This window comes from Delphinus delphis, chromosome 13 (assembly GCF_949987515.2).
Source record: "Delphinus delphis chromosome 13, mDelDel1.2, whole genome shotgun sequence".
Lineage (NCBI taxonomy): Eukaryota > Metazoa > Chordata > Mammalia > Artiodactyla > Delphinidae > Delphinus > Delphinus delphis.
In genome coordinates, this window is record NC_082695.1 from 9,954,386 (window position 1) to 10,098,564 (window position 144,179).

Here is a 144,179-nt window from a genome sequence, read left to right on the forward strand (position 1 = left end):
TCAAACAGTAGTAGAATATCTCCTCCTTTTGTTATTCCTAATGTGATGACTACTTTTAAGTTTAACTTGTATTACTATTTTTTTCTAGCTTTATTGAGATATTGTTGACATGCCATGTTGTATCAGCTTAAGGTATACAATGTGATGGCTTGATATACATATATGTTGAGAAACGATTACCACGATAAGGCTTTCACACAGCCTTCAGCTCACTGGCAATTATCAATATACTCTCTATTTCTATGAGTTTGGCTTTTTGAGATCCCACATGTAAGTGAGATCACACAGTATTTGTCTTGCTCATTTCACATAAATATAATGCCCTCAAGCTTCATTCATGTCATCCAAAACTTCAAATGGCAGGATTGCCTTCTTTTTTATGGCTGAATAATATTCATATATACATAGACACACATACATATCTATATGCATGTGTGTGTGTACACACACACACACACACACAACGTGCAGTCAAAAATCTGCAGACGGTTTCACAGTGGGCTTCCATATCTGCAGCTCTGCGTCTGCAGAGTCAACCAACAGCAGACTGTGTAGTACTGCAGTATGTATGCACTGAAAAATGGACCCACATTTCTGTCTATAAATGGACCCACACGGTTGAAACCCATGTTGTTCAAGGGTCAACTGTATAGATATAATCATTTGTAAAGCCTTGGGGAGTGTTCACATTCCCATATGACAGTATTTTAAGTCTATCTTTTTATACCTCACAAATAAAGTATTACTATTATGTTCACTTTTTTTTTACACAATATTTTATATTTACCTATTTACCAATGTATTTGGTATTGTTCCTTCTTAAATTTCATATTTTCTTTATGGGCTTACTTTTCTTCTCTTTGAAATATATCTTTTAGAAATTATATTAGTGGGATCTCTTGGTAATAAACTATTCCACTTCTTGAGTTTCGGACAATGTCTGCATGTAGCCCACATTCTTGGAAGATGGCTTTGCTTGAGTGCACAAACTAGTCTGACAGTTATTTCTGCTTTGTATTCACTCACAGCTGGCTTTCCATGTTACTGATAAGATGTGTGCTGTCGACTTGTTTCCTTTACAAATGACCTTCTTTTCGTTCTGGCTGCGTTTAAGATCTTTGTGTTGCTATTTGTAATTGTACCATGATGCGTAAGTAAGAGCTTTATCTACTCTGGTTGGGATTTGCTGGGCTGATCCAGATCCCTATCTCCAGATTCATATCTTTTACTAATTTCTAAAAAACCACAACCATCATACCTTCAAATATTATGTTTTCCATTCTCTCTATTGTTTACATAAACTTTGATTAGATATTTGTTAGGCCCTCTTATCTTCTATGTCACTTAATATTTATTTCATATATTTTATCTCTATGTCTCCATGTGGCTTTCTGGGTAATCTATTTAGAATTTTTTAGTTCATCAATTTTCTATTTAGCTAGGTTTAAATTGCCTGTTAGTCCCTCCTCTGGGTTTTAAATTACCAGATTAAAATAAAAAACTTCTAGTAGTTCCATTACCTTACTTTTCAAAATTTCCTGATTATCTAAGCAGGTTATTATTTCTCGTCCACTCTTTTTTTCCCCCCTTACATTTTGTTGATATATTATAAATTTTATTTTTTAATTAATGCACAGAAAATCTGGCTTTTGGGACTGTTCAGTTCTAGGAATTTAAACACATGTATAGATCTGTGAAATCACCACCACCACAAGTTTTCATCGCTCTGAAAAAAATCCCTTCGAGTCACAGTCTTCCCCACTGTTCCCACCCAATCCCACACTCCCTGAAGTGTGAGGTGAGCCTGAGAGGATTTTAAACTAGTCCCCACTTAGTGTCCAATTCAGAGAGAAACTTACACTGATGAACAGCAAATCCATCTTGCAAAAGTTGTGTGCTCATCTTTCCCACAACATGGGGACAGGGCTGAGATGGAGACAGATTCCTGATGGTATCATTTGAACACCTGGATCCTGCTATATCTGAAGCATCTACCTTTGGATTTTTTGGTCACGTGAGCCAATAAAATTTTCTTTTGGCTTAATTAGGCTTGCATTGGATTCTGTTCCACATAGCTGACAGTCTCCCCAGCAGCGATCTTCATTTATTCAAGAAGTTGGTTATTTTTAAAACTCACTTTTAAAAACTGTGGTAAAATACATATAACATAAAATTTACCATCTTAACCATTTTTTACGTGTACAGTTCAGTAATGTTAAGTGTACTGACATTGTCAGCCCTGGCAACATTCATCCTATTTTCTGCTTGTATGAGTCTGACTACTCTAGCTACTTTATGTAAGTGGAATCATACAATATTTGTCTCTTTGTGATTGACTTACTTCACTTAAACATAAAGTCTTCAAGGTTCATCCATGCTGCGGCGTGTGTCAGGATTTCCTTCCTTTTGAAGGCTGAATATTCCATCGTATGTTACACCACATTTTGCTTACCTAGTCGTCCATCGATGGATGCTTGGGTTGCTTCTACCTTTGGCTGTTGTGAATAGTGCTGCTACGAACATGAGTGTAAAACGATCCCTTTAAGATTCTGCTTTCAATTCTTTTGGATATATACCCAGAAGTGGAATTGCCAGGTCAAATGGTAGTTCTATTTCTAACTTTCTGAGGAACTGCCACAGTTTTCCATAGCAGCTGCACCATTTTACCATCAACCATGTACTTTTTTTTTTTTTTGCGGTACGCGGGCCTCTCACTGTTGTGGCCTCTCCCGCTGTGGAGGCTCCAGATGCGCAGGCTCAGCGGCCATGGCTCACGGGCCCAGCCGCTCCGTGACATGTGGGATCTTCCCAGACCGGGGCACGAACCCGCGTCCCCTGTATCGGCAGGCGGACTCTCAACCACTGCGCCACCAGGGAAGCCCTGCTGTTTCTTTTGACAGGAGCCATCCTAATGGCTGTGAGGCGGTGTCTCATTGTGGTCAGTAAGTTTTTACTATGTGCCTGGCACTTTGCTAGTACAGCACAGCACACAGGCTTGGGGCTTGCGTGTATAACATACATACAAGTGACTAATTACAGTTCTGCAAATTGCTCTAAAGAAGTTACAGGGCCAGGGTGGAGTGGCTGACTAATTCCTGGAGGAGGGGCACCTCTTAAAGAGACGGTAGCTCACTCCCATGCATCCTCTTTGGAAGTGGAACTTTTCATGCTGCTCCCTTCATAGGCTTCTGAGGAGGTAGCCTTTTGGCTGCTCAGTTTTCAGAGGCCCACAGATTTTTTTTCTCAGCACACGTCAGCTTTTGGGACTGGGCTTTGCCAAACATCTTCAAAGGTCCCCAAAGAGCTCTTAACCTGGCAAACAGTTTTCCATCAATAAACAGGGCAGTGTTTCCTGCCCAGATGCCTGTTAAATCTGTCTCTCCCCCCGCCCCAGAGAGAGTCACTCTTAGCTGAATGTTCCCTTGTTGGGCAAGATGCTCTGTTGACCCAAAGCCACCCGGTTTTCTGTGATCCCATTTGCCAATTTGTGACCAGAAGCTGAATGGTCACTGAGGATGGGGAAAGGCAGCGGTAAATGGGGCCAGGAGATGTGGCAGGACGGCTGCTGTGTTTGGGTGCCCTTTCTGTAACTCCCTCTAAGACTCGGATGTTCTTTAATAAAGTGGCAGGATTGGACTTGATGATCCCTTCTTGCTTGGCATTTGGTGACTTTGAGAGATGGCTAGGTCAGCTATTTCAACGCTTTATTTAAAAAGAGATAATCAAAACTACAATGAGGTATCACCTCACACTGGTCAGAATGGCCATCAGCAAAAAATCTACAAACAATAAATGCTGGAGAGGGTGCGGAGAAAAGCAAACCCTCTTGCACTGTTAGTGGGAATGTAAACTGATACAGCCACTACGGAGAACAGTATGGAAGTTCCTTAAAAAACTAAAAATAGAACTACCATATGACCCAGCAATCCCACTACTGGGCATATACCCTGAGAAAACCATAATTCAAAAAGACACATGTAGCCCAATGTTCATTGCAGAACTGTTTATAATAGCCAGGACATGGAAACAACCTAAATGTCCAATGACAGATGAATGGATAAAGAAGATGCAGTGTATATATATATATATATATATATATATATATATATATATATATATATATATATATATATATAATGGAATATTACTCAGCCATAAAACCAAATGAAATTGGATCATTTGTAGAGATATGGATGGACCTAGAGTCTGTCATACAGAGTGAAGTCAGAAAGAGAAAAACAAATATCGTATATTAACACATATATGTGGAATCTAGAAAAATGGTACAGATGAACATATTTGCAGGGCAGGAATAGAAACACAGAGGCAGAGAACAGACGTGTGGACATGGCGGGGAAGGGGAGGGTGGGATGAATTGGGAGATTAGGTTTGACATAAATACACTACCATGTGTAAAATAGGTAGCTAGTGGGAACCTGCTGTATAGCACAGGAAGCTCAGCCCGGTGCTCTGTGATGACCTAGATGGGTGGGATGGGGTGGGGAGGGAGGTCCAAGAGGGAGGGGATATGGGGATATATGTATACATATAGCTGATTCACTTTACTGTACAGCAGAAACTAACACAACACTGTAAAGCAATTATACTCCAATAAAAAAAAGTAAAAAAAAAAAAGAGACATATAGTGGCTGATGTTCATAGAGTGACATCACCCACAGCTATGCTCAATACTTGGAAAAGTAGCTGCACTGTCACTCTCTCCTTTCCCACTCAAGAAAGTCCACTGGAAAGCCAAATTGTAAGTGTAATATTATTATAGTGAAACATACTTAACATAGCACCTGACACTTAGCAAATTCTCAAAACCACAGGCTTTTAAAAATTATTCTTATTTATATTTAAGGTTAACTGACAACCTGAGATAGCCAAACTACACCCCAGGAGCCAAATCCAGCCTGCCACCTGTTTTTGGATAACCTGTGAGTTAAGAATAATTTCTGAATTTTTAAGTAGTTGAAAAAAAACAACATTCTGTGACATGTGAAAACTGTATGAAATTCAAATTTTGGTGTCCATAAATAAAACTTTATTGGGATACAACAATGCCTGTTTTGTTACTCATTGTCTGTGACTGCTTTCACACTACAGTGGCAGAGTGGAGTAGTTGTGACAGATACCATATGACCCTAAACCTAAAATGTGCATTATCTGGTCATTGATAGAAGAAGTTTGCTGACACTTTCACAGACTGTAGTCTCTATTGGAATCAACCTCATATTTGTACATAGTTGTTGTATCTGTGAGGTTCAAGACCATGTCTATCTTGTTCACCATGGTCTTTCTAGTTCTGGATACAGAATTGATAGTCAATACTGTTGAGTTCATTGTATCCCAGATGTCCTGGGATTCTCCAACTTCCATTCATAATTGCATCACAATTGTTTGAGCTCTTCTCCTAGTTGATCCACTGCAGTTGCAGTCTTGTACCAAGCTGCCCTTCCCAGGTACTTCTGGGGGTTCCTGCAGAATGCTTCCCTGCTCTCCCTATCTGTCCTAAGGGCCTTCCTCTGGGCTCCCACTCCTAAGTTCTCTGTTGGGCATCTCTCATCACCTTAGCCCTACTTCATTTACTAGATGCGTGGAGGTGAGAGCAGGAAACTGTACCATAGAAAGGGTGACCTAGACCTTGAATCCTGGCCTTGAAATGTCCCAACTGGCCCCTCTTCTCCTGCCTCAGTGGGGTCAGCCTGTTTCCCAGAGTTGCCAGTGCTTTGGATCACCTCTCCCCCAAATCAGGGTTGAAGCTGCCAACTCCCACTTTGTTCCAGAGGAAGGAGAGTCTCTCCTTTCCTGCTGACACAGAAATCTCTTTAGAGAGACATCTCTGCCCTTAATGAAGACCTTTTTAGAAGAGGCTTTTGTTTCTCCTTTGCTTAATTCAAAGGCCTCTAAACAAAATAGAAGTCTTGTCTTCTTCCTATGATGAACTCAACCTCTATCTCAGGAGCAACTGAAAAAATACTATGGCTTTAAAATAGGTGTGTCTTCCACTTTAAGACGAGAGGTGGTACAAAATATCATGTGAAAATGTCCAGTTTCACAGCACAAATGAATAAATGAATGAGTGTACTTTCTATATACACACATATATGTACATGGTAAACTATAATAATCTATATACTTTTATATATCATATATATTGTGTAGTGTATAGTACTGTATAAATACATGTACTTTTCTCTATACAGCACATCATGTAGTAAAATATATTTACTACATATAATAAACTACATACTAAGTTACTATAAATATTATTTTAAAACTTGGTACTATATGTTAGTGACCCATGACTATAACCATGACTATGCATAACTCGCTTCATAGGAATTCTATCCCAGGGGTGTTTAGCCTCTGGTTCAGAACTCTGGGACCTGCGTGTAGGTATTAATACCCAAAGTTGTAAGATGAATCTGAGTGTTTCACCGGCAAAGCCCATGAACAATTCCCGGGAAATAAAAATAGAACGTGGGTGATAAAATCTAACTGTTTTCCCCTTTGTGCTTAGTGGAGTTTCACTTGCTCACAGGGTACCATGTGCAGAGGCCTTGCACCCAGCACTTCAGACCAGAGTCCCTAGAGCGAAAAGGCTGTGCCCAACACCTGGCGTACCGTGTGCAGAAGTGCACATACGTGGCCCATAGAGAACAGTACCCGCCCCATCCGGAGGCCTTGCTGGGCATCGCCCCTGTCATACAGGGCCTAACTGACCAGGGCCTTATTAGACCAGGCCAATAAGCCTGTAACAACTGCATTCTCCCTGGAAAGAAACTCAGGGGGGAATACTGGACGGTATAGGACCTCAGGGAAATCAGTGAAGCCACCGAGAATATGCATCTAGTGGTCCCTGATCCCTACACCCTGCTGACCACTCTGCCGTCCACCAGGACCTGGTATTTTGTATTAAATTTAAAAGATGCCTTCTTCTGTATTCCATTAGCTCCAGAGTCACAGAATTTTTTGCTTTTGAGCAGCAGGACCCAAACTCACAATAAAAAGCAATACTGCTAGACAGTCCTGCCCCAAGAGTTCAAAAATTCACTCACCATCTTTGGGGAAATCTTAGCTAAAGACCTAAAAGATCTACATCCTGGATGTAGACATTCTGATAGCCAGCCCTACTGAGGAAGCCTCTGAGCTGCTCCGAACCGCTTAGCCAATAAAGGATATAAAGTGTCCAAGAAAAAGGCTCAAATATCACAAACTAGGGTGAGTTACCCAGGCTTCCTTCTCACAGAAAGTCAGAGAGGCCTATACCAGGAAAGGAAAGAATACACGTGCAGCCTCGTCCCTGCCAGAACTGGAAGACAGCTTAGGGGTTTCCTGGTGATGGCTGGGTTTTGCTGCACCTGGGTCCCTAACTATGATCTAATAGCTAGACCTCTGTATGAAAGGTTGCAAGGAAAGGATGATGATCCTTTTGAATGGGATTCAGAACGTGAAGGGGCCTGTCAAAAGTTGAGAAAGCAATTAGTTCAGCCCCCTGCCCTGGCCCTCCCACATTTAGCTAACCCTCTTAACCTTCATATTCACGAGAGAAGAGGAATTGTCATTGGGGTATTCACTCAAAACCTAGGACCCCTTTCTCAGGTGGTTGCTTATTTCTCTAAACAATTAGATCAAACTGCTAAGGGGTGGCCTCCTTGCCCACGGGCAGGGACAGCTGCTACCACTCTGCTACAGGAAGCTGAAAAGTTAATGTCTGGTCAACCTGGACTTCACATCAGGTTCAGGCTTTGGCTAAGTTCTAAGGGAACAGAATGTGTATCCTCCGGAAGGTTGATCCAAGCTCAGCCTATGCTTTTAGACAAGCCAGCAGTTACCATAAAAACCTGTCCCATGCAAAATCCTGCCACCCCGCTACCCACAGAAATGGGACCGCTTGGAACACGATTATATAGACACCATAGACATGATCTACTCCTGTCACTGTGACCTAGGAAGTGAGCCTGTACTAAACACCAAAGACGACTGGTTCATAGACAGGAGTCATTTTATGAGAGAAGGAAAAAGCCTGGTGGGATACACGGTGACCTCCCAGACCCAAGTCATGGAGGCACAAAGCCTTCTGCCCTAAAAAGCCAAGCCGATAGCCCTCACCCAAGCCTTAGAGCTCGGGACAGGGAAGAACTTCAATGTTTACACAGACTCCCAGTACGCATATGCCATCCTATATGCACACGGGGCTATCTGGAAGGAAAGAGCTATGCTTACTGCAGAGAATAAACAGGTGACGCATGGCTTAAGCATACTGAAGCTCTTAGAAGCAGGACAGATGCCAAGAAAGGCGGCAGTGATTCACTGTGGGGGTCACCAAAAGTGGGTGCAGAGGTAATAAAGGGAAACAACAAGGCGGATTCAACTGCCAAAAGGGCAGCCTTAGAACCAGTAACTTGGCAACTACCCCTCATACCTCGAAGGCCAGATCCATCCAATTATTCTCCACACCACACAAAGGAAGAATTAGACAAAGCCCGAAAATGGGGCTTCAATAGAGATGGGGGTGGCTAGTTAATGAACATGAACAATACTTCTGTCCCCCAAGCCGCAGCTTGTCAAGCCATCATGAAGGTTCACCAAGTAACCCATTATGGGAGGGAAGCCCTTTATAACTGGTTAGTTGAGGTCATGGTAACTCCTGGCATGAAAGGTATAATCGGCCTGAGAGTTGAGACCTGCCCCATCTGCACAATGAAAAACCCAACACCAGACCCCCCAGAGGCCTCCAGATAAGAGCCATTCAGGCCAGAGGAACATATCCTGGGGAAGATTGGCAGATTTTGATTTCACTGTCATGCCCAGAGTACCTGGTAATTTCAGGTACCTCTTGGTGCTGACAGACACATTATCTGGGTGGATAGAAGCACTCCCCGCTAGACCTGAAATGGCAGCTGAAACAGCTAAGGCATTACTAAAAGAAATAATCCCTAGGTCTGGGGTCCCAGGATCCCTACAAAGTGATAATGGTCCGGCATTTGTGTCTCAAGTGACGAAGCGAATAACGAGTGCCCTGGGCATAAAATGGACTCTGCACTCTGCCTGGAGACCCCAGCCATCCGAGAAAGTAGCGAGATCCAATCAGACCTGAAAACGAACCTCAGCTGAGCTATGCCAGAAGACTCAAGAAAATTAGATTCAGTTGCTTCCAATTGCCCGGCTGGCACGCAGTTAGCCCCAAGGATAAGGTAAATCTAGTGCGTTAGAACTCACGAATGGTAGACCCATTCCCCATGCCTGAGAGAAGAGACACCTGAGCCCCCTTGAAATGGACCAACTCAAGTGGGCCCTCCGGGGGGAGAAAACGTGAAAGCCCTCATTGAATATGGTGCCCAGGTGCTGCCCGCACCCACCCACCTACGTGGCCCTGCACCCCCTCCGGCCAGGAGTCTGGGTGCACCTAAAACCCTGGAAAAGCGGCGGCCTCCAAGTCCAGCTCACCCCCAAGTGGACGGACCCCACTTGTGACCCCAATCACCCGTCTGCCCTTAAGTCGCAGGGGTCACTCCGGGGGGGCATCACGCTGGAGGGAACCTCCAGAGACAACCTGGGGCAACGGCCCCCCTTGACTACTCGTGCTAACCTCTCTCTGACCTGAAGCCTCTCCTCCGAAAAACAACCAAAGTGTGACCAGGGAGAGTCCGCCCCGACAGAGCCTCCACATCAGCCACAGTGGCCAGCAAGCTGAAGACCAAGAGCTTCATGTTTAGGAAAAATCTGACATGTGACCATTACGCTCTTGCTAACGTCTGGGCCACGCACCCTCAATTGCCTGGCGTCCTTTGTCTCCAAGAGGTTGGACAAATGGGGGTCGCTCAGGGGCAAACAGTCAGGGCCGAGGCCTGCTGACCATCAAACACATCTACAGGCGGCTGGGGGAGCTCTGCTCCTTCACCCAGGCCACGAAGACGCCCAGCCTCAGCTGGAGGCCGTTACAGAAGACGCCCAGCGCCGGAAGAAAGGCAGACGAGGGAGCTGCCGCTCGAAAAGCGCAGGCACAGTTCCCAGGAAATGATAATAAAGTCTAACCTTTTTTTCCTTTTGTGCTTAGTCCGGCTTCCCTTCCTCCTAGGTGGCTGCGTGCGGAGTCCTTGCTCCCGGGCCGCGTGCAGGACTGCTGCCGCCCGGCTCTGAGATCTGGAGCCTTGAGCAGCGCATGCGCCCGACTTGCGAGAACCCCGCCCCCTCCGCTGCCCAGGACCCTATAAAGCAGCCCCGCCCACGGCCTGGCGGGCTGCCGGGAGAGCTTGTCGAGGTGGCACCTCTCCATTCTTTGATCAAAGAATAAAGCTTTCCTTTGTTTCTGAACTGAATTCAGTCTGCTTCTATTGGCCCGAACAACACTGGGGAGGAGGACCCTTGTTGGGGCCCAACTCCGAAGGGTCAGAACAAGCGGTCTACCTGCCTCCATTCTTACTTTTCCGTGCCCACAGCCTGAGTTCCTTCTCCAACCTTAGCCAGCTCTGGTGTTTCATAATGATCTTCAAAGTCCTCAGGACCGGGGGCAAAGGAGGTGAGGGGGTGAGGATAGGACGAGCGTGGGTACAGATTTGTCACCTCCTCTTCCTAGAAACATTCTTCTGAGTGTATGCCCTACCGGTGGCAGGTTATTCTGGGCTCCTGAGTCTATGCGGGTGTGATGGCGTTAATAACATCCCCTGTACCGAGTGGGCACAGATGGACAAAGTGGGCACCCAGGAAGCTGGAGAAAGGCGAGAGACGCACTGGGTGGGTTCACAGGCTGAGCAAAGCACTTTGATGTTGTGCTAGTGGTGTCTGGCGTTAGCCTCTGACTGCGAGGTCCTTCTGGGGACCACGGCCATGATCAAGGAACCAGTGGCGTTGGTGGCGGTGGTGGCGATAGTATGGCCAGTGGTGAGAATGACACCTTTTAATGTCTTGCTTCTTTGCTATTTCTTCTTATGAATTCATTGTATACATTTTTTAAAATAGGTAAGAAAAAAAAGTGGAATCTCATCACTGAGCAACTTCACTGGTATCTATAGAGCTTTTCCTATGGCTTGATTCTAGGTTCTGGGAATAGAGGAAGAATGAAGGACTCCCTCCCTCCTGGAATTTATAAACAGATGAACAAATGGATCAGACATTTTCAGAAAGCGTTAAGGGCAACGAAGAAAATAAAATAGAGCATGGAAAGTAACTTCTTGGAAGTTTAGCTTAGAAGAGATGGTCATTATTCGCATCTTTACGTGTGTGCTTTTTCAAGGTCTTTTTTCCCTCAGTATCTGCCCTCCTGATCTAACTATGTATCATCCACCTGAAAATGGGATCATGATGTACATTCTGTATTGTAACCTTTTTTTTTCACTTAATATACTGTGAACATCTTTTGGTTTCATTACTTATCCATCTGCATCTTTATTTTTATGGATGTAGAGCAATTATTCAGACAGGCTGTACCATACTTACATGACCCTTATGACTGCACACAGGTTGCTTCCAGTGTGTTGAAGGCATGATGCCTCTGGAATCTGTCCTTTTCCTTCCGTCATCACTGTCACCTCCCTGGCTCAAGCTTGCGCTGACCCCGGTGGACACTTGACCCAAGCTGGGTCAATTAGAGCTTTTCCCTGGAATTTGAAAAACCAGAACAGAGGAGAACAGCCTTGGGAAGGCCAGAAACCATACCGCCATCTGCGTTAAGAGGATGGCATGCTGCAGGATAGCTTATGGCTGATACACAGACAGAAGTAAAGGGGAGGCACAGGAAGGGCCCCTGGTACCAGATGCATCAAAAGATCCAGAGGCATCTTTGTCCATACCAGAGCTTGCTGTTTCAATCCTTCACTGTATTCCTTGAGGCAACAAATTTCTCTCTAGTCCAAGTGAGTCTGAGTTCTGTCGCTTGCAACCAACGCGCTGCAATTCTCGGAGCCTCAGCTTTCTCATTGAAAGTGATGACGATAACGCTTTCTTCATAGAATTGTTATATTTTAAAAAGATATTGCGGGCTTCCCTGGTGGCGCAGTGGTTTAGAGTCTGCCTGCCAATGCAGGGGACATGGGTTCGTGCCCCGGTCCGGGAAGATCCCACATGCCACGGAGCGGCTGGGCTCGTGAGCCATGGCCGCTGAGCCTGCGCGTCCGGAGCCTGTGCTCCACAATGGGAGGGGCCACAACAGTGAGAGGCCCGCGTACCGCAAAAAAAAAAAAAAAAAAAAAAAAAGATATTGCATACAAAGTGTTTAAGAGAGCACCTGGCATGTAAGTGCCCAATAATTGTTAACAACGATTATTATTTAAATCAGCACCCATGGGGCCTAGAGGCATTGCGGGTGCTCACTATAAGTCTGTTGAATAAGAAGAGAGTTTGGACTCTTCTTTCCGCTCTGCCCAAGACAGAAGGCTCATTCTTCATGACTTTAGTACCTCTCTGTCTTCTGTCCTTATTCGTCTCAGCCACGCCTCCTTCTCTGATGACAACCTGAGTTCTGAAGGTCCCTCACCATTTTCAGCCAGTTCTCACTGAAGCATCTCCCACCGTGGGGGCCTGAGACAGACGACTTTATTCCATGCTCCAAACACAGCCTCACCTCACTCCATTTCCATTTGGCTCCGGCTGGTAGACACCCAGTGCACAGCTCCAAGGCTTAATTGCATTCTGCTTGTATGTTGCCAAACACTAAAACCTTGTTGCTGGAGTTAAGTGTTTTGGGAAACGGGCTGCACTATTTCCCCAACCGAGGCTTTGAAAAGTTGGACCTGCTGAATGAGCCGCCAGATCCCGCCTTGGTCTGATTGGCGCACCTGTACTTGCCAGGGAGGACGTATCAAAACACTCACTGTGAGCTCTGTGAATGGACTTGGAAGATGCCCTGCTCCTGCAACGACATGACCGGCACATAGTAGGCTCTCGATTGTTACCATAATATAAACACATTATGAATTATTCAAGACGCTAAAATATAATAGCAGCAAACACTTAAATCAGGGTCACACTGTGCCGCTGTTTTAAGCTGTGTATACTAACTCAATGGTTCGCAAACTCTGCTGCATGTTAGAATCACCTGGGTAATTTTTAAAAGCCCTGATGCTCAGGCCATACCTTGCATCAGTGAAATCAGAATCTCTGGGCAGCAAGAGTTTTAAAAACTCTCCAGGTAATTCAAATGTGCAGTCAAGGGTGAGAATCAGTGAACGAACTCATTAAATCCTCACAGCAAGTTTATGAAGCGAGTACTGCTACTACCCACACTGTCTTATTGAGGACACTGAAGCACAACAGACAGGGTAAGTGACTTGCCCGAGGTCACACAGCTGACAAGTGTCAGAGAAAGGTTTGGAACCAGGCTATCTGGTCCCAGAGTCCATACTTTTAATCCTACAACAATACAACTACAACACTACACGATATCCTACAGCAGAAGCCTGAGTTTCTCCCCCTTATTCTCTGTCCCCATCCCACTGCCTGGGGATGTCTCATCCTCTCCTGATTTCTCCTGGGTGTTTCCAAAGGCTCCTCCTTGGTCTTCTCACCTTCAGTCTCAAGCCCTCTACTCCAATAGGATCATAATGCCTGCCACATGTGTAATTCTGAGTTTCCTATGGGTTACATTAAAAAAGTAAAACAAAAAATGGATAAACAACGTCCTACAGTATAGCACAGGGAACTATATCAAATCTCCTGAGATAAACCATAATGGAAAAGAATATTTAAAAAAAGATTGTAGGACTTCCCTGGTGGTCCAGTGGGTAAGACTCCGCGCTCCCAATGCAGGGGACCCAGGTTCGATTCCTGGTCAGAGAACTAGATCCCAAATGCATGCCGCAACTAAGAGTTTGCATGCCGCAACTAAAGATCTCACATGCAGCAATTAAAAAGATCCTGCATGCCGCAACGAAGATCTTGTGTGTTGCAACTAAGACTGGCGCAGCCTAAATAAATAAATATATTTTTTAAATGTATTCAATATATATAACTGAGTCACGTTGCTGTACGGCAGAGACTGGCACATTGTAAATCAACTTTACTTCAATAAAAAAAGAAAAAGTAAAATGAAAGATGAAGTTAATCTTAATACAATATTTTATTTAACCTAATATATCCCAGATATTATCCTTCTGACGGGTAATCAACATTAAAAAATATTAATGAGATATTCTACATTTCTTTTTTCATACTAAATGTTCGAAGTCCTGAGTATATTTTCAGTTACAGCACAGCTCAATTTGCACCAGCCTCATATCATGTGCTCAGTACCCACAAGCAAGTAATGGCTACCATATTGGACAAGGTAGCTAAGGGCATAGAGCTTAAAAGTGCCCATCACAAGAAAAAGATAAAAGTAACTGTGTGAGGTGATGATGGGTGACATCTAGACTTACTGTGGTATATCAAATCATTACGTTGTATACCTAAAACTAATACAATGTTATATGTCAACTGTATCTCAAAAGACAATTAAAAATAGAAAAAAGAAGCGGTATTGTAGTTTACTGGAAGACTGAGGATGAGAAGACGATGATGCCTTGATGAACCCTTTCATACTGTGGAACTCTCCTCTCCTCTTGGGTTTCCCGGCTTGACTGATACCAGACCCGTAGAGCCATTCTCAGTACAGACTGAGTGAAGGTTCCAGGGTCAAGCCACATCTAAATTACTAGTAGTGCTTAAAATAGACTTTAGTTAAGATAACTCTAAGTTCCGATATTTTCTTCTCCCTAATGGATCATCTAGTGAACGGCCACCCCTTCCAGCCCCTCACCCCACACTTTGGAGACCACGGAGCTGGGGACTTCACTTATCCAGCATCTCCTGTCACATACGGGAGGGTTGGCTCTGATCACAACCCCTACCTTACGTGTATTTATGCTCTTTTAAAGCTAAATTGGCACTTTCACACCTGCTGCAAAGCTGAGTGATAAAACATCTGTGTTCCTAGTCCGTCCTTTGTGTCTTGATTGGTGCCGTGGGGTTTAACTCAGGATTTTCTCTTAGCTTTACCTGCATGACGTATCTGATGTTAGTCTCTCCCACTACTGTCCCACCAGCCCTGTGAAAGGAAGAGCCCTTCTTCAGGGCTGTCTAGAATTTGGTCACACTCATACACGGATCCCTTTTCTCCTTTTAATTAGGAATCCTTTTGTTGCCAGTGAAGGAGACCAAGCTCAATCTGGCGGAAGCAGGCTTTATCCCCATGACTCAAAAGTTCAAAGGTCTGGCTAGATCCAGGTGCTCCCATGGTGTGACCAAGATTTGGTATCTCTCTCACTGCATTCCTCAGCTGTGTTCTCCTCTCTTTATTGGCAGTGTCCGTGTGGTGGCTTCCACAAGCTGTAGGCTTATTTTGTCCTTATTGTCAATAATGCCAGCAGAAAGCCCCTTTTTCTCGCCAGTTCCAACACAAGTTCAGGGGGTGACTTTTATTGGATTACTTTACATGTCCATCCCTCTGTTCCACTCCGGCCCATGGTCCAAATCTGTCCTGTAGTCTACTTTAGTGTGACCTCCAACCTCAGAAGGTTTTTACATTTTTAAAGGGCCACGTACATAAGAAGAACATGCAACAGATATGTACTATCTGCTCCTTTACAGGAAAAGCTTCTTCAGGGTGCATGGGGTTTAAAAAACTCTCATGATAACCACTCAGGCGGCTCAGTCAGGGCAGTGGAACAGAGGACCACCTGGCACGGGCTTGGCATATAGTAGGTGCTCAATTATGATTCTGATGAAAAGGCTCACAGCAAAATATTTCTCCCTGAGAAATATTTTTTGAGCTTGGGAGCTGGGAGGTGATGTATTGCCTCCTTCTGGTCCCTAATCTATTTTAGTAGTAAAAGAGCTTCCTTTGTTTGGATAAATACTCCTTGCCTAAGCTGTTAATGCTTGCTTTCTTCCTTTTTGGCAGGTTTTATTTTGCTGGAGAGCATGATGGAAGCATAATACTAATATATACCACTAGATGGCGCTACAGCTCTTGAGCAATAGGCTTTCCCAGAAAGCGGCAAGCAGGAGGGTGGAGTAAGTCTTGTAATTCCAGCATCTCCCCTGCCCAAGACAGACACGTTCTCCACTTGGCTCTGCCACTTGCTGCCCATGTGACTGTTGGCAAATGACTGTAAGTGTTGGCATCCTTACTTGTAAAATGGGGATTGTAACAATGCCCACAACAGAGGGATGCTGTGATCATCAAGTAAGATGCAAACCGTAGAATGCAGAGTAAATGTAAGTTAATGAGACGCCAGGAGGCCCCATCATTAGAGCTATTCCTGGGACATGATTCCAAAAGCCAGATAACTTTCATGACGTTCTTGTCTCATACAGTCAGGGCTGGGGCGTTAGAGGGCAGCAGCAGAAGGGAGGGAATTCAGAGTCAGCTGGACGTGAGTACAGAACACCTTTTGGAAGCTCCATTTCATCATCGGTAAAGCAGGTGAGCCCTGCCTTGCAAGGTCACGAAGATGAAATAACACATGGCAAGCATTCTGCACAGTGTCTGGAGCGAAGCAGTCCCTCAGTCAATGCTAGGCTGGGAGTGGGCTGCTCGAAGCTTTTTGTGACCCTCAAGGGTCTTCAAGACCCTCCCTCTCCTCTCCTCTTCTAGCCTCTCCTCCCACTTCCTGCTTTAACAATCATGGCCCATAGGATGTTGGTGTCATGTTTCTATCCCTAGTGCTACCCTGTCTCCTGAGTTTTAAGTCCCCCGACTCGACTGTCCCACAAGCATCTCCCACTCAATATGCTCAAAACAGAACTCCTTACCTTCTTGTTCTGAACCTTCTTTTCTTCCTCTCCTCCTGGTACATTAAAGGCATCATCCTCCACCCCGTGCTCTGAGCTGAAAAACCGGACATGATTCCTGACATTCCTGTCTTCTGTCCACTTGTACCACGCCACACCAACTTCTGCTGATTCCACCGTTTAAATACCCTTCTAATACCTCCCCCCAACCACTGCCACCCACGGTCGCTGCCGTAGCCTTATCTCAGTGCCCTTCTCCCTGCCTCGTCCTCACACAGGCGTCTTTTTTTTCCTGAATGCAAATCTGATTATTCCCCTGCTGAAAATCCTTCCATGGTGCCCCATAGCCTAGAAGGCATCTAAAAATCTGGCTTCCACCTCCCTCCCCAGACTCCCTCTCTTCCCAACCCCTGCTCTGCGCTACCAACCTGATCTTACAGTCCCACCAGACGCGTGTTATTCTGGCTCCTCAGATGACATTAAGCTTCTTTTTGCCTCTAGGCCTTTGCCCTCCTCCTTTCTTCTCTGCTCCCCCTCACCCCAATTCTTACTGAATACAGAGAAGTTTAGGATCTCTTAACTTTGCAGACTCCTGACAGACTGCATCTCACCTCTGTACCCTAATGGCTGTCCCAGAGTCACACTAAACAAAGGGTATCAGTGTGGGTGTCATGCAGTCCCTCTGCCCTCCCCATCAGCCTTTGCTGACTCCATGTAAACTGTCTCCATGTAAACGCTCGAGATCAGGAGCTTGTCTGCTTTGGTCACTGCTCTACCCTCAGAACCCAGAACCTGGCTGATGCATGTTGAGCTCTTGATAAATATTCATTGAATGAGTGAGTAAATAACTGAATAGGTGAACGGATGAGTGAGATGTTTCTTAGACAGAAGAATGGTTCCAGTTCAACTCTCTTCCTTTCCACCCCTTCTGGATCATGGAGAGATGCTGGGCTCCAGCCTTTATGAGTGTTCCGATAATCGGGGCATAACCGCAAATCAAGTCCAGTTGTTTCATTGTTAATTCAGCTTGGCCATCAGTAACAGAGTTAAAATGACTACAGGTCCTATAGCTTAGTGAGGTTGTAGGGAAGCAGAAGATCAAGATGAGAAAAGAGGTTAAATGGCAATGAGCCCACACACATTTGGAGACGACAGGAAGTTAAGCTCCTTGTACAACCCAAACCAGCACAAGATATTACAAGGACTCTTAAGAACGAGATTTTCTGGCACACTATTTGCCTTGTTGGGAAATGCCCCATCCATCCACCCATCCACCCATCCACCCATCCACCCATCCACCCATCCACCCATCCACCCACCCACCTCTATCCAGGACAGTATATGCAAAGCTGAGAAATACACTCTAGCTCCAGTGGTGTGAAACGGGGATAACATCAGTACCTACTTAACCAAGTAATTGTGAGATTTAAATGATATTATTAGGCAATAATACCACCCAGCGCTGGGCCTGTTGTATAACAAAAACTCCATAAATGATAACTGTATGTTATTATCAGGATCTGAACACCACGCCCAAATTCCACAGCTCCAACTTTTTCCCAGCTGAACATCAAACATTCGACTCAATTTTATTATCTAGCATTTGAGGAGGAGAAATAGAGCGAAGGATTCTGGAGAGGGAGCAGGTAGAGTCAGTCTAGACCAGTGAGGAACGGAGGCTGGGAGACTGAGGCTGGCGTGCGAGGCAGGAGGGAGCTCCCACCTGGGAGGAGCTCCCTCTAGAACGCTGGCAGGGTCATCTGGTCTCCAGATGCCCCTACTAGGTCATAACGAGTATCCATGAGAGTAGGTAGGAAACAGGAACACAGTGCAGACAGCCCTCCTCCACGGGGATCGCTGGTCAACCCAGGCCCACTACGTCTGGGCACTGTGGGGCCGGATGGGGACGTTGACTCGGTCCTGCAGCCAGCTGATATACTCCTCGTGAGGCATGTGGATGACGTGTTCTCGCACAAACTGAGGGGCAGACACAGTGACAGCCTCAGATCTGGTCTGAAAGCTAGACTCCATGCCCCCGCCCTCCCCAACAAGATCCTGGGAGGTCTGTGATTGAGGCTGTGGCCCCAGGATCCTTCCAACCCTTCAGGCATTCAGAATGCTTGGGGCATCACGCTGGGGATGGTCCTCTCAAGAAAAGGGTCTCTTTCCAGCTTCCCGGTTCAGCAGGCTAATGTTAAGTCCCTCATTGTCACCACTGGCCCCAAGAAATTTGGAGAGAGCAGGAAAACCCAGTTGTCTGCATCTTTCTTTCCTTTCTATTCCTGAATATCTTTTAAAAAAGTCATTTGATCCTAAACTTTTTTGGGTTCATAGGCCCCCTTCGAGAATTGAGGACAACTATGGACTTGCTTCCAGGAAAGGGTTAAGACACAAAACATAGAGCTTCATGTAGATTCCAGGTTGAGAGACTCCCACACCCAGGTTAACAGAAGTTCTGTGATGTTCTCACGGGGAGTAGAGCATGCTAACCTTTATTAGCTAGGGCCACGAACTCAGCTCAGCGCAAGGGGAGCATCCGGGCCCCCTCCCCTCTTACCCACTCAGCGACTGCCTTTTCCACGGCCTCCACAATTGGCAGGGGGAATGCAGACCCCGTAACTGGACAGATGCCCTAGACTTAGTTTTGGAGTAGCCTGCCAGAGCCTCTCCCGAAAGAGCTTCCCAGGATGTGGGAAGTAGAGTCTGGGCGGATGAACTTGCCCACAGGGTCATCCTCCCTCCCCCACTCCTGACCTTGTACCCATATACACAACCCAGGTCAGCCTGTGGAAGGGCCAACCTCTCATGAAAACAGCGAGAGGACTGAGAATGCTACCCCTTGAGTCACTTCTTCACCTTGAGGCACTGAAAGCCCTATTAAAATGGACATGTGCCATCAGATATAGCTAAGGAGGTGACTCCACTGACACCTGTTAATACCTTAGTGTGGGCCGTCCCCGTCCCCATCTGCTGGCCCCTTTTGATGCCCTAAGGGAACTAGGAACTTCTAGGGTAGGTAGGGAAGGTAAGCCACTACTGCCAAGCCTTCAGTGGTTCCTCAGCACCCTCCAGATAAGACCTAAACCCTTAACCTGACCATCAGAGATCTGCACAGACTCCTCTTCAGTCCCCTTGGAACTGTGCATCTTCCTGTTCTCTTCCTCCCAAACCCACTGACTGCCGCTGAACAGGTCAAGCTTTGTCCTGCTTTGGGGCCTTTGCACCAGCTGTTCCCTCTTCCTGGCCTGCTCCTCCCCTTCTCTTCACGGCGCTGCCTTTACGTTGTTCAGATCTCAGCTTTAAAGTCATCTTCCCCAGTGGCTCTAGTTACGATGAGCCTCCTCTACGTTTACCTTAAGTCAGGGCTCCTCAGACTTTATTGTCCATACAAGTCACCCGGCATCTCATTTAAATGTAGATCCTGAGCTGATGGGATACGCTTTGGAGCCTGAGATTCTGCATTCCTAATGAGTACCCACGTGAGGTCCATGGGCCACAATTTTAAGCTGCCAGAGTTAGAGTGCCCCTTTTTATGATCGCCAGTTATTGTATTCACATGTCCATTTATTTATGTCTCTCCAAAACCTCCAAGTTTCCAGGGGGCACCGTTTACACAGAATATAACGTCCCCTGGAGTTGAACAACCAAGGTCACGTGACAAGAGCTCTCCTATTAGATGATGAGTTCCATGAAGGCCTTTATGTCTTTTTAAAACTTTAAAAACTTAAACAGTGCCTGGATGTTGAGAGAGGAATGAATGAGTGTGCCGGAGGCACTGTGAGGGGGAAGGAGGGGGTCAGTACCTCGACAGCCACCGCGATGTCCGGAGAGCACAGCTCCCAGACCCTCATGTCCTGCAGCACCTTCAAGAGAACATGCGGCCGGATCCTCAGGTCCAGATTTTCCCCAAACTTCTGCAGTTTCGCCAGGATCTTTTTGGCAGGGCGGAAATTCTTCAGATCCTCAGGGAGTTTGGACAGCAGGTCAAAGTACCTTCAGTTCCAAGAGGAGAGGGTCAGTTAGGAAACTGCTGGGAGATGGGTCTGGGCACCACAGGGACCCCATCTCCACTATCTCTATCACTCATGTGGCGTCTCCAAGGCAGCGTCGGTCTTTATCTGAGGGACTTTCCTCCCCCCTCACTGTAAAGTGCCCACAGGTCAGGCAAGTCTTTACTTTTATGGATAGTAAAAGCTGGAGCACGATTTGCATCGCATTAAAAAAATTAAGGGCATGCTTTAAAGTGATGCGTTTATGATTTTTCTACCAAGCAGACAACGTGAAAAGTTACAAGAAAGGAAGAACGCTGGTATTCTGAAGCTTCTCTTTTTTTTTTGAAGGTTTTTTAATTTATTTTTTTAACATCTTTATTGGAGTATAATTGCTTTACAATGGTGTGTTAGTTTCTGCTTTATAACAAAGTGAATCAGTTATACATATACATATGTCCCCATATCTCTTCCCTCTTGCGTCTCCCTCCCACCCTCCCTATCCCACCCCTCTAGATGGTCACAAAGCACCGAGCTGATCTCCCTGTGCTATGCGGCTGTGAAGCTTCTCTTTTGAGAGTTAATCAAGCCAGGGAGGACACAGACACATCTGCGGGATACCTTCTAGGATGCAAGAGGCTCTCACATACAAGGTGCTGCTGCTGCGGGTGTGTGTGTGTGTGTGTGTGTGTGTGTGTGTGTATTTTCCGTGTCCCTGATAACGAGTAAGCAGGAGTCACAGCTTTGTGTATTTCAAGAATCTCTATTAATATGATGACAGCGTGTGAAGGTAGTCTGGGAATCCATCCTTGAGATGGTGGGAACGAGGTAGGTTCTAACCTGGGGGTTCAGGTGTGGGTGATGGCAGCAGTGGTACCTCATGAAAAAAAGGTTTTTTTCCCTGATTGCAGAAAAAGTTGAAGAACTTGATCCTCCATCATACATTGCGGCTGCCCATACTGCTTTCTATCTGTGATCTACGTTTAGATATTTATTCCTGTCTCTTTGTAAGCCCCCGCTCTGCATTATTAGCATTTTTGGAGGGATTCTGGGTGCGTTCTCAGGCTTCCCCATCTTACTCGTAGATCCTGATTTACTCATCCTGACAGGACGGAGCTTTGGGAAATCAGACTCCACTTTTTTATTGCTGCTAAGCATAGAGACAGGTCAGACAGAGGTTTAAAGCCTAACATCTCCTCGTTTGTAAAGCGGGGGGTTAATATGTACCCTTCGGGATTTTTGTGGGGAATAAAATAGATAATTTAGGAGAGTGTCTGCCATCCAGTAATCACTCGATTCCCACTGCTTTTTGTTGTACTTATTATCCCCCCTGTGCTGGCGCACAGGGGTCCTGGGATATGCCTGTCTGGCTTTGTATCTTTAAGAGTTAAATTATTTGGAGAAATATAGTTCTCCCCCCATAGACCTCAGAATCTGTAGAAGTTTCAGATTGGTTTGCCTCTTCTGCCTCTCTTATAGGAGATAGCTTGGATAGGATTTGCAAGCTGGATCAGACAAGGTAAATAGGAGAACACAGCTGGGTAGATTATGTGCCATTCGGGGACTGAGGGGTTCTTGCCTGGTTGTACTCTGGATATAGCCTGGTTTGGGGGTGGGGGTGGTACTGGTGGCCAAGGACAGTTCTGGAGTGATGCCTCTCTGTGTCTTGAAGGATAATGGGATCAAAGGTCATTTTGTCACACCACTGCCCCCTTCACCCACTTCAGGGACTGTCTTATCTGGCTCTCAGGATCTTTACCAGTGCTGTGCAATTTCTTCTGCATCTCCTTTTGCCATGGAGATGTGGTGTCTCATTTTTGCTACATCCTTTTGGAAATTTGAGACAAGGTCAAAAGAACGGAACTTCTGGAGACCTCTTTCTTCTTGGCGCCTGCATCACAGGTTGCATGAGAAAGAGGAAGAAGAATCAGATACTCTTCTCCTTTAACCATCCTAGCTGCCCTTCGAGATCTGAGTTAAACACCTCTTCCTTCTTGCCGTCCTTCTTAACCCTCTCAGCCACTCTAATATACAAGCTGGCTTTGCGCACAAGGGCATACAGCTCTCTCCGAGGTCCTGAAATGCTCAAGTCTCGCTAAATCCAGTCACTTTCTAATCAGCCCTCGTTCTCTCCCTACTTTTGATTGTATTTACACGGCTCTCTCGTCTGTAAAATGAAGGATAATAACGATTCCTAGATCCCAGTGGTGAGGAGGAAATGACAATGTGGGTACAGTGCTGCGCTTGGTGCCAGACACGCAGTAGGTGTTTAACTCACGTTGGTTCCTCTCTTCCCCATTCCCTTTATCACTTGGTGTATATGTCCTATCTCTCCACAGAGACTGTATTACAAATATAACCATGTCCTCATCTATATATTATGAATTTCAATGGCTTTCCATTGACTCAGAGTAAAGTCCTCTGAGTGACTTGCCCTCCAAGGCGCTGGATTGTTCAGCCCCTACGACATCCTCCAGCTTTATCTCTATCCTTTCCATCCCTTTCCTCCCAGCATTTTACGGTTTGGCTCGTGAACAAAGACTCTGAGATAAAGTTCAGCCTCCACAGCTGGGTTAGGAAGGCCTTTTATGATCTGGCCTCTGTCTGTCTCTCCGCTTACCTTGTAAACAACCTAAGCCCCAGCACACCCGACTACTGGCAGTTTATGGCCCACTGTGCCCCTTCTTGCCTCTGGGACTTCGCTGTTGCTTCTCCCTGGAACTCTCTTCCCTCCTACTGTTCCTGTGTGATGGTTTAGGTTTGAATTCCACCTTTACTATTAATACTTAACCACTGTGTGGCCGTCGACAAGAGACATCTTTGAGCCCACTTTTCTCTTCTGTAAAATGGGTCTAGTAATAGCACCTACCCCACAGGACCGTTGAGGCCCAAGTAATAAAAACGAAGCTCTTACACCCATGTCTGGTACATAGTAAGTGCCCTGGAAATATCACCTATTTTTATTAAGCTGAAAATATTGTTTCCTCCAGGAAGACCTTTCTGATTTCCCTTGGACCTTTCTGTGTTCCCTTAGCCCCCTCCTTATGCCCATGCTGGCCCTCATCACCCTGTGTGGTAATCGCCTCTTTATTTGTCTGTCTCTCTCACTAGACTGGGAGCTCCCAGAAGGTAGGGGCAAGTCAACTTTGGACCTGTGGCCCAGAGCAGCTGGTCCCTCCACGCTGAGAGGGTGAGAGGGCAAAGGGTCATCATGAAACCTTCGCTGAATGGATGAGTTCAGTGGGGTGAAAATAGTCACTGTAGTCAAGGGGTCAGGTGGGAAGGGAGGCAGTGACCGGCTTGTTAGAATAGAAAAGAAAAGCTTCTAATTGTCTCCTGCTGCTTGGAAAGTCAAGTTCCAAGTCTCAGTCATGACATTTATGGCTGTGCACGATGCCTACTACTTCTCCCTCCTCTTCAAATGTTCTATGTCCCTTCCCACCTCGGGAGTTTGTCTGTACTTTTCCTGCTGCCTGGAATGTCTTTCCACCTTCTCACCATACCACCAGCTCCTCGCCACGTGTCAGGGCTCAGCCTTAACACCATCTCCTTAGAGAGGTCTTCCTGGATTACCCAACCTGCATTAGGAGGACCCCATGGTTTCTCTCTCTCTCCGAGAACCCTGTTCTCTTACAGTATAGCATGATCATAATTTGTACCTATAAATTTATCAATTCAGTTATTTTGTCTCCGCCCATATTTTCCAGGAGACTACAAGCTCCCTGAGGGCAGGGAACAGGTCCTTCTTGTTCCCTGTTATAACCCCAACTCCTAGCATCTGGTGGGTACAGAGTAAGTGTCAGATGAATGTCCTTTGAGTGAACGGATATATGTGTGCCCTTACTTCATGAGGATTTCCATCTTGTCCTGTAGACAGAGGCCAGCCTCCTGGGCCACATTGTTAAACTTGGCCCTCAGGGCGTTACACACCCCGCTCTTGCAGTGGATGATGTCACGGTTGCTGCGGCTGTGGACACAGATGAGAAGGGCTTGGGGGATAGAGCCCAAGGGACAGGCCCACGAGGCTGGCCTCCCCGGGCCCCAAGGTGCTCTGCAATAACACCCACCCAGGTTCTCCACCCTCACTGGAGCCTCCTTCAGCACTCCCCTGGAGGTAGGAAAGATAGATCTTCCCAAAAACATCAGGCTGGTGGGTCAAGCCTTATTAAACGAGCCCACAGAGAGCCATCTGGTCTCTTCAGCCCAGCAGGTGTTAAGGATGGTGTGATGGAACTGAGAGTACCACCACTTCTTAGCCGTGTGGCCTCTGGCGAGACATTTCACCTGGCCGGGTTTCAATCTGTTCCTCTGCGGAATGGGACACCAGCCCTGGCTCATAGGATTGGTTTTGAAGAATAAGCAAGATAATGAATACAGAATGCTTTGCCCAGCGCCAAGCATGAAGGAAGAACTTGCTGCCGTTGTCGGTCTGGTTGCTCAGCATCTTGGCCGTGAGCCCCTTGCCCTGGGAGTCCTTTGTCCTTCAGGTGTGTCTATGGCTTCAGGGAGTCTGGTGTGCACCGGGTTATTTCTACATCCCTGGGAAGATGGAGAGTTGCCACAGTCCCTCTTACCTGGCATCCTCCGCTGCCCAGCTGGCCTACCTTTTAGACTTCTTCTGGGGCACCTGGGAGTGGCTGTCTCCACTTGTACTGCTGGATCTGTCACTGAAACACAAAGGTTGGTTTCAAGTTGCCTGGAGCCTTATATTTCCAGAAAGGGTGACTTTAGGGCCCCCATGACACCTGCTGGCCACCAGGATTCAGGTGAGGGCGGTGGTTCTAATCGAGGCATCAGAAATAGAACACGATGTGCATTTCCCCCGCGTCTTGGCCTTTACTCCTACCGGATGCACTGCCTGGACAGTCCTCGTTTCTTCTCTACCTGCTCAGATCCCGCCCTGTCTCATGGCCTAGAGCAAGCTCTGCCTGCTCTGACTCTCCAAGTCCAGCTGTGGCCTCTTGCCTCTGCATATTGTTGGGAGGACACATTGTCTGGATCCCAGCTTCATCTGGATGAGATCGGTCTCTCCATCTGGAGGACAGGCTCATTTCGGACCCTCCCACCATCCTCCTCTCTGCACTTGTCAGCACTTACCCTGGGGCTGAGTGCAGACCTGCTGGGGCGGGGGGGTCGAATCCTCCTGGGCACATTGTCTGTGGTGTTCCCGGCCCCAGGCCGCCTCCTCATTCAAGGCTGCTCTTCTCTAAGCTGGACCCTGGCGCTGAGCACCCACCCACTGCACTCAACTCTGGAGGCAGGCAGAGCTGGGTTCAGAGCCCAGCCCTGGCGCTGCCTTCTCCCAGGCTGTGGATAAGCACCTCTGCTCTGGGTCGTCAGTTTCCTCATCTGTCATCAGTCAACTCCTCGTGTCATTTGACCCTTTCTAGGTGGGGGTGGGGGTGGGGGTGAATTCCTTAAGCAGCTGCTCCCTCCTGTGACTCTGCCTGGCTAGGGTTCCTAGATGGGGGTGAAGGTCTTTGCCCGCGCCCATCCCCCCATACATTCTTCCAGGTCCTCCTTCAGTGACCTGGGCCTGCAGCATCTTCTCTCACACGCTGCCTCCCTTTGTTTCTCTAAACATTTGAGAAACTGACTTGACTGCTTTATCTGTGTGACTCTAGAGGGTAAGACTGTTTTTCTTATCCCTATGATGTGTGGCTAACCCTTCCCTTCCAGCCCTGTGGCAGGCGGGGCTTCTTCAGGCCATTTCCCAGACCACTCCCCATAGGAAAGGGCCCGGCCTTTGCTGCTTTTCCCAGAGGCTCACTGGACTAGACCTAGAGACCTTAGGTCTGGCAGGTGATGGAGCAAGCCCTATCCCACCTTGCTGGGAAGCAGAGCCCTAGTGATAATACCCAGAAGGCCATGTGTTTGGATTCCACCCAGCTGCCCCAACCTCTGCTGCTGAACTCTCTGGGGGAGCAGGCTGGCTTTGACCTTCCTCCTGTAGACGGCTCTCTTCTAGGGCTGATAGTGTGACTTGGCGGGGAGGCAGGAGAGGAAGGAAGCAGTGTTATTAGCTGTGATAAACAAACCAGCAAACAACAACAAAAGACCCTTCTGCCTGTCTCAGTCTCCCCTCTCCTTGGCCCTCCTTGAGTTTCAGCCATACTGGTCTTTGCTCAGTGCCTCTAAGCTTCCTCCTGCCTCAGACCCTTTGCACATGCTATTCCCTCTGCTCAGAACACTATTCCTACTATTCCTTCTAGAGCAGGGACTGTAGGCTCTACAGGGGGAAGGGCATAGGAATCACCTGGAGAGATTGCTCAGAATGAGAATGCAGATCCCAGATCCCAGACACAGGCTAGCTAATTCTTCTTTCTTCCTTCAGGTCTCAGCTTAAATGTCAAACTCAGCCTTGGTTAGAACCCTGATGCTCAACATTCACCAAATCCTCCATAATCCTCCTTCAGAATGCTTTCCACAGTCACGATTATACAGCTGCCTCTGTGGTGTTATTTGATAAACGCATGACTCTCCCATTAGAACAGCAGTTCTCAACCATGGGCAGGATGCAAGGGGTCCATGAACGCAGATGGAAAAAACCAGCTTTTACCTCTTCACCCAGCCTTTCACAGAAATGGAAATCACCACTTCTCCACATCACGTTAAAATTGTGGGAGAGATTTTGAAAAATCATTTACACTTGACACTAAAATTACAGTAGTTATTAGACCTGCTGCTAAGTCTTATTGTATAAGGTATTGCTAAAGAAGCTCACAGACGACTATATATCTCACGTTTGGTTGTAATATTGTAATCGATATTACTATAGATTTCTTTGTAAACCTTTGTCATTTATAGTCTGCATTTGAAAGCATTTTTTCTGAAAGGAGTCTGTAAGCTTCCTCGGATGGTCAAAGAATCTATGTCACAAAAGGAGTTATGACCCCAGACCAGACAGTGGGATCCACCCACGTGGTCAGACTGCTCCTGTCTTGTTTGCTGCTGAATCTCTGAAGAGCTGAGCACAGTTCCTGGCATACAGCGGGGACTGAGGAATATTCTATAGATGAATAAATGAATTGAGGGCAGACCTTTACCTCCCCCGTTACAAGTCACCCAAGTAAAAAGGGAAGAGGTAGTTCTGTAACATACCCTCCCCACTTCATCCCTCCACTACCAGAAGATTGTAACTTCATGGTATACGATTATTGGGAAGAAATGGCTGAATACTCACCCCCAAGACCTGGGAGTTAAGGAACTTATTTCCAGGGAATAAGGAAGAAGATCCCCCTCCCTGCCCCACTTTCCACAGTCTGGTGAGGGGCATCTCTGCAACGCCACCCATGACTGTGCGGTGCCTCCTGACCCACCTGCTAGGGCCCCAGGCCTTCCTACCTTGATTTGCGGGTGGTCTGCATGTCTTTATAGGCAGAATCACTCTTGTTTTGTCTGAGCGTTGAGAAGATACTGCAAAGCAAGATGAGTCACTTAATAAGGCGCTGAACAAATGATGCTCCCCAAGGCACTAAACATCTGTGGGAGAGTTCTCCTTCTAGGGCAGGGACCCTAGGCTCTACAGGAGGGCATGAATCACCCGGAAAAATTGCTCAGAATGAGAATGCAGATTCCTGAGCCACACTCCCAGAGATCTGGATACATCAGGCCTGGAGTGGGACCCCAGAAGCTGCATTTAAAACCACACACACAGACTTCCGATGCAGGTGTGCAGGGAGCATACTTTGCAAACCTTAGCATTTCCTGGCATACCATGAAATGATGCCTGCTTGAAGTGCCTGTTAAAAAATGCGGTCTCCTCTAAGGATTCTGATCCAGCGGGTCTGGGATGAAGACCAGAAATTTGTAGTTTTCACAAGCGTCCCAGCTGATTCTGACCTTCAGGGACATTTGTAAAATACTGCTAGAGGATTTTAAGAAAAGGTCATCTTCCTAGTGATGTTATGGTCTGAATGTTTATGGCCCCCCAGATTCATCCCAAGAGGATGCTGTTAGGAGGTGGTGGCCTGTAGGAGGTGATTAGATCATGAGGGTGGAACCCTGAGGACTGGAATTGAAGCCCTTATAAAACAGACCCTTGAGAGCTAGCTTGTTCTTTCTACACGTGAGGACACAGTGAGAAGGCAGCCGTCTATGAGGAACAGGGTCCCTGCCGGACGCTGATCTGCTGACACCTCGATCTCGGACTTTCTATCCTCCAGAAACTGTGCGAAATAAATGTCTCTTGTTTACAAGCTACTCAGTTATGGGATTTTTATTACACCAGCCCAAATGCCCTAAGACAGGTGACCAGAGCGCGGTCTGGCCCTTGAGGCTGAGGGCTGGGAGAGAAGGCTTTCAGGGGTTCCTAAAATCCCCAGAATTCTACGTCAGTCTTGATGGGAGCAGACCTGCTGTCTAAAGTGAAATAGGAATCTACATTTTTAAAGTGCGGAGGGCAAAAGCAAACCTTCAGCTTCCCCTAACTGTCTCTGGGCAGCTCCACAGAGAAGCCTTCAATATCTGCTGCCTTAGCAAGGGATTAGGGAGATTCTTCTCCCAGAGGAATTGAAGAGGATGGGAAATTTCAACAGGTTCTTGCACTGTAACCATGGTTATTTTATCATTAAAGTGAATGCAGAGGCCACGTGATGAGTTCTGTGAGAACCAGGTTCTTGTGTGGTTTTGTCTTTGAGGACCTGAAGCAGGTCACTCCCAGCCATCCTTCTCCATCTATGAGATGGGACCATGGTACTGGGTACTGGTTAATCAACCTGTCTCAGCGAGTGGCTGCAGAGGTTCCACAGGACACTGTATGTGAAACAAAAGTAACAACCACCACCACCACTGTCACCAATTTTTGCTTGCTTACAGTATGCCAGGCACATGCTAATATGTTAAATGCATTATCTCATTAAATGCTTCAAATGACTCAGTGACGTAGACATTATTTCCACAACAATAAAAACACTTTACTAGGAAATTATCATCTAATTCTCATTACAACCCTTTGGGATAGGTTGTTAACGAGCCTCATTTTACAGAATTGGAATCAGGTTCAGAGAGGTGAAGCAACTTGCTCAACAGCACACAGCAATTAAATCACGGAAATGGAGATTGACCCTAGTCTACTTGGTACCACCGCCAGTGCTTTGATGAAACACAATCTCATTTTACAGATAAGAAAGCTGAGGTTTAGAGAAAGGCTGAGGGACTTGTTCAAAGGCACTAGGTCTTGAACCTACGTCGGTCTGACTCCAAAGCCAGTATTTCATGGCGTGAGTTCTTGCAAAGGAAGGAGCCTCTTGGAGCTGATGCTTCATCACTGTCATCTGTCTTTAACACTGATAAATCAGGCGCAGCGACCGGGGCCTTAAGGGCCAACACTGTCTCTGAGAGCCTTCAACGCCACCCTCCAGAGCCCCGATGTGAGTTGAGGCAGCAGCAGCCAATTCATCATTAACAAGCAGAGGCGGGTGTGATGCATATGAACGTGCTTGGTGAACCGTACTTATGCTAATAACAATAACCGATAAGTCATAGCCGGCATCCCAGGAGGCTGAAGGTGACGATGAACCTCTCCAGTGCCTCATTTATTCTCAGGAAGTCCTCTGCTTACTCTTGGAAAGGGAACTTCAGCTCTAGCCTGCGTGCTCTCTGAGGCTTTTAGAGGCCAGAGGTCCAGGGGACAGGGCTTTCCGCCGGAAGGAGGACACCTCAGGTTCAAGTCTGACTCTCTGAGCCAATTACACTGGTTGCCGGCTTGAAACTTCAAAGGGTTCTTTTTGTTCCTAGGATAGAAATCAGAATCCTAGAGGTGGCTTCCAAGGTCCCCAGACAGACTTATATCTCTGCCCATCCCATCTGGGAAGCATTTCAGTTCCTTGAAGGTGCTACGCTCCCTTTGGACCATGTTTGCACATGTGCTGTCTGCAGTATTCACTCCCCGGGCTGGCTCTCCCGGCGACCCCCCAGCGACTCTGGCTGGTGAGCTCCTTCTCATGCTTCATCCAAAATCTCAGCTTAAAGTTTCTTCTTTGGAGGGAACTTCTCTCATCCCATCCCGGACTAGATCAGATGCCCCTATTATGTCCTCTCACAGGTCTGAGCTTTTCTTTCATAACACTTCCTGCAATAATTAGTACGGTCCATCCATATTCATAAATACTCACTAAAAGGATGAATGAATAAACCTCTGGGTTCCTGGGAAGCAGGGCAGCGGAGTGGATAAGAGAACAGTTTTTGGAATACGAAAGATTTGGATTCGAGATGCGGCCTTACCATTCGTTAGCCTCTCTGAACCTCATTTCCTTACTTGTAAAATGAAGACAACAGTACCTACCTTGTAGGGTTATTGGAAGAACTCAGGGAGGTGATACGCATGAGCAAAGTACACGGCTCAGCGCTTGTCACAGAGGAAATGCTCAGCCGTTGGGAACTGCTGTCCTTTCTGTTATCACTATGATGCTGACTGACATCCTTTATTTGCCCAGGTGTCAAAAGAACATACCTGGCCGCTTGTTTTTGCATCCCATCTGCCATTGTGACTGTTCTCTGAGCATCTTCCCGAACCATCTCCAGGAGCTTCTGCAGATCTGATGGGAACACAAGAGGTCACTGTCCGCAGGGTGCTCGTGAGACAGGACTGCGCAGGTCACGGCCCAGCCCCCAGGCCGATATCGCCTCTGCTCTGGCGTACTGGGGAGACGGAGAAGGATGTGACCGGGGTCTAGAAGTCTGCAGGTTGTAAACGTGACTCGTCTGCTTCCAACCAGTGACTGGCCATCTCCTCTGGGACGACAGCTAAATTCCTCCCCGTGGCCTGTGAGGCCTTGAGGGTCTTGGCTTCTTTCTATTTCCTGTTTCATCTCATTCCTCCTGGCCGCAGCCCCCCTCCACCCTGCCCTTAAACACTCTTCTGTAGCCTGAGATAACTGTTTCCAATTCCAAGAAGAGATCAACTTGCCCGGGAAAACCCTCTCTGATCCCAAAGACCTGAAGCTCCAAACTGGCGATTCGCAGGCCGACTCTAGCTCGTAAATGTGTTTGATTTGATTTGATGTAGACGCTCAAACTTTTCGTAACTGGAAGTTTTCACATTACAAATCCGGGCCTCCAGTTTCCCTGGAAAAGACTCTGAGGTGGGGCTCATCCCGTGCTGATGGGGCCCTTTAGAACTTCCAGTGCATTCTCCAGCTCCCCGTGCCCCCCCACTCCTCACTGCATTAGTTGATTTGCATATTCATACTTCACATTGTTGCTTTTTACACGATGTAGAGATATTTCTTTGTGCCTGACTATTATGGGTTGACTTGCGTCCTCCCGAAAAATAATGTTCAAGCCCTAATCCTCAGTACCTCAGAATGTGAATTATTCATATTCTTATTTAGAAATAGGGTGGCTGCAGGCGCAACTAAGATGAGGTCATACTGGAGTAGGATGGGCCCTCAATCCAATACGACTGGTGTCCTTGCAATAAGGCGGGAGAGACACAAAGGGAGAAGATGGCCATGTGATGACAGAGGCAGAGACTGGACTGCTGATGTGTCTACAAGCCAAAGTGCCAAGGCTTACCAACAACTACCACAAGCTAGAAGAGGCAGGGAAGGGTTCTCCCATACAGATTTCAGAAGAAGCATAGCCCTGCTGACACCTTCATCTGGAGTCTAACCTCCAGCACTGTGAGACAATAAATTCCTATTGCTTTAAGCCAGGAAATGTACTTTGTTAAGGCAGCCCTGGGAATCTAATACATGGACACTCTTAAAAGTTGGAAAATAATATATATTTGGAGTAAGCTAGGTGCTTCAAGAAAAGTGGGAGAGTGGAAGCCCTAAGTGTTTTGTACAAATACAGATGGGCAAGCAGTTGGCACCCTGCTTGTCATACAGGCATCTCTGTCGATATTTGCTAAATAAATAAGCAAACGATTAAGGAGGGAAAAAAAGTAGGAGGGGGTTTGGGAGACTATGAGCTAGATTTGGAATATCAATGAAGGAAGACAGGGCCAACATGGACACCTTTCACTCTTTAGTAGGTGCCTGTAGTCGGCTCAAGGTCAAGTCCCAAAAGCCGTACCTGCAAGGGTGAAGGCAGTGCTTCCCAGCGCCATTTGTGTCCAACCTTGTTTGTGAATGCAAGTCACTGGGTGCTAGGGAAAGGGTGCTCCCGTCAGTGACCTGGGAGCCATCTAGGCTGTGACAAACGTCAGCATTTAGCCACTTTCCACTCCCCCTTCCTCATTCTCAAGTACTGATAGTTTATCTTCCCAGTAACTGGTGGGCATGATTCCATCTGACCTGGATCTGATCTTCACTTTTGTCTTGTCACGCCCACCTTCCCTACTGCCACGCATCCCAGAATCCTTGGGGTGTGTCCAGAAGCCTACTGATGAGGGAGCCCTGGATGCTTCCTCCACTTTCTTCCCTTCTCTTGGGGACCCAGCAGCACCATCTGACCACTCCCCCACTCCTGCCCCTACCTGGAAGCAAACCAGTCTAGTGGGTGGATACCAGCAAATGAGCCCAGAGACCTGGCACACTGGGCAGCTCTCCTAGAGGGTCCCCTATAAGGCTCCATGTGCCGTTTAATGCACCAAAGGTTTCTTTCTGCCAGTAATGCCTCTGGGCAGGAACGGTGCCCACCGACATCAAGCTCCACCCGTCACGTAGCTGAGGTTGGATATGTATGAACTAGAACAAAGCCTTGGGACTGTGAGGCCCATAGCTACCCGCCAAGGCCCATGTCTACCCACCAAGGCCCATGTCTACCCACCAAGGCCCATGTCTACGCTCCAAGGAAGGAGAGATTTCTTTGGAAAAGGTGCAGGTGCCACAGAATAGAGTCTCCCTGAGGAAGACAGTCTTGTGATGGATGTCCACACTCAGAGGAACCTGCTTAGTTCTCAGTCCCCAGGGCTATGGGGATGCCATTGCCCAGTGCTCAGAGATAACAGCATCCCCTGTTTCAGCGCCGAATCACACCCCTAAAGGAAAAATTCTAACTCCCTTCCTCCATTGCCCATCCCCGGCCTGTCTAAGAATCCCCCTCGAGAGCAACTATACCCATTTCTTCCTCTCTGTTGGGGGAAAAGAGAGGAAGTCCTTTTGTTGTATGGGGTTGTTTCGGTGGCGGAGTGGGGGGAACAGTAGAAGGCACAGGACCCCTCTTTTTGAGTTACTATTTAAGTGAGTTTCTCCTCTAACAGTTCCAAGACTGGAAGATTCAAGACTGGCAGAAGGAATGGTCTGGGCTTTGGTTCCTCCGGAATCCCCTGGCCATTGATTTGGGAAGGGACCATTCCACAGAGAGGCCATGGCCTGCTGTCCCCAGCGATCTGTGTCCACAAAGACTTCATTATGCAGCCAGCCCTGGAAATTAAACCTTGGTCAGATGGCATGTCTCTTAGAATAGGATTCATGAATTCAGAATCAGTTGGAGGAGGTTTTAGAAGGCAATGGAAGTCTGGGAAATTAATCTACTTTTGTGAAGGCTCTGACAAATGCAATGGAGGTTAAGGTATAAATAGAGAAAAAGGGTGAAGAGGCTGAGGGAGAAGGACTTTCTCTCCTGGGTGTTGGTCTCTGGTGGGAATGCATCTCCCAGCCATTGCTGTGCACCTGCCGTGTGCCAGGAAGAAGGTGAGTAAGACGCTGTTCCACGCCTGAAGGGAGCTCACACTCCTTTGTCCTTTCTTTAGTAACAGAAATATATGTATGCATATGTACTTTTGTGTGTGTGTGTGTGTGTGTGTGTGTATACTTTTGTGTCTGTGTGTGTGAGGGAAGCATTTATTAGCCCAATTTCCCAACATGCTTTGTAGCTAGGTGTGCCCCTGTGACTAAATTCTGGGCCATGAGATTTTAGGAGAAATACTGTATGAAGCTGCTGAGAAGACTGCTTAAAACTCAGCTGGAAGTGAGCACTTCTCTACTTCACCTACTTCCTTCTGCTTCCCTCGTAGGATGTGACTCTGATGACTGGCATTCCAGCAGCCATTTTGGACCATGAAGTGATCCGTGGTGGAGAAGAAAGACAGAAGGAAGTAGGATCCCTGATGATCTTCTGGAACCACCCTATCTCTAATCTGTAAGAAAAATTAGTTTTTATCTTTTTTAAGCTACTCTTTTTCAGGTCTCTGTACCTAGCCAAAAGAAGTTCCTACCTGATACAGTGAGGTGTAGTTGTAAATTAAAATTAAGTACTTAATACAAGCAAATACAAAATACTAAGAGAATTGAGAGAATGAGAGTCAGGGAAAACTTTACAGGGGAGGGAATATTTGAGCTGGGTCTTAAAGGTTGAATAGGAGTCCATTCGACTGAAGGAGGGCATGAAAGAAGATGCATTGTTTAGGAGGAGAGAGTATTTTTAGTGAGGCTGGAGCACCTGGTATAAGGTGTGACATGGCAAGAGCGGAGCCCATTATAGGCAGCCTGGGACAAGATCAGATGCAGTGTCTTAGAGGCAATGGGGGGGGGGTCTCTGAAAGATATTAAGCTGGGAAGCACTACGTTAAGTTTTTAATTTAGAAAGTTCCTTCTGGTTCAACACGGACAAGAATCTGCAGGCAAGGGAGGGTAAGACAAGAAGCAGAGGTTAATTACGAGGCTACTACTGTCATCTAGATGAGAGATGATGAAAACTGGACCAGGGCTCCCCAGCCTAGGTGCCTACAGGGAGCAGATACCACAGGTGAGTGACAAAAGCTAGTGTGAGAAAAATCAGGCTGCTCTCTTGGTCCTTCATTTCCCACTTTTTCTAGAGACTTGGGTAAAGCATAGAAATTAAGTGTGACATGAGGGCCAGACTGCCTGGTTTCAAACTCTGGCTTCATCACTTATCGGATGTGTGCCTTTCGGCACATAACTTAACCTCTCTGTGCCCCAATTTCCTCATCTGCAAAATAGGCAAAAAAAGTTGTTGTGAGGATTAAATGAGTATGTATATCTGTGTATATTCACATACACACACGCACACACACACACTCACATATACAGTGCCTGACACATAAAAGTCCTCTTAGGGTTAGTTATTGTATCATCATCATTATCATTCTAAGACAAACAAGAGGGCAAAGGAGATGATAAAGGGGCAAGCACTTGGCCAGCTGGGAGCAATGTAATGACTGGGAGTAACAGGGAGTGGTGGGGACTGTGGGAAACTAGAGAGCACATGCCCCACCTAAGAAGGGCAGCTCCAGTTGACTGCTGTCATGTAGGGTTGCAGGCCCACTGTTGCCACAAAGAATAACTTTTTTAAAATCAGAATTTTGATGTCCAATCTCTCTTAAAAAGTCACTCCTACTTTTTTTTTTTTAAACAAAGCCTTGTGTGGTAAACAAAACACAGTCTGCAGGAACCAGCCCATGTGCCCCAATTTTCTATCTCTAAACTAAGACAAAAGCAATAGGAATGAAGAGGGTAGGGTTCAAAAGAGCTTTGGGAGATGGCACTGGTTGCGGCAGGCAACTGGTTAGACTGAGAGTAGGAGTAGGGTGGCCGTTAGGGAAGGGTCTGTGGTGTCTCAGGTGCCTGGAGAGAGGGCACTATTCTCCCCTCCCCTCACTGCCAAGTCTCTTCTCCCTCTGGTCCCTCCTCCCTTCAGCTCTCAGGTTGCCACTGGGAGAAGCACACGTGAACTCTGGTCCCTCCTTCCTTCAGCTCTCAGGTTGCCACTGGGAGAACCATACGTGAACTCTGGGACTGAGACACTTCTTGAAGCTGGGGACTCTTCTCTGCTTGTCTTACTTGAGAGCAAGGTTTTCAGAGTTAAGAGACACAGCGCGGACACAACATTAATAACCACACACAGACCTTTGAAAAGAAAACCAGGTCTTGTTACCCCTACACTTGCAACCTTCCAGAGCCTTCCTCTTGCACTTGGAATAATTCTGAAGTCCTTACCTTGCTCTACAAAGGCCACGCATGCTCTCACCCCTGCATCCCCCCCCAGCTTCGTGTCTTCAGAAACTCAAATGTCAGGGCTGAGAGAGGCTTCCCTTGCCCACCCTGTCTAACCTAGCTCCATTCCCACCAATAGTCTCTCTCTAGCCTGAATCTTGTTTTATTATCTTCCAATCATGTATTATCTGCAATTGGCTTGCTATTTATGGCTTTCTTGTTTATGTCTGCTTTTTCCTTGTAAAATATAAGCTTGGGGAGGGTAGGTACTGTCATCCTCGGTTCCACAGTAGCTGCTCAATAAATACATTTTGAATGAAAGAAGGTTCAAGAAATCCAGAAGAGTCATACATCTGATGACGGTTTATCTCGGTTCCTCTCCATCTGCGATAATACTTCTGTTCAGCAAACAGCTTTTCAGGGCTTAGAACTTTTCTTGGTCTCCTGTTAGCAAGGGGGATGGTGGAAAATTTTCTCATTGGCCATCATTACTATGAGTCCTGACCACTTACTGAACTTTTGCACTTTTGCCCATTTCTGGCTTTGATAATCGGGACCCTAATCAGGCTTTCTGGTTTACCTTGACCTTTTTTTTCAACCTCCTTGTATCTGTACTAAACCTGGTCCAGCTTTGGTTGCTATGGGCATTCTAGATTGTGTGAAAGAACACTGATTGAGCAGGCAGGCCTCAGCTTAGGTGGCACTGAGGGGACAAAGCATGTGGGGATATGGCAGAGAAGGTGTTTCATGCACCAGAGTCAGTAGTTCTGCAGTGAGCCTTCCTCTTTCATGCCCCTTTCTCTTTCTTCCTTCTGCCTTCTCCATCTTTCTGCATAAATCCTTTCTTTTCCTGTCTCCTTTTACTATAGAAGCTCAAGCCAGAAAGTCCTGAAAATGAACTTTTTAACACGACTTATGGAACCCAGTCACAATTCTACCTGGTGGAGGTCCACAGGGTCCCCCTAAAAGAGTGTGCAAAAACATGTATGTGTGTGTGCTTGAATTTTTTTCCTAAAGAGAGGCCCATAGTTTCCAACAGATTTTCTAAAGAACCTGTGTCCCCCAAACAGTGAACCACTGAAAAGGCTTGTTTCAGAGTGGGGGGGGGTCACAGAGTGATACAACTTCCCTATATAAAATGTCCAGAAAAGTCAAACTTCCAGAGACAGAAAGTAGACTTGTGGTGGGAAAGGGGAGGGACTGCCAGTGGACGTGAGGTTTTCTTTGGGGTTGATTGAAATGTTCTAAAATTAGATGGTGCTGTTGGTTATACAACTCTATAAATTTACAAAAAACCGTTGACGCGTACACTTAAAACAAGTGAATTTTATGGTATGCAAATTATACCTCAATAAAGCTGCTGGCACCGAATTTCAAAAACATAGTATGAAAAAATGTAAAATATCTTATCAATACTTTTTTATATGATCACATGTCGAATGACAATATCTTATAAATTGGGCTAAGTAAAATATACTATTAAAATTTTTTAAAAGAGCAGTTGATGACCATGGGCTGTCTCCCAAGGAGAAATGGTTCGGAGTAACCCAAGTTAGAGTATATTTCTGATCTCCACTGAGGGAAAGCAAAGGGGTCCATGGAGCCTGAACAGGGCTAGGGGACCTGTGTGTCTCCTTTACCTGAGTGGGGCGAAGGTGGAGCACATGGGGCTCTTGATATCTGGCTTCAGGGCAGAGTCAGGGCAGACTCGTCAGATCTAAGGAAGGACTTACTGACATGGAGAGGTTCTTCTTCAGGCTTGGCCGAAGACGATTCACTGTCCTCAACGTCCTTGCTGCCTGTCGCCTGGGTGATCACACTCTGGGGCTCATCTGAGCCCGGGTTCACGGAGACCATGCTGCTCTGGGGGGATGACCCTCCACTTGTCCGAGACAGACTGAGGGTGGAGCCTCGCCGGCTTGGTTTGTAGCTGGTGATGCGTGCTACAGGCACCTTGAATCTCTTGGTCTGAAGGAAAGAGAAAATAAAGAGGGATTTTAGAAAGGAAGGAAGGAAGGGAAGAACGGAGGAAAAGAGGAAGGGAGGGAGGAAAGTAGGAAAGAAAAAAAGCGAAAACCTGGCTCTGAATGTGAATTCCTTTTGGCTCTTTCCAAACACCATGAGACATATCCTGGGTCTGGAAAGACCTTCTGTCACAAATCAAGATAATTTATACACACGTGTTTATTGGAAGCGAGTTTGATGGGACTTATTCTACTCAGTGAGTGCAATGGTTGCCCAGGTAGTCACCACAGGAAGCCAAACATGTATTCCAATGATGTTGCCTTGGACGACAACGGTTTTTTACTTTTCTTTTGTAATAATCATCAGAGTTGATTTTTAAACTGGGGGAGGATGGGTCTAATTTCTTTAGCTGCATCTTGGTTTCGACCCCCAATTCTATGTATCAACCTTTTGTTCACCAAATGACACCTGGGGCTCAAAGAATAAAGATTTATGTTCACTGGGGTTTTCTGAAGAATACAAGATGGAGAAAACTCTAGGCTTGACTCTCAGGAGGTGCAGGTGAGGGATGCAGATTTGTCTGATGAGGGGGCACTCTTGGGTGGAGGGGGGAGGAGCCATGATGGAGGTGGGTGGGAAGACCTAGATGACAAGTCCTAGGAGGTGAAAGGGGGCAGGTAGGGAGAGTCCTGCGAGAAGAATGGGGATTTTTGGAAGGAGTCAGAGTGGACAGGTTACAGGAATGTGTGCGTGTCTGTGTGTGCGTGCGTGCGTGCACACACACCGTCTTGCATGACTGGTGTCACTTCAGAATGTACTGTGTGGGCTTATGTCTTCATTTAATTCATGCTTCATGTCTAACTTGCCCTAAGTTGCTCAGCTGCTCCAGGATAAGAGCTCAGTGAGGGTCTGGGCTACAGTTTACACTCCATTAAAAGAGAAACAATTTCATTTGAGAACATTTGAAATGAAAGCCCTTGGAGGGCAGTCCAAGGTCTTCTTTGGATGAAACTCATAGTGTGTGATACCCTAGGGAAGAAGATAAGGAGAAGAGGCAGCACTGAAGACCACACAACATTTAATAAATATCTAACAGGGTGGAGAGAATTGTTTTCAGCAGGACTCACTGAGAGTCCACTGTGTGTGATCAGAAGTAATGTTTTGATTGGCCACCTCATGGGGCCCTGAGTGTAGGTGGAACCTCCCTGCTCCGGAAGAGCGGAGGGATTTCTTGCTTGCACAGGGCAAGGGGAGGGTGGGGGAAGAGAGACGGAAGAAGGTTGTGGGGCTTAAGATGTGATATCTTCCTGGGAAGGCCACCTCCCCCAATGTATTCAGTGAAATTCTACACAAGTGACGGAACGCTTCAGAATGTGATAGCCTGGGGAACTGGAGTTCAAACTGGGTTTAACCGGATCTCCAAGGGAGCATGGGAGTTACAAAATGACTGTGATAAAGAAAAAGCAAATGCCGAAAGTTGGCATGTTCTTCCCTTTGATAAATTAGGGGCTTGATGCAATGGTCCCTTTGTCCTGGCATCGCAACTGGACAAGAGCTTGCCAGACTGACAGCCCCTCTGCTCTCCGCCCCCAGAGGGAGAGAGAATGTCAGCGCTCAGGGATAATACCTGTAGAAGGCAACTCTTCCTGTCTCACCTGGCACGACATGAATTCTTGACTCTGGAAACCACACTCTTTACATCAATGTCATTTTTGAAGGCTGGACAGATTGTGTCACCAGGGCAGCCTGGAGTCTTGCAATGAGCACCAGACTCAGAGCCAGGGGACCTCAAGGGGGCCCTGAACAGGTCACTCTCCCCTGCTTCCGTCCCCTCGTCTATACAACAGAGAGGACGGGCTGGGATGATCTCAGAAGAGCTTTCCATACCCAGAGTTCTGTGTGCCTCTTCCCTGCATTAGGATTTCATCCTGTGCTCCTGAAGTTGCCATTAATTAAAATTCAATTAAAAGCCACAGACAGTAAACCCAGAGTGAAGGGCTGACACTTCTCATTAATTGAGAGTGGCAGAAAAATAAAATGTGGGGGGAAGATGTGACAGGCAGTTTCAGCATCCTGCTTGCCCTTTACTGAACTGACTCTCCCTGAATTGACTGAAATCCCCAAATGTTTCTTCTCTCTGTTTTGTATTTCACTCAGGAGTGGTATTAACTGGCTGCCGTGTTGCACGTCAGGAGGGACGGCTTTTTGGCAACAAAGGAAAAGATTTCCCTGAATGATTCCTTGTACTTTCTTAGAAGGAGGGATTTCAAACTGGTGGCCCATGGGGAGACATGTTCAGCTGCCCAGAATTCTACAGATTGGGGACATCTTTATATAAGAACTGAGGTTACTGGTCTCTCTTGAAAATGATAAGCCCTGGGTCCCATCTTCACATGAGTAGAACTAAGCAGAGGTTCTTCCCTTTAGCTGTGCAGAATTCCTGTTTGCCACAGACCTCACCACTCCCTACTGTGTTACCCAGCCTGATTTTTTTCATTTATGCCATTTGTCCAGCTCTTAATGATCACTGCCTTGGCACTGACAAGCTCCACACATACAGAAGACTATCAGTTGCTGTGGAAGTTGACTGGAGCCTCTCTTTCAAAGTCCTTAATTTACAGGTGAAGAAACTGAGTTCAGGAGAGAGGAAAGGACTTCTCCAATGCCATGCAGTGAACAGAGTCACAGTGGCTAAACTAGGTCTCCTGATCCCTAATTCAGTGCTCCCTCATCCTCAGAATGGACCACACTGCAGCCCAGAGTTTGATCTACAAACTCGCCCAGGGGGGATTTCAATTCAGTGAGAGTTCAAGTGCAGTGACTCACTCGTCCTTCCTCCAACTGTAGTTGTGACTATTCCTGAAGGACATTTTTTTAAAGGTTTGTGGCTCCTGCTTTTTCTGTGCATCTCTGGAGACAGATACACACGATATCTCCATAGCAACTTTCTGTGATAAAAACAAAGGCTCTCCTTCTCAGGGCACTTAGAAGTGCCCTGATGAAACAGCAAGAAAACGGTGAAACTTCATGAGGGGCAATGATAATCCTACCAGAGAGAACATGCTTTTGAAGAGCTCAGTGTTTTAATAAACAGGGTTTAGTAAACAGACCCAGGATTAACTCTGGGCTCTGCCACTGCCCAGCTGTGCGGCCTCATGCAAATCACTTAACCTCTTCAAGCCCTAACTTTCTGCTCTCCTACCTGGAAATAAGAATACTGCCCCCATGGGGTTGGTTATTAGGAGGACAGGACTGGCTAATACACCTAAAGAGCTTCCTTAGCACAGAACCTGGCCCACTGTAATTCTGTTCAAGATTGGCTTCTAAAAATTACATAACCACAATAATGCTCAGCATTTTCACATTTTCAAAGTGAGATTGCATACTGTTACCTGGGGTTCTTTACTAATGTAAAAGAGATAGCTAGTGGGAAGCAGCCTCATAGCACGAGGAGATCAGCTTGGTGGTTTATGACCACCTAGAGGGGTGGGATAGGGAGGGTGGGAGGGAGGGAGATGCAAGAGGGAAGAGATATGGGAACATATGTATAACTGATTCACTTTGTTATAAAGCAGAAACTAACAACAACCAAAAAAAGAAGTGAGCAGAAACCAGCATTATATCCATTTTGTGGTTGGAGCACAGGTTCAGCAAAAGTCTCATCGTGTGTTCTCTCAACTGCCTTTAGCTCTCTACTCTTGCCATTATTATTACTATGGTGCTTGTTTGTTAAGTGGATGAGTTTGGGGGTTTGGGGGGTTAGGAATGGTTTTGAGTGAAAAGAATAGACCTCTTGATTTTCTCTTAATAATAAACACACGTTCTAGTTTGTAGAAAACCCTGTCTGTTCAATCACTCACTTATTTTCTGACTGAGTTTGAAAGAAAAGGGAGAGCGAGAGAGAAAGAGAAGTGACTGTTACTGATTAAACGTAGACAGTGAGTGAATCCATTTCCTTCCAGTGACATCTTATGGGGCGGCTGCTCGGCCACCCCTTCCCTGCTGCGTGAGGTGGTGTCCAGCCAAACGACATTTCTTCTAAAATCCCCAGATAAGCATTTTAATTAAAATTTATAAAAACCATCCAACAGCACGAGGTTCTGACTTCCCTTCACTCAGAGAACCAAGTAGAAAAAAAAAAATCCCATCAGAGAGAAGACTGGCGAAAATGCCTCCCACCCAAGTTGGGGCTGGTAGCCAGGCGGCAGAGTCACGTGCTGACAGTTACCTTTGGGGCTGTGATGAAGCGCTCCCACCTCTGTCCCATGGACTTGTCCTTATTGATTTTTTTTATTGTGCTCTTGCTTCCACCTGGGTCCCTGAGTGAGAAACAGCTTAATGAGTTTTCCGTTTCTAGAGCCTCAGTTTTACTACAAGTACTTTTAAGAAATGCAATAAAGAGATGATGGATGGTGGCTGTTCTCTGCTCTGATTTTTTCCCCCTCCTATACTCGGGAAGCAGTGGAAGGGACAGTTCTTCACAGCCGGGTCTCGCGAGTGGGAATCGAGGTTAGGAGAGACCACCGCTTACTGGGTAGGGACTGAGGGAGGTGGAGTGTATTTGTACACATTCCGCATCTGTTTGCGTTTTGGACTTGGGTCCTCTCATAGACTCCAGGGCAGGTCTGCGGTTCCTCTTGGGGGTGGATTAAAAAGCATGTTCATTTCCAAATCTCTGCCTGCTCTGGTGCCTAAGGGTCCCACCATCAGGGTCACTTCTGAGTAAACGCACAGCGAGAATTACTAACTTTGCTTGGGCGGGGGGAGCTTACAGGGTGCGTTGCACAATGAAAATCACTGGTTTGGAGTTTATTGAGTGAAAATTCTACACAATTCTACATGCAAGACGCTTCTGTGCATTCTCGCTGAATCATCTCAACAAAACCTTGTGATGCAGTCATTTATCATCCCATTTTACAGATGAGAAAACAAACTCAGGGTCTTAAGTCACTCATCCAGGTGCATATTCACAATGAATCTAATGACCCTCACTTGCATGGGTCCCGCCAGGGCCCTGTACCTAATTTTGTATTTTAACTTTGTATCCTTTTTCTTAAAGCGCCCCTCTCCCCAATTAAATAAACTGCAGGTTGTGTGAAACCTGGATCCTCCCTCATGGGTTGGAACTTTCTGGGTATGAGACTGAAGCCCCAGCAAGTTTGGATGGTGACATACCTATAACCCTTGATCAGAAACCCGTGGGACCGGATGTGTTGCCAAATTCAGAATCTTGGCATTTTGGAATGGAAATATGCTGCACGTAGACCATATGTTAACATAATCCTTCCAGTGGGGTCTCGGCAGCATCTTATAATCAAACACATTAGTATTTCTGCAGTGATATATATGAATATTTACACTAGGTGGGATAAAGACCATAAATAGCTTCAAGTCAAGTTCTGCCACCAAATCAGTTTGGTTCGTGTCAGATTTTGCTGTCAGATTGAGTTACGGCAAAACTGAGTTTTCAGAGCCTTTTGGATTTTGGACCTGTGGCTATGGGGTGGCGGATCCCTGTGGATAAGCAAGCTCTCTCAGCGACCTCTACCTATCTATGTATTGACTGACTGATCTGTTGATCTCTCCATCCATCCACCCATCCATCCATCCCTTTCTTTCTTTATCTCCTTTTTCTCTGCAGAAAGGGTTTTAGATGGCTGGGAGCCTTTAGATCATTTGGCTGGCTGTCATCCAGCATAGAGGAGGGACCTGAGGGAATGAGATGGCCAGACCAGTTTGATGTGGGGAGGCACCAACCGGAGTCTAGACTTAGCAGGGGCTGCCAAGTGCTGGTGGTGGGGGGAGATGCTCAGACAGGAGGCAAAGGTGATCAAGATAAATAAAGCTCGATTCTTATGGCATGGGGGTCTGAGCCGCAGAATCAAAGGTTTCTACCAGCCCAGACGGGGAGGGGGATGTGTGCGCTCTTTACTGGCAGAGCCCTTGCTGGGCACCTACCAGCTCACAGCCACAAACTGAGAAATGCACACAGACGACAAGGTGAAAGTCAGGCTGGGGAGGGTGGGGTGAGAATGCGCCTCCAAGCTTTTTGTAAGACTTTATGTTTGATTACACAATAAAAAGCCCTCTGAATAATTAACAGTGAAGCTCATGTAACGTTGGTTCTGCCTGCCTCTCCCCAGAGTAATCAAATTAGGGAATATTTAAAATCCAGCTGGAGGAAGGAGCAGCAATACTTCAGTCCTATAAACAATATTTAAACTAGCGGCACTTTTGAAGTCTAATTTAAGGCTCACCAACTGGAAGCTTTAGTGTTTCCGCTTTGGAGCGTTTCTTTCAAGACCACAGGGCTTTTCTCGCTTTTCCCCTTTGCTAACGCAGCTCCTGCTGTGCCTCCAGCCTTCTTCTTGATGTTCAAAAGCAAACCCTCTTCTCCTTTTAAAATTAAATCTGGTACGGCCAAGCTTTCAAAATCTTAAATATTCAGACCCGATCGGGAAGATGGAGGTTTCTCGTTCACACAGACTTCCAAGACGACCCAAAATCTATTGTGACTTCAGGCAACAGGTTAAATGAGCTAAAAATGCAGCAAGGTCCCAGGGATCTTAAAAAGCCCTGAGCATCGTTCTTGCAAAGCCACTGATAAAGAAAGGGCCTGGTTGGACAGAATCCATCTCTCTGAGGTTTCACTTTCAGTAGCAAATAAACCAAAAAGGAGGATCGATAGGGGGAGAAAAGGCAATAACCCAAGCGTCGTCATCCACAGTGCGCTGACTGCACACTACTACACAGGCAAGCTGAAGTTCCTGCCCACGGCCTGGAGGGACAGTCAGGGCCCTTCACCCACCAGAGTCCCAGGTCTTCTCGGCTTCTTAAAGTTGGGGGTCGCTCCGTGACTTGCTTTGTTCAAAAATACTTGAGCGAAAGTGACACGTGGCCTGTAGGGCGATGCTTTAAGGGCCAGTGCTCAGGTCAGATTCCCTTTCCTGCTGGGTCCTTGGGCCACTATGGTGAGCAGAGTCCCGTGCGGTGGACACGTAAAGGGTGAGCGAGAAATGAACTTGCGCTGCGCTAAGCTGCTGAGATTTGGGGGTTGCTCATCACGGCAGCTTAATTGACCTTACCTAATTGATGCCTCTGATTTACTGTCTGTGTGACCTCAGGCCAGTCTCTCTTGAGCATCAGAACCAGGAAAAGGGGTGTACCTGGGTGGTTAACAATGGGTTTAAGAATCGGGTGGACCAGCTGTTTGAGTCCTCCGCCTGCCCTGCTGCTTCCTAGATGTGAGATTTTGTGTAATATTTACCCTCTCTGAGCCTCAGTGTCCTCATCTGTCAAATGGGGGAATATCAACTAAGTCAGAGGATGATTAGAGTGAAGATGCAATGAAATGGGGCTCGTTAGGAGCTTTCCAGGGTGCCTTGTATACACAACTGAATACAGCTGAACTATGAACAACACATGCTTTTTTCAATAGAAACCTTAATGTGGCTTGGAGGAGGGGCTGATGGTGGGCAAGGAGGCACTAGGGCACATCCGTGGGGGAGAAGTGGCTGTGATTTTGAGACCACATTTTCTCTCTGCTGAAGCTTTCTGGGGGATCCTATCTGCCAGAAATCAAGGGAAGAAGTCGTTGAGCACCGCTGCATCTCTTTTAACTGTACCGCCAAGCACATTTTGTTCCTAGCAGCCACTTGAAGACATCTATCCACAGCGGCAATCAGAGTAATTTTCTCAAATACTTCACTCTTTCTGAATCCGCATTCGCTCCTCAGGGTGGAAAGTCTGCTGGCTGGTTTAGGATGTGTTCACGTGTCCACAACAAGATGAGAGAACGGACGTAACTGCTGATTTTGCAGCAGGGAGGGAACAGAGTTCAAAGCTCCCAGGATCTCCCAGGCCAGGGTGCCCATCCCAACTCCTGAGTGATAGGTGCTCTGATGATCCTGCCACGTTTTCCCACTCCTGTAGAGATGTCCACTTGAGAACAGGCATGGAGGAATAATGCAATTAGGTCAGTGCAGGTAAAATCAGAGACTTCACTCAAACGTCACCTTCTCTGTGAGGCTTTCCCTGACGATCCAACTTAAAAGTCACCCCCCCCCACCCTGTCACTATCACATCACCCTGTCAATTTCTTCATGACGCTTAATGCTATCTCAAGGAATCTTGATTATTACATGTTTATTATCTGTTGCTCACCTCCACATCCCTTGGAATAGAAGCTCCAGAGAGCAGGAATGTTGTTTTGTTTTCATGGGTGAATCCCCAGTAGTGCCTGAAAAAAGTGGGTTGAAGGAAAACGAGACTTTCTGGGGTCGGGGTGGGGGGAAGCATTGCTGCTAATGTGTTGTTCAGAATGATGCCGCCTTTTTTTCACAAGAGTGACAATCTGGCAAACACTTAAAAGATTTGGGGGGAATTGGTTAAGTATGTTGATAAACTCCACAGTCATTAAAAGAGGTTTTGACATGGAGAGATGTTTAACTTATTTATTAAATAACAAAAATTTAGTTGCAAAACAATAAATATAGAACAGCCTTTTTTTAAAGGAAATTATATATTTAGATATCATATGATCTTGGTAAGTTGGGGTCCCTTTTGTATCCTGGCAAATAAATGAGTTATTCTTTTTTTTTTTTCTTGACACCAGAGTGTTCCCTAAATTAATTGAAGATTTGGGGGCCTTGGCTAGAAACAGGGGAAACAATCATTTAGTGGTTAAGTGCACATGCTTTGCATCTGGGCTACCTGGGTTCAAGTCCTGACTTCTACTAGCTGCATAACTTGGAGCAAGTTACTTAAATTCTCTTTGACTCAGTTTCCTCATTTGTAAGTCAGAATGAGGCTCAATTAATGTCATATATCCAGAGCAGTGCTTGACAAAGAAAGCACTCAAATGCCAGCTATTTTCCTTATAACACAGTAGCTGCATTTAGGTGACTGTGTCATATTTGAAAGGCTTTATATATAGAAAGGCATCTACATTTTTCTAAAGCAGGTGTGGGTTCTTTGTGCCTGAGAAGCCCAGCCTTTGAGCGTATGGACTCTCTTAATGAAAATCGGGATTTTCCACTTGGACTCTCCACTTAAGAGTGGGTCCAGGAGTTCCCTGGTGGCCTAGTGGTCACTGCCGTAGCCCAGGTTCAATCCCTGGTCGGGGAACTGAGATCCTGCAAGCCAAAAAAAAAAAAAAAGAGTGGGTCCAATGGTGTCTCTCTGGGACAGCCCGAGGCAGTAAGACATACCTGACTGCCCCAGCGGAGAGCACATGATTACCTGCCTATGGAGGCTCAAGGCTGCCTGGAAGGTACATCAGTAACTCTTCACTTCCCTCTTAGGCCTGGGGTCTGTCCTGTCCTGCCCCATTGGGTGGGGGTGAGTGGCACTGGGAAGAGGTGGCACTAAGGCTTGAAGTGCTTGCTTACACCGGGTCTTGTCTGTTTCTCTGTAAAGATCCATTCGTTTCTAGTCAGTCCTTGGAAAGTGAGTCTCTAATAAGAATAAAACCAGTAGAAGTTCACAACCCCTGAACCAACTCCAAAATCCAAAGGGTCTTGACAACCAAAAAACAAAATTAATAACCTATTTGGCAGCAAAACATGACCTGAACTGATGGGAGGCTATTGATGACCTTTATTTACCTTTGAGTATCCACTTAGTATAAATATTCATTCAGTTTTTTTCCTGCAGAAATATGTTTGATGATAGGGTGCTGCCCCAGTTCCCTCTGGGAGTAAGATATTCTGTACGGTATATGTCCCATATTTCTTTTCTAAAATGTCGAAAAAGAAAAAAATCATCAGAATTCTGAAACCCAGCTGGTCCCAAAGGTTTGAATAAAAATCTGTGGGCCCTGATATATGAAACAAGTCTTACTTTGCCTAAACAGAAGCCTACATCTCTCAGAGAAGGGTAATTAGTACATTCATTATTGAAGGCTCAGTTTCTGCTCTGCGTGGACCTGATCATCTTGTCAATTGAAATAAACTCTCCTGCTAGGAGCAGAATTAATGAGGATGCTGGGAAATGATAATGTGTTTCAATTGCCACATGATGAAATTGGGAAGGCCTTTTTTCCTTTTATTTTTTTTCTAAATAAAGCAGAGACTCCGGTGCAACTAAGAATGCAATGCTAAAGTCTCTCATCTGTCCATTTACCAAACCATTCGCCAATCCATCCAAATATGGGATCTTCCTGCAGTGAACAAAGATCATCTGTTTGTAGCACGCTACATGCCAGTTAGTAAAGTTTTGCTGCCTGTAGAAAGCCCACTTTGAGGTGTTGAACCACCCCACTTTCTTACTATAAAATCCATAAGGGGGCAGGATTGGACCTACAGCCATCATAATGTCTGACAGAAACGAAACCTCTGGGATCTACAGGTCCTGGAGAATGGATGTTTCCTTCTGGAAAATGCATGGTGGGTATCAGGACTCAAGGTTTATGTTTCGAGCACTTTAATAACAGAAGATGCTTGCTTGACGGTGGAAACTCTGAGAAACACAGTCAGGGGAACTGAAGATGTGGTATTTTCCTCTTGGGGTCATTCCCTGGATTGCCCATCTTTGCAACCAGATTTTGGTTGAACTCACGTAGCCTTCCCCCCGCCCGCCCCCATCTCGTTGTATCTGTCCATTCGCTCAGTGAACATGGATCTCAGCTGTTGGTAAAATTCTGCTCAGAGGTTTATTTCTTCCCTAGCCCTAAGTCTCAATGGTATTGACAGTCATAGCCCTAACTGCTCTTTAAAATCGGGATTTTGATCTTGAATAGCTATCGTCTTCTCAGACATCAGGCTAAATGTTCTATGTGCTCTGTCTTGCTTAATCCTTACAAGAACTCTTCTGAAACAGGAACACATTTGACACAGGAAGAAACCAAGACCCAGAGATATTAAGTGACTTTGCCCAAGGTTACACAGCCATTAAGTGGCAGGGCCTGGACTCATCCATGTCCTTCTGAGGTCAAAGTCCTTGACCTTAATCACTCTACTCCCTCTGGACCTTAAAAAATGTGTTTGAAGATTTGGGGAAATTCACATTATGGCATAAGTGTGAAACATCATAAATAGGGATTAAGCATTAAAGAGAAGACACCCTTTTCTTACTAACTAAAAAAGAAAAAAATCTTTCTGGCACTTGCTAGGGAACATAACACTCGCCCTGCCCCCATCATTCCTAATTTTTTTTTTTTTTTTTTGCGGTACGCAGGCCTCTCATTGTTGTGGCCTCTCCCGTTGCGGAGCACAGGCTCCAGACGCGCAGGCTCAGCGGCCATGGCTCATGGGCCCAGCCGCTCCGCGGCATGTGGGATCTTCCCAGACCGGGGCACGAACCCGTGTCCCCTGCATCGGCAGGCGTACTCTCAACCACTGCACCACCAGGGAAGCCCTAATTTTTTTTTTAAATCAATCCCAAACAATGGTATGCTAGAGTCAGCTCATACTGCATCACAAGAACTACATTTGTGCATCTCTTCCCAACTCCAAGTTAGTAACATCATGGTGGTAAGCTTGAAATCAACCAGGGTGGGAGTATTTATACCATGGAAATCGGCATGGCTGCAAATCATGGGTTTTCCCTCTCTGGAGAACTGGTGATTAAACACTGACCAGCATACCACTGACCCCCAAGTGAAATCACCATCAGGAGCAAAGGGTTCACTGAAAAAAACAACCCCCAACAAATACTCTGACTTCCTGGGGGAATCATTCCTGGGCTGCATTTTTCCGTCAGGTCTGGCTGAGGTTCTGGTTGGTTGAGGTTCTGCTCTTACAGAGCTGGACATCCTCGGTTCTCTGATAGGATACTGTCCTGACGAGTCACAGGAAAACCTCCACTTGACTCAATGTAACCACTGTCTTTTTTCTTTTTTTGGATAACAATTTTGGGTCCCCTTATGGGCATATTTCTAAAACCAATCAAAGGAAATAAAGATGGTCCTTTTTGTCTTCTCAATCCAAATTCTGTATTATGTTCTTTCCTCAGTTTGGGAGAGTGGTGCCCAAATGTCAGAGGCAAGATGTCGCCGCTGGTAGCTCACTCAGGGAGATACAGTGCTTTTAGAGGTCCACTGGTTCAGGGGCCTTTCTCTTAGAATCTAGGTATCAACTGTGAAAAAAATTAGATGTTGCACGGACCCATAAATTCTATTTCTCAGAACCTAGCCAACAGAAATATTTTCAACCCGGCACAAAATATATGTGCAAGGATATTCCATGCAGTACTATTTGAAATGGCAAAAACTGGGGAACAACCCTAGTGTCCATTAGTAGAGAAATGGCTATCTAAAATATGGTCTGTCCAGACCAAAGAATACTCAAATATGAAAAGAATATGGTAAAAATGTTAAAAGAGTGTGGAAGCTTTGCCTGTACCATGTTGGTAAACAAATGTTTGCTGGGCCAGGCAGATTCAATGGGACACAGGGTGGACTCACTCACTACACCCAGCCCGTGTTCTTTGCAGGCATCTCTGGTGATAGCTCTATTCCAAGAAGAGGCCCTCTGTTTAAATCCTGTTAGGCAGTTAGGGGGAAGGTCAAAGTTTCTTCCTGAGTCTTTTGGGCCTTTATTGTTTTTAGCTCAAAGTAATCCACATGCCAAAGAGACATTTTGGGGTGGCAAATTCTGCTCCCCTACAACCAGGATGGAAAGATGTCCGTAAGACACTGTAAAAGGGGGAAAATCACATGCAGAACAATATGCAGAGCATGATCCCATTTCTGTTAAAAAAAAAAAAAGTGTGTGTGTGTGTGTGTGTGTGTGTGTGTGTGTGTGTGTGTGTGTGTGTGTGTGTGTGTGTGTGCGCAGCATCAGAAAGGAGGCGGAAGGAGGAAGGACATACCTCAGACTTTAAAAGGATTTCCTCTAGGGAGGGGAATGGATTTGGGGCAGGAGGAGATAAAGGCTTTCACACTTTATATGCTTCTGAATTTTTTGGAAATTTTTAATAGAAATAGATTGTATTCATTTATTACTTGAGCAGTTTTGTTTTACACAAAAATAATGTGTGGGAAATGTTTCAAAGCTGTGGTTTTCAAACAAATTCTCTATGCCGCAAAGTATCTTGGAAGTAACAAGGGTGCCTTGGTTGGGGTGGAAGTGAGTTGCTCTCCCAACCTCCTGATTCATGTAGAAGGTCCATTTTGAAAATTTTTTTTAACATTATTGGAGTTTCTATTATTAAAAAAGGATTTCTGCTGCTTAAAAAAAATAAAGGTTATAAACCACTGCATCAAGGGGAACTGCAGTTTTAAATTCATCCCAACCAAAAACATGGAATCAGTTGGAGTTACTGATCTATCAATAGATGCATGACTTATATTTCTGGTTACATTTGAGGTTAGTAGCATGGCTGGGGGAGGGGAAGGGATCCTTCGCCCCAAGGGGGAAATTGGGGGAACACTGGGAGGGCAGAGGATCAAAAGGGAGTGTGGCCAGGTTCCCCCTGCCCACTTGGGCCCCCAGGAACCCTGCTGAGATCCTGGGCCTGATCCTCTGCCCAAGGAGGCGGCCTCCAGCCACGCGGGTCCTGAGGGAGTGGGAGGGAGGGAAGGGGGAGCAAAAGTAAAGGCCAGACCTCTGGGACCAGCACCCCTGAGGGGTGGCTGGGGGAGGGGAGGAGTTCCTACACCCAGGGGGACCCACCCACGATTAGGGGTCTAGCGACGGGAAAGACCCTGGGGGAGATGGTGGGTGAGGGGCGTGAAGGAACGGAGGGGAACGGGGCCAGCGCTTTCCCTGTCCACTTAGGCACCGGGGAGCCCAGCAGGCTGGGTCTTACTCCTTTGCCCTGGGAGCCTCCCTCCTGCCACACAGAGCCCAAGCCCCACCCCACACCCCCACCCAGGGCCCCCCAATTTCCCGTGTCCCCTGCATCGGAGGGCGGACTCTCAACCACTGCGCCACAAGGGAAGCCCTGATTCTTTTATATTTTTATTTTTCCTAATAAAGCTTTTATTTTTCTAATTTTATTTTATTCTTTATATTTTGTTAGTGTTCTCTCCTTTTGGCTTGTCCCCCCCCCACACCTTTTTGTTTCTTTTCTCTGTTGTGGTTTTATTTTACCTTGTTGCAGTTGTTTCAATTATAGTTTTATTTTTCCTAATATATTTTTATCTTTCTAATTTTATTTTGTTTTTTATTCTTTGATATTGTACTGCTCCTTTTAATTTTTTTTCTTTCTTCCTTCCTTTTTTTTTTTAACTGCACCATGAAACTTGCAGGATCAGGTTGGAGGTCGGCCCTGAGCTCCTGTGGTGGGAGCTCTGAGTCCAAACCACTGGACTAACATACAACCTCAGACCCCAGGGAATATCAATCGTAGTGAGGCCTCCCACAGGTCCTCCTCTCAGCACCAAGATCCAGCTCTATCCAACTGCCTGCAAAGTCCAGTGCTGGACGTCTCAGGCCAAACAACCAGTAAGACAGGAATACAGCACCACCCATCAAAAAAAAAAAAAAAAATGAAACGCCAAAAAAATATGTTACAGACAAAGGAGCAAGGTAAAAACCTACAAGACCAAATAAATGAAGATGAAATAGACAACCTACCTGAACAAAATTCAAAGTAATAATAGTAAAGATGATCCAAAATCTCAGAAACAGAATGGAGAGAATACAAGAAACATTTAACAAGGATCTAGAAGAACTAAAGAGCAAACAAACAGTGATGAACAACACAATTACTGACATTAAAAATACTCTAGGGGTTCCCTGGTGGCGCAGTGGTTGAAAGTCCGCCTGCTGATGCAGGGGACACGGGTTCGTGCCCCGGTCCAGGAAGATCCCACATGCCACAGAGTGGCTGGGCCTGTGAGCCATGGCCACTGGGCCTGTGCATCCAGAGCCTGTGCTCCACAACAGGAGAGGCGACAGCAGTGAGGGGCCCATGTATCACAAAAAAAAAAAACTCTAGAAGGAATCAATAACAGAATAACTGAGGCAGAAGAACGGATAAATGAGCTGGAAGATAAAATGGTGGAAATAACTGCCAGGGAGCAGAATAAAGAAAAAAGAATGAAAGGAATTGAGGACAGTCTCAGAGACCTCTGGGGCAACATTAAATGCACCAACAATCGAATTATAGGAGTCCCAGAAGAAAAAGAAAGGGTCTGAGAAAATATTTGAAGAGATTATAGTCAAAAACTTCCCTAATATGGGAAAGGAAATAGTCAACCAAGTCCAGGAAGCACAGAGACTACCATACAGGATAAACCCAAAGAGAAACACGCCGAGACATATATTAATCAAACTATCAAAACCTAAATACAAAGAAAAAATATTAAAAGCAGCAAGGGAAAAGCAACAAATAACATACAAGGGAATCCCCATAAAATTAACAGCTGATCTTTCAGCAGAAACTCTGCAAGTCAGAAGGGAGTGACAGGACATATTTAAAGTGATGAAAGGGAAAAACCTACAACGAAGATTACTCTACCCAGCAAGGATCTCATTCAGATTTGATGGAGAAATTAAAACTTTTATAGATAAGCAAAAGTTAAGAGAATTCAGCACCACCAAAACACAAGGAAACACAAGAGAAGGAAAAGACCTACAAAAACAAACCTAAAACAATTATGAAAATGGTAATAGTAATATACATATTGATAATTACCTTAAATGTAAATGGATTAAATGCTCCCACCAAAAGACATAGACTGGCTGAATGAATACAAAAACAAAACCTGTACATATGCTGTCTACAAGAGACCCACTTCAGACCTAGGGACACATACAGACTGAAAGTGAGGGGATGGAAAAATATATTCCATGCAAATGGAAATCAAAAGAAAGCTGGAGTAGCAATTCTCATATCAGACAAAATAGACTTTAAAATAAAGACTGTTACAAGAGACAAAGAAGGACACTACATAACGATCAAGGGATCGAACCAAGAAGAAGATATAACAATTGTAAATATTTATGCACCCAACAGAGGAGCACATCAATACATAAGGCAAATGCTAACAGCCATAAAAGGGGAAATCGACAGTAACACAATCATAGTAGGGGACTTTAACACCCCACTTTCACCAATGAACAGATCATCCAAAATGAAAATAAATAAGGAAACACAAGCTTTGAATTACACATTAAGCAAGATGGACTTAATTGATATTTACAGGACAGTCCATCCAAAAACAACAGAATATACTTTCTTTTCAAGTGCTCATGGAACATTCTCCAGGATACACTATAACTTGGGTTACAAATTAAGCCTTGGTAAATTTAAGAAAATTGAAATTGCATCAAGTATCTTTTCTGACCGCAACACTGTGAGACTAGATATCAATTATAGGAAAAAAAACTGTAAAAAATACAAACAGATGGAGGCTAAACAATATGCTACTAAGTAACACAGAGATCACTGAAGAAATCAAAGAGGAAATCAAAAAATACCTAGAAACAAATGACAATGAAAACATGACAACCCAAAACCTACGGGATGCAGCAAAAGCAGTTCTAAGAGGGAAGTTTATAGCAATACAATCCTACCTCAAGAAACAAGAAATATCTCAAATAAAAACCTAACCTTACACCTAAAACAATTAGAGAAAGAAGAACCAAAAAAACCCAAAGTTAGCGGAAGGAAAGAAATCATAAAGATCAGATCAGAAATAAATGAAAAAGAAATGAAGGAAACAATAGCAAAGATCAATAAAACTAAAAGCTGGTTCTTTGAGAAGATAAACAAAATTGATAAACCATTAGCCAGACTCATCAAGAAGAAAAGGGAGAAGACAAATCAACAGAATTAGAAATGAAAAAGAAGTAACAACTGACACTGCAGAAATACAAAGGATCATGAGAGATTACTACAAGCAACTCTATGCCAATAAAATGGACAACCTGGAAGAAATGGACAAATCCTTAGAAAAGTACAACATTCTGAGACTGAGCCAGGAAGAAATAGAAAATATAAACAGACCAATCACAAGCACTGAAATTGAAATTGTGATTAAAAATCTTCCAACAAACAAAAGCCCAAGACCAGATGGCTTCACAGGCGAATTCTATCAAACATTTAGAGAAGACCTAACACCTGTCCTTCTCAAACTCTTCCAAAATATAGCAGAGGGAGGTACACTCCCAAACTCACTCTATGAGGCCACCATCACCCTGATACCAAAACCAGACAAAGATGTCACAAAGAAAGAAAATTACAGACCAATATCTCTGATGAACATAGATGCAAAAATCCTCAACAAAATACTAGCAAACAGAATCCAACAGCACATGAAAAGGATCATACACCATGATCAAGTGGGGTTTATCCCAGGAATGCAAGGAGTCTTCAATATACGCAAATCAATCAATGTGATACACCATATTAACAAATTGAAGGAGAAAAACCATATGATAATCTCAATAGATGCAGAAAAACCTTTTGACAAAATTCAACACCCATTTATGATAAAAACTCTCCAGAAACTAGGCATAGAGGGAAACTACCTCAACATAATAAAGGCCATATATGACAAACCCACAGCCAACATCGTTCTCAATGGTGAAAAACTGAAAGCATTTCCTCTAAGATCAGGAACAAGACAAGGTTGCCCACTCTAACCACTATTATTCAACATAATTTTGGAAGTTTTAGCCACAGCAATCAGAGAAGAAAAAGAAATAAAAAGAATCCAAATCGGAAGAAAAGAAGTAAAACTGTCACTGTTTGCAGATGACAGGATACTATACAGAGAGACTCTTAAAGATGCTAACAGGACACTACTAGAGCTAATCAATGAATTTGGTAGAGTAGCAGGATACAAAATTAATGCACAGAAATCTCTTGCATTCCTGTACACTAATGATGAAAAATCTGAAAGAGAAATTAAGGAAACATTCTCATTTACCACTGCAACAAAAAGAATAAAATACCTAGGAATAAACCTACCTAAGGAGACAAAAGACCTGTATACAGAAAACTGTAACACACTGATGAAAGAAATTAAAGATGATACAAACAGATGGAGAGATATACCATGTTCTTGGATTGGAAGAATCAACGTTGTGAAAATGACTATACTACCCAAAGCAATCTACAGATTCAATGCAATCCCTATCAAACTACCAATGCCATTTTTCACAGAACTAGAAGAAAAAATTTCACAATTTGTATGGAGACACAAAAGACCCTGAATAGCCAAAGCAATCTTGAGAAGGAAAAACGGAGCTGGAGGAATCAGGCTCCCGGACTTCAGACTATACTACAAAGCTACAGTCATCAAGACAGTATGGTACTAGCACAAAAATGGAAATATAGATCAATGGAACATGATAGAAAGCCCAGAGATAAACCCACACACATATGGCCACCTTATCTTTGATAAACGAGGCAAGAATATACAATGGAGAAAAGACAGCCTCTTCAATAAGTGGTGCTGGGAAAACTGGACAGCTACATGTAAAAGAATGAAATTAGAACATTCCCTAACACCATACACAAAAATAAACTCAAAATGGTTTAAAGACCTAAATGTAAGGCCAGATACTATAAAACTCTTAGAGGAAAACATAGGCAGAACACTCTTTGACATAAATCACAGCAAGATCATTAGAGAAATGCAAGTCAAAACTACAATGAGGTATCACCTCACACCAGTCAGAATGGCCGTCATCAAAAAATCTAGAAACAATAAATGCTGGAGAGGGTGTGGAGAAAAGGAAACCCTCTTGCACTGTTGGTGGGAATGTAAATTGATACAGCCACTATGGAGGACAGTATAGAGTTTCCTTCAAAAACTAAAAATAGAAGTACCATACCACCCAGCAATCCCACTACTGGGCATCTACCCTGAGAAAACCATAATTCAAAAAGAGTCATGAACACCAAAATGTTCATTGCAGCCACCATGGAGGACAGTATAGAGTTTCCTTCAAAAACTAAAAATAGAAGTACCATACTACCCAGCAATCCCACTACTGGGCATCTACCCTGAGAAAACCATAATTCAAAAAGAGTCATGTACCAAAATGTTCATTGCAGCACTATTTACAATAGCCAGGACATGGAAGCAACCTAAGTGTCCATCGACAGATGGATAAAGAAGATGTGGCACATATATATACAATGGAATATTACTCAGCCATAAAAAGAAACGAAATTGAGTTATTTGTAGTGAGGTGGATGGACCTAAGAGTGTCATACAGAGTGAAGTAAATCAGAAATAGAAAAACAAATACCATGTGCTAACACACATATATGGAATCTAAAAAAAAAAAAAAAAAAAAAGATGGTGAAGAACCTAGGGGCAGGACAGGAATAAAGACGCAGACGTAGAGAATGGACTTGAGGACACGGGTGAGAGAGTGGCGTGGACACATATACACTACCAAATGTAAAATAGATAGCTAGTGGGAAGCAGCCGCATAGCACAGGGAGATCAGCTCGGTGCTTTGTGACCACCTAGAGGGCTGGGATAGGGGAGGGAGGGAGGGAGATGCAAGAGGGAGGGGATATGGGTATATATGTATGCATATAGCTGATTCACTTTGTTATACAGCAGAAGCTAACACAACACTGTAAAGCAATTATACTCCAATAAAGATGTTAATAAAAAAAAAAGACACACAACAAAACTTTGAAAGGGAAAACACAAAAACATGGAGAATGAGAGGAGTAAAAGGGAGCGGGAGAGGAGGAAAAAGAAGAGGAACAAATGAGGAATAGCGCTGGGGAGACATGGTCCAAGAAGGGAGTGGAGAGAAATCTAGCTGTGCTTCCAGGGCAGGGCTGGGCTAGCTGGCCAGTTTCTGTGGTGTAAATACTCCCAACATGGCTGAATCATTTCAAGCTTCTGATGTAGAGTTGGGGAGAGATGCTGGGAGGGATGCTGGGGGGGCCGTCACCACCGCATGACCCGTATGACCTGGCTCCAGCTCATCCCCTGTTTGGACCCCACATAGTAGCACTCCTAAAGCAACCCACCCACCATGAAACAGCAGTAGGAGGAAGGGAACCCATGGGAGCGTCCTCCCCCACGGCCCAGTCTCTTGCTAGTTACACGGCAGGTGGAAGGGCTGAGACCTACTTCGGATTCCAGCAGGTGATCACGGGCTTCATGGTGTGGTGGGTGTGGTCGATAGTCAGGGCCTCCAGGAGCCAGTGGAGGGCACAGAGCTGGCGGAAGATGGGCTCGCTGCAAAGACAGAGGGAGGAAGCCCAGGGGGCTCCTGTTAGAACAACATTCTTCACAACAGTGGCGACAGAGACAGGAGTGGTGCTGGCTCCCGGCTGGAGAGCTGTCTCCAGGCTCCAGGAGTGTGGCAGCATTTCCCACGCACCAGCATTAAACTTTCCCAATGGGCTCCTGAGCTATTTATTGGCCCCATTTTACAGATGAGGGAACTGAGGCTCAGAAGAGGTGAGGAACTTGTGCATGTCACTGGGCCAGTAGGCGGCAGAGCTATGATCTGACACAAGGTGACCCTATGCCAGTTACTGGGGATTTGCATGCACAGTGGGAAGGGACAAGGGAGGGTGTCCCACAGGTAGAGGACTGGATTCAGGCAAATGAGAGGACTGAAGGAAATGAACATCCTACAGGCATCCGATTCTTCATCTGATAAAAATACAATAAATACACTAGCAGGGTCCAAAACGTCCGGAAACACAGGAAACTAGTGTATTTATTGTACTTTCTCTCCACCCCAATTAACAACTAGACCCACTGCTTTAAATTTATAAATCCTTTGCCCCAAATGTAGCTGGATGTTGAGGAAAACCACATTGAACACATGATTTGAAAATGTAACTAAAACACCATTTAAAAATAGGTCTAACCTGTATTTTCTGATTTGGGGGGCATTCTGTATTACGATGAGCCAGGCATTGGGTAGGACACCTGACACATGTTATTTATTTCTCCCCAAAACCTGCCGGATAGGAATCATTATCTGAATTTTAGAGAAGAGGAAACTGAGGCTCAGAGAGGGGCCATCGGTTTGCTCCAGGTCACACAGCTTGTTGGTGGCAGAGATGGGGCCTGAATATCCCACTCAATGCTCTCGACAGCCCTATAAGAAGGGTGACTTTATTCGGTCCTCTTTGCAGACAAGGGACTGGGAGAGGTAGAGTTGCCTGAGGTCACGCTAGGATTAGTGAGGATCTGAACCCGCATCTGTTTAATCCCAGAGACGGTGCTTTTGTGGACCTGAGCTCTTACTGTTTGAGGTGCTGTTGGGGCCAAATGAGTGGCCACCCCCAGAGCAAGGTCAGGAGAGGGTTAACCTGCTGCCTGCGTTCTTCCTGGAAGTGAGGGGGAGTCCTAACTAGCCGGCCCCTCCCTGCATGATTTCTCCTCTTACACTAATGGGTCAGATGCCTCCATTACCAACCTGTGTAATTGCTCCTCTCTGAAACTGATACTGTATTGATCGATACTCCCCAGGGCTCCTGGGCCTGTGCTCAGAGGGGCAGGCAGGAATCCAGCCTCCAGCTTCCAGGAAGGCCCCAGCTCAGAAGGTGGAGTGCGAGCCCTGGGGCTCAAGTGTGGAGCAGGCCCAGGCGTGTCCCGGAGAGCCCCTTGAGAGGCACCCATGTCACTCTGCTTGCAGGGGAGCTACCCCCATGCACCCCACTCCTCCGCCCCCATGCTCTGGGGCAGCCGTGTCCACCCGTCTTAGGAAAACTCGAGTCAGCAGCTCTGTCTCTCTTTTTTCATCTAGAGCGCCTTCCTTCCTTTTTTTTTCCATCCACAAGTTATTTTCTAACAATAAGCAGCCACGCATCCCTCCCTTCTAATTTACAGGACCCGCAAGCCCACAGCCTTCCCAGTTCTGTGTCTTCCCCCTTTACACCAGCTTGGTCCCTACAGGTAAGTGCATTTCGGCAGCTCTGGGTACCAACAGTAGCAGTGGCTGTCCCATGTGCCCAGCCCTGTGCAGACACCTCCCTGTACCCTCACTGTGACCCCAGGCAGTTGTGAAAAGCCCAAGGAGACGCCCCCTCTTCTGTTCACGACTCAGAGCCCCTGCAGGCCTGGGCGTGCCGTTGTGTCCATTGCGGGTGGGGAGGGATGGGTAAGGGAGTTAACTGGTGAGGTGGGATGTGCTTCGTCACAGGGGCCGAGAGGCATGTGAGCATCAGACTCATTTCTGCAGGTGACAGGAACGGGCACAAACGTGGCCCTCTCCCTCCCTTGCTTAAGATCTTCAGACTCCCTAAACCATCTGCTGTGGATTGAGTTATGTCCTGAAGTTCATATGCTGAAGTCCTAATCTCTAGTACCTTAGAATGTGACTGTACCGGGGACCTTTAAAGAGGTGATGAGGTTAAAATAAGGCCAAGAGGGTGGGTCCTAACCCAATCTGACTGGTGTCTTTAGAAGAAGAGGAGCCGTGACCCACAGAGAGACACTGGGGTACACGTTCACAGAGAAAAAAGCGTGTGAGGACAGAGCGAGAACGCAGCCCTCCGAAAGCCAAGGAGAAACGACTCAGTAGAAACCAGCACGTGGGCCCCTTGATCTTGAACTTCCAGCCTCCAGAACTGTGAGAGAATACATTTCTGTTGTTTAGGCCACCCAGCCTGTGGGGTTTTGTTATGGCAGCCCCGGCAAACCAACACCCCATCACATGGGAGACTCCCATCCACCTCCCCAGCCTCGAGTCTCCTCTCTCACCCCTGTGCCGCCACCTGCAGCCTGGTGAAATTCTGCTCTGCAGCGCAAGCTCACTGTACATACTCTCTTTGCACTGGGTTAAAATCCTAGCTTTGCCATTTATTAGCTATGTGGTCTTGGCCAAATTACTTCATCTCCCTGAGCCCCAGTTTTCTCATCTGTACAATGGCAGTAATCGTTCTAGTGAAAGTGAGGTGAGGTGCTCGGCACTGTCCTCTGCTCCTGATACACATTCCCTTTCCTCCTCCTCTGCCTCTCCGTGATTGGGTCTCAGCTCGGATGTCGCCTCCAGCAGGAAGCCTTCCTTGATTTTTCGAGCATCCTCTCTCCGAGGGGCTCTAAAGCACCCCCCACCCTACAATGTGTCCCTCTGTCCCTACATTTGGTGCCCCTGCTGTCTTGTAACTACCTGTTTACTTGTCTCTGCAGCCCACAAGCCTGTGAGCTACAGAGTCTTGTCCATCACAGGTATGCACAGAGTAGGCTCAATACATTTCTGGTTACTGAATGGGAGATGGCGGGAATAAATTGGCTGGGATCTGACACTTTCCAGAGCTGATAATTTGGGCACAATTCTCATATGCACAACCACAGAGATAACAAAGAATAGTAGCAACAACAGCAAAATAACAATAATAGCAAACACTTCCCATAGAGCGCTTACTCTGTGCCAGACACTGTTTTAAGTATTCTACATCCATTAATTAAAGTCATTCTCATAACAACACTGTGAGGAAGGTACTATTAGTACTCCCATTTTTCAGATGAAGAAACTGAGGTCATATAACTTATCCAAGGTCAGAAAAGGCAGCAAACAGCAGAGCTGGAATCTAAGCCCAGACGGTCCGGTTCCCGAATCTGTGCTTTAATACAGTGTTGATGTCTCTTATTATAGGGTAGAGCCCTCACGCCCTTTTCAGCAGAAGAGGGTTTCATCCAATGGGTCTGGACCTTTTTTCTCTGCTTATAGAAAGTGCCTTACAACACCTGCACACAGATGTTTACAGCAGCTTTGTTCATAATTGCCAAAAATTGGAAGCAACCTTTAGAGATGTATGGATAAATAAACTATGGTATATCCAGACAATGGACGGTTATTCAGCGTGAAAAAGAAACGGGCTACTAAGCCATGAAAAGCCGAGGAGAAATTTCAAAAACATATTACTAAGTGAAAGAAGCCATTCTGAAAAGGCTACGTACTGTATGATTCCAACAATATGATGTTCTGAAAGGACAAAACTATGGAAACAGTAAAAGGATCAGTGGTTGCCGGGGCGGGAGGGGGAGAGGGATGAATAGGCAGAGCACAGAGGAGTTTTAGGGCAGTGAAAATACTCTGTATAATACGTGAGTAGGTGGATACATGTCGTTATACTTTCATCCAAACCTACAGAATATACAAAACCAAGAGAGGACCCTAATGTAAACTAGGGACTGCAGGTGACTAGGATGTGTCAGTGTAGCTTCATCAGTTATGACTAACATCCCACTCCGGTGGGGGATGTCGATAATGGGGGAGGCAGGAGAGAAATGGGAAATCTCTGCGCCTTCCCCTCAATTTTGATCTGAATGTAAAACTGCTCTAAAAAAATAAGGTCTTAATGAAAAAATACAGTGCCTCAAACCCGATGATCTCTAATCTAACATGCAGTGAAGCAAACTAAAAGAGAGAGACAGAGAGAGAGGAAGGGAGGAAGGAAGGAAGGAAGGAAGGGAGGGAGGGAGGGAGGGAGGGAGGGAGGGAGGGAGGGAGAAAGAAAGAAAGGGAGAAAGAAAGGGTCCCCAGAAACATGCTTGATAGAAATCGCTCCTTTCTCATAATGATTGTATGTCAGGTCAAAGCACAATACCTTGGATTTTGTCAAATTAAAAGAGAAAGCATTTATTTCCTTAAATGTGGGGCATAATAGATGAAAACGCTGACCAGGGTGCACAAAGCCTGCTTCTAAAACCCCTGTGCTCAGAACCCTGGGGGAGCATCTAGCAGTCAGTGCATCTGAATAGCCCTCTCTGTTGAAACCGCTGTACCAACCAGAATACGAGTGGGCGTCAACATCCCTGAGAAAAAAACAACGTTTTTTCAAAACTTTTACTAAGAGAAATCAGAAAATGCTACAAAGCACCCCATGCCGACTGCCAAGGGCAAACCCAGACAGTGGCTGCAGGCACTGTTTTGTCGCACAGTCGCTCAGGAAGGGCTGTAAGGACAGGCCAGCCATCTCTCAGAGGAAAGGGGGGGCTATCCTCCTTCCTGCAGACTGTGCCCCACCTCTTTTTTTAAAAAGATAAAGGTCCCGTCTTCCTTGGCATGACTGAATTGATCCCCATACAGTCGATTCAGAATCTTCAGCTGGTTTGGGGATCAATTGCACTGGGATTGAAGGGACTGACCAGGCTCGGATCCACCTCGGCTGACGTGAAGACTGAGAATTTGAGAACTGACCGGGCGGGCTCTGCCCGGATGCCTCTTGGCAGAATGATGATAAAACTGCTCGGATTCTCCCCTGCCCCCTGCATCCATGCACTTCCCACGGTGATTCTGCATCCTCTCACCAGGCGGTGGAATCTTTCTTTTCCCCGTCGCTTGCATCTGGGCAGGCCTGATGTCTTTTGTGGCCAGCAGAATGGGGTGGAAAGGTCCTTGGCCCGTTCTGAGACTAAGCCTCAAGAGGCGTGGAGTGCTTGGGCTCTTGTCCTCGGAACCCTTCCTGACAGCCACGGAACAAGCTCGGCTAGCCTGCTGTGTGAGACAGCGACAGTCACTCCTGTCGCCCTAGCCAACAACCAACCAACCAACAAACCAACAGGCCTGGGCATGAGGCCACCCTAGATGGGCCAGCCTCCAGCTTGCCACACACATATGCAAGCCCAGCCAGGACCAGCTGAACTGATGCGGACGAGCAGAGCCACCCAGCCGACCTGCAGACTTTGAACAAGAATAAATGGTTGCTGTTTTAAGCCACTCCACCTCGAGGTGGTCTGTAATACAGCAATAGATACCGATACAATCATCAAATGCAGCCAGAGCCTTTGAACAGCCAAGGAGAAGAAGGGGCAGCCTTCAATCTAGAGAAGGAGTGTGTGCCTCTGTCTGCAAATAAAACTTTATTGGAGCACGGGCCCATCCATTCACTGTAGCTTTCCTGCTGCGACAACAAGGTAAAGTACAGTTGACCCTCTGCATCTGTGGATACAGAGGGCCGACAGCACTACCCCATTTTATACTCATAAAAGATTTGAGCATCACAGATTCTGGTATCGGCAGAAGGTCCTGGAACCAATCCTCCGCAGATACCTGGGGATGACTGTAGTTGCGAGAGATACCATCTGGTTTGCAAAGCCTAAAATATCTACTGTCTGTCCCTTTAAGAAAAAGGTTGCTGATCCCTGGTCTAGGGCATAACAAAGAATAACAATCACCACTGTGATAATCACCACCATCACCATCACCATCACCGAACAAACCTGATACAAAGGACTGACTGAAGAGTCAGGAGATCAGAATTCCTGTTGTGGCAGGTTCTGCCTTCTCTCTGGGCTTCAGTTTCCCCATCTGGCACTGAAGGAGGATGAGCAAGAAACTCTCCAGTCACTTCCACCGTTGATTTAAACCTCAGTTTGCTCAGACCAAAGGAAATGGGGGTGGGGCCTAGGAATACACACTCTCCCAGGCATCTCCTTATTTTGCTATGCCCGCACCCAAGCCCAGAGCCCCAGATGATTCAAATGCAAGTGAAAGCCTAAGAAACACTGATTTACACCATTTGGTTTCAGAGGGCTTGTCCATGGAAAAGGCAAAAGCGCCAGTGTTTCCATGGGACGTTATGAGAAATTGCAAAGACTGCTTTGGCAAGGAGATGTTTTAAGAACATCAAGCTGAGGCTGCCAGTTGGAATGTCCCTGAACAAATAAGTCTATGAAGAAGCCAGTCCTAACATTCATCAAAGGGAGATAGGAGGAAAGTATGGAGTGGGGCTCAGCAAAAGCTGAAATATTAGTAAGGGATAGGAATGTGTCCAAATACGTGGTGGTGGTGGTGGTGGTAGGGATGATGATGGTGATGGTGATGATGACGCCCATGGTGTTGGTGACAGCGCCATCTTCCACCCACGAACTAGGTGCTCTTATTAAGGATCTGCCATCTTGTCTTACAGTTTCACTCTTGCATTATTTTACTCTTCAAGTACATGAGACTTGGCTGTCCAAATATATCACTAGCTCCTCAAAGGTAAGGCCTTGGGATATACCTTCTGTGTCGTGTGTGGTGGTGAGAGGTCAGGCTTTGCAGTCAGACACACTTGGCTTAAAACCCCAGTGCGGCAACACACTGAGCTCTGTGACCTTGGGCAGGCTAGTACACCTCTCTGAGCTTCTGCTCTCTCATCTGCAGGGATGGGATAATAATACACCTACACAAAAGGGCTGCTGAGAGGACTGAGACAGTGCCCACAGAGCAGTCAGTAGTGCTATTTTTATTGTGCACACTGTAGGGGCCTAATAAATATTTGATAAATGAGCAGACAGAATCCAGTGCACCATGTTCATTGGCCTAAAGTAGATCTTACGTGGGAGGGCTGGGGGTGTGGCTGTGATTTTGCCCCCAGGGGGCATTTGGCAATCTCTGGAGACATTTTGGTTGTCACAGCTGGGGAGGGGGGTGCTACTGGCACTAGGGGGTGGCGGCCATGAATAGTGCTAAACATCCTACAGTGCACAGGACAGTCCTTTCCAACAAAGAAGTAATTGTCCCCAAACGTCAATAGTGCCGAGGTTGAGCAATCCTGCCTTACAGTCAATTTCTATCTCTGTGCCCGAAATCTCCCAGTTGAAAAGTGCTAACTAGTGAAAAAGAAAAAGCTGGGCTTAGAATTCTCTGGAACAGATAGGAGGGGAACAAGGTGTCAAGGTTTCGGAAAGCCCAAGTATTCTTTGGAGGGTTGGTTAGCCCCTGTCACATCACGCAATGAAGAGTTTGTGCCTGGGGTCGGCTCAGAAGGCGGCAGGGGCTTCTCTGGGAAATAGCTCCTTGAGTCTTGGGGAAAACATGTCCCCGGAGCCCTGGGTGAGACATCTTCTAGGCACACGCTGCAGACAGATTTTATCAGGCTTTGCAAACTATTTGACATTAGTGTGTCTGGTGTGGTAAGGGATGGAATGACTCAGTCCCAGCTGGATTGCCACTTAGCTCTAAGCCCCCATGTTTGCCTTCTGTTATTTTTATACACCACATAACACTGCTGGCCCCAGGCTCCCTGTCCCTTTTCAAGAGGACAAAGGAACAGCTCGACAGCTCCCAGCTGTTTGAGTCATTTGACCTTGGCTTCGCATGATAAGCAGATGAGCCAGAGGTGGGGCTACTTACACGTGAGCCTCAGGCAGCGAGGGCGCAATGATGCAGCTGTGCACGGGGGTGAACGGACGCAGGAGGACTCCCATCCCCACCTTCTTCATCTTCTTGTCCCCGTTTGCACTGAAGGTGAAGCAGAATGAGAGCAGCAGAGTGAGCGGGCAGGAGCTGTTTTAAATGCCCTCTTCTCTCGTCAGGGGTTGTCTGGCAAATATCACCGGGCACCTGCTGTGGGCCAGGCAGTAATTCCCGCTGGAGAGATGAAGGTTCTAGATGCAGCCAGTAAGCAGAGCATATTAGACCCCCTTCTCTCATGGAACACATATTCCCATGAAGGAGCAAATAAGATAAATCTGGCAGCTGTGTGGTATACTGGTATAGTAGACTAGCGGTCGGATATGTTTTGTTACCTGGCTAGACAAATATTTATGATGTTGTGGGACATTTGGTCTATGTCATGACTACTTAGTAGCAGGAAAGCCATTGACAGAATGTAAGCAATAAGCAAATGGCAGGGTTCCAATAAAACTTTATTTACAAAACCAGCCTGGGGGCTGGATTTGGCCCATGAGCTGGAGTTTGCTGACCCGTTCCCATCCCCACCCCCACTAGACAGTGATACGTGCTATGGGGAGAAAAAAGAGAAGGGGGCTCAGAAGGGCTGGGAGAGCTGGGGCTTGCAATTTTCAATAGAGTGATTGGGGAAGTTATCACCGAGAAGGTGACATTTGATAAAAATCTGCAGTGGAAGGGAGTGAGCCATTCAGATGTCTGGGGGCAGAGCATTCTGGAGAGAGGGAGCAACAGGTGCAAATGTCCTGAGGTGGGACTGTGTTTTAGAGATGGCAAGGAGGCACGTGTGGCTGGAGTAAGCAACAGAGAGAGAGGGAGGGAAGGATGGAGAGAGAATGGGGGCCTTGCAGACCAGTGCGAGGACTCTGGCCTTTTCCCTCAACGAAAGTAAAGGACTCTGAGCTGAAAGAGGACATGATGTGACCAAGGATCCCTCTGGCTGCTGTTTTGAGAATGGCCGATGGTGGGAGTGGAGGGCAAGGAGACCAGTGAGAAGTATCACAATAATTTCAGCTTGAGAGAGGAAGGTGGCCGGCACCCAGGGTCCTAGCGACAGGGAAGGTGGGAAGTGGAAATGGCGGGTGCACACAGGGCAGGAACTGCCTGGAGTCAGTGGCTTTTATTTGCGGTCCTTTCCTTAAAGGGGCTTCTCCCAACTCTCCAGACTGCTGACTCACTGGCTGGATGAACCAGCCGTGAGACGTGGGGATCTCGAGCTTCAGACGTCGGCACAAGTGTGCCCTCAAAGATCAGCCATGACCAGGCGTACCTCGCCGGAAGCCCATCCCCTGCCTCACAGAGAATACAGAAGCTTCCTCTGAAGCCAAAACCATCTGGGGGAAGCAGGGGTGGGCGGGGGGGTGGGGAAAGGGATGCTCAGAGAGGAGAACTGCCCAAACAGGCGGTTCATCTTTTTTTTTTTTCTGTACGCGGGCCTCTCACTGCTGTGGTCTCTCCCGCTGCGGAGCACAGGCTCCGGACGCGCAGGCTCAGTGGCCATGGCTCACGGGCCCAGCCGCTCCGCGGCATGTGGGATCTTCCCGGACCGGGGCACGAACCCATGTCCCCTGTATCGGCAGGCGGACTCTCAACCACTGCACCACCAGGGAAGCCCAGGCAGTTCATCTTTGAAACCACTGGACATTTATCCAAAAAAGACTGTTTCAAAGTGAAAAATATTAAGTTACATTTAATACCACAGTTAAGTTTTTCTTTTCAACACCATCGTGGAGTAAGTCATTTCAGTTAGAGAAAACGGGGTTTGTTTGTTTTTTCCTTTTTGGCATGCCTGGGTCACAGGGTATATATTTTTTGCCCATGACCAAATCTAGCCCATAGGCATGTTTTAATAAGCCTACTGTGTGCGTAATGGAATTGATTGTCTATATTTTAAAATTGGGAGATGTCACATAAAGATGGAAAAGCTTTGGTTCTTGAAGACTCGAAAGTTCTTGCCACTCTGAGTAAGAGTTGGGTGTGGCCCAAGGTCAAGATCGCTGCCCACTTTGCACTAGGTGGTGCCTCTTGGGTTGCCTGAGACTCAAAAACCCCTGGCATCTCAGTCCCAGCTTGCCTTACATATTTATGCTACCACTGTGCTCCTTTAAAGCCTTGTAGTTTCTCAGCCCGAGGAGTTTAATACTGATTGAATCATTGACGGGTTCCCTGATTCATTCACGTCTACCCATATCTATGGAACATCTCTGCGCTGGGGGCTGTAGGTGCGGTGATGGAGACAGATCCAGCCCCTCCCCTCCGGAGCTTAAGAGCCTCCTGGCGGAGACGGGCTTTACACAAACACAGCTGTGATAAGGCTGAGTTGGAGAGTGTGTGGTGCTTTGACAGACCCAAACAGAGAATCTGGCTGAAATGGAGCCAGGGAATACTTCCTGGAGGGAGTTGTGTTAATTTAGAAACATGGGCCTCAAGTTTCTTCTAATGGGAAGGTAGCTTTATAGCCCCCATTCCCCTGGAATCTTGGCTTTCTGAGTGGCTGGGCCAATAGAATGTGTCGGAAGTGGTGTGATGCCAATTTCTGGGTCCCGGCTCCAGTAACTGGCAGCTTTTCCTTCTTATGTCTTGGGATGATCACTCTTAGCACCCAGGCACCACCATGCCGGGAGGAAGCTGGCAGCCTGTGAAGAGACTCATAGGGAGGAGGACCAAGACTGCGGGCTCTCAGTCCTGGATGAGCTCAGAGCTGACAGCCAGCCCCCAGGTGCCACCGTGTGCACGAGCTCTCTCGGAAGCAGACACTTTGAGCTGCCCCAGCTAGTGCTGAATCCCTCCCCACTTAACCCTACTCAGATGGCAGATTTGTGAGTGAAATAGATGTTTGCTGTCTTGAGTTAATAGGTTTTGGAGTGGTTGCTCACAGCAACAGTAACTGGAACAGAAGTAAATATTGAGCTGAGATCTGCAGGTTGAATGGGAATTCAGTAGGCAGAGGGCAGAGGGAGAGGCCCTGGGGAGGAGGGAGAGGGGGACAGTGTGGCTGGAGGGGAAGCCAAGGGCTAGCCCATCCAGAACCTTGTAGCCCCTGCTCAGACTTTTGTCTTTATCCGATACAGAATGGTGGCCACTGAGGATTTTAAACTGGGAGTGGTTTACATCTGGAAAGCTCGCTCTGGCTTAGCGTGGGGAAAGGAGCCAGAAGAGGTGGAGGCAGCCATTAGGAAGTCACCTTCCTCCTGGGAATTTGAGGACAATCTTGGGGTCACAGAGCTAACTAAAAAATAGGACCAGAATCTAGGTCCCCTGCTTTCCATTTCCACAGGCTCTTTATTCAACCCTAGAGCTGAGGAAACCACAAGCCAATATGTTGGCATGCCCAGGCTTACTGGCTCAACCCAGTGGTCTAGAATACGGGGAAATTAACCCAGCTATTACACGCCTTAATCTCTTCTTTTATGTCTCGTCTCAACTGCAAACATAAGACAAGTTCTACCCGTTGTTTTTTTCTCCTTTTTCAGCCGAACCTGCAGCTGAGAAATGAGGTCAATGAACACAGTGGGAAAGACTGCTTGCAGGCCGGAATCTTTGGGGACATGCTTGATTTTCTTTTTTCCCTACATAGTTTGTCAGACTTAAAACTTTGGTCTAAAAGAACTTATCCTATGGTCTTAGATCCAGAGGGGGGGAAAAATCCCTTTTGCTTTTAGAATGTGCAGGATCAAATACTGTGTTAAAAAAGCAGTTCTAAATGAACACTTGTATTTTTGATAATTCTGTGACTGGAATTATATTTATAGAACATAGCTCTTACATGTGAGACGCCTTCTAGCCTGCCTGGAAATTAAGATTTTTAGCCATAGATCTGAGGGTTTTAAGTAATTGAGGGCCAGAGAGATCAACTTCATTTCACTGCATAATAATAGCTAGCAATTACTAAGCACGTCTCATAAGCCAGGCTCTGTGCTAAGTGTTATTTCTTTTAATCCTCATAACAAATTTGGGAGTTTGGTACCATTCATAAGGGTGTAGAGAGAAGAGGCTCAGAGCAGCACAGCGACCTGCCCAAAGCTAAACAGTTGTATGGGGGAAGTCTGGGCTCGAACCCCAGCCCTGTGCTCTTAACCACTACTCCCTACTGGTAGGGATAATCTCCCAGTGCTATTTTATAACCCCTGCCGCCCCCACCTGCATTTGATGGCTATGTTGCAATAACAGCCTCCAGTTTTATTTTAATGACCAGCCTTGCACAGCTCATGGAATCCACTGGATAAGTCATAACCAGACCAATGTCCACGTGAGGAAAGATCTCATGCATATTTAAACTTATTAAACTTTAAATATACCATGTCTTGCACACTGAAACATGGATCGGAGAGGGAAGAACTGTGTTCTGTGACCATGGATTAAAAACCCCATGTAAACAAGGGCAACGTTACAACCAAACTATTTAAACAGCCACGGGAGGATCTTTACAGATGCCACCTTCCCCAGAGCCTGTCTGTTTGCCCAATAATCTGGGCAAAAAGTTCCTGCGAAAAGAGCCACTAGTTCGTTCCTTCTCTTTATTCTAGAGAAAGGCTGCCAGGTGACTAGTGCCCCTAGAGGTACCAGACTCAGAGAGGGTCATCGAGGCTCTTAGATGACACTAACGGCAAAACTTGCGCTGAGCTCGTGGGACCTTCACGGAGAGGGTAAGAACCCCTCGGCTCACTGAGTGGCTTTCTCTGTAACCTGCGCCTCTTCAAGGTCCCGTGAGGACACTTCAGTGGGGTCCACCGAGTGGCTGGATGGAGGTGGCTCAGGTCATGACTTGCCTGCTTTTATTTTTTTTTTCATTCTGAAAATCATATTTCTGATTTTGGCAATAGATAACACCACCACACCCTCCTTCTCCAGCCCTGGCCTTTCTAACCAGACATGCGGGCTGCAGGATTTCTGGCGGGCTGATACAGATGGGTCTAACCATACTTCTTTTTTCGTCACCCACTGAACTCCCATTCAGCATTAAAGACCCTGCTCAGAAGTTACACTTATGGGGATTCTTTCCAGATTTCCTTTTCACCCCCTAAAGTTGAGCGGGCGGACACTGTGAAGTAATAGAAAAAAAATATATATATATTGGTCTCTGCCCTCACTTTCTGGCACAGAGCTCCTAAAACCCTTGGAATTTCCTACGTGATAAAGAGTACCAGGGGCATCTCTTGTTTTAATATTTGGTCTTAGACCCTGGATCCTGACACAGAGCTCCCAAATCCCTTGGAATTTTCTGGGTGATAGAGGTGTCTTTTTCTGGGGAATGGGGCAACTCTTGGTGGGCTCCTGGATAGCTTTAGGATGGGGGCTGGTCGCCAGAAAGACCAAGCCATGATTAGAAGCTTGGACCTCTCAGCCCCACCCCCAGTCCTCTGGGAAGGGGAGAGGGGCTGGAGACTGAGTTAATGACAGAGCACGCCTATGTGATGAAGCCTCCATAAAAATCCCTGAAGTACGGGGTCTGCAGAGCTTCCGAGCTGGTGAGCACATCCACATAATGGGAGGACGGCACGCCCCAACTCCACAGGAACAGAAGCTCCTGTGCCTGGGTCCCTTCCAGATCTCACCCTGTGTACTTCTTGATCGGGGTGCTCATCTGTACCCTTTATTATGTAATAACATGGAAAATGTAAGTCAGTGTTTCCCTGAGTTCTGTGAGCCATTCTAGAAAATTATCAAACCCAAGGAAGGGGGTCATAGGAACCCTGATTTATAGCTGGTTGGTCAGAAGTACAGGTGACAACCTGGGACTCGTGACTGGCATCTGACGTGGGGCGGGGGGGCAGTCCTGTGGGACTGAACCCTTAACCTGCGGGATCTGATGCTAACTCCAGGTAGAAAGTGTCGGAACTGAACAGGATGGTAGGATGCCCTGCTGGTGTCACAGACATTTGCTTGGTGTGGGGGAAAACCCCACACATCTGGTGTCAGAAGTATGAGTGTGATCATGGTGTGAGAGTAAAGGAGAAACACGTGGGAGGAGTGTTCTTCCTTTACAGGCACACTTCAGGGCACTGGAGGTCCACCCCATGGTACTGTGCTGTGGCACCGCATGCGGTAGGGACTGTCCTCCAATCCTTTTCATATCTCCGTGCCATCAGAAGGCCTGCATGCAGTAGGTCAGCTGTACAATGAGAACGGGCCTGGGTCAAGGTCGTCTCCCATTCTCACCCCTACACTTACTTGGAAACCAGGATAAAGGTCCAAGACATAATGCACTAAGGGGCCATGGGTATTTTACTGAAGATCTTCTGGGGAAACTGAGGAATGGATCTACATGTCACACTATGAGGCAAAACCTCGTAAAAACCCTCATTAGACATCTCCGTTCTCTCCCACTGTTGGCTGCCTTTCCTCTCTTCTCTCCTCCGAAGGGTCCCTTCCGCTCACACTCCCGGCCCGTCTCCTGAATGTCTCCATTCTATCTGTCAGGGAAGCCTCTCTGCTCTTCCTGTCTATCTGCGTATTCACTTGAATACACTTGCTCACCAAAGAAAGCTTCTCCTTGGGATGCTGACTCTTTGGAAGGCATGTGGTGGGGATTGTAAATCATAGATATTTTCTCTAGTCTCAGAATGAATGAATGAGTTAATAAATGAATGCACAAATGGTAAGCTAGCTTACTTAGACCAACCCACTGGGTAAAAATAACCAAAAATGCTGGACAAAATATTTTTTTTAGAAAGAGTGGCAAAGGGACTTCCCTGGTGGTGCAGTGGTTAAGAATCTGCCTGCCAATGCAGGGGACATGGGTTCAAGCCCTGGTCCGGGAAGATCCCACATGCCGCAGAGCAGCTAAGTCCGTGCGCCACAACTACTGAGCCTGTGCTCTAGAGCCCATGAGCCACAACTACTGAGCCCGCAAGCCTAGAGCCTGTGCTCCGCAACAACAGAAGCCACGGCAATGAAAAGTCCGAGCACCGCAACGAAGTGTAGCCCCCGCTCACCACAACTAGAGAAAGCCCGCACGCAGCAACGAAGAACCAGTGCAGCCAATAAATAAATAAATTTTAAAAATAAATAAAATAAAATAAAAAGAGTGGCAAAGAGCCAACAGCGAAGTGGGAATCTCTCGGCCAAAGCTAAAGAGAGACTGGAAACCAGAGAGGTAAGGCGGCCTGGGAGCTGCTTTGGTCCTAAGGACATTTGCCAATTTAGAAAAGGTTAACTTTCCTTCTAACAGCTTCCCAGGGCAAGGAAAAAGCACAGTCCATGGTCTGCACAAATGAGGAAGCAAAGAGAAGACCCTTCTTACAATAAGCTGGGATTCCCAAGGGCCAGACTTTCAAGGGAAAGGTGACTAGAAATATACCAGCCCTTCATGGTCTCACACTCAGGGTTCCCACCAGTCACCAGGAACCCTGAGCTTTAAGAAGACCTCCAACCACTAGTGTTCAGCCCCCTCACCCCCCACGCCAGGGCCTCACAGACCAGAACTCCCTCCTTTTTTTTTTTCCTTTAAGTTGAAATTTACATAACATAAAACTAACTGTTTTAAAGGGTGCGATTCAATGGCATTTGAATTGATGGCTGTACAACCATCTCCTAAATCTAGTTCCAAAACATTTTCATCAGCCCCAAAGGAGACCCCACACCCGTTAAGCAGTCATTCTCCATCCCCCCACTTCCTCAACCCCTGGCAACCACCAATCTGCTTCCTGTTTGGGATGAACCTCAAACAAACTATGGCAAGTGAAAGGAGCCAGGCACAAAAAGATCCCATATTGTATGGTTCCATTGGTAGGACCATTGTTTTTAAGACGTACACATGCATATTTCTTTACGTTAACGTTGTGAAGAATTTGGGAAATGGTGCATTACGTGCTGTGGATTCCATTTCCTCTTTAGCCGGCAACATGTCAATTTGGGTTCCTAAACGCAGCCCTAGCACAGTAACTCTCAACCTTGGCTTCACATGGGAATTATCTAGGGGAGCTTTAAAAAGTACTATGTCCGGGGGCTTCCCTGGTGGCGCAGTGGTTGAGAGTCTGCCTGCCGATGCAGGGGACGCGGGTTCGTGTCCCGGTCCGGGAAGATCCCACATGCCACGGAGCAGCTGGGCCAGTGAGCCATGGCCGCTGAGCCTGCGCATCCGGAGCCTGTGCTCCGCAGCAGGAGAGGCCACAACAGTGAGAGGCCCACATACCGCCAAAACCAAACAAACAAACAAAAAAACAAAGTAGTGTGCAAACACATTAAGGGAACTCAGAATCCAAATGGGCTCTGGAGGTGGTTGGGCTGAAATCTGGGAAGGATCAGGAGAGGGCAGCATTTAAGCTGGGCTTTTAATGATTAATTAGAACCTTAGTTGGAAGAGTACTTAAGGCCCAGAGAACAGCACGGGAAAATGCCTAGAGGTAGGGACAAGCCTTGGAATGAGAGGGAAAGAGGCACACCTGGGGACCAGCAAGATCTCTTGGGTAGCTCTTGGCATTGGATGTGCGGACTGACATATGTAGTAGAAGATACCTCACTGTACCGGGAGGTGAGGCTGGCGAGGCAGGTTGAGCCAGACTAAAAGAAGCCATTAGACACCAGCCTAAGAAGGGGCTCCCCATGTGAGACAGCTGCCACCCCTCAACCCAACCAGGCAGTGTTCCTTCACAGTGGTCCTTCCCAAGACCACTGGTGCCACGGTGATGGTGTCTACTTACGTCAAAAGAATATCCCCATACTGGACATCTGACATCTTTTTGGCTGGTTGGAATATATTTCTTCCTTCCTCTTTGAGTTTCTGAAGTTGTTGTTGCTTCTTTTTCAATGCACTCTCCTCCCTCAGAATAGTAAAGTAACCACGGCCAATCTTCACCCACTGAATCAAGATGCTGGAGAAAGAGAAAGAGAGAGGAACACGAGTTGGCTATCAGTGGAATGTCTTACTGTCTTGGGACTGAGAATCCATTGAAGGGCACTCTCGTGCCCAGTAGCAGGAGACCTCCTGCCTTTAGAATTCCAAAGCCACAGAGACCTGAGCTTGGATTATGGACCCACCTCTTACCAAAGACCTTGTACCAGTTACCTAACCTCTCCTGGTTTCGGTTCCATCACGCCACAAACATTTATTGAGTGCCTACTATGTGCTAGGCACTCTGCTGTGTCCACTGAAATGAGCATAATAATTGACACCCCAGAGAATTAATTTAATTGGCGGCATTTTTATTTTGTTTTGTTTTTCATGGTGTGTCTCAGATTCAGTGAAATGCGGTATTTGAGTTTCTTATACATATGTCACCGGAAGGTCACCAGCAATCTTTTTCTAAATTTAGACCCCGCTTCTCAGCTCACGCAACGTTTTCTGAATCTCTATGCTACACGACACATGTGCATCCCAGCCGGTCACTGGCAGGTACGGATCAGACATCGTCTGCCCAGCCCATATTCTTGTTACAGCAAACTAGTCTCTCAGGTTCCTCATGTGTAAAATTGTGCAAAACCAAAGGAACGTGTACGCTGGTGGAACACAGTGAAACCAGATCACACAGAACTGGCCCTGGATTGTCCATTTGGGCTCTTATTTTTAAGTTTAGGGATGCAAGCCGTTGATCTGAGGTGGAATTCATATTTGAAACAAAAATGTGCTTCGGTTTTGCTTTCAAGCTTCTGAAATCCACTCATCAAAGAGCATCCTGAGGTTGCCGGATAACCTGATAGAACGAAAACCGTAACCAGGAGCAACCCCTTAATTTCACAGGGGACGATTTTCTGGATGCGGCACAAAGCAAATGCAGAGCTGTTCTGGGAGCTGGGGCTGACGGCAGCTGTTTTTTCATGGTTATGTTACTTCCCAGAGACTCCTCGCTCAAAACGTGGTTCATAGGTCAAGACTGACGTCACACACGCAGCACAAGGGTGCGAAATGGCATGACTCACATTATGAGGCTTTCTGGGCTCCAAAGCAGGTCTGCAATCAGCTGAGGGAGCGGGGGGGGGGGGGGGGGGGGGAGAGGCGGCTTGCGGGGGGGAGGGCCGGCTTAGGGAGCGGGGTGGGGGGGGGTGGCCGGCTTAGGGTTTTCTGGGAGTGGGGCTGGGTGAGGGGTCCCTTGTTTGGGTGTGGTCTCAACTTCCCGCCAGCACCAAAACAAGGAGCACCTTGGGTTTCTTATCAGCTTTTGCCCAGATGTGGGGCAGAGGGAATGGGGAGGAGGGGGGCGGGCAGCTCAAACGCTGTCAAAGGTCGCAGGTCAAAAATGGGGTCAGACTCTTCATTGCGTTAATTCACGCCCAATTTCAAATGTGTGTGTTTGCCTAAATAGCTGCATCATTATTAACCATTCAACAAAAATGTAATGAATACCCGCTGTGTGTCAGGAGCTACTCTAGGTGCTGAGGTACAGCAGCAAACCAAACAGCTCACAACATTCCTGTCCTCGTGAAGCTCCTATTCCAGGGGGTGGAGACAGACACGAAACAGCGTGAAGTGTAGGTGACACGCTAAGTTCCAGAGAGGAGCATAAAGCAGGGACGCGGGAGAGTGAGAGACAGGGGTGGGGCGTGGATTGGTGCCATTTTAAATTGATGGTCAGCGAGGGCCTGGCTGAGAAGGTGACATTTGAGGAAAGACATCAATGAGGTGATGGAGTAAACCATGCAGATGCCTGGGGGAAGGGAACAGCATGTGCAAAGGCCCTGGGCAAGTACAACTTTTCATCCAGAAAAGTTTCGCTTTCACTGAATAAAATGTTATGTGACATCACATAGTACAGTTTGTGCTCCTGAAAGATTATATTTGTCTGATTTAGATACTGGTCTTCTATCTAAGACTTTTGTTTCACAGAAAGGATCTGCTCTGAAAAAGGAAGGAAGGAAGGGAGGGAGGGAGGGAGGGGGGAGGGGAGGGGAGGGGAGGGGGAGGGGAGGGGGGAGGGGAGGGGGGGAGGGGAGGGGAGAAGGAGGAAAAGCACTGCTGTGTCCCAGACTGGGTGCTACCCTAGGAAGCAATAGATGTTACCACTTTCATTAAGACGCTCATCTCTAATAACTCCAACTAACATCCTCAAGCCGAACCCCAGCAATTGGAGAGGTCCCTCTCTGCCATCGGACCTCAGTGAGACTTCTCAAGCATATCCAGGGTGCTCCTGAGATGCAGCAAATCATCTGGATAAGAGGCTTTTTCAGTGAACGAGGCCATGTTGTGGTTTCACATCTGTGGCAGAACTTAGCCCTGTAGCTCAACAGTTCTGTGTCTGCCCTCCCGCAAGTCCCTCACTTCTGGGTGTGTGAGTTCACTTATTTATCCTCACAACAGCTCGACCTTGTGGGCACTGTTGTTATCATTTCCATCTGCAGATGAGGAAACAGGCCCAGAAAGGTGAGGTCAGAAAAGCTGGAAAGAAGCAGATCTGGGGTCTGAACCCAGGTGGTGGATTCCCCCGTGGGGTCGGACTACAGAGTCCACTGGTTTGTAGGAGGTCAGGATGTTTCCACTGGGGAGTCTCACCAGCTTGTCCTGGAAATCCCTGTCCTCGACTTGGAGATTCTATAGGCCACCATGTGTCCTTGGCTAACTTGGGTGGCTTGTCATTGACTGGCCCGGTGTTAGGGGCTCGCCTTTACCTGTTGCCCAGATTCTCTCATGGAGTAGAAGGCTGTCAGCAAGGCCTCTCAGGTCCCAGAACTGACCGTGGTCTTCAGAGGCAGTGGGTGGGACCGGCACTGAGAAGTCTCATGTGTGATAACTGCGCACAACAGGGGGTTCCAGGGACCTGGAGCAGACCCAGGCAGTATGGTGGGCTTTGTGCTCTGATTTCACTGTGTAACTGAACAAAAGCCTTTGTCTTTCCCTGCAGAAACTGTAACCAACTAGATCCTGAAATGCAGGTGTTATGGGCTGAATTGTGTACCACCCCGCAGCCCAATTCATAGGGTGAAGTCTCAACCCCCAGTACCTCAGAATGTGACCTTATTTGGAAATAGGGTCACCGCAGATGTCATTAGTTAAGATTCGGTCATACTGGAGGAGGGTGGGTCCCTATGCCAATATGACTGGTGTCCATATAAAAAGAGGAAACTTGGGCACAGACACATAGGCAGAGAGAAAACCATGTGAAAATGAAGGCAGAGATCAGGGCAATGCTTCTGCAGGCCAAGGAATGCCGAAGATTGCCCGCAAATCAGCAGAAGCTAGGAGAGAGGCATGGAACAGATTTTCCCTCTCAGACGCGAGAAGGAAGCAACCCTTCTGATACCTTGATCTTGGACTTCTAGCCTCTGGAACTGTGAGACAATAAATTTCTGTTGTTTAAGCTACCCAGGTTGTAGTACTTTGTTCCAGCAGCCCTAGTAAACTGTTACAGCATGATCAAATATCTAAGCCTACACTCATGCAACAGCCCAACTCTTTATTTTCTTTGACTGCAAGGGTTAACAAAATCCTTATTAAATTAATTTTAGGGCTTCCCTGGTGGCGCAGTGGTTGAGAGTCCGCCTGCCAATGCAGGGGACGCGGGTTCGTGCCCCGGTCCGGGAGGATCCCACATGCCGCGGAGCGGCGGGGCCCGTGAGCCATGGCCGCTGAGCCTGCGCGTCCAGAGCCTGTGCTCTGCAACGGGAGAGGCCACAGCAGTGAGAGGCCCGCGTACCGCAAAAAAAAAAAATTAATTTTATAATAAGTGACAGGCTGAAGGTCACGCCACAGTAAATAAAAGGGACCTGAATATTATGTCCCAGGCCCTGAGCTGGACACCTATTTTGTGTCAGATCCTGTTCTAGGCAGTTATGATGTGTCCGGTTCTGTTCAAGCACTGGCACTACAAAGGCAAACACATCCTCAAAGAATTCACAGTCTTCACCTCTGCCTCTGAGTTATCTTATTTCTATAAAAGTAGAAATTAAGAGGTTGTTAAGAGATTTATTTGACTTCTTTATGCCCTTATGCCAAAAAGGATTACGAGCAGAAAAGTTTAAAAGTGAGAAAGGCAGGAGACATGAAAAAATAAGAAAACAGTATCAGGTAAGACAAGTATCGAAACCCACGATACATGAGCTAGTGCCCAGATTTGGCCCTCAGCATCCTAGTGGCCAGCACAAGGAGGGAAACACAATCCCTCATGTGATTCCTCATGACCATGAGATTTTGAAACAGCTGTTCAGGTGATGCCTAGCCATTCCTGGTGGAAGAAGAAGAGATTTCTTTCAAGGACCTGTATAGGGACGACACTGTGAAAAGCGAAGTCTGCAACAAACCTCTAGATGCGGGTAGCGATGAATGCTTGTCTTACTGATTGACTCACAGAAAAGCATCGGGGAGTTGGTGTTGGTAATTTGAGGAATCTAGCAAGTTTTCTGGTAGAACTGCAGCCCCTTTCAACCAAGGCAGCTGGACTCCTAGAGGTTAGATCTTCTGGAAAGACCTGGCTGAGAGATGAACAGAGGTGGTGGTGTGGGGGGGGGGGCAGGGGTTGTCTGGGCCCTCAGGTCAGACCCACCAGCCTATTCTGGGAACTTCAGGCTGCGGGGTGTTCGCTCCGTGCACCGTGAAGTGCTCCCCTGTTACTGCAGAGGCCCATTTAAAAATGCCTAGTATTTTAGCAAACCCCCATTTAATTCCCTGTATGTTCCCTCCATTTTCTTCATCATTATTGTTGATTACCAGGCTATTCGCCTGAAGGGAGCTATTTGCAGGGAAGAGCAGTCTTCATCTTTAAATCCACTCACCCGGGGCCTCCTGTTCACTGCTTTCCGTGATGTAAAACTCCCACGGCTAACGTGGCAAGAGGATGGGGAGTCAAATAATTAACTGCGCCAGGCAAACGGAGGAAGAAGCGGATTATAAAATGGAAAGTTTCCTCTACCCAAAGCCACTTCCTCTTAACCAATGCATGCGGGTAGGTTTTCACATTTAAGGGACATGTGTTCTCTGTACATTCATCAGCCTGTGTGAGCTGATGAATGAAACATTCGCAATATGGCAATAGGAATAGTCTCAGTGGGGCTGAGCTGAGCCACACCGAAGGGGCAGGTTTCACTCCCAAGCACCTTCAGACCTGAGGGCCAGTGTACGCAGTGGTAAGCCTCGGAGGGGCCAGCCTCTTGGATGGGGTCTCTACTTTGCCACTCCCTTAGGCAGGTCTTAAACCTCTCTAAACCACAGCCTCTTCATCTCCAAACAAGGAAAAAAGTGATTCTTGCCTCAAAGGGCTGTTGGGAGGATTAAATGACAGTGGGTGTAGAGAGTTTAGTGTAGTGCCTAGTACCCAGGACTCAATGATTGGGCGCTACAATTATTACTGTCAACTCGCTTAACAGTGCTGAGAGGGTGGTGTGATCTGCAGTTGAGAAAATAGAGGGAAGAGGTTAAGTAAACGATGAGGGTCATAGTAGCTGGGAAGTAGCAAAGCAAGGGTTGGGAGCCAGCAGGGATGATTCCAGAATTTCTCTCTCCATCTGCATGCTGCAAACACAAGAATACTCAGAAGGAAGCTTTAGAGCTTTGAGTCTATGCATCTCTGGGCTGTTCTTATTGTGCAGAGTTCACCTCTAGGCCCACAGAAGAGAAGCTGGTGGCTTACACTTTCCTCCTTTAGAGCATGTTTTACCCAATCCAAGTCACCTCCTGTGGCAGATCAGGTCATCATTCAGCAAATACTCACTCCCTCCCCCATCCCCTACATTCAGGCGGGGAATGTTCTCCCAGCATCCTGACTTTGGACTTCACCATATGACTTCTTTGGCCAATGGGGTGTTAGTAGATACGACCTGAAAAGAAGCTTGAAATAAGCTTGCTCAGTTGGGTCCATGACAAGAAAAAAACCCCACTATTTCGCTGAACCCAGAAGAATAAGAAAGGCATGGAACAGACCTGAACCCAGCTAATCTCAACCTAAATCAGCCAAACCCCAGTTATCCCACAGACACATGAGCAAGGAAGAAATACTTATTGAAAGTCACTGAGTTTTAGGATAGTTTGTTACACAGCATTATGGTGAAAATCGCTGACCAATACATCATTTGTTATAAGAGGTGACATTATTTTATGAACCACAACGAAGGAAAAATCCATGCCAGTTCGATTAAGACATGATTGTACACTGCATCTCCAGTTCAGAGATGTTAAAATGTGGGAAAAAATGTGCCTATTCGATATAAAATATGGCATTAGGAAAGAAATTGCCTCAGACCTGAGAAAAGATGATCTGGAACAGAACCTGGAACATAAAGGTAATTAACAGCCCCTTCAGAGAAGTATCTAGCAATTTTCTGATATTCTCTGATGAGACTGAGAGTCCTTCTTGGGGTGTTAGATTTACCCCCACATCTGGCCTGTCAGACTTGTAACAAGGCTGTTAATCTTTACTAGTCATCCTACTCTTGAGTGATGCTATCCAGCTGTTTGTTACTCTAAGTGTGGTCCCTGGACCAGCAGCATTAGCAACATACAGGAGCTTGTTAGAAATGCAGAATCTTGGGCCCCCCTCACACCTCCTGAATGAGGATCTGCATTTTAACAGGACCCCTAGATGACTCATATACACATATAAGTTTGAGTTGCACTGGTCTAGCTGTCCTCTCCCTTCTGTTAAAAGATACTCTTTCCAGAAAGAAATCTTCGAACTGGCTTTATTAGAAGCCCAATTCCCTTCCTACAAGTTTGAAATAAAACTTTGACACACACTAGCAGTCAATTCATCTCAGAAAGTTCTTCAAGCACAGCTGTAGCAGCCATTCTCACTCTCTGAGGGCACTCTGCTTGTCATGAGTCTCCCATTACCTGAATCAGCAGCTCCATCCCCAGGGCCCCAGAGGAAACATGGAAAAAAACAGACAGCCCCAGCTCTTCACAGGGGCCTTGCAGGAAGCTGCGAGTACTGGAGAGTTGACAGGCAGCGAAAGAAATTCACGTTCCACCTTTCTATTATGGGGGGCATGGGATTAACCACCGCAAATCACTTTGTTAAAAATCAACAGCCCAGATGTACTTAAAAACAAAAAAACACAACTTTTAATGGTAGTATTGCTCTGCGTCCAGCTGGTTTTCACTCACATTTTCTGTCTCTGCCCGCAAGAAATATGGGACTATAAAGCCAGGAGAGCTTCCATGGGGGAGGAAGCATGACATTAAAATGAACAAACACTCCTGGCAATATCCGATTTCAGGGATGTCCTGCTCTCGCAGAAGGGAATTGCCTACATGGGAAATTTTCACTTAACAAATTTTACTGTTTTCCAATAATGGCAAATAAAACAGTTTCTTCCCAGATTGTGGAGGCTGAAGGCTTGGAGAACCCATTTCATCTGGCTGGCTCACGTCTTGCTTTGTCAGCTCACCCAGACATATCGATTTCAGAGGAGGAGAGGGCAAACGCGATGGAAGGGAGGGATGGATCTGACACACTATCCTGAAATTCTTGAATTTTCAGGCAACCCCTACAGGCAAATTAATAACCCAGCCCTAGCGCAAACGCACCAAGCAAATATTTTGCATTTAAGTTCCCGCATTAGAATGCCCTGTTTATACAATAACTTAATAAATCTGCCTGGCTGCCAAATGGACAAGAAGGTGAGAATCATTCATTAAAATGCAAATGCAATTGAGATGGAATTTGGAATACATTTATTACAGTAATTGAACTTCAGTCAACTGCAGGCACGACACAGATTCTGAACTACCTCTCAGACAAAAGGACATGTTGCGTTACCAACACCCCACCCCCACCCCAAGTTAATATCTTTGTCAGCATGCAAATTAAAGCCATTGCCTGAGGGCCAATGATTTGCAATGGAGGATTTCACTCGTCTTTATAGGACAAGATTGCCAGAGATAAAGGTCAACTGCATACACAAAAGATTGCTCTGGTAGCATATCGTGTGTACAGCCAATTGACTGCAGACATCTTCGGAGTGCTTACTGCAACTATATTCTTATTAAATCACATCTGAACATCTCTTTACTCTCCCTGGGTTATTTGCTAATTGTAATGCCTAACAATGGGAGATTCGCCAAGTCAGGATTTCACCTCTCAGATCAAAAGTTTCAGATGGATTTCTCTCCTGTCTGAATGACTCAGCCCAAAGACGAGGCCCAGTTCAAGGGTTCCTTTTAATCAGATGGAAGAGAGATGCTACTGAGACTGTGATAAAGACACAGCAAAACTGACTCGCAAGGGAGAAGTCGCTTTATCTGCTTCAGTTTTATTCTCTCTGGCTCCTTTGCAAAATTCATGTGGCATTTCTGAGGTCTGGGCAAACAGCGCACCTGCACCTAGCAGACGCTGTCTGAGTCGGAAGAAGGCACGGCCTAGAGTCTTTCTTTGGCCACAGGCCAGTCTTCCTTTGCTATCCAGAAGTGACCTTAGTGGCAAAATACAATTCATTTCACCTGTAAAATGGAGAGATTGCTTTTGTCCCCTTCATCCCCTTCATATTCATTAATTCATAATGAAGTGATGTCCACTCTATTTCCTAAATGTCACTAGACTGACTTCCTGTTGCCACCACCCTAGCCAGAAACCATCTATTACTCTAAGTAGCTTCCTATCTGGTCTTTCTCCTTCCCAATCCATTGTCCACCTGGCTGTCACAGGGCTCTTTCTGAAATGCAGACTCATTCCCATCAGAGTGTTCCAAACCCTTCAGTGGCTTCCCACTGCTCTCAGGATGAAGTTCAGACTTTTTCCCATGGCAATAAGTCCCTCTAAGATCCGGGCTTTATCTCTAACTGTTAGGGGAACCACTGACTGAAACCGCCCACCCTGGCCAGGCACCATAGTAACCATTTGCATGAGTTGTTTTACGACAGGAGGCCCTGGTAAGGAACCCGGAACTAACAAGCCGCCACCCATCGGAAGAATTCGGGAAAGGTCAAAAGGAGACGCCAGTCCCTATGTCCTACAAACCTCCCAGAATCCTCCCTGCTGGAATCCATCTTGGCTGAGTGATGCGCGCGCCACCAGGAAGGACCCGAGTCAGAATGATTGGCCAGAGACTGACCCAGAAACTAATCCCATCACCATAAAACCCGAGACTGCGAGCCACGTGGCAGAGCAGTCTTCCTGGGATCCCTTACCCTGCTGCTCTCCGCCCGGGCGCCCCTTCTCAATAAAATCTTTTGCTTTGTCAGCACGTGTGTCTCCTCGGACGATTCATTTCCAAGTGTTAGACAAGAGCCGACTCTCGGGCCCTGGAGAGGGGTCCCCCTTCCTGCAACATACCCCACTCATCCAGTCATTCATTTGTATCTCTCTACCCCTCAGAATCCTATGATTCTGCCTCTTCCTGTAGCACTTCCTCCCCCTTTTCACTTGCTGATTCCAAGGCTTTGGAAAAACTATCAACTGTTGACCATTCAATACTGCTACTCCCTCCTTCCCTCCAGCTCTAGGCTAGGTCAAGTGCCTCCTCTGTGCCTTCACAGCTCCCCGTGTCCATGTGCTCCCCGTCACTGCACTCGCCACACTATATAGCAATTGCCTAATTCCTTGTCTGCTTCTCCCACTAGAATGCAGACTCCTTGAAGACAGTGCCTGATACAGAGCAGGCAGTCAGCATTTACTGGTTTTCCTTCCCTACCTCTCGCCCTTTCTCCCAATGGCAGAAAGTCCCATTTCCTGAGCTTCCTTAGTAAAGACCACATTATCCTGGACATCAAATATCTAGATAAAAAGTCGACAAAACAAAACAACAACAAACAAAGCCACATTTTCCAGCTGCCCTGGCAGATAGGACAAGCCAGTGAGGTACAAGAGGAAATCGTTGGGAGGGACTTCTGGGAAAACTCTATAAAGGAGGTTAACACAGCTGGGAGGCATATGCCCTTTGGTCCCTTTTTCCTCTTCTTCCTTCCTGCTGCCTGGAACTTAGCTACAATGTCTGCAGTTCCAGTAGCCATTGTGTGAGCATGAGGAAACCTTGCAGGTGGAAGCAAACACTAAGGATAGTGGATTAAAAGATAGAAGGAATCTGGGTACTTCCTCCAGAAGGGAAACCTCTTTTATGTGAGGGAGGTAAGCCTTTACCTTGTTTAAGTCATGGTAATTTCAGGACTCTGTTTGCTAAGCAGCTGAATATAGACCCCAACTGACAATCTCTCTTAGTCTCTGTCTCTGTCTCTTTTTTCCTTGACTAAACTGTCATGATTATCACGTTTGAAATGCCACCATCTTGGCTAAATCACTGGCCGTGGACTAGGGAAAGATATTAGGAGAGGTTACTTTGGATCATGGGAAATGAGGCAAGGAAACTTTCAAGCATGAAACTGTTCTGTGAGAGGTAGGTCTGGGAGCACCTCCCCTGAGGGTGCCTGAACATCTGGGAAACACACAACAGGAGGGTCTGAGCCTGTAAGGAATGAAGGCTGGGGGCCCAGGGGAGTGGCTGCAGTTGGAGAGAAGCAGGTACTGTCTGGGGTGGTGGCAGGAGGCGCACAGTGATGACCTGAGCGGCACTGAGCTAGGCTCTCGATGTGCAGCTCTCTCCTCGCATCCACACACCATCCCTATGAAGGAAGTGCTCTTCATTTTGCTGTCGAGGAAAGCATGGCTCATAGAGGTCAAGGAGTAGTCTGACCAGAGGTTAGTAACTGGTGGAGCTGGAATTTAAACCCGGGTAGCCTGACTCCAAAGTGTTGCATGAGGAAAATGCGCTGGTTTTAGAAAAGGTCTCTTCTAGGTTTAACTGCTCATCGCTTCCTTGCCACTCAATGTCTGTGACTTCGGGTGAGTCATTTTTACCTCTTTGAGATGCACGTTGCTCATCTGTAGCATTGGGATAAATTGATACCCTCCCAGGATATTGTTGAAACCATATATGTGAGGCAGTTAGCATGATGCCTGGCACATCGGAGATCTTCAATAAATGGTAACAACCACTGTTTTCATCATCATCATCATCATCTCCATGAAGCTATAAATGACTGCTGTTACAACAACTCTCTTGCTTTGCACACAGGACGGCCGTTTGGCTCCGAGCCTCCACAGGCTTCTGGGAAGCGGCACTTGGCTCACGTGTCAAGCTTAGGAGTTTCTCTCCTCTGAGGGTAGCGGCAAGAACAGTCTAATTAGACCACAATTATTTTGGGGTTCGGTCAACTGCACTACACAGTAATTCATAAAGGTCTGTGAATCCACTGTACGTAGTGGTGGTAGGATCAACGCTTGGTTGTCATGTCAAGTAATGAAATTTATGAAGCTAAAGGGCCAGGGAGTTAACCTCTGCTCTGCTGAATAAAAATTGACATGCAGAGACCTCCTAAGTATTTTAAGTGGTTTTCTTTTCTGGGTTCTTCCTTTATTTAACCTCTATCTAAGACCTTCACTAAAGAAAATGAAGGGGTTTCCCTGGTGGCGCAGTGGTTGAGGGTCCGCCTGCCGATGCAGGGGACATGGGTTCGTGCCCCGGTCCGGGAAGATCCCACATGCCGCGGAGCGGCTGGGCCCGTGAGCCATGGCCGCTGAGCCTGCGCATCCGGAGCCTGTGCTCCGCAGCGGGAGAGGCAGCAACGGTGAGAGGCCCGCGTACTGCAAAAAAAAAAAAGAAAATGAAGAAAGCAGGAGAGGAAGACAAAGAGGTAAAAGAGGAGGAGAAAGAGATGGAAAGAAGAATGTAAGGAGCCCACACCAGCCTGGGAGACCCGCTGAGGACAGGCGATGGTCACGAGGCTGACGGGTTTGGGCGAAAGTGGGACATTAAGGTCAGTTAGGAAGCCAGGTTCTAATTCTAATTCTACCAACAACTAACTGGCTGTGTGATTTAGGCAGAATAGTTAGCCTACTGATTTAGGGATAGGCATCACCCCACTGCCTCTATCACGGCTGCCATCACCACGAGAACATCAATAATTACCACGTGGCAATAACTATGAAAAGGCTTTAAAGTTACTAATCTCTCTAACTTCTAAAGCAATTCTCCAAGGCAGCAATTAGCAGTCTTACGGCCCCATCTCACAGTGAGGAAACTGAAGTACAGAGAGGTGCGGTGACTTATGCAAGGTCACCCAGACGGGGTGCCGTGGAGTCTGGACTCGTATCCAGACCTGAGCCTGTCTTCCTCATCTGTCTTTTTGAGATAGTATTATCTTATCTGATTTGTGAAAGATGAAAAATGAGGAACTAGATGCGAAAGCATTTTTTAGAAAGTCAGAGTACAATCTGTACAACAAAGCACAATTGGGTACACACATAGGTAAGTTGGTGACGAGTAAAATTAAGATGCAAAAAAAGCTGTACCTCTGTGAATCTCTATGCGCTCTCTGCTAAACCCTCTGCCACCTTAGGCACCACTCAAGGAACTGAAAAAGGCATGACGTGTTTGGCTGGGGGTTTGGAGTCCAAAAGTCTTGGCAACGTAATGACTCAAATGTTCTTGCCTCTTAGCACTGCTCCCTTGATGTTTTGGTCCTCCACCAGGCAACAGAGTCAGCTTCTGAAACGTGAAGATGCACATCCTAGGGAGAGTGCACCACTCCGCTGTCCTCGCAGCTCCCCACCATCTGGCCTGGCTCCACCCTTTGCTTTGTCTCAGGGCTCTACACTTCTGAGGGGCTAAGTAACAAAAGTTTTCCATCCTGGATGCCATGCCCTGAAATCAGGCTGCCGTTGCCTTTCCCCCGCCGTTCCCTCTTCACTGGCCTCCCTATCTTGGAACTCTTTTCCTCTCCAACTCTTTCCAACGTTGCACATCGTCTCCAGGCTTCCCAGTACAGCCTCCAGGGCTCTGCGCGAGCTGGACCTGTCCCACCCCCTTAGCCTCCTCCTTGCCCCCTGATGCTCTAGCAACACCATCATGCTGCACAGCCATGCTCTGCCTCATCTCGTGCATTTGTCCCTCTGCTTGGAATGCCCTTTCTTCTTCTTCACCTGGCTAACTTCTGCTCATCTTTTAGAACTTACTCAGGTATAAACCCCACCCTGTGTGGAAGTTGCCTCTGCTTTTCCTGTGCCGGAGCAGGCACCTCTGGTATGTGCTGCCCTCAACTGCCGGTTGACTTGTTTCTGTCCACGCACGCCCTCCTCCTACCCCCACTACCAGACGGAGCTCCCAGAGGGCAGGGACAATTTCTAAATATTTTCTGCGTCCCCAGAACCAGCACATGGGGAGTCCTCAGAAAATATCTGTTGCCTGAATAACTAACCATTTGAAATTCTTGCATCTCTAATCTGAATTAAATACACACCTCCTTTGGGGCACGTACCAATGGCGCAACCCTACTCTGATGTGGCACGTTCGCATTCTCTTTGGGTGGAGTGGGTGTACAGAACCGTCTGTGCAGAAGCTGAATCATCCGAATAGGATAGAGATAAAGGGATGCCTCTGAAATTTATTTTTTTTCCATCTGGGAACCAGACTATAGCGGTGTTCTGGAAGAAGTGATCAAATGAAACAGGTTCCCCATGTGCCTCTCGGGAAAGTTATTTCTTTAGCTCGTAATGTGGTCTCTGACCTACCTTGTGCCCAGTGACCACAAGCGGTGCTTAAACCCCTCAGAGGAACACAGATCCAGCCCTTAATACCAGGCTACACAATAGGCACACGTGTGCTTTGACTGATGGCACAAGTTCATGGACTTTGCAAGCTTTTGTGACCTCACGATTCACACACACACACACACACACACACACACACACACACACCCTTGTTCTCACACACCATCCTCCTCCAAAATCCATCTCAGACCTTGTAAACATCTTGAAACGTAAGCACAGTGACAGCAACCTAAAATGGTCATTTTGTCAGAGGACGCTGAGCAAGGCTGCCGTCCCCACTGGTTCCTTTGTGGTTAAAAGGTGCCTTGGCCCAGGGCTACTCTTTAATTAACGTGAGTCAGCATTTGTGTGAGAGATGTATGCATCCCTTCTGGAAGAGGAAGAATAAAAACTCGCCAAGTGGCAACAAACCGTTCCATATGCATCCCAATTAGGGCGACTTCTGGAAGGGAGCAGAAGTCCCCATAGCTCCGGTTTCTAGGCAACTGCGATGAGGAGTTCTGAAGCTCTTCGGGAAGGGGAGATTGGCAAGTCGGCCTGTGAAGGAGTGTAATGTGCCTCTTGCTGCTCCCCTCACTTCCCCACCCCGCCTTTTGTCTATTTACCCCATCACATTTAGAAGCAAATTAGAACTTGGAGGGGGTGTGGAAGAAGCTAACTATCCTTGAGTGCAAAAACCCTGGGGAGGATTAGGCTGTGAGAATTACCCTAATGATAGCCATCACCTACAGAGCACTTTCTGAGTGTCAGGCAGGGCCCCAAGGCCTCACACGTATTATCTCATTTAATCCCTACGAGAGCCCTGCAAGGCAGGTACTATAATTTCAAAGGCAGAGAAACTGAGGTTCACAGAAATGAAGCCACCTACCTAAAGTCACACAATGAGAAGGTGGCAAAGCCGGGACTTCCACTCTGGTCTGTCTGAATCTAGGAGTTGCCGACATTTTTTTTTCTTTCTTTTTTTTAAGTATAGTTGACTTACAATTTTATATGAGTCTCTGGTATATAACATAATGACTCAGTAGTTTTATAGATTATACTCCACTTAAAGTCATTATAAAATAATGGCTATATTTCCCCGCGCTGTAAAATATATCCTTGAAGCTTATCTATTTTATATATAGTAGTTTCCCTAACCACTGCCCTCTCCTGCCATCCATCAACACACAGAAACTTACCCCACCTGAAAAAAGGAGGCAGTTCGGCAATCGGTTCTGAGATAAACTGGTTGAGTATTTTTTTTGTTTTTTAAAGAATGTAAGCCCTACCCTACAATGCCCATTACCACCTATTGTGCTCAGTGACTAAATGGGATGGAAGGATTGTTCATGGACCAGTCAGTGTGGACAGAAAACATGCATCAGCAGAGAAACATAGGCTTTTTCTGGAGCACACTGGCAATCTCCAGAGAACCACCGGCTTATCATTTTGAAACAGACACCAGACGATGGAATCAGGCACAAGACCACAAGCCTGTGAGCTTCTGACCCGTGTCCTTCTGCTTGACTGATGGTGGGGGTTACCTGCTGGAGAACAAGAACTGTTCAGGAATTCACAACAGCTTCTTCGCTAAGTGTCACTATGAGGGGAAACTGCAGGGGTCTGAGGCGCGGTGCAGTTGCTGGGGGCGGTGTGTGGTGAAAGGCTTCCCTTCTCAATTCACAACTTGGGTCTTGCCTGCCGCCAGGAGGGGCAGCTTCTGATGGCCTCCTGGACGTGGGGTGGCTGTCTGCCACAGCTTGTCCTTGTCATGGGACATTGAGAGAGATCCCGGAAGATGCAAAACCTCTGTTCAGGACCACGGTCGGCCCACACCCCCAACCCCGGCCCCCATTTACCCAGGGTCTGTTGAGCTGCCTCGGTTTGAAAGATGTTCTGTTTACTACCTGATCCCAGGATTAAACTCTCATCTTCCTCTCACATTTGAGATGGCCTTACATCAATCCCTAGCCCAGTGTCTGAGACAGAGCAGGAACTTAGCAAAAGGTGTCTACAGTCACCCAACCTTCCAGGTCCTGTCCTGGCTGCGATCGTGTTGTCTTCCCTGCCAGGGATCCCTCCCCCAGCTCTATATCCTTTTTACCTGGTCGTTTCCTAGTCACTTTTCTAGACCAAACACTTCCTAAGGGTGTAAACTCAAAGAACCACAGAGGTATTGCAGGGAAAAGGTAAATGAGTCCAAACACACTCTTTTTAAGGCGGTATCTAGTCTGCAAAACACCATAGACACTCTTACCAATAATGTGGCCTGTGATCCCTTCTCCAACACTTCCCCGCTCCCAGGCCCCAGGGTCTGAGAGCTCTTGAAGCTCTTATTTTTATCTTTGTATAACTATCAATAAAGTGCTGTTCAATGGTACAACCCCACTATTAACACTGTATTCTACAAACTGAGCTTTTGGGGGGTGCCATTCACCCTGAAACATACATTGCAAATGGTAGCCCCTGGAACTGTGCAAAGGGGCAGCCCTGTTCCGAACATACACCACTCCTTTCCCCACCCCCGTCCTTGCATGGGTAGTAGGAGACCTTCAGAGAAAGTTCACTGGATCTAAAGGGTGCTTTTCAGCTAATGTGCATTTGGGGCTGTTTCAGGGCAGGGATGGAGATCCAGGTTCTTGCCTTCACTAGTTGTTTGGATTTGGCTTTATTTAATGGATTCCCGAATAAGCTCTTCTGATTTAAAGATTGTCTTGCAAAGCAATGTTCTAATTGGTTTCTTTTACTTTGCACACACATTCTGCCAGGAAACTCTTGTTTGGAGCTAATCTGACCCAGAACGACTCCTAAAGCTAAACACACAGTCAGATGTGCTGAAGGGCCAGGACATGCGTTTTCCTTAAATGGTACCCATGGGCCTGACAGAGCAGCGCCAAAACAGTCAGAATTTCCTGACCCTCAAAACTCCGTCTGTCTGCCTCATATGCAACCTAAGGGAACTTGCTGAAACATCATTCTCAGCACTTCTCAGCCTGTTTGATCTGACTGTCCTGCATTTTCTTGAAGTTCAGGGCAGAAAAGTGCTTCTGCAAGCATTCTTGCTTTGTTCTCATTTCCATGGGAAACTTTGGGGAGATAAAGTCCAGGTAAGTGAGTTTGTAAGGGGTCCTTCTAATCCCAAGGGAGATGGCAGTGTTCTGCTGTGATGAGGTTTGACTTTGGGAAAATGTCTCATTCCACATTACTGTCCATCTATTGAAATGATTTATGGGACGTATCTGGGCTGCTCAATAGGAAAAAAAAAATTGTGCTCATCTCTCTGTCAGTTTTTCAACAAGAAAAAGCCCAGAAAACCTCTACAGTTATACACTAGGGTGGCTTCCCTCAGATTGATCAGGGAAAAGGCATCTTGGAGCCCCTAAAGGTAACCTCTCACATGCAGGTAGCCCTGATTGTCTGGGGGAAGGTTCCTAATCAAACACTATGGGATTTGAGAGCTATGATGGTGTGGATCAGTGAGACGTCAGGAAGAACGGCTAGTACGGTCTCTAAGAGCTTCGAGGACCTGTTCTCGACAGCGACACGTTGTGGCAGTGAGGGGCAATGGAGGACACAGCACCAATTTTCTCCCTCCATCTCTGGGTGTGGGAGGTAACCAATAAAGCTATTCATTAGACATTTCAAGGCGGAGGTGAAGCTCCCAGAGGGAGACACTTGACTTCCTGTGAAAAATCCATGTGATGGCTCCTATGGCTAGCTGGAAAAATATAAGAAGTGTGACTTAAATTTGTAGTCTCTCTCTGTTACAAAAGAGATGGTCCTTATGATGCAGCTGCTCATATTCTAAATGCTTTCTGTGTACTAATTTAATGTTAAAAACAATGTCTGAAAAGTATCTAGCTCTTTGTCTCTCAAGGCAAAGGACAAACTACAGCACCCTAAGCTTCTTAGCTGTATGCTCTCCAGAATTCGACTTTCCTTCCAATCAGATAGGAATGAGAAAACTCCGGGTCCTCGCACAGGTGATAAGAAAATCTCTCCTAAAGAATGGACAGCTCTTCTGCCCGTGGACGCCGCCAAGTAAGCATCGTTGACGTCTCCCCCCCGTCTCCACTGCCATCATGTCTAAGTCAGAGTCACCCAAAGAGCCCGAACAGCCGTGGAAGCTCTTCATCGGAGGTTTGAACTTTGAAACAACCGACGACAGTCTGAGGAGCCATTGTGAGCAGTGGGGAGCGCTCACAGACTGTGTGGTGTTGACTGATCCAAACACCAGGCGCTCCAGGGGCTTTGGGGTTGCCACATAAGCCACTGTGGAGGACGTGGACGCGGCCATGAATGCAAGGCCACACGAGGTGGATGGGAGAGCTGTGGAACCAGAGGGCCGTCTCAAGGGAAGATTCTCAAAGACCTGGTGCTCGCTTAACTGTGAAAAAGATTTTTGCCGGTGGCATTAAAGAAGACACTGACAAACATCACCTAAGAGATTATTTTGAACAGTATGGGAAAACTGAAGTGATTGAAATCGTGACTGATCGAGGCAGTGGCAAAAAAGAGAGGCTTTGCTTTCGTAACCTTTGATGACCATGACTCTGTAGACAAGACTGTCATTCAGAAATAGCGCACTGTGAATGGCCACAACTGTGAAGTCAGGAAAGCCCTATCTAAGCGAGAGATGGCTAGTGCCTCATCCAGCCAAAGGGGTCGAAGTGGTTCTGGAAGCTTTGGTGGTGGTCGTGGAGGGGGTTTTGGTGGGAGTGACAACTTTGGTCATGGAGGAGACTTCAGCGGCCAAGGTGGCTTTGGTGGCAGCCGCAGTGGCGGTGGCTATGGTGGCAGTGGAAATGGCTATAATGGGTTTGGTAACGATGGAAGCCATTTTGGAGGTGGTGGAAGCTACAACGATTTTGGCAGTTACAACAATCAATCTTCAAATTTTGGACCCATGAAAGGAGGAAACTTTGGAGGCAGAAGTTCTGGCCCCTATGGTGGCGGAGACCAATACTTTGCCAAACCCCGAAACCAAGGTGACTATGGCGGTTCCAGCAGCAGCAGTAGCTACGGCAGTGGCAGAAGGTTTTGATTACTGCCAGGAAACAAAGCTTATTTAGCAGGAGAGGAGAGCCAGAGAAGTGACAGGGAAGCTGCAGTTTACAATAGATTTGTGAACGCAGCCAAGCACAGCGGTGGCAGGGCCTGGCTGCTACAAAGAAGACATGTCTTAGACAATACTCATGTGTACGGGCAAAAAAAACTATATTTGTGACTAAGTGTATAACAGGTTATTTTAGTTTCTGTTCTGTGGAAAGTGTAAAGCATTCCAACAAAGGGTTTTAATGTAGTTTTTTTTTTTTTGCGCCCATGCTGTTGATTGCTAAATGTAATAGTCTGATCACGATGCTGAATAAACGTGTCTTTTTTCAAAAAAAAAAAGGAATGGACAGAATCCCAGTGGCATGGTCAAGCAGCTGGAATGAGGTATAAACACCAGCCACCAGGAATACTGTGTTTCTTGTATGTGTGTTTAACACATGCAATCCAAGTGCCAGACATATGCATCTTAACTCATCTACCCGTCACAACGCAGTTTTATTAGCATCCTCATTTTACAGAGGAGGGCAATGAGATTCAGAGAGATTAGGTAGCTTGCCTATATTCAAACAGTCTGTCAGTGGTGGAGCCGGGATTCAGGCTGGTTCCAAAAGCCATGATATACTACCTGTCAATACGGTAGATCAGGGGAGGGGTAGGTGACTGGAAAACTGGTTTTCAAGATGATTCTTGTTCTTATGCACTTCTGGAGTAGAGCCATGAGGAAATGTATGCCTGTTGAAATATACTTACAAGCATTAATTCTGGAATAGCAGGGTCTGAACTGCCTGCTGTCTTATTGTTATTATTGCTTTGTACTCCTGTGGGTCGTGGGCTGGACCAATGACCGAGCGTCACTTTTCTCACAGTGGGCTGCAGGCTGGTTCTTGGCCTGGCATCCTAAGTGTTGCTCCTGGGCACCGCAGGTTCTCGGAGATGCGCCTGGCGAACCTGTGAGGTTTCTGACTTTGTAATATAATTTTATCTTATTTTACTTTTAAGTGAAATCATAACTGCAAGGCGTCAGTTAATATTACAGAGAAGATCCAGAAGAAGACGAGGTCAAAGGCTATAGTCTGCAGAGAACAAATGGAAGTTTTCCCTTGCATTGACAGAGGTGACTGGATTATAGTCTTTGGCAACGGGCTCATCTGAGTGAAAGCCATCAGAACGATCCCTTGTGGAGGGGCTGGGATTAAAGGGTATACTGAGTAAGACAAAGGTTTTATGTGAAGAATCCTGGGGAAGAGAAATGATCTCGCAGATGCAGATTGGGTCTGCCTATGAGTCAGTTGGACATTGCCAGTAAACTTGGGGGGAGGGTTTGTTTCATGACCATTTTTTGTTTTCATTTTGCTCTCCATAAACTGCTCTTTTGCGTCTGATGACTATGCTAAGGTGAAAAGGGCAAAAAGTCATGTCTGAGGTATTGTCAACCTCTTACACCCTGTTTTTTGTTTTTTTGTTTTTTTGCTTTGCTTTCATTTCTTATGGGAAAAGCTCATTTGTTTCAAGCATTTATGAACTAGCTCTTTTCAGCAACTGAAAGCCAGTATAAATCTAGAGGACTTCAGCTAAGGGTCAAGAACCTTAAAGCTGCATGCCCTAGGAATTTATCTTATGGAACTAGAGTATTAGAATGATGTAACTCCGAAGATGTCCATCTAAGCACTGTTTATATAACAGGAGAACAAATCAAAAACAACCAAGAAGTCCAATGATAGGAAATTGGTTAGATAAATTATGCTACATTCTTACACTGGAATATTATACAACCATTAAGATGGTTGTATTTGAGTGAATATTTGATATTAAAGACATTGCTATTTGTTTTAGATGTGATAATATTACTGTGGTTATGGTTTTAAAAAGAGTCCTTCTCTTCTTCTCTAGCCTTCTCTAGTCCTTCTCCTAGATAGTTGTTTGAATATTTACGGGTAAAATGATAAACGCTTCAAAATAACAGGGGAGGATGATGTGTAAATGAAACAAGATTGACTATAAGTTGATAATCATTGATCTGAGCAATGGGTACACAGAAGTTCATTGTATTGTTCTGTTCAAATACAGATACTTGAATATTTTCATACTAAAACGTTTAAAAAATGAAGTTGTGGATGTGCATTTATTGACATGGAAGATGTTCATAATCTATTGCTAAATAAAAAATCAGGTTACCAAATGGAATATGCAAAATGGTTCTATTTTTTTTTTTGGTAAAAAAATACACACGCATATATAAAAATACTGATAAAAGTTGACATACCAAAATATGAACAGGGATGATTCCTAGGTGATGTAATTGAGTGTGATTCTATTACTTATTAATACCTACTTCTCCATATTTTCCAGTTTTTCTAAACCATCTTCTTTGTGTATTTTTAGAAGTTCTTTAAAACATAGGGCTCGGGAAACTGTTTGGCAGCATTGACTACAGCTGAGCCTACACAGCTCTGAGAGCCAACATTTCCACGTTTAGGTGTGTTCCCAACAGAAATGCATACACACGTTCAGCCAACAACATGCCTAAGAATGTTCACAGCCGCTCTCTTCCTAATAGCCCTAAAGCGGAAACCACCCAAATGCCCATCGACCCCAGAACGAGTATGTTACGCTACCTTCACACAATGGACACTGCCCAGAAACTGAAGGATTACAAACCCCAACTCTGCGAGGCAGTGTGGATAAATCTCAGAAATACAATGTCCAATGGAAAACAAACAAACAAACAAACAGATACGATGAGAGTGCCAACCGTACAATTTCACTTACGCAACGTTCAAAACAGGAGATACTAAATGTAAGTCCTAGAAGTGTGATTCTAGAAGTCCTAGAAGTCCTAGAAGTGTGAGTCCTAGAAGTCCTAGAAGAGTGATTTTCTTTGGGGTGAGATAGTGACTGGAAGGGCCACAAGGAGGTTTCTGAGGGGCCTGGTAATGTTCCTTTTCTTGATGGGGTGTGGCTTCCAGGGGTGTGTTCATCTTGTGAAAATTTATTGAGCTGTAGGCTTAATGATTTGTGCACTTTCCTGTATTATGTTATATTTCAATAAAAAGTTCAAAAAAAATTACAGGGCTTAATGCAGGCAGCATTTGCGCTAAGTGGTGGGTTAGTGCTTTATTGTACAGTCTGTGGTGACATCCATTAGAATAATGGCTTGTTGAACAATCCCAATAGGAAGAGATTTCAAATTAATATGAAAATCCAGCACTAACAGCTGCATTCGCACAGCCTCCACTTACAAACTATCCATCCTCACTCCCCGCTCCTACCTGCTATCAGATTTGCTCCAATGGTCCCTTAAACACGGACCTTTGAGATTCAGAATCTGGGATTGGGTGTGACATGCTGGATCTTGTGCTGAGCTCTGCCTGTAGCCCCATGACTGGGGACAGGGGGATCATAATCATACTGCACAATAGCTACAGGCACTTGGGGAACATGAAGGATGTAACACACGCAGCTACCATTTATCAAGTATTTACCATGTGTCAGGCACTGTTCTAAGTGCTTTATTAACTCATTTAATTCTCACAAGATCCCTGAGAGAGGAAGAAAGTATTTTTGCAGTCTCTACTCTGGGGAATCAGAGAAATTAGGAAGGCTGTTCTCCACTATGTGGCTTGTAAGCCACAGAGCTGGGATTTGAACCCCAGCAGTCTGGCTCAAAGCCTGCACGGACTCACATGACGGGTCTGTGCTTACTGCTCTGAGCTAGGTTTCCTCGTGGCTCAGCCTGGGCCCCTGATCTTTTCAGGATGCATCCCGCCACCTTCCATTCCCCCTGTCCCCTCAGACTGATGCCTAAAAAGAAAGCCAGAGGGATTCTGAAACATGCATTCATTCATTCAACAAAAGTATTTATAAACACCAAGTACATTCCAGACACTGTGCTGGACACTGACAATATATTTGGAGAAAGAGATATGGCCCCGGTTGTTAGGGAGCCTTTAATCTCGTGGTGGAAATGGGCATTATTCAAATAACTAAACAAAATTGCAAAATTATACACATTAAGCAAGAAGTACAACATGGAACAAAGGCCCTAGAGTAGATGTGAGTTCCAGCTCTGCTATTAACACATCCTGTGATCTTGGACAAGGCAATTCCTCTCTCTGGGCTATGGTTTCCTCACCTGGGACATGGGGGCCTTAGACTAGATGATCAATTCCCAAACTGACTGTGGCAGTCAACGCTACCACATCTGTGGGATGTTAATTTAGGACGGCTGCGCATGAGGACAAAACGTTCCATTGTCAGTTCAGCTGCGTTTTCATAACCTCTCTCTTCTTGTTATTCAAGCTTTTATTTCTGGACACATATTCCAGGGGATGCTGGGGTAGGCCACCCAGAATCCCCCTTCTAGACAGAAGCCCCCATTTCTCCAGGTGCTGGTGTCTGCTGAGGGCTCATAGCTGAGTGCTTTCCCGGGATCTGTCATCAAATAAAAGGAGCTGCTTCAATAAAGGGTATGCCCCTCCTTAGAGGAAACCTGCATTCAGCGACTGGTTCCTCCAAGAACAAAGGTCTGGTCCTCTCGCCTCTAAAGCTGGGATATCTCAGAATGGCCATCCCAGCTCCAGAGCTCCCTGCGGGATCATCTGAAGTTTGCACTGGGATTGCTTCTTAGCTCAACTTCTCCCTCTGCCCATCCTGCTGTGCTTACAGGTGTTGCTCCTAAGAGCACTTCCCAATGAACAACTTGCACGAAAATCTCCATCTCAGAGTCTGTCCCAGGGAAACTGACCTACAGCAGTTAGGTGCAAGAGTGATCTTCAGAAGTAGATTCCAAAATGGGGTTTTGGATCAGTCTCCCAAGGCAATAGAAACAAAAGCAAAACTAAACAAATGGGACCTAATCAAACCTGTAAGCTTCTGCACAGCAAAGAAAACCATCAACAAAACAAATGGACAACTTGCAGAACGGGAGAAAAGATTTGCAAACAACACCACTGACAAGGGGTTAATATCCAAAATATACAAACAGCTCATACAACTCAGTATCAAAAAAGCAAATAACCCAATCAGAAATGGGCAGAAGACCTAAATAGACATTTCTCCAAAGAATACATCCGGATGGTCAACAGGCACATAAAATATTCAACATCACTAATAATTATAAAAATGCAAATGAAAACCAGAATGAGGTATCGCCTCACACTGGTCAGAATGGCCATCATCAAAAAGTCTACAAATAATAAATGGTGGAGAGGGTGTGGAGAAAAGGAAACACTCCTGCACTGTTGGTGGCAATGTAAATTGGTGCAGCCACTATAAAAAACAGTACGGAGGTTCCTTAAAAAACTAAAAACAGATCTACCATATGACCCAGCAATTCCACTACTGGGTATGTATCTGCAAAAAATGAAACCTCTAATTTGAAAAGACACATTCACCCCAATGTTCACAACAACACTAGTTACAACAGCCAAGACACAGAAGCAACCCAAGTGCTCATTAATGGATTGGCTTAAAAAATGTGGTACATATATACAATGGAATATTACTCAGCCATAAAAAAAGAATGGAATATTACCATTTGCAGCAACATGGATGGGCCTAGAGAATATTATGCTTAGTGAAATAAGTCAGACAGAGAAAGAAAATACTATATGATATCACATATGTGGAATCTAACAAATACTACAAATGAATCTATATACAAAACAGAAACAGACTCACAGACACAGAAAACAAACTTAGGGTTACCAAAGGGGAAGGGGAGGGGAGGGAGGGACAAATGAGGCACATGGAATTAACAGGTACACACTACTGTACATAAAGTAGATAAACAGCAAGGATTCACTGTATAGCACAGGGAATTTTACCCAATACCTTGTAAGAGCCTATAATGGAATATAATCTGCAAAAATAAGATGGAATTTTGGAGCTGGATTCACCACCATCCACCTGGCAACGAGGACCTGATCCAGTGGCGTGCTGAGCCCAGCCACACCAGCTTGTGGGCGTGGACTGTGGACATCTCTTCCCAACCACACGTTCAGTGCCATCACATTAGTAGCTTGCGGCTGGCTATGGTGGGAGTATTTACACCACAAAAATGAGTAAATACGACATATCAAGATTTTTTCCCCCACTGAAGAGTGGGGTGCTAAACACGGGCCAGCAAGCCACCCATCCCGTCTCCGGCAGGAGGTGCAGTAGTGAGTGGCCCTGGTAGGTTGCGGAAAGTGCAGCTGTCAGCACTCTCAGCGCGGAAGACGGGACCAGACACCCGCGGGCGGCGCTGCACGGGCTGGTGCAACATCTCAAGCTGTTGAGAGGTCTGGAGGAGGTGACGGTAACGAAGACTGTGGAGCTAGATGGCTGTTGTGCGGGGTCTACTGGTGCACCCGAGAAGGTAACAAAAGAGTGAGCGTGGGTAATCACCGATGCAAGGTGAAGCGTGAGAGCTAGAGAGCCTCTTGGCACATGTAACATTCCCTGTGACACAGTTATGATCCCAGTTATAGCCCATCATAAGATGGAAGTGGTACACCTGGAATCAGGCACGAGCAGGGTCAGCCGGCACAATTAAGGTGCATGAGCGGTGGTGCGGACTCCTGTGTCACCCACCGGCGACGCTGCACCATCCTGGGCCTCCACTGCCTGACAGCAACCCCCAATAGACCACGGCACACACGTCTCCATCTGAGACTGCTTCCCTAGTGACCCATCCTGCGACACATACTAAACATCGGTGGATTTTATATCCAGACTTTTATCTAGTTGTTTTCCCTCATTCACGGTGTCTAATCTGCCACGTAGCCAGAAATGGAAGTCCATGGTTTAAAAATCTGCCGATGCTGAGCTATGTGCGTTTAAGTAGACTCCTTTACTACAGAACTTTACAGAACTTTGAAATTCTACTGTGAATTGGGAATCTCTGAGGTGGGGATATAGCTCACAGCATTTTCCAAACATAGGGGACCACAGAACACTTTTCTTCATAGTGCATCTTGTAGGATGGGTGCTCAGCTCAACATACAAGGGGAAACTTTGGAGAAGGTGACCTGTTCTCTTCAAGAGCTAAAATCCAGGTGTCTCCTAAAACCATTAGCTCCCTCTGCTCGTGGTCTGGGGAGACTGAGGTCAGCATTACTGCAGTGATACTGAAAATGATGGAAGAGTAACAGTTGTCACTCACTGTCAGTATTTTATCTCCTGGCATTTCCTCTCTGAATGTAGCTGATATAGACTCTCCCTCTGGTAAAAAAAAAAAAAAAAGGGATGCAAATGAAACAAACTCTGACCTGCATAATATCCCCTCCGTTCCCTCCCAGCTCTGGGGAAGCCAAATATAGTGTGAGGTCTTTGTTTTAGATAACAGACCGTCTCTTTTTCTTCCTCTGTCTCTTAAACATACACACACACACACGCTTGTGTGCACGTGCACACATTTAATCAATAAGGTAAATTCACCTTAGGACCTATTTACCTAAAAGTTTTGTAGGGTAGTGCAGAACTGAGTTAAATCATTTTTTTTTTTGCCCACAGGAGAGAAGCATATATTGTCTGTACTATGCAGGCTTCCCCTGAAATGGTAAGGAGCATGTTTTTGCATGGTCCAAGACCACTGATGTCTAGGGAACGGAAGATGCCAGCCTGAGGTCTTCTAGCTTGTCACACTTGGGTGGGACTCTGAGTCCCTTGGTCTTGCCTCTGTTTTCAGGTCACTGGAGGAGCAAAGGGAAGGAAGTGAAGCAGAACAGGAGATTTTACGCACATTGTCTCATTTCGTCCTCACCAAAAAAATCCTTGAAAGAAGGCATTGATTCCGTTCTACAGATGAGAAGTAGGTTTAGAGAAGTAAAATGACCAGGCTGAGGTCACTCAGCTGATGAGTGACAGGACGGGGTTTCTCTGCTTCCAAAGCTCATGCCCTTCATTGCTGCCCTTGAATATCTGCTGACAGTCTCAGGACAACCAGCTTAAAGACAACAACAACTACCTCTTTATTTATTTTTTTAACAACTACCTTTTATCGATCTACTCCTACATTCTTCACCCATATCTGCCCCCGCAAATCCCAACAACTATGTGAAGCAGACTTCTTATCCCTGCAACGCATCCCACAGATAAAGAAACCAAGCTCTACAGAAGTGAACTGATTCATTCATGCCCACCCAGGTAATAACTGGTCAAGTCAATATTTGAACCCACAGCTGACTCCAAAGCCAGTGCACTTTCAACTATACTGTGTGAACCCTCCAAGCCTGGCTATAAGCCTGAGAACACTGCCTGTCATCTGGGAAAGGATTTCAGAAAACAGAGTTTTGTGCAAACCTTTATGTAACAAAAGGTTCAAGGGTTCAAGATATTTTGATGCTTAAATTTGAAAACATGGTCTTCTAGTTGAGTTCCTTTTTAATGTGGGATCCTCTGAGGCAGCCGTAGCCATAACGAGAGAAATTAAGCAAAGATCTCCACCCTTGGTGGAGAGTGGTACGAGAAAAGCAGAGGAGAAAACTTGCCCTAGAACTATAGTTAACTAGAGGTGTCAAAGACACACGAAGATACCAGTCACAAAGAAAAAGTAGGTACAGCCTCTGGGTCACGTTCAAGATGATAAAAATGCAATTAACTCGAGCCAGGTTCCTCCAGCCCACAGCAGTGACCTACCCTTCGGGTGTGCGGCTGTGTTGATCATTTCTGGGCTAAGGACACGGGGCCAAACCCTTTCCTTCATGGAACATGCTGGGAACTCATTAATGTCCACCCGCTGGCTGCAGGGCATGGGGATGATGTAATGTGGGGGAACTAAGGTCTTCTTTGAATGATTCATAAGGTACCATTCAGAAGGCTTAACTGTGCCTGCATTCCAAAGTACTGACCAGCATGTAAATCCATGATGTTAAACAATTCTGCGGCTTTGAGGCAAGTCTCAAGTCCGGGGAGGGGGCAGTGGGAAGAATCAGGCTTAAACTTTGAAATGAAGAAGTTCTGGGCTATAGGCTACGGATGTGGAGGTCCTGGGTGTAGAGTGATGAGATGCAGAAGCCATTGAGAACCGTCAGTAAATGTCAGAGGTCAACAACAATTTTTCAACTGTTTAAATTCGCTGATTGAGATCAGCCTCATTTATGAAGGGATCTGAGTGAGGTTTGTTCTCCTGTTGGTCTCTTACACTCCCTCCCTCATTTTGGATTAACAAGGTGCCATATTATAGATACCAAAGTCTCCTTTTGAGTCTTGTAATTTATAGATGGCAAATAAATTACATCCTGTTTAACAACTCTAATCAATGGTAGCTGCCTGGAGTGATGGACTGAGAGAACTTTTGAGACCAAGTCTGGGCTCAAATGGAAAGAGTGCTGTGATCCATCAGTAATGTCTGCCTTGGGCACAGGAGAAAGGAATGGGGGTACATGTGCCACCCATCTAGATTTAACTTTTAATTAAATTATCCGTTTCATCTCTTTTTGTTTCAAGAAGAGAAGTTCACTCCACCTACCAGCTTAGACACAAACCTAAGCCAAAGGGAATGTCCCTTATTAAACACCATTAACTCATAAAGCAGCCCAGCAACAGAGTGGGATGATAGAAGTGTCCCATTTCCTCTGGCTTCCTCTGTCTTTATAGATTAAGAAGTCATTTTAGTCATCGGGGTCCTTGATTGCCAAGCTATTCCACTCAAGAGGGGTTTATTGTAAGGGTACATATAGGGGTGATAAAGGGTTTGAAAACTCTTGTGGGAATCCAAGATGAGGAACTCAAAAGAAGAATTGGAGATTTTCTCCGAAAAGAGCTTCAGGGACCTCAGTAGCAGGATCTGAAAGTCTTCAGGTTGAGTCTTGACATGACGTCGGGCTCTCTTCTCTTAGGCTGCTGTCTTCTCCTCTAACTTCCCACTCAGCTCCTTTATCTTCCCTCTCTTTGCCCCTCACGCCCTGGTTCCCTACAGCTCTCCACGCCTCTCTGGTCCCCCTTCCTCAGAGTCTTGTAGCTTCTCCCCTCACTGCTGCCTGCTTGATTCTTGACGTGGCTTCCACGTTACATTCCCAAGAGGGAGACTCTGATTTGTACAAATTAACTTTTGGGAAACTAGCTCATGTCTCAAAGGCTAGCTCAGAATTGGCCATCTGACTGTGGTCGACTGAAAAAAATGACCCCAAATCTCCACCCTTTTGCAAGGAGACTTTGCAGATCTTCCCATCAAGAAGTGCAGTCTATTCCCCCACCTTTTTAAAAAAATAAATAAATGTATTTATTTTGGGCTGCTTTGGGTCTTTGTTGCTGCGCACAGTCTTTCTCTATGTGGCAAGCAGGGGCTACTCTTCATTGCAGTGTGCAGGCTTCTCACTGCAGTGGCTTCTCTTGTTGTGGAGCACGGGCTCTAGGCATACGGGCTTCAGTAGTTGTGGCTCACGGGCTCTAGAGCACAGGCTCAGTAGTTGTGGCCCATGGGCTTAGTTGCTCCGCCCATGGGATCTTCCTGGACCAGGGCTCAAACCCATGCCCCCTGCACTGGCAGGCGGATTCTTAACCACTGTGCCACCAGGGAAGCCCCTCCCCCACCTGTAATCTGGGCTGGATGCGTGACTTGCTGTGGTCACAAGAATACAGTGGAAGTGATGTTTTGCCAGTTCTTAGCATAAATCTTCAGGGGCTTCACACACTCCCATTCTCTCTCAGAATCCTGCTATGGTGAGAACAGGCCTAACTGACCTGCTTGAGAATGAGACTCTATGTTGTTAGGGCCAAGGCCATCCTAGACCTCCCTATGGCTGGTTATCTTCCAAACCATAGGAGACAGCCCAGCCAAGATCAGCAAAGTCACCTCCCTAACCCTCAGCTGAGGACAGACACTCAAGGGAGACCAGCTGAGATCAGAGAACTTCCCAACTGAATTATAGACTCGTAAACACTAATATATGTGACTGTTTTAAGTCACTGACTTTTTGAGGTGACTTGTTATGTGGTGATAGCTAACTGATACAATGACTGCAAGTACATCTCTGAACTTCGCTGAGTCTCAGTTTTCTCATCTGAGAAATGGAACAAAAGGAACTTTCCTGCCTGTCTCAGGGAAGATTTTTAAGATACGATGCAAATATAAACTTTAGCAAATATTTATTGAGTGGCTTCTCTATGCTAAGAACTGAGCTAGACCCTGGGGATTCCCAGGACGGACTGACCCTGTCGAAGGACAACATTAACACCTTCTCCTCCCAGCCACAGGCCATTCCCCAATAAGGCAGAGTGGACACTCCAGCTTGAAGGCAGTGGAAGAGGGAGACCAGCCTGATGGAGACAGCAACGGCCCAGCCATCTCATCAACTGGTTTATCCCACAGATTTATATGTAAGCCATCTCCCTCACTCACCTTCTCTAAGTTAATGTACAGGGCTTCCCCTTAATTTTTAACTTCTAAGTTCCAGGGATGGACAACAGAATTAATTCATTCCATCACTAAATACTTGGGGAGCATGACAGTGGACATGATATTTTCTAGGTTAGGAGACATCTTACATCCCAGTGAGGAAATAGGGCGGAAGAGATAAAAACATGTTGATCCCGCCTTCTCCCTTGTCTCCCACATCTGATCTCATCCTGTGCCTCCAAACAGATCCCGAATCCACCCACTTCTCTCCAGTTCACTGCTATTCGCCTGATCCAAGCCATCGACATCTCTTACCACAGCCTTTCTACTGGTCCCTATGTAGCCGATGGAATGTTCTTTTAAAGATCAGATCATATCCTTCTCTTGTTCAGAACCCTCCAACGGGTTCTCATTGCACTTAGACTAAAACCCAAACTTTTCGCCATGGCCTGTGAGGCCTGAGGCCCTGTGGGCTCCAGCCTGTGCCCATCTCCCTTACTCTGGTCCAGCCACGCTGGCCTTCTTTCTGCTTCTCCAGCGTTTCTGGTTTGTCCCAGCTTTGGCACTCGTCCATCTGTTGTCCTCTGAAATACTCTGTTCAGGCATCACTGTTCAGGCGTCCGCCCATGGCCCCCTTTACAAAACCGCTCCCTCTGACCACGCTGTTTTGTTTTTGCTTTTGTTTTTGCGGTACGCGGGCCTCTCACTGTTGTGGCCTCTCCCGTTGCGGAGCACAGGCTCCGGACGCGCAGGCTCAGCGGCCATGGCTCACGGGCCCAGCCGCTCCGCGGCATGTGGGATCTTCCCGGACCGGGGCACGAACCCGTGTCCCCTGCATCGGCAGGCGGACTCTCAACCACTGCGCCACCAGGGAAGCCCCAATGTACATATCTTAATTAAAAAATACTTTACTGCTAAAGAAGGCTAACCATCCTCTGAGCCATCAGTGAGTCCTAATCTTTTGCAAGAGTCACATCAAAGATCACTGATCACAGATCACCATCCACATATAGTAAAAATGGGGGGCTTCCCTGGTGGCGCAGTGGCTGAGAGTCCACCTGCCGATGCAGGGGACACAGGTTCGTGCCCCGGTCCAGGAAGATCCCACATGCCGCGGAGCGGCTGGGCCCGTGAGCCATGGCCTCTGAGCCTGTGCGTCCAGAGCCTGTGCTCCGCGGTGGGAGGGGCCGCAACGGTGAGAGGCCCATGTACCGCAAAAAAAAAAAAAAAAAAAAAGGTGGAGGGAAAGTCTGAAATATTGCAAGAATTACCAAAATGTGACGCAGAGACACAAAGCGAGCAAACGCTGTTGGGAAAATGGTGCTGACAGACTTGCCACACACTTTCAATTTGTAAAAGACGCAGTATCTGTGAAGCGCAGTAAAACGAGCTATGCCTGTACATCGCCTTGCTTTATATTCTTCATAGGATATAGCCAACGTCCCCTGCCCCAATCCTGCTTACTTACTTGCGAACTTGTTTGTCTTTGCCCCATTTTAATGCACATCACTGTCTCTTATTCACTGAGGACAGGAATTTTGTCTACTTCGTGCACTGCCGTGTCTCCAATATATACAATGATGCCTGGTGTTTACCTGGTGATTCCTGGTAGTCAATAAATATTTGTTGAAGTGAATGAGCGCAGAAAAACTAAGGAGGGACCAAGAAGAAGTGTCTAACTTCATACAAAAGAAAAAGCTTCTTCCTTTGCCAAAATTCCACCTTTGTCATTTCTCACTGCCCTGCTTCAGCAGTCTACCAAATGCAGCTGGAAAGCAAAGTATCAGACCTTGGAAACAGGTGCATAGTCTGTACCCTGCTGGGATCTGCTGGGAGAGGGGGCTAATTTATCACTGCTTATTTGCAGTTGCCAGTACATAACTAAACTTTGCCACAGGTATATCATAGCTTCAGGTTCAACATTTCAGTTGTTTTCATTGCAGAGATGTCTATTTTCCTTAAAAAAACAAAAAACAAACAAAAAACCCACGTGCAATAAAAAGTACCGGCAGCTTTGGAGGAAAACATGTCATTGATTTCAAGAGTCAACCAAGAACTGGGCACACACAGAAGCCCCAGTTGTCAACTTCTGCTCGGAGAAATTTGGGAAATGAGTGCACAGTGTGCTGCTTAGTGCCACCGAACATCTGGTGGAAGAGGCGAGGAGGACAGCTGTTAGATTTTTTTTTTTTTTTTTTGCGGTACGCGGGCCTCTCACTGTTGCGGCCTCTCCCGTTGCGGAGCACAGGCTCCGCACGCACAGGCTCAGCAGCCATGGCTCACGGGCCCAGCCGCTCCGCGGCATGTGGGATCCTCCCAGACCGGGGCACGAACCCGTGTCCCCTGCATTGGCAGGTGGACTCTCAACCACTGCGCCACCAGGGAAGCCCATGATTTTTATTCTTTTTAGCATCATGTTAAATTGGCCATGAAACCAGGGATGGTACAATTGAATTATAAGGGGGCTGAAGTATTAAATAAAAATCAAGAGATAGTCAAGGTGTTTGGCTCATTCTAACACTCCTTTTGGTGTTTTGGGCTAGATTCCAACAGGAGGTAAAGCAGATTTTAAAAATAGTTAGTGGAAAAGACAATATCTTCTTTGTTAACAATTCACCTCATTTAATACTGGGTGATGGGCCAAGGGGTGTGCATCTCTTGGAGGGGTGAGTTCCCCTGGAAAACAGGTGTTCCTTCTGAAGGGGAATCTCTGGTTCCTTAAATGTCAGTGGGATCCAGGAGTGTGGCCAAATAGAAAGTTTTACTGTCGTTTCTTGCTTTCTTTCCTGTGGCTTTTCTGTCTGGCCCTTTCCACGTTGTCCTTCACGTCCAGCACTTGGACAAGCCGAGCCTGTCTGATGAGGATGTTAAACTCTAGCCATAGTAAATGTGTCTGGCACAAAGGATAGACTCAGCTTGCCAACTCGAGGATGGCAGAAAAGCCACTGTCTTTATCACCTTTTCATCACCCCTCTACTGAACCCCTCTAGATTAGTGGAAATTTCTACCTTGGTCATTTTGGGGCATGTCCCCAGAGTGCTGGTGAATGTTTAACAACCACCTCTCTGGAGGGACAAGTAAGCCCTGATTTGTACCTTTTGCTGATTTCTGCACCTAAGTATTCCCACTGTAGCTGATTTTGACCTACCAATATGATGTCAGTGAATGTGGAGCTGGAAGGAGATTTGCAGTAGCCCCCATCATACAGTATTTCCACCACACAGATACTATAACCAGAAATAACCTCAACTGCATAGCTAGCAGTAAAATGTATGAAATCATTAAGAAATGATGAGTTGCCAACATCACTAATCATTAGAGAAATGCAAATCAAAACTACAATGAGATATCAACTCACACCAGTCAGAATGGCCATCATCAAAAAATCTACAAACAATAAATGCTGGAGAGGGTGTGGAGAAAAGGGAACACTCCTGCACTGCTGGTGGGAATGTGATTTGGTATAGCCACTATGGAGAACAGTATGGAGGTTCCTTAAAAAACTACAAATAGAACTACCATATGACCCGGCAATCCCACTACTGGGCATATATCCTGAGAAAACCATAATTCAAAAACAGTCATATACCAAAATGTTCATTGCAGCTCTATTTACAATAGCCCGGAGATGGAAACAACCTAAGTGCCCATCATCAGATGAATGGATAAATAAGATGTGGCACATATATACAGTGGAATATTACTCAGCCATAAAAAGAAACGAAATTGAGCTATTTGTAATGAGCTGGATAGACCTAGAGTCTGTCATACAGAGTGAAGTAAGTCAGAAAGAGAAAGACAAATACCATATGCTAACACATATATATGGAATTTAAGAAAAAAAAAAGTCATGAAGAACCTAGGGGTAAGACGGGAATAAAGACACAGACCTACTGGAGAACGGACTTGAGGATATGGGGAGGGGGAAGGGTAAGCTGTGACAAAGTGAGAGAGTGGCATGGACATATATACCAAATGTAAAATAGATAGCTAGTGGGAAGCAGCCGCATAGCACAGGGAGATCAGCTCGGTGTTTTGTGACCACCTAGAGGGGTGGGATAGGGAGGGTGGGAGGGAGGGAGACGCAAGAGGGAAGAGATATGGGAACATATGTATATGTATAACTGATTCACTTTGTTATGAAGCAGAAACTAACACACCATTGTAAAGCAATTATACTCCAATAAAGATGTAAAAAAAAAAAAAAGAAGAAGGTTGGACTAAATGACCCCTAATTCCATTCCAACACAAAGGCTCTACAATTCTAAGACTTGTCGAAAGGAACCCAGCTATTTAGAAGCAAAGCCTGGACCAGAACCCATGTCTGTCCACTGCCAATCCAGAACTTACTGGAGAATGAATCCCAGTTTCTCTTTGCTGATGAGTCCACCATCAATTTGGATTTTTCAGCTCAAATCTTAAACATCTGTTAAGTATATAAACATCTTCATGATTTTCATGGGGAGAGGAGAATACAGGTGGAGGGCTGAAGAAGGAATAAAGTAAGAAGACACTTGGAACTCCCTTTATGCAACTGATATTTTCATTAGAAGCTAAAGAGTGTTGGGGAACCCAAACACTTCCACCCACCACCTTGCCAGGCCCTAAACTCCATGAGAACAGAAGCTCCTTTGTTCAGGACCTCACCCTACATATCTCTTCATCTGACTGTTGATACTTATCCTTCAATATCCTTTGTAATAAACTGGTAATCTAGTGATTATACAGGTTTCCTGAGTTCTGTGAGTCACTCTAGCAAATTAAACCCACAGAAGGGGTTGTGGGAACCTCTGATTTATAGCCAGTGGGTCAGAAGCGTGAGTAACAACCTAGGCCTGAAATTGTCATCTGAAGTGGAGGAGAGTCTTGTGGGACTGTGCCCTTAACCTTTGGAATCTGATACCACCTCTGGGGTAGATAGCATCAGAATTGAGTTGAATGATAGGACACTCAGCTGGTGTCAGAGAATAGACTGATGTGGGAGAAAACAACACACACACTGGAATTGGTGACCAGCATCCCTAACCATCCCACCAATAATGATAACCAAAAATGACTCCAGACATTGCCAAATGTCTCCTCATGGGAAGCGGGGAAGGGAAGAGAATCACCCGCAATTGAGAACCACATGTCTATAGGGATGTAGCAGGTTACTAAGGAAGTAAAGGAAGAGACTAACCTGAGTCCGTGTGGACCAGGGAATCTATTCAGACCTAACAATCAGTGCTGCAGATTGAACAGAGCTGCGAGCTAGTGGCAGGAGCAGGAGGGTGGCTGGAGGGCTGTGAGCCTCCTGACAGAAATGCCATGAAATGCCAAAGCCAGTGCTATAGGAACAAAGAAGGCTTAAACTGTGGCAAAGTAAGACTCCAGGGGAAAGTGAGAAGTATTTAAGTAATACCCTGAATTTGTTAATGTTTCCCAGAGTACTTTTATCCATCTTACTGGGTCCTTACAAGGTCCATGCAAGGAGGAAAAGGGCGAATATTGCTCTCCTTGTAAGAAGAAGAAAAAAAAAAGAAATGGTGAGTTGCGAGTATTTATCACCTTTGTTTTAATATAATGTATTTAACTGTAAGTTTATATAAGTTAATTTTTAACAATAGCTGCGTTTAATAATTGGCTGTCAAATTTCCTGGAAATTTAGCGAATCAGTTCTGGTTACAAGCTGGCTCACCACTGCTTGTTGCCCTCCCTGGACTGGGTTGAGTCTTGGTATCTGGAACCTACATAGATCAAGGCATGTATTGGTACTTGCAGTTATCAGCTCTCAGTCTACAGTATAAATTATCATGGAAACGCTCATTTCCTAGGCTCTAGAGATTCTGCTATGTTTTGAAGCCTGATTAGAATCATCGACCTCCAGGCTGGCAACACTCAGCTGGTAAGAACTGACATGGTCATAATGGCTGTGTACGGCCAGTGTCTGTTCTGATTGGTGCCCATGACATACAGATGAAACCTCACCTCTGATGCAACTTCCCTGCTGTACCATTTCTTCTGAAGCCTGGAACATTCCCTCTGAAACCTGGAATGTCCTTCAGGCATGACTGCGCAGCAGAGTACAAATCCCCGCTGGGAGGTGCACCCTCAGCTGTGCAACCCTCTTTCTTTGCTGCCTGCCCAGATGTTGCCCCACTCAGCTAACTCTGGCCTCCTGACACTACCTCTCGCCAGTCCCTGGGGCTCCCAAGTTCCCAAGGCATCAGCCTCAAAACCCCTCTAACCTGGGTTCAAACACTGTAGAGGCCAATGTGTCCACAACTAACAGAGGGGTCCCTGTGGGGATCATCTGTTGATTTTCAGGGACAAGTTCACATGCCATCTCTGAGCTCTGCTCTGAGCCCCATCATCCCCCCTTGGGCTGGGGACATTCTCTGCAGGATTATTCCAATGTTGACTATTATGTTAGTCCGATGCGGCTGTCATGACAGAATGGGTGGTCTAAACAACAGACATTTATTTTCTCCTAGTTCTGGAGGCGAGAAGCCCAAGATCAAGGTGTCTCTCCTTGGCTTGCAGATGGCATCTTCTAGCTGTGTCCTTACCTGGCCCTTTCTCTGTGTGTGCACATTCCTGGCATCCTTTCCTCTTCTTATGAGAACACCAATCCTATTGGATTAGGTCCCACCTTTCGGACTTCACTTAACCTTAATTACCTCTTCAGTGGCCCTCTCTGCAAATACAATCACGTTGAGGGTTGGGGCTTTGACATACGGATTTTGGGGGGACACAATTCAATCTGTAACAGCTACTGAGCACTTGAAATGTGGTTGGTCTAAACTGTAACAGCTACTGAGCACTTGAAATGTGGTTGGTCTAAACTGTAACAGCTACTGAGCACTTGAAATGTGGTTGGTCTAAACTGTAACAGCTACTGAGCACTTGAAATGTGGTTGGTCTAAACTGTAACAGCTACTGAGCACTTGAAATGTGGTTGGTCTAAACTGTAACAGCTACTGAGCACTTGAAATGTGGTTGGTCTAAACTGTAACAGCTACTGAGCACTTGAAATGTGGTTGGTCTAAACTGTAACAGCTACTGAGCACTTGAAATGTGGTTAGTCTGAACTGTAACAGCTACTGAGCACTTGAAATGTGGTTGGTCTGAACTGGTATACGTTCTAAGTGCGACATACACTGTGGATTTTCACCATTCACCATTTTTCATCACATGTTCAAAACAGACTATCAAGTATCTCAATACCTTTTTATATTGATTCCACGTCAAAGGACAATACTTTAGATCTATTTGGCTAAATAAAATATATTATTAGAATTACTTTCACTTGTTTGTTTTTTTTCCCACTTTTTTTTTTTTAGTGTGGCTACTGAAAGAATTTAAATTACATGAACAGCTCACATTATGTTTCTGCTGGACACTAGGTGTCCAGAGCCCCTCTCAGAGCCGGTGCAGCCACCCTTCCTGTGGTCGGTGGGGAAATATTCTTCTCTGGGGTCCTATCCTGATGCCCCCCTTAGCCTCCTTCATCCCTTTCCTTCTCCCCCGTTTCAAAAGCCCACACCTTCCTGCCTCTTCTTGGGCTGTCATCCGTTCCGTCAAAGCTGTGTGGGGAGGAGATGCAGGTGCGCAGTGAAGGAAGAGCTTCCAGACCATGGAGGTGAGGAAGGAAGCATCTTGCTGTGATTCTTACCAGGGTCTGGCTCGTGAGATAAGCAGACCCTCCGCGCTGCCTGTATCACCCCTGCTTAGCGTGTCTCTTACGTGTTCTGTGTTAAAAGAATCTCCATCTCTTACTCCACCTTCAGTTGCTCGGCCAAAAGCCCCATTTATAACCCCACCTTGAGGAGAAAGAAATCCCACCTCACGCCAAGAGATGAAAAAAATATGGTCCTAGACCTCAGTTTGCTCACGCTATCACGCTATGGAGGAAGGAATTGATGGGCTGGAAAAAGCTATGAATGGCATTGTCTTCAAGGCTATGGCACTTCTGTGCATTATTTCACCCAGTCCTTCTAACAACCTCATACTATATTCACTTTACAGTTAAGGAAACAGAGACTCAGGGAGGTTAAGTAACTCTTCCAGTATCGCCAGCTGGCAGGTCACAGGACCAGTATTTGCGACCAAGTCGATCTGACTCTCGGCTACCACACTGTGGACGTGCAGTAAAAAGAGAAGAGTCTTCTGGAGCATAAGGGAACTCTCTTGAGCTGGATTCAGTCCAAGAAAGGAAAGCAGAGGGAATTCTAGGCATGGGACTGCCCTGAGCAAGAATGGGTAGGTCGGTCTGCAGCAGGTACTCCCTGAAGGGTCCAACCACGAAATGGGTCCCATCCCCAGCCCTTACAGGGCTACCCTACTGCAAATCTCCTGCTTAATGTTCAGCGTTGAGGGGCACTTAGACTCGGCAGACGCTCACAGGCGTCACCCCATAGCCTGCTTGTCCCTATCGGGCTGTCTGTGGGTCATTCGGTGCAGGGCTCACTCACCGGCTTCGTGTAAGGTCTTTCTTGAGGTTTATTACATCCTTCTGCATATACTTGATGCTCCTCATTGGTTTGTCTGGGACCTGAGGGAAGTCAAGAAGTGAAAGAAGTGTTAGAACAACTGTTCCAAGCGGAGCCAGGCCGCAGGGGGCTCATGCATTCACGTGAGATGTCTGATCAGCTTGGAGGGGTCCTTAGGCAGCACAGCGTCCTTTTTTCCACCAAAAGAGAGGCCTTGTGGCACACGGGCGACAGCAAGGGCTTTGGAGACGGATGAACCTGAACTCTGATCCTCATTCTGTCTGGTGACCGCCTGCGTGACCTTGGACAAATTACTCAACAACTCTGGGCCCTAATTTCTTCAGCAGAAGAACAGGGGAATAATTCCTACTTTGTTGTGATGATTAAATTAATCGCTAAATTCCTGACTCATGGCAAGCATCTGAAAAATGGAAGCTTCTATCATGAGCATTAGACTCAAAGTAAAGCAAAAAATTAAATGTTGATAATCATTGTTGTAAAGTGGCACAGGTAGCTGATTTAGAGAGCTTGAATTCCGTCAATATAAAGATGCAAATGTACTTTTCCCCCGCCCTCACTGCTCCCCTAGCTGGATTTTAGGAGTGAATTATCCAGGTAATTGTTCATGGGTTCTTCTTTCCCTCTTCTCCATTCATTTGCCTTTCTTAGACATCAGGGAAACCTCACAAGACTTAAATTTATTACTCAGAGGTGGCTATCAGGTCAATATAAAGAAGAGAGTTAAATTAACTATACTGGAATATAAAAGTCACTTTTCTCAGCTACCAATTTGGTGAACAATAGCAAGACTATTATCTGGATTATCGTGTCGTGAAATTAATTCCTGCAATATTGTTTTTTTTTTAAATGAAAGGAAATGACAAGAAATTATGGGAAAATGGATGCTCTCAAATGAAACTGTGGGAGAACACATTGTAATGACTTTTCTGAAGGGCACCTCCTCAATGCATACTAACTGTTGCAAAAGCAGGCTTGCCCTTGGTCTAATGATGCTTCTTCTGTCAAGCATCCTATGGGAACGTCGCCGCACGGGCACAGAGGTTCATATCAACAAAACTGCTAAGATGCTGCTTGTGAGAGCAAACTCTTGGAAATCACAACTTCACAAGAGAAGACAGGTTCAATAATCAGGGTGCCTCAAAACGACAGAATACTATGCAGCAATTAAATGCAACGACAATATAATGATCTAAGCCTAGAGGTGCTGGAGGAGTTCTCTGAGGGAGAAGACATGTTACAAAGTAATAGGTATTGCATGATTCTTTGGTTTTGAAAAATGATCTGTTTGAATATATACATATCAAAAGATATGATAAGCTCCCCCCCCACCATGCAGTGATTCTCTACGGGGGTGGGATTATAGCAGATTTTATTACTTTTTCTTAGCTTACGTGACTTTCCCATTGCTCTGCAGTAAATATGAATCAGTTATGTAATAAACAAAAAGAAAAGATTTTTAAAAAATAAGTGGCAAGTGAAATTCGACCATGGCCGATCGGTGGCACTGTACTGAGCGTGTGTTCTCACGGCACAGTGAGGACAGTTCAGCTACTCACTAACAGGAATCATAGTAATGCGGACGCGTGGGAGGAGGTGTGGTGTTTTCTCAGCAGCCATCGTCACCCACTTTCTCTGAAAATGAAATGGGGCTGTGGGGCCTTTTGAGTGGACTGTGGAAGGCAGGGGATGTAGCTGGATCAAAGCTGAGTGATGTCTGGATGGATCTGGAGATTGTCATACTGAGTGTGGTAAGTCAGACAGAGAAAGACAATTATCATAGCTATCGCTTATATGTGGAATCTAAGAAAAAAGGTACGAATGAACTTATTTACAAAACAGAAATAGAGCCACGGATGTAGAACACAAACTTATGGTTACCAGGGGGGAAGGTGGGGGTGGGAGAAGGGATAAACTGGGAGTTTGGGACTGACATATACACACTACTATATATAAAACAGATAAACAATAAGAGCCTACTGTGTAGCACAGGGAACTCTACTCAGTACTCTGTAATGGCTTATATTGGAAGAAAATCTAAAAAAGAGTGGATATATGTGTATGCATAACTGATTCACTTTGCTATAAGGCAGAAGCTAACACAACATGGTAAATCAACTCTACTCCCATAAAATTTTTTTTAAAAATTGAATGATGTCTGTAGTGGGGTGGTAAGGATAGAGAGTGGGGTCTGGGGTGCAGGGAAGGGACTGTTACTAGCCTGCCTGATTCTCAGCCACTTTTCTCCTGGGTCACCCAGTACGTATCCTGTACCAAGCAGCTCGGGTTAGAGGTGGAGAATCTACGGCAAGATCCCAGAGTATCCCGTCTTGTTCACTAAATAAAGCATACAGAATACCAGAAAAGCACCTGGGATAGCCTTGAATAAGCTCAGCTAGACATGAAACAATAAAATCATTTATAAACTTTATCTCTTTAGCTATCACTAGGAATGACTTGCAGGTAATATTATCAAGCTTATCCAAATACACCAGGGTGTTTCAATCCCCTGGCTGAAAATTGATGGCAAATCTATCAGTTTTCATCCTGAGGGATGGTGAAGTGGGTGGAGGGACAGTCCTCCAAGGAGGCATATAAGGATCTCTGGGAGTACTTTTTAAAACTTCTGCATAATGGACACTGGCTTTTCTCACGCTCCCAGTATCCCTTCTCCCTCCCTCTTGATACTGGTTGGTTCCCTGGTTAGACTTCCTGCCCCTCAGAAAATACTTATGGTATCAGCAACAGGGTGGTCCTAAATGGCTGAAGCCAAACAGCAGAGCCCACCTCTCATCACAGTGACTGGCTGAGGGATGGTCATGTGACACAATTTGGGCTAATGAGATACAAGCAGACTTTTGCCAGGGGCTTCTAAAAAGCACGATTCCTAGATCTAAGGAACCAGAGGCAAAGAAGTTCTTTCCTCATAGACTATGAACAGAGAAGCAGACACCTGTGAGGGTTGCTGGCAGCCATTTTGTGCCTAAGAGGGAGCCACCCTCCAGCTGAAGAAGATAAGGGGGAAGGCGGAGAGGACAGTCAGAGAAAAACTCGTCTCGACTCGTCTCGTGGTACCTTGTTGAACTCAACAAGTTTCAGTAGAACCTGGACTTTTCACGAACATTTCCTTTATTATTTCAATCAGTTTGAATTGGCTTTCCTTTTCCTTACAACCACAACATTTCTCTCTGAAACAGCTTCCTCCCTTGAGTGTGTCAAGGCAGCAACAGATCAAGAATTATTGCAACTAGTTCTCTTCCCCCTCTTGGGGATTAAGATCAGATGACCCCTATGCTGGTGCATTTTGCAGTGAAAGCGATGAGAATGGCCATGTTGAGATTAAACATTTGAAATCAAGGTTGTCTCTTTTTAATGCCTCTTTTTTTTTTTTTGAGCAGCCAATTAATTCCTTCTTTCAGAACCAAAGCAACTTTCTTCAGAGATGATGTGATGAAAACACTTACGAACAAAGACAAAATAAACACACTCAAATTTCCTCGCTGTAATTTGAAAATCCATGACTGAAATGCCGCTTGATGTCAGTTGTGTACCCATCACTCTCCCAAATGTCTCAGGTTTCACCCCCTTCATGAAGCAACTATGATACTGTCTAAATTTCAAGCATTTCCCCTGAAATCTCACCTAATGATAGTTGCCCATGCACCAGGGATTCACACTATTGTAAAAGAGTGAGTTTGTATAGACTGGGATTGGTGCTGAACAACTTATAGCAGCAAAGCCAAATTGTGTCCTCAATTTGACATAAGACTTTAGCAGGAGAAGATCCACTCCACAAGTGCTGAACTTATGGCAGCATTTCAATGAATTCTCAGGAAACCATTTTCATTGTGACCATTGTTTAATGCCAATTGAAATAAGCCACTGGTAATAACTGGCATTGAATGAGGGAGCGCCGGTTGTCAGGATATTTACGAACACACTTTGATCTGGGCACAATGAAAAGTTTACAAAGCATCCAAGAATCACTATCTCTACAACCTTTCTGAAGGAAAGTTTCACCCTATGTATGACAAGGCTTAAAAATACATATTCTTTTCCTCTAGCAAATCTGCTTCTGTCCAAGGAAATTATGCAGCAAGGATGAAAAGATTTATCCACGAGGATATCTACCACAGCAGTGTGAGTAACAGTGAAAAACATCTAAATGTCCAGCAACAGGCATTGGGGCAATAAATTGTGGTCTATCCAGACAATGGTATATGATGATTTGAACTTGGTGCTACTATTTAATGTCGCTGTAGATGTATACTCACTGATTTGGAAAGGAGTATAATTTCAAGGGAAAATGCATGTCACAAATATAAAGAACTTAGATCATAGAAAATTTTAAGATATATATTCATAAAAATTTATAGACATTCCTAAAAAATGTATATCAATTGATATAAATTATGTTTTAAAATATTGACATATGGCAAGGTATATATGTAATAATATAACAAGCTGGAAGTAAATATAACAAATTGTTATCTCAGGTTTGAATTGTAGGTAAATAATAATTTTTTATTTTGGTTATTTTTTTTCTGATTTTAAAATAATTTACTTATACTGTCTAATAATAAGAATAGTGATTTTCATATTTGTAAAGCAATTCTGACTAACTCTATCAACATAAGCAAAATATAAGTTTTTAGTGTTGGTCTGAATGATGTAATTTAAAAGTATATTTTGGGCACAAAGGAACTTATCTACAAAACAGAAATAGAGTTACAGATACAGAAATCAAGCTTACAGTTACCGGGGGTAAGCAGGGGGAGGATAAACTGGGAGACTGGGACCGATATATACACATGCCTATATATAAAATAGATAAATAATAAGGACCTACTGTACAGCACAGGGAACTCTACTCAATACTCTGTAATGGCCTATGTGAGAAAAGAATCTGAAAAAGAATGGATATACTTATATGTATAACTGATTCACTTTGCTATACACCTGAAACTAACACAACATTGTAAATCAACTATACTCCAATAAAAATTTTTTTTTAAAAAGTATATTTTGGGCTTCCCTGGTGGCGCAGTGGTTGAGAGTCCGCCTGACGATGCAGAGGACACAGGTTCGTGCCCCGGTCCGGGAAGATCCCACATGCCGCGGATCGGCTGGGCCCGTGAGCCATGGCCGCTGAGCCTGCGCGTCCAGAGCCTGTGCTCCGCAACGGGAGCGGCCACAACGGTAAGAGGCCCGCGTACCGCCAAAAAAAAAAGTATATTTTAACACACTCTATCAGGCGGGGTACAGGCGGGAAGTCAGAGCTCATGCAAGATAGTTCAAGAGAGGGACTGTGAAATAGGGGCGCAGTTACAAAGGTGTCAGAAGAGTTGAAAGCCAAGTTAAGTGAGGGCAAGACATGCTAGAGATTTAACAAAAGGAGGAAGTCTGTACCCCCTCCAGGGCTGGAAGGACAAAGGGAAGAGGAAGCCTTCAAAAGCCCTAGAATTCGGCCACCTGGCAGAAGCTGGACTCACGGAAGACACGTAGTCTCAGTTGGAGATGCCACCAGAAACTGAGAGAAAAGGAGAAATATGCTGATCTCTCTCTCTCCCCGCCTCCCTCTCCCCACCGCCACCCCAATTTCCTGCTCCACCTCCTATTGGCCGAACCTACCGGGAAGCCAGCTGGCAAGGGTGCCTGGGAAATGTAGTTTGCAAGGATCAGCTCCCTGTGGGGACCGGGAAATGGAAATGAGGGCCCGGAACAAACGGTTATGGTATAGCTTATGCAAATACCTTGGCTCCAGGTGCTGACCAGCTACTTTTAGACCATAAAGCTGGTTCTCCCTTTAATCAAGGACCTCTTTGCAGACGATAACTTTGTAATCCCTTACCTTTTGATCCTAATTTCCATGGCTTAGATGCATATCCAGAATTAGGATCATTCTCTCTCTCTCAAAATCATTATCAAAATCCATGTTTCTAGGAAATGCAGAACCCTCCTACTTCTCCCAGTTTCTTTCCCCAGGAAGTACTGTATATTCCAGATCTTCAGAGACCACCTCCTCTTGCATCAAAACTCGTGTGTTCTAAGTCTCACACTTTTTAGACACTTATCGTTGATAAACAAACTAATGCTAAATCTTTCCTCCCTACTGACACTGATTAAGGTGACTCCGTACCCAAGTAACACATCTGCAATACAACTCTACTTTTAAGATTATCATCTGGTTATGAAACTAATTAATGGATATCAGGAAAAGATTTTAAAATTAGGAGAAAATAAAAGCCAAGTATAATCCCATCACCATCTCTTTGGATGTCCTTTGTTTCACTGTCTGTGACTACTCCCAGCCGGATTTCATAAAAGCAATCCTGGGAGACTTGATTTTAATTCTGTCTTTGCTTCCTTGGGTGCGCCATTGGTCTTAAGAGCCTTCGGTTCTTCCATTGCTTTGCAGAGTGTGGGTGATGCCTCCATTCTTTGTTTCCTGGAAAACCAGGTCAACTCTCTGCCCTGTCCCTTCTACATACATCACGTGTCCTTTCTCTCATCTGTAAATGGGTCTTTGAGAGCAGGACTGTGAGAAATGCCGCACGACATCCGGTAATGTGTCAGGTTAAAAGATGACAAATGTTGGAGGGGGAGGTGAGAGCAGAGACTCACAGTGGAGCCTTAGGTGGGGAAGGTTCTTGGGCAGGTACACTCACATCTAATATCCATGTACTGGGACTGTTTAAATAGTAGCATTTGGAAGTGATTTGGTATAACCTGACAGCTGAGAAGTGGGAGGTGACAGGAACGAATGTAAAGAGTTTTGTTGTCTGAAAGGCCCAGGGTGGAGTCCTAATTCTGTCACTTCGGTGTTGGGTAACTTTGGGCCTGTGAAGAGGACCTAATGGTGTCTACGATCACATTATCGTTCACCTACGTGCCATACACGATCCTAAGTGTGTTCTCATTTGAAATACATGATTCTACTTAGTCCTCGCCTCACTATTATTCTTCCCATAGAGGAGCAAACTGAGGCTTTGAAAGGAGAAAACAACATGCTATTAAGTGGCAAAGTCTGGAACTGAAATCAACTCAAGTAACATCAAAACATATGTCTTATTTTAGGGTGTTTTTTTTTGGTCTCTCTCTCTTTTATAAGTTTCAGGTGTACAGGAGCACTATAATTCAACATCTGTGTACCCTACAAAGTGATCACCACTGCAAGTCTAACTGCCATCCATCACCATACAGTTGACCCCCTTCACCTGTGTCCCACCTCCCCAAGCACCTTCCCCTCTGGTAACCACTAATCTGTTCTCTTTATGTGTTTGTTTTTGTTTGCTTTGTTTTTTTGGATTCCACATTTGAGTGAAATCATACGGTATTTGTCTTTCTCTGACTTACTTCACTTAGCACAGTACCTTTAAGGACCATCCACCTTGTGGCAAATGGCTAGATTTCATCCTTTTTATGGCTGAGTAGTATCCCATTATACATATACACCACATCTTCTTCATTCATGCATCCATCAACGGCCACTTAGATTGTTCCCATATCTTGGCTATTGAAGTGGAATATTGGGGTCTCATACTCTTAACTTTTTGAGGAACCTCCATACTGCTTTCCAGAGTGCCTGCACCAATTTACAGTCCCATCAACAGTGCACAGGGTTTCCCTTTTCTCCACATTCTCCGATTCTTGTCTTTTTGATCATAACCATTCTAACAGGTGTGAGGTGATATCTCACTGTGGCTTTGATTTGCATTTCGCTGATGCTTAGAGATGCTGAGCACCTTTTCAGGTACCTGTTGGCCATCAGGGTATGTCTTCTTTAGAAAAATGTCTATTCAGATCCTCTGCCCAGTTTTTAATCAGGTTTCGCTGCTGCTGCTGTTGTTGAAAAGCATGTGCTCTCAACCACTACTGCATTTTGCCCCCCGTTTTGACTAGCGGGGGCTAAACAAAGGAGAGCAGTTGCTAGCTATTAATTTACAGATAGTACCTCCAAAGCTTGCCCACTGAGTTTTGTTAGATTTTGTCATAAAAAATTTTATACGGCAGAAAATCAGAATGATTTTGTTGAAGGTCAAGACCAGAGAGGCAATCTTTGAAATCTCTGCTGTTCTCTTGTCTTTTATGAAAGAATGTTCCAAATCCATCTTTGTTACTTCTTAAAATGTGATCTACTTCCTCGAATCAGATTAAGATGGAAATGAATTCCTGCTAAACGTACTTGGGCTGATACAGATGTCAGCTGGCCATGCTCTGTCAAGTGGTGAGGCGGGGGAAGGGAGGCCATTGGAGAGGAGAACACTGAGGAACAGGCAAGACGATTCGCAAATTTTAGACTCATTATGGACAAGCTGTAAAGAACGGAGAGGCAGAGAGTGGGTAGGGTCCACGGGAAGACGTACACATGAGTCCAGAGACCTTAGCTTGCGTACTGATATTTAAGCTTTGGTGGTTTTATGATGGTGATAGACACTTTCCTTTGGGGAGAGTGAACGTTTTTGTCGTAAGGGTATAAGGCAGGTACCTACCTATGTAGGGATAACCCTGAACTAGTGACCTCATCCACACACAGACCTTCCAATTAAAATATGAAGTGAGCTATTGAATTCTTTAAAGACTCTCTTCAATAAACACAAGGTGCATCCTTTAGGGAGTATTTATTATTTTTGAGATATAACTGACATACTAAGTTTCAGATGTACAACATAATGATTTGATATTTGTAGAGTACGCTGGAAAATGTTCACCACAATAAATCTAGTTGCCACCATCACCTTACATAGTTACAGGAAATTTTTCTTGGATAAGAACTTTTAAGATGGACTCTCGTCATAACTTTCAAATATGTAATACAGTACTATGAACTACAGTCACCATGCTGTATAGTCATTCTGCAAAATAAATGACCTGAACTCTTAAAAAATGTCAACATACGCATCATCTGGGGCCTCTGGGAAGCAAGCACTGAGACAGGAGTACAAGAGGCTTACTGAGGGTGAGAAAGAGAAAAGAAGGAGAGAGGAAGATTGGGTAGAGAGAGCCTCAGGCCACAATAGGCATCTCATGAAGTCTCAGCCAATGCAACGGGGAGCTCCTGAGCGAAGCTGACCCATTGATGGGACTCCAAGCGTGTGGCAGAAACGGCTCATTGACTGGGGGCTGCTGCGTTGATCCTGGCCTTGGCATGAAAGCTGCAGTGGATCCTGAAAGCACCACCCATTTTATAGAAAGAGAAATGGTAGCAAAGAGGAAACCATTCAAGGTCGCATAGCTGGTCAGCTGGCAGAGTCAAGACTAGAAGGCTGGTGCAATTGTTAATTTTGTGTGTCAACTAGACTGGGCCGTGGACTGTGCAGGTATTTGGCCAAACATTATCCTGGGTGTTTCTGTGAGGATGCTTTGGGGTGAGTTTAACATTTAACCTGATAGACTGAGTAGAGCAGATTGCCCTCTCTCATGAGGGTGGGCCTCATCCAATCAGCTGAAGACCTACATAGAATAAAAGGCTGACCGCCCCCAGCAAGAGGGAGCTTCTTCAGCGTGACTGCCTTCCAGCTGGGACGTCAGGTTTTTTTTTCAGCCTTCAGACTCAAGCTGAAACATCGGCTCTTCCTGTGTCTTGAGCTTGGAGGCTTTTGGACTAGAACTTACTCCATCAGCTCTCCTGGTCCTTAGGCCTTTGGAACTACACCACCAGCTCTCCTGAGTCTCCAGTTTGCCCAACTGCAGATCTTGGGACTTGTCAGCCTCCATAAGCACATGAACTAGTTCCTTACAATAGATCTCTGTATCTGTATCTATACCTAAATGCATCCCATGAGTTCTGTTTCTCTGAAGAATTCTGCCTAACACACCCAGTCTCCTTGAGAAGGAAGACGAGTGTGAAGATGGATACTGGAGAAGCACACACAGAGGATGAACGTTCCGGTTAATAAAGGCAGAGTGATGTATTACAGAGGGTGAGGAGGGAGCCTTGGTGTGGGGAGGAGGCAACCGATATTCAGGGAAAAAGCACCAGTTTAAAGGACCGTGTCATTGGTTTTCTTCCATGGGATGCAACGGAACCTTCCTCTCCTGCTCTTCCGTGAACCCTCCAGTGAAATCCACGTTACGCACGAGCACCCTGGGAATGGGAAATGTGCTCTGAGGGACCTGGCAAGGTACTGAGCCGGGCGCCAAGGTGGGCCGGGTGGAGCAGTGCCCACCTGGCACCTGCCGGGTCCTCACCCAGAAGACTAAGAGGCACACTGGGTGCATAGGTCTTTGAAACCAAATGTGCCGAGGAAATGTTACTATTGTTGTTACTACGTCATGAGGATCTGGCATTTTGACAAAGTTAAATCATAAATTATAAAAGAAACATGAAGATTTGAGTGAGATTATGAAAATGTTGCCAGGTAAACTCATTAAGGGCAGGTTAAGGCTAACAACTTCAAGATAGTCATCAATGGCAGCGATGCAGTGACATAACGGTAGGTGGCGCCAAATGCCATAGCTTGCAATCAAGTCCTGGTTCCTCTCAATCTCTGCCTTTCTCTGCCTCCCTCCTCTTGCTCGATTGAAATGGAAACTGGCTGCCACCGTCAATGAGCCCCCATCAGCCCTGGGATTGAGCTGGCCTGCCAGCAGCAAATGTGCTATCCACCTAGTTTAAAAAAAAATTTTTTTTTTTTAAATCAAATACATTAATCTCATCAGCTCTTTTGAAAGACTAAATACGAGGGGCCAGCAGTCCAGCTGCTGGGCATTAACAGCCAATGGGAATCCATATGATGGCCTGTCACTCAACGCCCCGAAGGAGCTTCAGGAAAAGGGTCCCAGAATGTAACAACCACCTTGCCAAAGGTGCTTCTATTTAATGATGATAACAGTGCCTAAATTTCCAGAACCTCCCTAATGTCTGGAAATGTGCTAGGCTAGAGATAGCAAATGGGTTCCAACTTGAGCGTCGGTTTCAATATACCCATTAGAAGCAGTGGCCGCCTGTAGCTCCCTGCGGTTCAATCTCATCAGAAAAGAGTTCTGTGGTAGCAATGTCAGCCATGGTCCCGGGAAGGAAAAGCAGCGTCGTGACACACGACTGCCAGTCCCATACCGGGCACTTTACGTGCCATTTCTCACTGAATCTTCACAACCACTCCAAAAGCTAAGTGTTGTAACTATTATTATCCCCATTTTACGGTTGAGAAACCTGAAACCCAGATTAGTTAAATAACCTGTACCAGAGGTCACCCAGCTAGCAGGAGTGAAACCTTGCAGGACCCTGTGGGGTTCCTGGGCATAAAAGTCTTTCTGTCTCCCGTTTCTTGATTACAGGAAATAGGCTTCATTCAGCCTCCAAGACCCTCCTTTGAATTCCAACGGCAGGGTCAAACAGCTGCTAATCAGGGAAGGGAGGGAGGAACCGTCAAGAAACAATAGTACAGCCCCGGCCGCCCCAAGGGGGTCATGGCTCCCCTCAAGGGATACACAGAACAATATCTTTGAGCTGTTTTACAGGTACTGAAAGCCCCACTGGGTGGAAGAAGTTAACTGCTTGCTGCCCACAAGCAGGTAGACCAGTTGGAATCAGAAGGTTGATGATGCTGACTCCCAGTTACCTCATCATCAACCAATCAGAAGAATGTCCACGAGCTGATCACACCCTCCTCTTTGAACCACTGCTATAAAACTCCTCACTGCCCCCTCCAGGTCAGGACACACAGTCTCGAGGGCATTAGCCTGCTGTGGCCTCCTTTGCCTGGCAAAGTAATAAAGCTATTCTTTTCTACTTCACCCCAAACTCTGCCTCTGAGATTCAATTCAGTACAGAGGCTGGATTTCGGCTACAGGAGGAAGAAGAGGCCACTCTAGTTGATCACAGGGTGCTCTTTATTGCTGATCACACCACAGTTTTCTCCCTTTCTTGAAAATGAGACAAATTAGTCAATTCATCCTGGAGAAAAGAAACAAGTGGCGACCCAAGAAAATCTCCTTTCATATTGTCAATAGCCGGGTGGAAAGAGTCTGTGGGTTGGGCTAAGGGGTTAAGTCCCCACGTAGCTTCAGCTCTTTTCTCCTTCCCTGGAAGAGGACCAAGTCAACATCTTAGCAAAATCCGAGCGAAGCCCCTGGAGGTCAAGGAAACCCAGCCCCACATTGCTCAATAACTGCTAACCTCATTTTCCATGTAAGAAGCAGAAGCTGAGCTGAGTTTAAGCCAGTGGTTCAGAGAAAAGAGCCCAGATGCAGAAGAGCTGGCTGAGGCCTGAACTCACATCAGCATGAGGCTTCATGTGACCAGGGCTGCTGCGGTATGAATTCTACGATCCTGTCCGCAGGGTGCTGTTCAATACCAAGTTACATGAGCCACATTACGAGGCTGGGTGCGGGGCAGGTGTAGCCCGGATATTTCTTAAATACCTACTGGGAGTTAGATACTGGCTGGGGATATGAGGCTGAACAAGACACCATCCCTGCCCTCAAGGAGCTCGTGGTCTAGTGGGGGAGACATGAATCAAACAGGCAATTCAACTACCCTCCAGTGGGGCTGGGGGGTTACTGCTCCAGTTTCAGACTGAGCTGAACACAGAAAGTGGCGGGAACAGTTTTTCAAACGGAAGTTACCATGAGGAATTGAAATGTAGAGTGTGACGGCGATGAAGGTTCTCTTGACATCCCCAAGCAGGAGGAAAGATGTCTAAAGCTTTAACGCTGCTGAGAAACCATGAGAAGCCACTTCAGCAAAATAAGCTTAGAGATGAGGGTCCTCACTATGAACTGAAAGTGAAGCATTGAGTTTTACTTCATTTCAGTTCAGTTTTTTAGTGGGTTTTTGGGGGGGGGGGATGGAATAGGAAATATTTTCAAATGGTTTTAAAACATATAAGAGCGTGTATAGTTAAAAAGTATTATTTCTACCTTGTCCTCAAGCTATTCATTTCCCTCCCTGGAGGTGACTAAGTGTTACCAAGTTCTTGTGTATCCTTCCAGAGAGATATTATATACTTCAATAAACACACACACACACACTTCTTTTTCCACCACAAGCATTCCCTTTTCACACAAATAGCAGTACTGTTTGCACCCTGATCTCCCCCCAAAGAACAAATACATCTGGGAGGGTTTCAGAGGGCTGTGAGTGCGCGACGAGGCTATAAGCGAAGATGACGCCCAGCTCTTGAGTCTTTGGAGCTGGGTCCAGGAGCATGAGTGGGGCTGAGAGGCAGTTGTCTGATACATGGATGTGGATTGGAGCTTGGCGAAGGGGATGGAATTGGAGATTAAGGTCGGAGGTGTTGAATTAAGTGTCAGAGAGGAAGGCTGGGGGAAGAGAGAGAAATTGAGAGAGAGAGAGAGAGAGAGAGAGAGAGAGGGAAAGAGAAGGGACGGAGGGAGGAGGAAAAGGTCACAAAAGGGATGGATGGGGAGAGAGAGGGAGAGAGGAGAGGGGAAGGAAGGAGAGGGGAAGAGAGAGGAGAATAAGATTAGAGAATTAAGGACTGACACAAAAGGAAAACTGGCAAAGAGGCAAGAGTACCAAGAAGACGATGCAGAGAAGCCTGCCTGTCTGCGTGAATAAAGTTTTACTTGCACACAACCATTACCCAGTTGCTTACAGACTGTCTGTGGCTGCTTTTGAGCTCCAAGGGCAGGACTGACTAGTGGCAACAGAGACTGTATGGCTTGCAAAGACTGAAATATTTACTACCTGGCTCACTGAGCCCTGGTGTAGAAGAACGAAGCCTGCACTTCTTCATGGCTTACGTTGTGGCCATAGATTATTTTCGGAAACAAAACAAAAAATCCCACCTTGAAAGAAACAAGAGCAGCAGCTCCAAACCGCACGTCATCGGTGTGATAACGGTGCCACAGTGCCTAATTCTTGTCATTCTCTCTCCAGCCATGTTTGAGAAGGTTGGAAAGCTGGGAGTCACACACATTAGGGCTGGAGAATTGAGTCCATCACCGGGCTCCCCTGTGCAAAGGACCTAAAGGCAGAGAGGACGCCCGCCCCCCCCCAGTGCCCCGCCTTTCTAAGAAAATGGATATTGGGTCAACCCCCTGCCTTCTATGCTTACAAAATCTCAAATCGTATCTTTTCTCTTTTCCTAGTTATTTGCTGGCGTGAGAGCTGGAGCACATCTTGGTGATAATAACGACTATCGTTCATTCGTTAAGGGCTTACTGATGACCTGGAAGTGCAATGCCTTCCCTTCATTTCCACTGAAGGTTGACCTTCAGGAGAGACCCAGAAATTTTCCCGAAGTGTCACTGAAGCTCCTCCTGGTTGTCATAACTTGGGGGGGTGCATCTGGTGGGTAGATGCCCAGGATGCTGCTAGATCCTACAATGTGCAGGACGACCTTCTCCCATAAAGCTGTATCTGACCCAAATCGTCAAGAGTGCTGAGACTGAGAAGCCCCATCAGAGAAGACAAGTTTTATTTCTCCTGGAGATCCCAGGGCACCCGGCTTGTTGACGATCACGGTCTAGGTTCTGCCTTTTCCCTTCACCAGTATGTGTGGTGGGCAGCTTCCAGTGAGCCTCCTTGCATTTCCACCCTTGTCTAATCTCTTCTGCTGGAGGGTATGCTGGACCCAGTGGCTCACTTCTAATGAACAGAATATGGCTTCTGTCTCGGGCATTCTCTCCTGCTCTGGGAAAAGTCAGCTTCCAGACTGTGAGCTGCTCTGTGGGAGAGGCCCACTCAGCAGGGAACTGACACGTCTAGTCTACAGCCAGCGGCCACCTGCTACCTGCCAACAGCGTCGTGGGTGAGCTTGTAAGTGAGCCCTCCCCAAGCTGAGCTTTGAGATGACTCCAGGCCAACGTGGCATCTTGACTGTGGCCTCCAGGGCCAGAGGCCTCTAGGTAAGCTGCGGAAACTGTGAGATAATGTTTGTTTTAGGGTCACTTGTTACACAGCATAGCTAACTAAGATATAGCCATAGAGGAGTAAACTCTCCATAGGAAACAATCGACGATTTGCATTATATAAACTCATTTAATTTCTCTTTAGGGTCTAGTCACTGCTTTTACCATGTATATCAGTCTCACCCACTGGCAAAGAAAAAGCATGGGCCCATTTCAGGATGTGAATTAGCCTGGGGAATGACCGGATTGCAAACAAGATAATTCCGTAACTGAGCTACCACAGGAGACAGTAGATTGTAGTATTGAAAAGCACAGATTTTAGAATCAGAGAGACCTGGGTTCAAATCCCAGCTCTGCCACTTGTTACCTTTGGGTAAAAGCCATAAGAAATAAATGCCTATTTTATAGGTTAAAAAAAATAAAACAAAAAACCCGAGGCATGGAGAGAGAGAGAGTGACAGATCAAGGTCACATAGTCAAGGAAACAGACCCAATGATGATCATTAAGTAAACAAACTACTGAGTTGTTTGCAAAATAGGTAAATAGAAGAACAATCTGGGACTTTCTTAATTGATGTGTATACACCTATGTGTGTTTGGATAGAGACTATATCTTATAATTCAGATTTTCCTAGCGCACTTGGCAATCTGGCCTCTAGTGCTGCCATGCTCCACTCATACACACACACACACGCCCCACTTGGATGGGACAGTCATGCCAAGGGTAGTCAGAATATTCCCCTCCGTGGCCCCAGAGGCCCCCTTGGTGTCCCGTGCTGGGCCATGGGCATTGTTGTGACCAGCCTGGCACCTCTCATGATGAGCATACGTTTGTCCCCAGCTGTCCTCTGAGTGATATTTCCAGCCACTGTGTCCTGGACAAGTGCATCCAATGCTGCAAAGGCTCCCTATTGATGAAGGATCTTTACAACCATGAAACAAAACCGCAACTGTGATGCCTCTCACCACCTCTCAGTCTGCAGTATGTAGAATGCTCTAGTGTCGTGGCTTCAGCCTGGGGATCAATGGAGGAGCAAAACGGGCTGAGGTTCAGACACCAAGACTCTGTTTATGCTTACAGAGCCAAAAGGAAACCAGCAGCTCCTGTTTAAGACATCTGTTACATTCAGCTTACCTCTGTTACACTTCATATTCATATTTTGAACATAAAGTTAAAAACCACTGATTTCAGCAGTTATTGTGCTTACATTGTAAATTGCGTGTTTCCTCTCTTCCTCCTCTAAATTTTAGCCTTGCAATTTGCGCAGGGAGCGTGACCTGGTCACACGGCATCTTTGGTCTCTGGCACAACAACAAACACAGAGTGGCTTCTTGGCAGTTACTGGTTGAGTGTGTGAGTGAATGAACGGGTGGAAAACACCACTGTAACATTTGTTGATTTTCAACGTGAACACTCAGCTCATAGACCAAGCCTGGAAAACAGTTACAAGTCCTGAACAGAATGCGGGTGTTATCGATCTCCACAATGTAAGAGCAGTGGTAAAAAAACACAAGAAGAGCCTATGAGGAGTTAACCTCCTCTGCTACAAAGTAAGGGGTCAGGTCAAAATACTCTTTAGGGTGAATGCAGCTATGTTACAAGTGTAACATAGTTGTTTTTTTAAGACAATTTTTTAAAGAACAGTTTTAGGTTCGCAGCAAAACTGAAAGAAAGGTGCAGAAAGCTCCCGTACCGCCCCCTCCCCCATCCGCAGCACCCGCCCTGCACTGGGTCCACACACGCACGGCTTGCACCATTATCAGCATCCCACACCAGAGTGGTGTTTTGTTACAAGTGATGAACCTACATTGATACATTAGCACCCAAAGCCCATCCTTACATCAGGATTCGCTCTTGCTGCTGTATATTCTATGGGTTTGGACAAATGTCTAAAGCCGTGTATCCATCCCAGTAGCATCATGCGGAATAGTTTCACTGCCCTAATAACATATTTCTAAAGTTACAAAATTACCCAGTACCAGAACTAAAGGTAGTGCTGTCTCGGGGCGGGGAACGGGAATCGGGAGTGGGCAGTACATGGGGATACAAGGAAGCCAGACCCTCATCTTTCATAGCAGAAAGCCATCAAAACCTTAAACGTATCAGCTGAGAAACAGCAGTAAAACTTAAATAATCTGGAGACACGGATCACGGGAAACAGCAACAATACGAAAAGTGTTAGACGTGGCTCCCTGGGGAATGGCATCAAGAGTGAGGTGTGGGCAAGGAAGATGGGCTCCTCTTTGGTAAGAGGCTTTCGGTGCTGTTTTTTCTTTTTAACTTGTGTACGTTTCACATTAACTTTAAAAAAAAAAAAAAGAATTTGAGAGCCCTACTTGGAATGAAAATACAGAGACCTACTTTGTTTCCACGACAATCAACACAACAAGCCCGTCATATCCACTCTCATTTCAGAGTCAAGACAAAATTAATCTGGAAAAGAAAATACAACCGGGGAGCAGAGTTAGCAACCTCAGGAAATTCAGGGAATTGTAATTGAGTACGAATTATCTCCTTAATTCCTTCTGACCAAATCAATAACAACGCTAGGTGAGATATCACCATCACCACCAATGGGTATCAAGTTACTGAGAAACTAATTGGGGTTCAGACTTGTTGGAAAAAGAAAACACCTTCCTTCTCAGAGTTAGCAAACAGGGTTGGGGGGTGGGCATGAGCCGAGACGGGAGAAGAGTGTGGCTGGCAGCCTGGGGTGGAGAAAATTATGAGCTGAACCTGCATATTTTCAAATGTGAAAAGTCTGAACAGAGAGGGCTCCTCCAGAAAGGCGGAAGCATGGATGCCCTTGATGGTGCCAAGTGTTCATTTTCATGCTTTCCTGGGGCTAAACAGGGGAGAGGCCGGTTCGCTGTGCAAACCAGAGGGAGGTGAACCAAACACCACAGAGGTGGGTGAGAGATTATTTTTGTTTTCACAACACAAGATTCTACACAGGACGTGCTAAGATTTTTTTTTAAACCATCTTGGATGTGCCTTTGGGGGAGAAGTGGCGAGGAGCCTTGTTCCAAAGGGGTCCTGCTGGGCACAACTTCTAGATTTTTCTGGGACATGGTAGTCGGGCTGGGGTCAGATCCTAGCTAGAGCTGAGATTCAAGGGTGCCCATTCGCCTAACCTCACGCAGACCTACCTGCCCCCACCCATGTTTGGGTTTCCTGACGGTTGTCTAGGGTTCCCTACTCCCCTCTCACGCTCTGTGCTTTGCTCCTGGCTCTCCTGCCCCTTGGACTTATCAATGAGTCATCCCCACTGTGCAGGACACACTGGATATTCTTTCATTCAAAGAAGGCTTACTGAGCCCCCCTTAGGGTGCCAGCCCAGGGCTAGGACAGACACACCCTTCTGGAGTCTCATGGGGACAGGCAGGCAATTAAGCCAATCACAATGCCATGCTATGCAGGCTGTGGGTACATCGGATTCATCAAGGACGGAAGTGACTTCTCAGGCCAAGCAGAGTCTGGAAGGCTAGGAGGCTCTAGAAGAAGAGGAAGGAGGAAGGCGTTCCGGGCAGAAGTAACAGCACATGCCAAGACCTGTAGGTGACTAGGAACTTGATACTGAAGATGGGTCAGTCCAAGGGGAGCATACAGGTAGGGCAGAGGGTACAAAGTAGTGACGGAGGAGAGGCAGGCAGAATAAGCTGAAGCTGGATTTACCTGAGGCAATTTCCTCTTTTGCTTAGGCCACTTTGATTTGGGTTTTCCTATCATTTGCAATGAAAAGGGTGTTGACCATGATGTTTGTTAGCACACTGCAAGTATTTTGTCTAGACGACCCCAGACACCCCAGGAGAGTTATATATACTATTACCCTGTGGCTAAACAACGCATGGGAGGTCGTTAATTTCAGAATCATCAGAGATCATCAGCGTTGAGAGATCACCCAACACAATCTTTCCAGCAGATGACAGACAGATAAACTAAAAACGGCCGACATTTACTGAGTGCTTACTTAGTGCCAAGCACTGCTGTAAACGTTTACATGCATTAACCCATTTCACCCTTGCAACACATTCTGTGGGACAGGACTGTTATCTCCATTACACAGATTAGAAAATGGAGTTGCAGAGAGGTCAAGTATCAATACACTTCCAGAGTTGCATGACAAGCAAGGGACAGAGGTGGGGTTCAGCTCCAATATGCAGTTTAGTTCCAAAGTCTGTACTCTCCCTGCTCCACTAACAGATGAGCAACCCAAGACACAGAGAGGCTGAGAATTTTCTGAAGGTCACACAGCAAAGTAGTAGAAGACTCAGGACAAGAATACACAGTAGGTCCTCACTTCCCAACATGCCACCCAGGGTCTTTGGCAAATACGATACCTCTTTGAGCTTTGGTTTCCTCATGCACAGAGCCTACTTCGTAGGGTAGTGATGGAGATCCACCACGCTAATGTGTGTCAGGTTCTCAGGACAGGGCCGGGTTTATGGGGCCTTCTCGATAAATGCTAGTTGTTAATGTAATTATTATAATTACGGATAATAAGCTGTGCTATTAATGAAGGTGTAAAATGCAGGTGATCTGCCACAGGACCATGCGCAAGTCGCTGAATTACAGGGGCCGTTGGTCCCATCTGTAAAATAGGGTTATTATCCAGCCTTTGCTCATGACACCAGAGCATTACAGGGATTAATTAGAAGTTGTATAATGTGTTGTGGTCTTTGATGCTCTATAAACACAGAAATGTGACGGTTGGATATTTATATAATCCCCATTACTGAAGATCTTGAATTGCTTTACTGATGTTAAAAAAAAAAAATTCCAACTTTCCAAAGTGTATAAACTTGAGTTAAATAAAAGAAGACTGGGTTTTTATTATCTGCCAACAGCCTGGAAACTCAGTAGGACTGGGCATCTGACCTCAGTGGACTGGCTGCTATGCCCAAGTCTTGGGAATGTAGAAGGGATGTGGACATCGTAGGGCTGTCTCTTCCTGTAGATTGGAGTTCCTCTGGGGCTAAGACCGAACCTTGTCATTTGGGATCACAAGCATTGAGCACAGAGGCTGACGTGCACCCAGCACAGGATAATCGCTAGGTGAAGGGAAGGATGATTGGATGGACGGCTGGAAGGCTGGATGGACAGATAGATGGATGGAATCCTTAACCTCTTGGTGGTGGGAGGTTAGGTACACCTGGCCCCAGATACTTGGGCCCCACTAGATGGGGAGTCACATCAGACATTGGAGAGAAAGCCACTCAGAAAGCATAACAAATTGGTATCACACAGACCTGGGTCACCAGCTGAGTGACCTTGGGCTTGGACTGAACCTCTCTTCATGTGAAAATGACAGTAATACCTGTTAGGATGCTTTGAGTTGAAAAGTAACAGGAAACTCCATGCACCCTTGCTTAAACAATAAGGAAATTTATTACTTCATGGAAGAGGGACTCCTGAGGAGAATCCAGGGTTGGCTTAGAAGTTCTGTAATGTCACCGAGCTTCCCACAGAGTCAACTGTCTATAGAATCAGCTTCATCCTTAGACATCTTCCTCTTGTGTTTGTAAAATGACTGCTGGTAGACGTCAGGGTCAAGACTTCTTTCCCAGAAGCCCCTGTGGCAAATCTACCATTCACGTCTTATTGGCCCAGATGGGCTTTAGGCTGGCCCATCATTTGGACGGATCACTGCCTAGGTGAATAAGATTACCATGACTAGACCTGTGCTGCTCAAACTGCGGTCCACGGACCAACACCACTGGCATCACTTGGGAGCTTATTACACTTGCAAATTCATGGGCCACAGACAAGACCAAGTGAATAAGGACCGCTGCGGGGTGGGGCCCGGGAATCCCCATCAGGCTGTCTTGGGGATTCCTACACCCAAGTCTGAGAACCACTGGGTTAGACAACTCAGCTGGGATGGTCGTTGGTGAGTCAACTACAAAATGTGGACGATAATGCCAACCTTAGGGTTGTCTTGAAAATATAAATAATAGATATGGAAAGGACTGGCACACAGTAGGTACCTAATAACTTTTGGTTTCCTTCTTTTCTTTCTTTCTCTAGTGATGTGTAAATATTTACTCTTCTCTTTAATTATTCCTCCCCTCCCCACCGCCCCTCAAGGTGCCAAGCATTCTCCCCAGGCTCTATGGTTTCTATGGAAACCAACGGTAGACTAATTTATACTAAAGTGGGAGTGGCTTAAGGTATGATTGAACCCAGTAGCATTTTCCCCCTGAAAATTGAGGCCAGGGAGTAGGCAATGCTAAACCCAATGGGATGCTTGGTAAGGGGTATAATTTCAGGTATGTACCAGGTTTAGTGTGTTGGGGAATGTTTTACGGCGGCACCAAGCTGCTCCACCCTCAGATTACACCCCTAGGTTACCCTAGGTAACCTCCTGCTCCGGCCACACGAGGGGGATCAGTTGGCTGATCAGGATGCCCAGAGGCAGCCAGGCTGGGGAAAGGCATCTGAGCACAGGAAGCCACAGGAAAAGGGAGGGGTAAGGTCGGTCAGGCTGATGGCATCAATTTCCACCCTGTCCTTGGCCCTGTGTCTTTAGAGTCTTGTTTGGGACTTTAGGGAGAGACATAGCCCCTCTTGAAGCTTTGATCTTTGGATCTGCCAGTTCCAGATTCCCTTTGAAGAATAATAATAATTAAATGGAAAAAACCCTACAAGAATTTTTTTTTAAAGGAAAAAAAAATAAACACACACACACACACCCAAGCAGACACCAGATGAGATCTGGGCACGACAGGCTCTATTGGCAGAGTTTCCTGATTCAACAGCTGTTTCTGCATGTCAGGCTCAAAGGAAAAAAAGAAATTGGCCACTCCTTTCAAGGAACTTTATTCTGAATAAGCTGGAACCGAAAAGGTCCCTTCATCCCCAGAGAGGAAAAGCCTTCCTTCGAACAGATGGGAGGGCAAAAGAAATGTTGGCAGGGAGAAAGGCATTAATTAAGTTGGAGCCCTGGCCCCTCACCTGACAGAAGGATGCCCTTCTGGGTCCTGTGTACGTCTCCTTTAAGCCCCCCACAGACTGGGGGGATGACCCCAGTTTGTCATCCAGGCTTCCAGAGCTGGTTCTTTACCCCAAGCTAGGGACATGGAGACTTTCTCTGGAAGCAGAATAAATTGGGGCTACTTGAATTGATGAAATTTCCACACCCCACTCCACTAATCCTATATATATATATTTTTTTTTAATGGAGGCATTTAAAAAATATTATTATTATTTTAGAAACTGCCTTTGGCATCACATGGCCCTGCATTCCAGTTCACCACAGTGTGACCCTGGGCAAGTTATAACCTCACTGAGCACCGATTTCCTCACCTGTAAGATGAGGACATCCAAAATACAGCTCTTCTTTTTAGGGACGTTGTGAGAATCACAGCTAATGAATTCAAGGCACCGCACATAGCACCTGGCATTTAGCGTGTGCTTAATAAATTCTGGTTATTAAGACAATTATGGGCTCTGTCAACAAGCTCCTTGGCTCCTGGAGGCCCTGTCTAAACGACACCTTACTAGGAAGAGCGAGTGTGCATTCAAACAGTAGTAAGAATAGAAAGGGATCCTTGAGACACACTGCCTGGTTATAAAATGCTGGTTCCACCATGTGATGGCATCCGTGACCACGGCCCTCAGTAAACAGAGGAAAAGGGGATGATTTGGTCTTTAAGGTCCCTTCCGGCAGGACTCGCTGTGTCATTATGTCTCCCTTCCCCTGCTTGGTCACAGGTGCATGTGAACCAGTCCCCGGGGTGGCGGTGGGTCCTTCTGCTGCTGCCGTCTCCAGGCCCCATTCTCTCTCTGTGGGACTGGCTTCCTGGCTAGTCCTGCGGGTTTCCACTGACATTCTTGCCTCTTTATGATCTACAGTGGGTTTAACAGCATCCTCTCTCCAAACTGTATGCCCACGTGGAACTTCGGAATGGGACCTTCTTCAGAAAGAGGGTCTTTGCAGATGTAATTAAGATAGAGTCATACTGGATGAGCGCGGGCCCTAAACCCAATGACTGGGGTCCTTATGAGAAGAGGGGAGGGCAGCAGAGGCGGCGGCCATGTGCAGATGGAGGCAGGGGGTGAAGGGATGCTGCCCGAAGCCAAGCATCGCAGAGGACGGCCAGCAACCACCAGGGCTGAGGAGGGAGCTAGGAGTGAGCCTCCAGAAGGAAGCAAGCCTGCCCACACCTAGGCTCTGAGCTTCTGAACTCCTGAGCTGTGAGAGAACAAATTTCTGTTGCTTTAAGCCGCCCAGTGTGTGGTAATTTATTACAGCAGCCCTAGGAAACTGACGCGCCATCTTTCCCTAAAACAAACGTCTCTACCACTCTCTTCAGGGGCCTCAAAGCAAAGTCCCGATTCTTCGTGGTTATTCTAGAGCCCTTCACGGCTGCATCTGCTGGTACACGCACCCTGTCCTCCAGTCTAAACACCTTTGAAGCATGCGTGCTCCTGGGAACAGGTCATGTCTCCTACAGGAGATGCCCTTTCTCTCCTCTCCCACTTGGAAAACTCCTGCTCACCCTTCCAGACCCAACAGAAATGTCGCCACCGCTGTGAAGCCTTCCCAAGCACCCCCTTCTTCAATCCTCCTCCCACTGGACAAGTTAGTTGCGTTTCTCTTTATTCCCATAGCACACTGGGCAAGCCTCTCTCCCTGGAGCACCGAGTTCATGCACTAAAGCTATTTGTCTGATGCATCCACCATTACACTAGTCTGAGCTCCCGAGACCAGAGGGTCTTATCTTTGTTAGGGACTGATAAATATTTGTTGGTTGACTAGATGACTCTTTGGGATGGATAATAAAGACGGAGAGAGCTGATATTATTTAACAGGAGATGCAACAACTGGGAGGTCACAGAACATATGCAAAGATGACCAGGACATGAAAGGTCAAGATAGGCTTCCCTGGTGGCGTAGTGGTTGAGAGTCCGCCTGCCGATGCAGGGGACACGGGTTCGTGCCCCGGTCCGGGAAGATCCCACATGCCGCGGAGCGGCTGGGCCCATGAGCCATGGCCGCTGAGCCTGCGTGTCCGGAGCCTGTGCTCCGCAACGGGAGAGGCCACAACAGTGAGAGGCCCGCGTACCGCAAAAAAAAAAAAAAAAAGGTCAAGATAACAACTTTTCCTAATCAGTCTTGGGGAGGCCAGTTGCCCATGTTGCCACGCATGCCATGACTTGGTCACCCATGAGAAGTACGGTTTTGTGTAGAGCCAGAAGCCTTCCCACTCTGGGAGCTATCGGAAAGTGCAACTTTGGTTTTGGAGGGGGGATGCCTGGAAGAAGTTGGAGAGCGCCTCTGGCTTAGCAGGCAGCAAGGAGTATGGTCCTTGCGTGGACCACCACGTGGTGGGGGGATGCTAAGCACGTAGACCCCTCTCGCCATGAATTATCCCCTGCTTCATGACAGGCAGAGAGAACTAGAGGAATTGCACTTAAGAAGCCAAAGGGGACCCTTAAGAAGCTGGAGGGGACAAGCAGCAAGAGTGCGGACTTCAGCATCAGACATACATAGGCTTCAAATCCTCAATCTTCTACTGCCTGGTGGAGTGACCTTGGACAAGTCCTTGCAATGTGGTTGTGACCACGAGACAGTGTACATGGAGTGCCTGGCATGTAGCAAGCAGTTGGTGAATTGTTATCTGTTATTCTTTTTTTGTGTGTCTAGCAGGAATATTATTGATTTAACAAATGTTTTCTGGGGGCCTATTAAGGGCCTGTCATCATTCCAGGATCTTGGGTGCTCAAAAATGTTTAAACTCAAGATGCTTAGGGCTGTTAAACACTGTTTTTCGAGACCAAAGAAGGTGTGCAAACACTCTCTTCCTTGTTAATGTCTGACGGCTTCATTGTAGCCCGGCTGGACCAGAAAAGGCCATCTGCCCTTCCGTCACCCTGTCCACAGCTCTGAGGGGACTTTCATTAAATGAGTCCTTATTTCCTTGCCCGATCCCTTTGCTGAAAATGCCACTCGGAAGGGAAGCTACCTGACTGATGTTTCTTTCCTCTTGAAACCTGCCCAGGTGGGGACACAGGTACCACTTCGAAGGCTCTTTCCTAAACCACCAGGAGAAAATTCCATTTGCAAAACTTTTCTTGTAACTTGTTCTCTGAGGGTAAGCTGATTTATCATGTCTGTCTGCGTTTGTTCAAGATACATTTCAAAAGTCGTTTACTGTGGCTACGTTTTAAAAATATAAACATTCTCCCGGTTTAATGCGGGTACAAATCTCTAGGATGGACATTTTTGAGCCCGTGGTGTAGGTGGAGACTGAGACAAATTAAACACTATTTGGGAGTAGGGGAAGCAGAGCAAGAAATCACTTGCAAGAGAAAGAACGACTGCAGGAACTATAAAATGAGAAATACGCTGTGGAATCTTCAACACTATTGTGGAATGCATTTCCCCCTCCTCCTTGTCAAAGGAAAACATAAACCATGTTCCCTGAACTATGAGCCTAATCTTTGAAATGGCCCAAATCTCATTTGAATGAATACACGTGATTGAGTTTGTCTAACTAGAGGTTTAACGACCTGTAAAATGTGTCATCGGCACCTGGCAACCCTCAAAACTCTTATGCAGCACCTGCACCTCACACCATGAGGTCTGGGGTTGTGGGATGTTCAACTCGGTTTCCTTCAGGAGACAAAGTCAAGTGTTTGGAAGACAGAAATTTTGCACAAACATGAAGTCCATGTATTGTTGTACCCCAGTCTCATCAAAGAGCATGGGTGACTGTGGCCTGTGGCATTCTCTTGCTCATTGGTTGATTGACTGACTGATTCACCCATTCATCCAATAAATATTTACTGAGCACCACTATGTCCCAAGCTGTGTGCTAGGGAGCTTGGTGTTAGGGATAACAATGCTAATACCAGTCTTACTTTACTGAGTGCTTGCTACGTGTCCTGTGTTGGGCTAATTACTTGGCATGGATTCCCCAGTCCAGTTCCACCACCATCCTATAAGTTAAGTACCATCACTATCATCACCATTTTGAGAAAACCTGCCGAGACTAACCAGCCTCAATTCCAAACTCCCAAGAAAGAATCTGATTGGCCCAGCTTGGGTCATGTGTCCACCTCCGCTCATAGCTGGATGAAGAGGGTGGAACTGTGTCACCCAGTTCAAAGCTGGCTACAGTCCAGCAGAAGGTAGTTCTCAGAGAAGCAGCGTCTCTGGAAGCAGCTACCTTCCTCATGTATAGTGGTCTGTAGAGAATTGATATGGGGAGAGACAAAGGGTTGGGAGGACACCCTCAGGTCTCAGGTCCTGGGACCACTCTTAGGAGGCCCCACTGCACCTTCTGCCACTGAACTACAGGACATCCCTTGTTCTTAGCATAAATTCCCCACTTTTGATCAAGTTTCTCTGAACGTGTGTGCGTTACGTATGACCAAGAGTGCTTGGGTTACCTGATCTCGAAATCACAGATCTCTGAGTATTTTCAGAGCACTGTCGTGAGTTTTGGCCTCTGCCCTTTACAATACTGTGCCTTGCAGTGGAGTGAAGCAGTAGACGACACAGGTTTTGAGCTACCCACTGGCACGCTGCTGCAGGACCCCACTGTCGAAGGCTTCTAGGGGTGGCAACACCAGGTTGAGCAATTTCCCAGGGTTCAGAAGGGAGAAAAATACACCAGACCTTCACTTATCCTAATGCATAAAAGCCCCTTCAACCTACACGTCAAAATTCTCTTAGCTTTCTCCACGGGTATCAACCACAGCGACAATAATAACAATGACGACAGCTCTCATTCACTGACCCTTGCTACGTGCCGGACCCTGTACCATGCACTTTGCACACGCTGCTCAACAGGACATGCACAACAGCCTTTCAGGTAGGGATTCTTATTGTTGTCATTGTACAGAGGCAGAAACCAAGGCTCAGAATGGTTAAGTAACTTGCCCAAAATCACACAGCTATGAAGTTTGGGAGTTGATATTCCAATCCAGATCAGTCTGAGACTAGTTCCAAGTTCTAACACTTACATCCAAGCCTAAAGCACTGAACTGTTGTCTGGTATTCCAACAATTTGATGGTTACTATCCAAGACCTCAGAATGTCTTCTATAAATCCTGAAAGCACCTCAACAGAATGTACAATGGTACAGCTGCTGTGGAAAACATGATGGTTCCCTAAAAAAATTAAAGCCAGAATTACCACATGATCCTGCAATTCCACTTCTGGGTATATGCTCAAAAGAAGCTTATGTACCCATGAAGCTTATAGTCTGTTGGAAGAGAAAGATATTAAACAAACATTGATTTAGTTACTATGGTAAGTACCACAATGGAAAAGTCTAGTAAGCACAGCAAACAGTGTTACAGAGGGGCATTTGGAGGGAGAATTAGGGAAAGTTCCTTTGGGGAGGTGGTATCTAAACTAAGACCCAAATAATGATAAAAGTACATTTATTAAGGGGGTTCTAGTAGCAGCTTGTGCAAGTGTTTGCAGGTGGGAGGATGCTGGGCGTGTTTAAGACACTATAGCCTTGTCCCCTGAACTGAGACTGGCATTATTGGGCCACTGCGTGTAACAGTGAGACATCAGGAGTCCCCTCCCCATCTAGGACAGGCATTTCATGACCTGTTTATTTTATGTATAAAAAGTAAGTGTAGTTACAGACTAAACAGAGGTATCTCCCTATGGAGAATCTACTCTTTCATGTGGCCACTTACGAGACAGGGATCAGGGTGTTCTCCTTAGTGCAGAGGCGAGAAAAGTACCCTTGTCTTCTCATTTGCATTTTCCATTTAGTGTACAAGTCCCCAACCCCCAACAGGAATGGGAGCAAAACCACTACACCAAACAAATGGCAAGTTCGCTGTATGTGCGTGCGTGCCTGTGGGGTATGTGCGTGCGTGCCTGTGGGGTATGTGCGTGCGTGCCCGTGGGGTATGTGTGTGCGTGTGTGATTTGTGGAAATGATGAGAGGTGGGGGACCCCACCCCATGAGATGCGCTGGCCCTGGACCTCAGACCCACTCTTGTCTGCAATGCCCTTCCTTTCTCCATTCTATATATCTACTTCTTTTCCAACTCTGCCTAGGACATTGCAGCTTTATGAGCACAAGTCGCATATTTGGGAGGTGACCCCAGAAAGCACAGTGAGCAAGTGAGACAAGAAGAGGAAGGTGTGCTAATGGGAAAGCAGGTTACCACTGTGGGCAACTGGGGCTCATCCCACTGGGACCATTGGGGGATAGGAGAGAGCAGGGCTCAGCAAACTTGTCTGGAAAGGACCACACAATAACTATTTGAGGTTTTGCAGGGTATGCAGTCTATTGCGCAACTCTACCCCTTGAAGTATCAAGGTAGTCACAGGCAGTATGTACCGCAGGTAAACAAACGGGTGTCACTGTTTTCCAATAAAACCGTATTTATAACAGCAGGTGATGGGCTGGATTTGGCTACAGAGATGTTGTTTGTCAACTCCTGGTACAGAACGTGCCTCAGAGTTGTCGTTTCTGAAGGCAGTGCAACCAGGTACGTATCCACGGACATCTGTCTGCCATTAGCGGGGGGCTGCTCTGGAGCGTATCACCTTCCTGCCCTTTCTGGACTGCCCCAGACCCCAGGTGGAGAGCCAGAGATGCTGCTGCAGGAAGTCATGGATGTGTGTGAGCCTGGGAAGAGCCAAGGGCATACAGCCCACCTCCCCACCCAGCCATGTGAGGACTTCTGACAATGAGTAAAACAAGGCTCAGAGAGGTAAGATGATGGGCCTGAGGTCACACAGCTTGGAAGAGGTCATGGTCAAAACAGAGCTGGAAGGACTTCCCTGGTGGCGCAATGGTTAAGAATCCGCCTGCCAATGCAGGGGACACGGGTTTGAGCCCTGGTCCGGGAAGATCCCACATGCCGTGGAGCAACTAAGCGCATATGCCACAACTACTGACCCTGCGTGCCACAACTACTGAAGCCCGTACGCCTAGAGCCCGTGCTCTGCAACAAGAGAAGCCACTGAAGTGAGAAGCCTGCGCACAGCAACGAAGACCCAATGCAGCCAAAAATAATAATAATACATTAATGAATGAATTAAAAAAACCCAGAGCTGGTCCCTATACTATTTGTGAGCCATGAGACTCTTAAAGGTGGACTTTTCATGTGGTGTTTCCAAATCGCATTTTAACATCTGTCAAGCCACTTTTGTCCTGAAGCACAGAGTTTGGAAAGCATGTCTTCATAACCTTTTCCTTGAAATGGAATTTCTTCCTTTGTTTGTGAACTGTTACAGAAACCCTTGAGAATCCAAGAACAGATACAAATGATCTAAGTGTTCTTCATTCTTTCTTTTTTTTTTGAGACTGTCAAGAGAACTTAAATATTTTATTATATAAAGTTATTATTTATATATTATATAAATAAATATATTATATAATATATAATATATATAATAATATATATTATAATATATAATATATATATTATTATATATATAATATATATAATATATAATATATATTTATGTGTCACCTAGGACATCTCCAGCCATCCTGTGGCCATGGGGGAGGCATTCCCAACTCACTGAGGGTGGCAGAGCGTAAACGTGGAAAGAAAGCACCTGGGTCCGTGATGATGGCATGGAGCCCCTGAATTAACCATCTCTGGAACTTGACCGTTAGACTTCTTGTTAACATGGGAAAATAAAGCCCTTGTTGCTTAGCCACTTCAGTCTTCTTTTCTTTGAAGCCCAAAGTATCTTAATTGATATAATTGCTTCTTCCCTATAGAAATAGTGGCTCATATGTCCAGATAGGCAACAGACCAGCATTTTATTGTAGCAACATGTGTAACAATGAGATGTTAGCAGTGTGCATCAGCAGGGACCTAGAAATAGAAACTATGGGTCCATAACACTACTGAATTCCAGGCAGCCAACAGAAACAATAAGGTTAGTTTTTATGCACTGGGTCCACCATGCAAAGATCTCCAAGATACATTCTTAAGTTTTAAAAAGTTCTGAAGTAATACATATGGGAGAACTCCATTTATGACAAACAAAATAATCCTCAAAATAAAATCTGTGTAAAGAGTCATACATATACAATCATACCTACAAAGAGAGGGGATGGGGAAGCCCCATCACATACATAAAAGGATTCGTCTCCAGAGGCTGGAGACAGACAGGAAGTGATACTCAAAGGAGATTTCTACTTTTTTATGGATTTTTGGCAACACTAGCGAATTTTATTTACGACCTTTGCTATTAAACATAATGTGCAGAAAACATCCCACATGCTCATTATAGAAAAATGTAGCAAGTGGCAGTACGGATGGAAGTTTTGTTCAGACCGTGCAAGCCAGAGGTCTCTTTTCTTTTTTAAACCATGATTTCAGGCTTCCTGGGAACAAAGAGAAACTTCTCCTCAGGCCCTCAAATGTTTTTCTTGTGTGTAGCACAATTACTTGGGCAGAGTTCAGTGTTTCTAATCAAAAGCTACTTGTCCAGTGGGCAATGTCTCTTTTCCTAGCCTGTGTAAACAAGGCTTTGTGGGAACTGGGTTTGGGAGGTGGAAGGGCTGCATCATTTGAATTGGAGTGTGTGTGTGTGTGTGTGTGTGTGTGTGTGTGTGTGTGTGTGTGTGTGTGTGTGTGTGTGT

At 46.1% G+C, this 144,179-nt stretch overlaps 1 protein-coding gene and 1 pseudogene across 1 annotated transcript; one reads left to right on the plus strand and one right to left on the minus strand.

Moving 5' to 3' along the window:
• Positions 1-18,333: 18,333 nt before the first annotated feature.
• Positions 18,334-119,356, minus strand: CCDC60 (coiled-coil domain containing 60). Its single transcript, XM_060029374.1, has 14 exons — positions 119,264-119,356; positions 113,736-113,815; positions 75,168-75,338; positions 66,469-66,576; positions 58,515-58,622; positions 42,744-42,834; positions 38,284-38,518; positions 31,159-31,243; positions 28,050-28,121; positions 25,310-25,372; positions 24,550-24,672; positions 22,465-22,596; positions 20,520-20,709; positions 18,334-18,693 (listed from the first exon to the last, which is right to left on the minus strand). Exons 2-14 carry the CDS (start codon positions 113,798-113,800, stop codon positions 18,592-18,594), a joined length of 1,545 nt encoding a protein of 514 aa, XP_059885357.1. The 5' UTR covers positions 113,801-113,815; positions 119,264-119,356; the 3' UTR covers positions 18,334-18,591.
• On the plus strand, positions 92,990-93,951 carry LOC132436469 (heterogeneous nuclear ribonucleoprotein A1-like; annotated as a pseudogene).
• Positions 119,357-144,179: the final 24,823 nt, after the last annotated feature.

What these genes read in the sequence shown, in the direction of transcription:
- CCDC60 (XM_060029374.1), bottom strand. Translation starts at nt 113,800, where the DNA reads ATGAGGAGCATCAAGTATATGCAGAAGGATGTAATAAACCTCAAGAAA. An exon ending in AAAGACCTTACACGAAGCCG is followed by an intron (nt 75,339 to 113,735) that starts GTGAGTGAGCCC and finishes CTCTTTCTCCAG; the next exon opens with CATCTTGATTCAGTGGGTGA. An exon ending in TATGGGGATATTCTTTTGAC is followed by an intron (nt 66,577 to 75,167) that starts GTAAGTAGACAC and finishes CTTCACCTTCAG; the next exon opens with TGCAAACGGGGACAAGAAGA.